The sequence below is a fragment of the Parasteatoda tepidariorum genome, chromosome 12 (assembly GCF_982258835.1).
Source record: "Parasteatoda tepidariorum strain Cologne lab strain chromosome 12, Ptep-v5.0, whole genome shotgun sequence".
Taxonomy (NCBI): Eukaryota; Metazoa; Arthropoda; class Arachnida; order Araneae; family Theridiidae; genus Parasteatoda; species Parasteatoda tepidariorum.
The window spans coordinates 39,642,315-39,786,493 of NC_141766.1; the positions used below are offsets into that span (position 1 = coordinate 39,642,315).

The 144,179-nt window shown below is 27.9% G+C and overlaps 1 protein-coding gene across 1 annotated transcript; it reads left to right on the forward strand.

Annotated features, from left to right (window-relative positions):
- Nucleotides 1-45,733: 45,733 nt before the first annotated feature.
- LOC107455081 (uncharacterized) lies at nucleotides 45,734-118,717 on the forward strand. Its single transcript, XM_016072504.3, has 2 exons — nucleotides 45,734-46,328; nucleotides 117,228-118,717. The coding sequence occupies exons 1-2, from the start codon at nucleotides 45,983-45,985 to the stop codon at nucleotides 117,833-117,835; spliced, it is 954 nt and encodes a 317-aa protein (XP_015927990.1). The 5' UTR covers nucleotides 45,734-45,982; the 3' UTR covers nucleotides 117,836-118,717.
- The last annotated feature ends 25,462 nt before the right edge of the window (nucleotides 118,718-144,179 follow it).

Genomic DNA, 144,179 nt, shown 5'->3' on the forward strand with positions numbered 1-144,179 from the left:
TAATTAGTCCCTATATATAAGAATGCTAGTAATAATTCCAAAAATAACAAATATTATATTTACGACAGAAATTAAATTTCATTATAAAATTTCAGCTTTTAAGAAATTTTAATGAAAATATTAACTGCATGAATGGACTGAGGAAGATGGGCGATGTAACGGGACAGGCGATGAATGAGATGATATAGTTGTATCTCAAAGTCTAATCTTACTTTTAATTAGTTTCTCTACATATAAATAGCTGAATCAATTATTTCACAGTACGTGAAAGAACTTGCATGCTTTCCAAGAATTTCCATACAATTTCTAAATGTTTATTTTCTTTCGAATTTCTAACAAGTTATACCATCTATAATACTATGATATTGAAATATCAATTATCAAAAATTATTCTTATTTTTTTTTAATGTTTCTATATAAAAATGTGTGCGTGTGTGATACTTTGAATTCTACATATTTCTGAGAAGATACTAGTATTATTATTTCCTGATGATTGCGCACTAAATTTTTTGAAAGAGTACATTACATTACATTTACATAAATTTTTTTGTGCTGTCTTAAGGAATTCTGTTCTGTTTTGTTTTGTGCTGTCTTAAGGAATAGTGCCTGTTTTTTGTGCTGCCTTAAGAAAAAAGTGTACATTACATTACATTTACATAAATATTTTTGCGCTGTCTTAAGGAATTTTGTTCTGTTTTGTTTTGTGCTGTCTTAAAGAATAGTGTCTGTTTTTTGTGCTGCCTTAAGAAAAAAGTGTACATTACATTACATTTACATAAATATTTTTGCGCTGTCTTAAGGAATTTTGTTCTGTTTTGTTTTGTGCTGTCCTTAAGAATAGTGTCTGTTCTTTTGTGTTGCCTTAAGAAAAAAGCGTACATTACGTTACATAAATTTTTTTGTGCTGTCTTAAGGAATTTTGTTCTGTTTTGTTTTGTGCTGTCTTAAGGATTAGTGTCTGTTTTTTGTGCTGCCTTAAGAAAAAAGCGTACATTACGTTACATAAATTTTTTGTACTGTCTTAAGGAATTTTGTTCTGTTTTGTTTTGTGCTGTCTTAAGGATTAGTGTCTGTTTTTTGTGCTGCCTTAAGAAAAAAGTGTTCATTACATTACATTTACATAAATTTTCTTTTCTTATTTAAATTTTTAATTTTTTTATTTTTTTAAATTTTTTATTTTTGAAAAAAAGACGATCAAGAAGATATCTGTTAAAATAAATCAAATTAAAACAACAAATCAACTTAAAACAAGTTAAACTGTACTCTCATTTAGCACATTAACTTTTGAAAATAGGGTACGTTCGAGCCGGAGAGATGTACAGGAGGTAGCATTTCTCATTTAACAACTGAAGGTGCTACCAACATACAGGGTGTTCAATAACCACTTATACATGTTTAGAGTCCTTGCTAATATGAAGCTAAAAAGCATAAGCATTAGGGATAGCAAATAAACATTTAAACGAGTAAAAAACAGAAGCGCTGTAGAAATTTGTCGAATCACTAGCGAGGAAGGCCTGGGGATAACATAAAAACCACTTTGATTGCTCATTTATTCGTGTAACTGTGTAGAATAATTACATTGTAACTTCTATCTGTTTCCATTCGAATTCCAACAGGTTTTTGATATTTACAGTCCCACCTTCTTAGGTAGTGATTCGTTAGATTTCGAAATGATTCAGCTACCGTCACCTGAATTAGTAACACCATATGTTTATATTTTTTAGACTTAATTTTCGACTAGAAATGTAAAATATATATTAAGAGAAAATTATGCATGACGCATATTTTATCTTAATAGTTAGTGAGGTATTCTTCATATATAGGGTGTTAGTAATTAAAACTACATAAAATATTGTATATGATGAATATCTCGACAACAAAAGCCATATAACTGGATCGGAATTAAAACCTATAGAATTTGATTTTTGAAACATACTTTCTGATGAAAAATCAAAGCACTTTTATAAGAGCGAGACTGATCTGTATTGTAAAAATAACTTTACTGACTCTAATGTTTATCATATCTTACTGTAATTATAAATTTATTTTTGAATTTCATTTTTGAAACATACTTTCTTATGAAAAATGGAGACACTTTTGAAAGAACGAGACTGATTTGCATCGTAAAAATAACTTCACTGACTCTTATGTGTATTATATCTTACTGTAATTATGAATTTATTTTTGAATTTCACTTTTGAAGCATGCTTTTTTATGAAAAACAAAGGCACTTTTGTAAGAACGATACTGATCTGCAACATAAAAGTAACTTTACTGACTCTAATGTTTATCATATCTTACTGTAATTATAAATTTATTTTTGAATTTAATTCTTGAAATATACTTTCTTATGAAAAATGAAAACACTTTTGAAAGAACGAGACTGATTTGTATCGTAAAAATAATTTTACTGATTCTTATGTGTATTAAATCTCGCCGTAGTTATAAATTTATTTTTGAATTTCACTTTTGAATCATACTTTTTTATGAAAAACAAAGGCACTTTTGTAAGAACGATACTGATCTGCATCATAAAAGTATCGTTACTGACTCTTATGTGTATCATATATTAATGGAATTATAAATTTTCAGTAATTTACAATTGTCATATTATTCTCCCACGGATTTTATTCCGAATAAATAATTTCTATAAAAATAATTTTTCTTATTTTTTAGTATACAAATAAAATATTTTTTTTAATCTCTCTTCTAATTACTTTTAATCTCGCTAATTACGAAATTTCTCTAATTAAAAGTAACAATTTAAAGTGTTCACTTAAGGTTGAAAAGAAATGATAGTTGGTGTGGGGGGGGGGGGTTCAATTATTAAGGATTTATTGAAGGAAGTTTGGTATGGTTTTCTATAAAGGAGGAATTTTTCTTTCTTTTCTTAAGAACTCAGTAGATACATTAATAATTTTCAAATTCTAAGTAAAAGGTTAGATCGAAACAAAAAATGAAAAATTTGAGTAATTTTTCTTTTGTTTCAACTGTTTACAATTGTCTTTGCAAATTTTATTTAGAAATAAAAATTTTGATAAATATTATTTTTTATTTTATTTTTTAACACAGAAATAAAAAATAGCTTTATTTTTAATCTAGCTTCTAATTGCTTTTAATCTTTCTAATTACTATTTTTTAACTGATTAAAAGTTCTATTTAAAGTGTTTACTTAAAGTCGTAGCAAAATGATATTTGAAGCAAGATAATTTTCAATTATTGAGGATGTATTGGTAAAAGCTTGTTAAAGTTTTCTGAGAAATTAATATGCTAACTTCTTTTGATTTGCTTTTCTTTTGACTTTAATTTTTAGAATCTGCATATTAGGCTGGCTCAAAACAAAAACTGAAAAATGTAATTTGATTTTTTTTTGTTTCAGCCCTTTGCAACTGTCTATTAGGAATTTTATATATCTTGAATTAAAGAATTTAAAAAAAAAATTTATTTTTTAGTAAAAAAAAAATCTAGCTTAAAAATTGTATTTTTTTAAAAATAAATTTTTTTTAATTCTAATCTGTCTTCTAATTATTTTTAATTTTATTAATTACAAATTTTCAACTGATTAAAAGTGACTATTTAAAGTGATCACTTAAAGTTGAAACAAAATGCATGATAAGTTTCAATTATTAGAGATCTATTGGTTGAGGTTTGGCAAGGTTTGCTTTATTTATTTTTCATTTCAACCCTCCGCAATAGTCTTTCATGATTTTTGTATATTTCAAATTAACGAATTTCCATAAAAAATTAAATTTTTAGCACACAAATAAAAAGTATTTTAATCTCTCTTTTGAATACTTTTAATCTTACTAATTACAAATTTTCAACTAATTAAAAGTTCTATTTAAAGCGTTCATTTAAAGTTGAAACAAAATGATATTTTAATCAATATAGGTTTCAATTATTAGGAATCTATTGGTAAAAGTTTGATAAGGTTTTCTATAAAAGCGATATAATAGCTTCTTTTGTTTTGCTTTTCTAGCATCTCAATTAAAAACATTATTTTTAAATTTTGCATAGTGTGCTGACTCAAATAACAAATGCAAAAATTTAATTTGATATTTTTCGTTTCACCCTTTTCGGGGTATTAAGTTTTATATTCTGAATTTGAGAATTTCAATAAATTGTTTTTTATTTTTCAGTACACAAATAAAAGTTTTTTTTTAAATAATTTTTCTTCTAATTATTTTTAATCTTACTAATTACAAATTTTCAACTTACTAAAAGTAACTATTTAATGTGTTCATTTAAAGTCGAAACAATATAATATTTGAAGCGAAATATTTTCAATTATTAGGCATCTGTTAGCAAAAGCTTGGCAAGGTTTTCCAGAAAGCGATATCTTTTGATTTGCTTTTCTAACACCTCAATAAAAACATTATTTCTTTTTTAACTTAGGAATAAAAGGAACAAACGGAAACACGGAACAAAAATTGAAAAATTTAATTTGATTTTTTTTTGTTTCAACCCTTCGACACAATAAATTTTATTCTGAATTGAAGAACTTGAATGAAATTGTTTATTTTTTAGCGCACAAATTAAAAGTATTTTTTATTTTTAATCCCTCTCCTAATTACTTTTAATCTTACTAATTACAAATTTTCAACTGATTAAGAGTAACTATTTAAAGTGTTCACTTAAAGTCGCGAAAGAAAGTGAAGCAAGAAAACTTTCAATTACTAGTGATCTATTGGTAAAAAGAAAAGTGTTGGTGATATAATTAAAGGCGAAGGAAGTTGTTGTCAAGTGAGTGGTGGAGCGAACTCAATTACCGCCTTCAACTGAAGAAGCTGAAGGAGGCGGAGTGTATAAAAACCCTTCGGCCTCGAGGTGATTGAAGTGAAAAGATGGGCATTTTCAATGAGGCGGTATCCCATAATGCATCTCCAAACATGTCAGCCGGAATTCAGGGCGTGTTATCCTCATCCACGAGTAATCCCATACCGTCTGAATAGGGCGACTATCCCAGGAGAACATGCCGTCGAACTGATGTGGCGTGAAATTTCCTAATCTGCGCCGGATCTCCGGACCTGATGGGAATGCCTCCTTTTCCCCACACCCGGATAGGGTAACTGTATAATGGGGAAGCTTTTTACGTCTTTCCGAGCAACAGCTCGGACATTGGCAGCTTCTTAAAGTAGCGTTTCGCATTTCGGAGCATTTAGGCGGAAAAAGCAATCTCATACGGTGTAGATGGGCTCGTCACGCCGAAAAGCCGCACAACGAGAGAAGATGCATAGAGCAGGCGTGCGCCGTACCAAGAAGAAGGGAAATCTCCAGAGATTTCAAGGGAAGCGCTGCTGGCTTTTCGAGTTCAGAATACCTGAAAATTCTCCTACTCCTAGTTCTGTCCAGAAATGCGGATAGAAAGATAAATAGGTCTTCTTCTTCTTCTTCCTTGACGTCTGTATCCCTTCAATGAAAGACTCTCTCTAAAAATGGAATTCATTTACATTAGACCAGCTCTGGGATTTTAAATGTTTCGCTTGATTACCCGCGCTTCGTGAAATCTCATTATTCTTTAGCTCTTCATGAAACCTATTTGATCGAAACAAATAAATCTATTTGATATCGGAGTCGGTAAACAATGCTTAAAGGTAGAAAATATTTTCGCCAATCATTATTAGGATTGGGTTTAATAAAAGGAATCTGTTTCTTTGATGGTGGTGAAATAATTTTGACGGTTTTCGTCAAATGGAGGAATTATTATTTATTATGAGACGCTTCAATTGGAATGAAATATTTTGAAGTATTAAATATTTAAGCTTAGAGCAATTGGAGAAAAAGACAACAGGGGAATTGATGCTTTTGATATATTCAAATATTATTGAAGACGATGATAAATTTTGAGCGAACAATAATTAGTGTGAAGATAGAGATTAATTATAAATATTAATTAATTTGAAAGCATGTTTACTTGGTACTTCAAAAAAGAAAAAACTACCATGAATGCGGTAATTTTAGTAATTAAATACTTCCTATAAACTAATGTATGCCGTTGCAAGTGTAATAAAATATTCTCCTTCAATTCAAATACATTAAGAAATTTTCATATTATGCACAATAACGAAATTTAAGGGAGAAAAAAAAACAAAATTGCAAGCCAAATTTGTTAAATTAATATAAAAGGAAGAGGGAATGTTAATGCTTATACTTTGCTTTAAATTCATTTTTGACAAAGGTTCAAAAAATATATATTAAATGTGGAGATTACTAAGCTCCCTGTATGAAATAAAATATAGGAATGCTGAGAGGTTTTTAATCATAAATTGTGTATTTCAAAATAGATATTCATGAGCAGGAACATATTTTGGTAATGATGCATAAATACTAAATGGATCATTCTAATTAGAAAAGTTACATGTCTACATTTTTTGAAACAGATAAAAATAATAAATAAAGCACAAATAGAAAAAAATTTAAAAAGCTGTCAATCGCAAAAGCATTATTAAGTATTGAGATGCATCAATATTATAGAAGTAACATGTTCAGTCAAGTTAAGCCTCATAATATGACAAAAAATAATAATAAATAAACATAGAAAAATTTGAAAAAGATGGTCAATTGCAGAAGTATTATTTCGACAATTAAAGGCATTAACAGTGTTACAAAAGTAACGTATTCATTTAATCTAAGCTTTCAATCTAAAGATTTAAAAAGATTATCAATTATTGAAGCATTATTTAGGTAGTTAAAATCATCAATAATGATAGAAAAGAAAGATGTTTAGTTTAAACATGAAGGTTATAATAAGGTAAAAAACAGTTAAAAAAACACGCATAGAAAAGTTTGTCAAACACGGAAGTATGCATTACTTATATTTTTCAGAATCTTCATTCTAAAATTAAGGTAAAGTAATCGGTAGCAGTTTGTCCATCTAATTAACCGTAAAGTTTACGATCAGGAACATTTATTTACCTTTATGGGTTTGGCGTCTTTTGCAACAAGTATAGTTAAAAGTCCATGAATACTAAATTATACAGTTTTGTAACCATTTACAACTAGCATGGTTTCAAAATCGTAAAAATAAAATATACTTAGTTAAGTTAGACTATTATAGGTAATGGAAAATGGGGTTAAGTTGTAATTGAATAGTGTTTTTTCAATTGTATCGCGGAATGTGGCTAAATTAGTTTATCTAGACTCGTCTAATAATGCAATGCTAATGGCAAATAATTGTTGAATATGAAAAAAAATTTAAATAAAATGTTATTTAACCATTTTTTTCAAGAGACATTTTTAACAGTGTATCCACATAGATGAAATGATATGAAGATAAACTGGGGGTTTCATGTTCGCAAACTTTAAACACATTTTTTAACACTTATATGAAAGAAAGTAAAAATATTTGCTTAAAAGGGGTCGCAAATTAATATTTAGGCGCAAAAGACTCCATAACTTTGTTGAAATCAAACGAAAATTATATGGAGAGTGGAGAAAACGAGGCGCAGTTAGCAATTTTCTTAAAATATAAGAAGGAAAAAATAAAAATAAGTAGTGAATCTGTTTAAATGATATTATATACCACATTTAATGAAAGATCTTTCAAAAGTCTGGGGAAAAAACGTGGGGAAGATCGACACATTGAGGGGGAAATTAACAAAGTAAATGGGGAAAAGGTCCATAAATCACGACTTAAGTATTTTTGTGATCTTGGTTCTCAGCACATGATTCGCAGAACCAATAGTTGTTTTTTGACTTTTCTGATGTTTTTAAGCAAAGGTTGACTTTACTCCTACTACACTGAAGAGCCAAAAAAACTGGTATACCTGCCTAATATGGTGTAGGGCCCCCGCGAGCACGCAGAAGTGCCGCAACACCACGTGGCATGATTCGATCAATGTGTGAAGTAGTGCTGGAGATAATTGACACCATGAATCCTGCAGGGCTGTCCATAAACCAGTGGGAGTAGGAGGGGGGGGGGTATCTTCTGAACATCACGTTGCAAGGCATCCCAAATATGTTCAATAATGTTCATGTCTGGGGATTTTGGTGGTCAGCGGAAGTGTCTAAATTCAGAAGAGTGTCGCTGGTCATGTCGCTTCATGGTGTCAATTATATAAAGTGAATATAAAGTGAAATGCTCATTAAAATGTATTAAATATAGCTCGTAAAAAATAGTTAAATTTTTAGTGGGATTTAAGTTTTAAGGATGAATATTTATTCAGGTGAACAAATTAAATAAAACGAATTTGGTTTCAGCTGCTTTTAGCTCTTATTCATTTTGACTTATTATTTTAAAGTTCTAATCTTAAAATTTGTTTAAAGCAATTTCATACTTTGATTGTATTTATTCAGGTGCTCATATAACCAAACATTATTCCGTATATTTCTAGAAATTAATGAAACATGAACCATTATATTTGTGAAGATGCTGGCAGTCGTAGAAAAGCAATATTCCTTGACTTTAAAAAGCATTAAATTTTATATGAAATAGCCAGAGAAAAAACAACTAAAAATAGGCCATTTTTGGATTCCTTTTTCGCAATAAAATTTTGGCGATGAAATAAATATTTTGGTTTGAAGTGAATCGTTTCTTTTTCAAAATAATACATGCTAAAATTTTTGAATATAAAATCATCTTAATATATTTACACATAAAAATTACATGAAACAAGAAAACATCAAACTTACATTTGTAAATAAGCTGGCAGTTATGGAAAAGTAATATTTTTTTACTTAAAAATAAAATTTTATATACAATGCAAAAAAAAAACTAGCATTAAAAATTGGCCATTTTTGGATTCCTTTTTCGCAATAAAATTTTGGTGAGGAAATAAATATTTTGGTTTGTAGTGAATCGTTTCTTTTTCAAAATAATACGTGCTAAAATTTTTGAATATAAAATCATCTTAATATATTTACACATAAAAATATACAAGAAACAGGAAAACATCAAACTTATATTTGTAAATAAGTTGGCAGTTATAGAAAAGTAATATTTTTTTACTTAAAAATAAAATTTTATATACAATGCAAAAAAAAAACTAGCATTAAAAATTGGCCATTTTTGGATTCCTTTTTCGCAATAAAATTTTGGTGAGGAAATAAATATTTTGGTTTGTAGTGAATCGTTTCTTTTTCAAAATAATACGTGCTAAAATTTTTGAATATAAAATCATCTTAATATATTTACACATAAAAATATACATGAAACAGGAAAACATCAAACTTATATTTGTAAATAAGCTGGCAGTTATGGAAAAGTAATATTTTTTTACTTAAAAATAAAATTTTATATACAATGCAAAAAAAAAAACAAGTATTAAAAATTGGCCATTTTTGGATTCCTTTCTCGAAAAAAGAGTTATGCGATGAAATAAATATTTTGGTTAGCAGCGATTCGTTCCTTTTTAAAAATAATACTTGTTAAAAGTTTGAATATCAAATCATCTTAATCATCTTAATATCTAAATTTTTAATACCAAATCATTTGAACGTAAATCATCTTAATATATTTACACATAAAAATATACGTGAAACAGGAGTAATTATATTTGTAAAGAAACTGGCAGTCATAGAAAAGTAATATTTCTTGACTTGAAAATCAAATTTTATGTGAGCAAGGCAAAAAACAACTGTCAAAAAATGGCCAGTTTTGTATTCTTTTCGTGAAAAGAGAGTTGAGTGGTAAAATAAATATTTTGGTTAGCAGCGATTTGTTTCTGTTCAAATTTAATACATGCCAAAATTTTTGAGTATCGAATTATCTTATCGTATTTACACATAAAAATATACGTGAAACAGGAATCATTATAATCACAGGAATCATTATGTCAAAAAATGGCCAGTTTTGTATTCTTTTCGTAAAAAGAGAGTTGAGTGGTAAAATAAATATTGTGGTTAGCAGCGATTTGTTTCCTTTTAAATTTAATACATGCCAAAATTTTTGAGTATCGAATTGTCTTATCGTATTTACACATAAAAATATACGTGAAACAGGAATCATTATATTTGTAAGGAAACTGGCAGTCATAGAAAAATAATATTTCTTGACTTGAAAATCAAATTTTATGTGAGTAAGGCATAAAAAACTGTCGAAAAATGGCCATTATTGGATAATCTTCGTGGAAAGAGAGTTGAGTGGTAATATAAATATTTTGGTTAGCAGCGATTTGTTTCTTTTTAAATTTAATACATGCTAAAATTTTTGAATATCGAATTATCTTAATGTATTTACACATAAAAATATACGCGAAACAGGAACCATTATATTTGTAAAGAAACTGGCAGTCATGGAAAAGTAATATTTCTTGACTAAAAGTCAAACTATATAAATTACACATATATTATATATTACACACAAGGAAAAAACAACTATTAAAATTGGCCATTTTTGAATTCCTTTCGCGGAAGGAGAGTTGGGACATAAAATAAATATTTTGGTTGGCAGCGATTTGTTTCTTTTTCAATCTAATACATACTAAAATTTTTGAATATCGAATTATCATAATACACATATACTTAAAAATATATGCACGAAGCACACATACAAACAATGTAAATAAAAAGCAACCTCGAAAACATATTAAACGCAACTCGTCAAAAAGCTGTTAAATTTTGAGTGGAGTTTAAGCTATATGATGAATGTTTATTCAAGTACTCATTTATCCACACATTATTCCATATATTGCTACGGATTCATGAGTCCGTAATCTAATCTATAGGTGTGGAATGATTTCCAGCCGCAGGCGATGGAAATCACCTCACGTATGAATAATTAATGAGTTTATTTAGTGTTATTGAATACAATTCCTTTATCCCCACAGTCGATAGTATGAATGAGGTTATAAGATGAACAGAATAAGCTAATTCAAAAACTGATTCTCACAGGAGAAAATTATGAATTTTTTTCCCACTTAAGCTGTACAATTTAGAAGTGAAAATTAGATTGCATAATAGAAAAGCAATCAAGTTTTAATTCATAAGTTTTACGATGAATGAAAAGAATTCTTTATAGTGAAAGAATTTCGTTTTATCAATTATTGGTAACGAGCCTTTTTGCATTGCATTAAGAAAATTGCCGATTGGCACGATTTTGCTGAGATATCTTTTCTATTAAATTGTTTGACTGAAATTAAATTTAGTTATGTAATAGAGTGATTTTATTTACTTTTTTCAAGTAACCGTGAAATTGGTTGTATGTTGACAAAAGCGTTCTCAATTATTGCTGAAAAGTAAACGAAAAATTGTTAAATAAATTTATAATTAAAATGATGATTAAAGCTAAGCTTTCAAAGTAAGATAATTAAAATCCAGTAATTATAGTGAGAATTTTAAACTCATCATTAATAAATTAAGAATTATATTTATTTTTGGTAAGTAATTACTTTTTTGATGCACGATTTATAATAAAATCAAACATCTTGTAGTAGTTGAATGAATGGCATGAAATTAAATTATAAAAACGTCGAAATAAATATAATTTGCTGGAAATTTTTGTGAATCTTTAACCATACTATTATTCAAAATTGCTGCAATCTCAATATTTCATTACTTTTAGAAAAAAAATATGGTCAATACTACCAGAATATGATAAAGTTTCATATATTTCTGGCTCTATGGAAACATCAAAAACTGAAAATTTTTACTAAACCGCTTTGGTAATGATTTTGGTAAAATTAATTATAAAATATGGTTTTATAATGTGGGGCAAAATTTGAAAATGCGGTAAGTTTACCATGATACCCTAGAGCATGGCATAAAAATCATTAATTCGGGTAAATTTATTTTTAGTTTTGCATTTTTTATTTAATGTGTGATGATAATACGAACTATAATTTTTAAAATCGGAAAATTCAGCAAACCATTATCATATGAGTGGTACGATTTACCATATTCTTAAGGTTGCAACAAAATAACTTCGTATTATGGTTCTAAGCAAAGATATTATGGCTCATTGTTGGACCGATTTGTTTCAGAGTGTAGATCAATTGCATAATTAGTAATTTTTTTAAATGAATACTAAAAGAAATAATTTTTTTAAATGAATACTAAAAGAAATAATTTTTTGAAATGAATACTAAAAGAAATAATTTTTTAGTCATTACACTAATTTTTTAAATATTTAGTGTATAATACACGCTCAATACTTTATACATAATCTATGCTTTTAGTTCAGTGTACAAAATAATATTTATTAATATATTTTGTTACATTTAATAAAATATTTAACAATAAATTAAAATATAATAAATTTAAATGTTCAGCTTATTTCCTTAATTTTATAGAAATTCCTGTTACAACGTTTATTACATTAGAACTGCTTTAATTGTTAAATTGCTGATAGTTTTACTCAAATGAGTACACAACAAAGTAAAGTATAACTGAAGATTCATCCTCTAAAATTGCTATATAGTTTTTATATGTACACTGAAAGTATTTTCTTTTTTTGATCGCTTTAATGTTGATGATCATACAAAATTTCACTTTAAAACAGTAAACAATCATGTATTGGATTAAATAGTCATATAAATTTTTATAATACAATTTTTTTTCTTCTTCTTCAAACACTATTTTTAGGAAAATATGAAATATTCCAAATACTTTTAAGAAAACTTTTTATTTTCTTAAAGGCATAGGTTACAAATTCACTAAAAAGAGCATTTATGTGCAGATTAATTGCATTATACTGGAAATCTTCATAAGAAATACTGGAGTTTCAACTACAAGATAACGTTGTTATTTACAGATTCAAACAATAATTTTTTTTTTTCCTCTTTCAGAAACATTAAAGAAGCTCCAGTAAAACTGCTTCAGCGCAATGGCATTTTGCCACTAAATATGCAATGCTCATATTAAATTTAAGTTTTCATTCAGCTCCAGTCAAACTATTTCAGTGAAACGATGCTTTTACTTTGTAGGTAACTTTGCGACTCTCTCATAAAATGTTAAGTCTTCATTTCGCTGCTGTAAAACTGTTTCAGCGTAATGATGCATACTTTGCAGGTAAAAAAACACCGCTCGCGTGAAGGCTACTAACTTTTATTTGATTTCAACAAAACTGCTTCACGTCAAGAATAATTACTTTATAGATAAGTATGCGAACGTGATATTAAATATAAGGGATTGTTTTAGCTATTGTAAAACTGTTTCTGATCAATGATGCTTAATTAGTAGGTAAGAATGCACTGCTCGTAGCTTCAGTAAAACATTTTTCACGTCAGTGATATTAACTTTGTTATGCTTATATTAAATGAAATGGATTCATTTAGCTCCTGCATGACTGTTTCAGCGCAATAACACTTTAAATCTATTTATGCGATACTCATATTTAATTAAAATTTTTATTCAGCTTCAGGAAAACTATTTCAGCGAAATGATACTTTTACTTAGCAGATAAGTTGGCGACGTTCGCAATGCTTTTATTTCGCTCCTGTAAAACTGTTTCAGCGCAATGATACTTACTTTGCAGGTAAGAAAGCAACTCCCGCATACAGCGAAATGACGCTTTTACTTAGCAGATAAGTTTGCGACGCTCACATAAAATGCTTTTATTTCGCTCTTGTAAAACTGTTTCAACGCAATGATACTTACTTTGCAGGTAAGAATGCAACGCTCGTGTAAAGGCTACGAGTTTTTATTTCATTTCTGCAAAACTTTTTTACGTCAGTGATATTTACTTTTCAGGTAAGAATGCAACTCTCGTGTAAGGGCTACGAGTTTTTATTTCGTTTCTGTAAAACTGTTTTACGTCAGTAATGTTTACTTTGAATGCAACGCTTGCGCAAAGGCTACGAGTTTTTATTTCGTTTCTGTAAAACTTTTTTACTTCAGTAATATTTACTTTTCAGGTAAGAATGCAACGCTCGCGTGAAGGCTACGAGTTTTTATTTCGTTTCTATAAAACTTTTTTACGTCAGTGATATTTACTTTTCAGGTAAGAATGCAACGCTCACTTGAAGGCTACGAGTTCTTATTTCGTTTCCCTGAAACTGTTTTACGTCAATGGCATTTACTTCGTAGGTATGAATGTGTTGCTTACATAAAGGCTTAAAATTTTTATTTTGCTCCAGAAAAACTAATTTACCTCTGTGATATTTACTTTGCATGTAAGTTTTGTGTTTTCGGCAAATTTTCGAGTTTCAAAATGCTTGACCTTTTAAAAGTTTCATTTTGGTCTACTGAAAAAGAAACAAAAAAATCAATTTTCATTAAAAAAATTTTAAATTCTTCACACGTGTTTTGCATTTATTATTATTTAAAATTTTTGGTATGAATCTTGATTACTGAACAGAGCGTTATTTACCTTTTACTGAACAAAGCGTTATTTTGCAGATAATGATGCTGATGCTACAATTAGCTTTATTTTTAAACTCCTGGCATATTAAAAGCCTCGTTTTCAATTTAGAGTAAGAAAATGTTCGCATTAATTGAATTTTTAAATCCCCACACTTACGTCAAGATTTAAATTTTTTTCTTTAATTATTGATTTTTCAAAGAGTTTCAAAGTCGTAGCATAATTAGGAGAATGCTGAAATTGTACCTCATGTCATGTGTTTTTATTTCGCTCCTTTGAAACTATTTCAGCGCAATGGTGCTTAATTTGCAGGTAAGGAATCAACGCCTGCGTACAGCTAAATGACACTTTTACTTAGCAGATAAGTTTGCGACGCTTGCGTAAAATGTTTTCATTTCGCACCTGTAAAATTGTTTCAGCGCAATGATACTTACTTTGCAGGTAAGAATGCAACGCTCGCGTAAAGGCTACGACAGTTTATTTCGTTTCTGTAAAACTGTTTTACGTCAGTGATATTTACCTTGTAGGTAAGAATGTGTTGCTTACATAAAAGCTTTTTTTATTTGGCTCTAGAAAAACTATTTCATCTCAATGGTTCTTACTTTGCAGGTAAGTTTTAAATGTCTCACTTTTTGCGTTTTTGGAAAATTTTCGAGTTTTAAAATTCTTGAAGTTCTAAAAGTTTCATTTTGGTTTACCGAAAAAAAAATCAATTTTCATGAAAAAAATTTTAAATTCCCCACACATGCTTTGAAATTATTATTATTATTCTTTAAATTTTTGACATGAACATTGATTACTGAACAGAGCGTCACTTATCGAAGCATTATTTACTTTTTACTAAACAGAGCGGTATTTTGCAGATAATGATGCTATAATTAACGTTATTTTTTAAATTCTACAATTACTGTTATTTGTAAACTCTTATATTAAAATCTCCGTATTTTAATTGGAATAAGAAATGTTTAAATCCCCACATTTACTTCGAAATTTAATTTTTCTTTTCTTTTTTATTTACTGATATTTCGACGAGTTTCAAAGACATTGAATAAAATTATTTTAAAAATTGAGGTTAAATCTCAATATCAATATTAAAAGTTTGCTTCTTCTCTTCAAAGTAAGATATAGCCACCATTTTGAATTGAATGAGAGGGATGTGGTCAGAGTGGGTGAAGTTAAACATTGCTACGTAGATAAGTATTATAATATTTATGTGTTTTTCTACTCTGATTCGGATGAAACCAACGTCCAATAGATAGATCGACATTTTGGGAAGTTAAAACAGGCTTCGTGTTTAAAAAGTATAAATTTTATCTTATTTTTATTTGCACGTTTGACACTGCTATCCAAAAATTATAGTAATTGTTCATCATATATTCTTTTACGCTGATAATCATATATTCTTTTACGGATGAAACCCAAATCAACTTGTTGCAACTAATATTTTAGAAGTTACAAATGCTTTATGAATGAAAAGTGAAATTTTTGCTTATATCTATTTACGCGTTTCTTATTACTATTCACGCATGCTAGGCTATTGTTTCAGATTTATTTTTTTACACTGAGCCCAAACTAAGAAGAAAAGAACTACTATTTTAGAAGCAATAAAACTTTCGTGTATAAAAATTACACTTTTCGACTTAGTTGGATGGACCTTAATTGCTCGACAACCGATACTCAGAAAAAAGTATGGTCAAAGTTACCAGAATATGGTAAAAGTTACCATATTTCTGACTCTACGGGAAAAACAGAAAAGCTTGGTTATTTTTATCAAAGAGCTTTGGTAATGATTTTGGTAAAACTAACAATAAAATATAGTAATATAGTATAGCGTAATAAAATTCTAAAAATGTGGCAAAATTTGGTAAGTTAAACCTGATAATTTAAAGCATGACATAAAAACAATTTATTGGATTAAATTTACTTTTAAATTTTGTATTTTTAACCAAATGTGAGGTAATGAGAACAATAATTTTGAAAACCAGAATTTCCGGTAGACCGTTACCATACGAATAGAAAAATTATCATGTAAATGGGTTAAATACCACATATTTTGGTTTTATTAACCAGAAATATCTTTTTTCTTTTTTTACTAGACATTTCATTACCATACAGTGCGGTAATTTTACCAATTTGCTTCTCTTTGCAATTTTTAGAAAATTGAAGGTATTGCAAAACGTGAGATATCAAAAACAAAAAGCGCAATTTTTAAAAATTTTGTTGCCCTTACTATTCCTATTTTATCGATTATTTACTACATTAAGCGTAATATTGTCCCCTCTACATAAAATTGTACCAGTTTCTATGCCATTCCTAGCATTCACAAACTTAAATTTGCTTTTAGACCTATTGTATCTAACATTGATACCCCTTGCTTTAAAATTCTTCGCTTCTAGCTCGTATTTTATCTCACCTATAACTTGAAACAATATCCATAATGCTAAAAATGTCCACAATTTTATTTCCAAACTAGCGCACTCCCCCTTTGAAAAGACTATGCTCTTTCTTGACGTTGCTTGTTTATCTTTCTATTAATTCTCTTACTTCTAGCCTTATTGATTGTTTAAAACTATGGATATAATAATTTCATTACCCCTTTATTGAAATTGAAGATATCTCCTCTCTTGTTGTCTTCTCTATTGAGTAAACAACAAGATAGAAATGTAATAGAAAATTCTCTTAACAAATTGGGAGTAAATTGAGGATTTATCCATGGTTAAACTCTCTCTTATCTATAGTGACAATTTCGAAGAAAAATCTATAAATTGTTCAAATTTTTATGGTAGAAGATATGTCCATGATTCATTTATCATATACTGTCGTGCAATAAAAAATTCAAAATTGAGATGGTTATATATTTGGCATTTTTGTATAAGCTATTTATTGCAAAAATTATTTTTTCAAAATTAAATATTAGTTTTTTGAAATTATATTTTAGCGTTACATTAGCAATTGAAAGAAAATATCTGTCAAGCTACTTTTGTCAAAATCTACCTTGAGACAGTTACTCACGACGGTATGCCTCTTTGCTCAAATTTTTATGGTGGAAAAGATATGTCCATGATTCATTTGTCATATGCTGCCGTGCAATAAAAAATTCAAAATTGAGATTGTTATATTATTTTGGCACTTTTGTATGAACTATTTATTGAAAAATTATTTTTTCAAAATTAAATTTCTGTTTATCAGTTTTTTGAAATTATATTTTAGCGTTCGTAGCATTAGCAATTGAAAGAAAATATTTGTCAAGCTACTTTTCTCAAAATCTACCTTGAGGCACTTACTCACGACAGTATGACTCTTTGACAAAGAATTTTCATGAGATGATAAAAATAAGTGAAAAATTATGCTTAGCATTTTAATAACTTTTGATTGTGAAATGCAGCATCGGAAACCGGTGCTCTTTTTTGCGTTAAAGATAAAATTTTCCAAACATGGTTCCAAACAAAAATTTTCATTTCATTATTACAATTATTTTTCATGAAATTATTACTTTGTAAGTGTGACACAGTTTTTCCAAAGTTTACAGAGAACCCCATGTCCACACGAGCCTTCCTCTCCTTTAGCACTTATCAAGAATACAAAACCATAAAATGGAATGAAATAAAAATGAAGCAAAAATGCTTTTAAAATTTTGATTTCCAAAATTTCTAAAAATATAATCATGTTTCGTATGCATATGTAGCTAAAACTTAATTATCTGATTAAAATTTTAATGTCACATACAAAGCATCTGCAGTTAAGTTTCTTATTTAACTATAAAGTGTAATATTTTCTGCAATTAGAACGTGATAAAGCTAAATAAATTTACATAACTCTAAAATTGTTGCTCTAAATAGCTTTGTAGCTATTTAAACTTTAATTATTCTAAAATACTTCATTGTAGAACTAAGTTTTCCATAAATTTACTAACTTAATAATATTATGAAAGAGAGTGCAGATTTGGCTTAGATAATACTTATCAAATGTTCCCATCTAAATGTAATTAGTTGGAAGATGCATAATGCTTAGAGAGAATTGTTTCCCATGATCGTCTTCTATTGTGTTTAAAGCAACACGTGGCAAATATTTAGTGAAATTACAGGGTGTGGCGAAAAAACTCGGGCAAGTTATTGAATCATCATAGAATCAAAGTTAACTATTTTTTTTAAAAATTGTGTGTTCTTTTTTTCTACTACTTTAATTATAATATATTTCATAATATACACTGTTAGAGTTTTCATATTAAAATTACGGATAAATAACCATAAAATTACGGTTAAATAACCATAAAATTTCATTTTAAAATTACGGTTTATGATAAAGAACATTATGTACTTTTACGGTTCAGAAACCTTTTACAATTAGAATGGTTAAAAAATCATGAATGCTGTTTTTAACCGATTAACAATTAGCATGGTTTCAAAACCGATAAAAAGAAATTTAACTGGAGATTGGAGCTGATCTTTTTGTTGGGCAATGGGAATTGGAGTTGTTTTTATCAAATGAACTGGGGAATGTGGTTTAATTAGTTTATCTGGTTGTTTCCCCTATCGTAAGAGACGGGAAATACTTGACTTTTTCGTGATAAGCAGCTTTATGTTGCTGTCATCTATACGTGAATAAGAGTATCATATTCTAATAGTCCAGAGTCACAAATTGGGGAGTGCAGGACACTGAAGCTTTTCACGTGTTGAAAGGAATTGTGGAAATATCGTGGTGCCAGCTCTGGTACTCAAACCCCGTTCTGTCATTCATGAGATTGACAGATTAGCCTTCTCGGCTACAACATGTACCCAGCTGCAAGGAACTAAGTGACTTCATTAGGTAGGCTTAGTTAATGCTATTAAATTCTGGTTAATTAACCGTATTAGGTGAAAGCAGTTAATTAAAGGTTTCTCACAGTTAACAGTTTGAACACTATCTTATTTATGGTTATTTGACTGTTTTGTTCAAATATGGTAAAATTAAATAAATTGTTATTTAATTATTTTTTACCGAGAAATTTCTAACAGTGTATCTCTTAGTCAACGTATTGTACTTTGACATTTTTACAAGGTTTAAATTGTTGTTTAAGCAAGGCTTAATTGTTGTTTAAGCAAGGAAAATGATAGTGTGATATCGTTCGTTTACTCTGTACACAATTGTTGTACACAAAAAGCCAAAGTCGGAGTAGAACATTTTAATCACCAAATCCAGAACTCTGTTTATAACCCTGCTTTAATGCATACAGGTTTAAATAAATTACGTGCGATAGAGCCCTCTTTAACCCACGATATTTTATCTGAAAGTAAACGAATTTTGCGTATATATTCAGAATGTATGATTTCAATTTCTATGAAGGAAAAAAAAAGAAGCACTGAAAGTAAGGAGAGGTTTTGTGCTTTAAGTTTGATATGAGATTGCTAGAATATCAGAATGGCAGTCATTAAAAATCACATTTGTAAATTGCCTAATGCTGTGTCTAATAAATATTAAAATTGTTCTTCATTGTTTCAATTAAAAAATATATTTATATTCATTTATTAAGCAAATTACGCTAAAAAAACCAAGTTTTTCGAAGCGGTAATTTTTGGAATTGCATTGCCGAAAATAAATTATTCAGCAATAACATTGTTGTAGCCTTAAATAATAACTATAAGATTATTTTAACCATTATTTTCTAAACTTTAAAAAGTAAAAAAAAAAAAAAAAAAAAAAAACAGAAGCAAGCTAGATTCTATTCGTGTAATTCTAGTTTGGGTTTTTAGCAGCAGTGTTAAAAAAATAAACTTTCGTTCAGCTCAATTTTCATTTTTAGAGCCAGCAACCTCAATATAAAAACACAAGTTTTTCACATCTTATGTTTTTGTTAATTAGTTTAACAATTTTAGGGAAATTTTTTTTATACAATTGTATATTGATTCTAGCATCAAGTTAGAATTTTTATCTAGCGATTAGTATTAACTATTCTTAACTTAATGAGATCTTTTTAAAAAATTTTGAATGTAATTTTCAGAAAATATTTATCTGGTCAGAATTGGTAACAGAATTTTTTAAAAAATGCACCAAAAATCACCACAATTTTTGTGATAAAAACATTTTGAATAAACATTTGGGCAAAAACACTCATTAAATAAATGTAAATAATTTTCAGGATTCACAAGAAATTAAGACTATTATATCAATAAGTTTAGACAAGATATTCAGGTACTGAAGAAGGCACTGAAACTTGTTGTTCGGGAAAAAGTCGCCTAAAGCAACGATTGTTAATTTTAACGAGTGGCACCGAATAGTTTCGAAATAGCTCATAATTATTTTCTAACTCGGCTAGAATTGCACGAAAAAATGTTTTAGAATTGTTAAAATATGCACTTTATTCCTGAATAAAACTTAAAATGCGTGGCATTTTTACATAAATTAGTATATATAATATAAGGAATATATAAAATGAAATGCAGGTTTACTGCATTATTAGTTTTAGAGGAAATATCCCTTTTATGTGACCGGAAAGTATGGCATTTTCTTTCAGCAAGTATCGAGAACAAAAAACTCTTAATCATTTCCCAAGTTTGTATACTACACTGAAATAAATATTAGACATTTAATGAATTTATTGGATCTTTTTATTTCTTAATTTTATTCACAAATATTCATTTTCCCAATATTCATTTATATAATTCATTAGTTTAATTAGTCATTTCTTAATTTTATTCATAAATATTCATTTATATAATTCATTAGTTTCATTTCTTAATTTTATTCAAATTTTATTTCTTTTAACCATAAGAAAATGTTTTATAAAAAGTTGTTGCTGGCAGGATAATTACGAAAAATTAAAAGAAGCATAAATAAAAGTTGCAATAATTCACATTTCTTTCAAGGGTGGAAAACCCAATACAATTCTTTTGATGATGCTTTGAGATTTGGTGCAAACAGATGACGCTTCAGTACCTCTGGTTTATTAATTCAACTCGGAAGTAAGGTATTTCAAGCTTGTATGCGAGATTTTAAATTTATGCTTAAAATTTCAGTCAGCTTTAATTCGTTTAAACCTAAAAATATTTGTAAAAAAATTGTTATTGCAGGCTTGCAGTATATGAAGAAGAGGAATGTGAAAAAAGTATTGAAAACATAAGTATATTTTTAAACCTCAACTGTTTCTTTTAAAAATCTAGAAAGCTTCCAGAAAGTATAGCATATTTTTCTGGAACAACTGAAGGAAAAAAAAACTCCAAATCACTGCTTAACTTTCTACACAGCTGCAGTAAATGCTAGACGTTTAATGAATCCACTGGATACTTTTATTTTTGTTAATTTTATTTGTTCTTTTTACCACATGAAATGTTCTATAAAAACTCTAACCCGAAGATTTCCTGTATATTATGACAACGGAATAGTAATATCCAAGTCCCGTGCTTCTGTAATTTATCGCTGTAAATGGTGAGCCTATCCGTAAAAGTTTTTGGTAACAAATAACAATTTAGAGAAGAGAAAATAAAAGAAGCAAAAAAATAAGAAAAAAAAAGAGTCGCAAAAACCACATTTCTTGCGAAGGCGCCAAACCCAATCAAATGCGTTCCATCATTCAACAAATTCTATTACCAAAGCCGAGGTGACGATGCCTAGCCATTTTGTGCAGAGCAGACGACACTTCAGCTATCTCTAGTTTATCCTTATATTACTCTCTCCGATTTACGGCCCTATTTGTCGCTCTCGGTGTCCACTTACCAACATCGAAGGCTTGTTTCACAAGGCTAGTGAACTCCTCCCCATTAGCCGCTATTAGGGAAAAGGGGAAATAATGGCAGGCGGTCGCCCTGGCAGATTAGCCATTAGCTGGGGCCGGTGCTGTGATGGAAGAGCTCCTGTGGCTTTAAATGGACTTTGATGGAGACGACGATGAGGGAAACACTAATGGAATTATTAGAAAACATCGTAGTCAATCCTCTGTTCGAACATCGGCTCCGCACAAAGAAATCAAAGGAACACGTTTTGATTTATTTTTCCACCCTGGCTAAAAACCTTTCGTTTCTCTCTTTAGTTTATTCTCTTTTTTTTGTTTTGATTTTTCTTTTTTAGAGTTTGGTTTCTTGAATTAAATCGCCGATTGCCTTTCGCTCTTTAGGGTTTTATTCCAATCAATATTTCGTAAAGGGGTTTTTAGCAACATGAACGATGCTTGGTGCTTTTTTGATGTAATGATGTGAGAAAACTGTAATTTGTAAAATGATTTCATCAGTGGGAAAATTTTTCGATGGGGATATTTTGTAGCCTTTAAATTATTATCATCTTTATTGATTAGTTTTTGGAAATGAAATATTCATTAATAGTGTAAGACGTTTTGGTAATATTGGCAAGGGGAACAAAATTATAAATGTGGAATTTAAATTAAAAGCGTTTCAGAAAGGATATCAATTATCTGAACCTTAATTAAGATTTCATTATTTTTTTTTGTTACTTTTCATTTTACTTTTATTTGTTAATAACCGTTTTTTTAGAAGTTGATTTGTTGAATTAAATCACAGATTACATTTCGCTCTTTAGAATTTTATTTCAATCAATATTATTTGAAGATTTTTTTTTAATTGCATGAAGTATGTTTCTTGCTTTTTTGGTGTAATAATGTAAGGAAATTGTAATATGCGAAATGATTTTGTCAATGAGAAAAATTTTTGATGATTATTTAATGCAGCTTTTAAATTATTATTTTTATTGATTAGTGTTTAGAAATGAGATAGTCATCAATAATGTACGATGTTTTGAATATATTGACAAGCAAAAAAAAAAAAGGGAAAAAAATGAGGAATTTAAATTAAGCGAGAATTACGAACGGTATCAATTATATAACCTCAATTAAGGTTTCATTATTTTTTTAAATTTTTTTAAGCATAGTTTCTTAAAGGGTTTTTAATCGCATGAACCATGATTGGTGCTTTTTTGTTGTAATTATGTAAGGAAACTGTAGGGTGCAAAATTATTTTCTCAGCGAGAAAAGTGCTCGACGATTATATTCTGCAGCTTTTAAATTATTTTCATTGACTTATTTTTTTAACATTATTTTTATCAGAAATGAAATGTTCATCAATATTCTGCGATGTTTTGGTTATATTGACAAGCAAAAAAAAAAAAAAAAAAATGGAGATTCAAAAATCAGACTTACGAAAAGGTATCGATGATATAACATATTTAATTAAGATCTCATTATTTTTACTTATTATTCTATGTCTCTCATTACATAATACTTTTTTAAATGTTTTGTTTCTTGCATTTAATCCTCACTTGCTTTTTGATTTTTAAGATTTTACTTCTCTTAATAATTTGTAAAGGTGTTTTATTTTCCATAATGGGAAAAATATTGCTTTTTGATGCAGCGATGAGAAAAAATTATAAATTGTTAAGTAATTTTATCATTTGGAAAAGTTTTCAGTGAGGAAACTTCGCAGTTTTTAAATTTTTAACATTTCTATCGATCAGTTTTTGAAAGTGATAAATTCATTCATGATTAAGCTGTTTTGGTGTTTTGGTCATATTAGTCAGTAAAGGAAAACAAATGTGGAATTCAAGTAAAAAAAAAGTATAGAAAGTTTATCAATAATATGGCTTATTTATAAAATATCTTGTTATTTTTTACTTATTTTTGTTATACTTTTCTGATTACATAATCCTTTTTCGTGGTTTGTTTTTTGAACTTTATTACAAATTACTTTTCGTACTTTAGGATTTTATTTCACTGAATATTTTTCAAAGTTATTTCATTTCACGCAATTGGGGAAATGTTTTTCCTCCATATGAAAAAGAAAGATTTATTATTACGTTAATAGTATTGTGAGAAAACTTTAATTTGTAAAATAATTTCAACAGTGAAAAAATTATCTATGGTGATATTTGTTAGCTTTTTATTAATATTATTTTTATCGATTAATTTTGAGAAATGAAAGGTACATTAATTACGTAACATATTGGCGAGAATACATGTTAATAGGGAATTCAAACGAAAGAATAATTAGAGAAAGATATCAGTTACATTTCTTATTTAATTAGGATTTCTCTATTTTTTACTTATTATTTCATTTTTCTTATTATTTCTTTCTTTCTAGAGTTTGGTTTCTCGAATTAAATTGCCGATTACGCACTGCTATTCAATCATTATTTCTTGAAAGGGCCGTAAGTTACATGAAAGATGATTGGGGCTTTTATGATGTAATGATGAGAAAATACTGTAGTTTGTAAAATAATTTAATCAGCGAGGGAAAATTTTACTAATGCTATTTCGTAAATAGTAAATTGTTACAATTATTACTGATTTGTTTTCGGAAATGAGCTATTTTTAAGAAAATATAAGTCATTTTAGTTATATTGACGAGCGAAGGAAATGAAAATGGGGAATTCAAAATAAAAAAAGAATTGCAAAAAGGGTATCAATAATATAACCTATTTAATTAAGATCTAATTTTCTGCTCAATGAATCGAAAATTGAGCTTAAGATTTTTTTCTGAATGTTTTGAAGTCTTAATTAATGTTCTGAAGTCTTTCTGAATCTTAAATGCGTCTCTCATTTTCCTAAAACTTTTTTAAACAGCCAAATAATAAAAGCTTATTAAATTAGGGACATTTTATGGTGCATTTAAGGTATTTTTAATAAAAACTATAATTAAAATTAATAGATGTTTATTTTGAATGGGATATTTTTAGAACATTTCGGATACTATAATTGATACTGAAAAGATATGCATTATCAAGTGAAAAACCAGTAGTTTTTTCGTTTATAATTTCTCAATTGATTATTTTTCGTGAATTTTAGATACCTTGAATGAAAATTAATAAAAGATATGCCATACCAAATTGTAAATAGGTAGTTTTTATCAGGGCACTTTTCAAAAGGCGAAAACAATAACGCGAACAGTAGCCATTTTTGAGTTCCATTGATAATGTAATAATATACACTGAATACATATACTTGAAGGTGAAAAAATTACCGATCAGTACAGTATGGTAATGGGATTTCTGGTAAATAAAAACCATAATTCTGGTTCACAAAACCAAAATGAACGGTATTTAAACCATTCATTCGGTCATTTTTTTCATTAATATGATTACGGTTTACCGAAAATTGTGGTTTTTAAAATTATAATTCTTATTACCACACATTTAATGAAAAATTTAAAAATAGAAAGCAAATTTAATCGAATAAATGAACTTTATGCCATGCTTCAGGGTAGCATGATAAAATTATCAAATTTTACCACATTTACCAATCACCTATTATAAAACCATATTTTTATGTCAATTTTACCAAAACCATTAGAAAAATGCTTTATAAAAATAACTAAAACTTTTGGTGTTCCCATAGAGCCAGAAACATGGTCATTTTTACCATTTTCTGGTAGTTTTGACCATACTTTTTATTCAGTTAACTTATGCAATGCTCTTTACACAACCTAAATGAACATACACTATAATAATTTCTTTCATTGAATTTAAGGACATCAAATTACTTAAGTAATATATTAATAGAAAAAACAATAGGATTTACACGGTTGCTTTTTTTGGACTACATTTCACGTGTAAGAAAATGACATTTTTTGCGCAAATATTTTATAAAAAGTAGTTAAATATTTGAAATATTATTTTAAAGATGGAAAATAAGTTTAAAATATTTGCTTTAATCTATTTTTGTTAAAATTATAGCTTGGTTTTGTGCTTTTAGTTTTTGCGTCTTCATCAAAACAATAAATTGCTTTTCCTAAAAAAAACTTTCATACAATAATACAACTTCTCTATTACCTTAATATATTACTTATATAACAACAGTAATTAACTATATATTACTTATTGACTCTGTATATAACTCACCCACGATTAGTTAAGGATATTATTAAGTGACCATCGCTTTTAAAGTTCACGCTTTTATTTTTACATGTAAAAATCTAGATTCCCTCAAAAAAAATGTTTTTTTTCGTAACATTGGCTCAGTTAGCATCACAAATGTCCAAAATAAATGCCCTTTTGATAAATTTTTTTTTTAAAAGAGGCATTTATATAAAATTTTTGCTATAATTTGTGTTAATTCCTGTCACTACATAGAATTATGAATATACTCTAAAATTTTTACTGTTAATTAAATTGAAATTTAGTTGTAGTTAAAGTTTAAAGTTCAGATCTGTATTATGCTCCATACTTTCGACAACTGCCCATCAACGATTATGCTAGTTGCTTTCCCCCTTGCAGTACTTGAAAAGACGACTAAGTAATTTTTCTCGTACTTAATATACTGAGATATTATAGATGCTATGATTCTGTATGAAAAATTCCTACGGATGTGATTGAATAAAATAAAAGAATCGATTGTCCTTCTAGATATTTTTATTCTTTATTTTTCATTATAATTAAATATGGTTATTTTTCATTATGTTTTTATCATTTTTTTTAAACTTTAGACTGTTTAGACTCTATCATAGGTGATGGTACTTGCTCTCATGCTTGAGAAAGATAAAACCAAAACAAAGCTAGTTTTTTTAGTGCGCTTAATCAATATGTATGTAATTACAGATGTTATAATAATTTTGTATGAAACATTTTCTCCACAACAGTAGTAAATAGATTGGTTTTGACTCTAGATTTTGAATGCTTTTAAAGTTTTATTAAAAATGGATTTTATTATATATTTTTTATATGTTCATTATTTTTTATTTTATTTAATGTGAAACTTTGTCAGGGCAAAAAATTAAATTACGAATTAACCAGCAGGTATTTCTTTTTTGTTGGGGCATCAAAAAGGCATAATTTACAAGGTTTCCGTTTACAATCCATAGTCATAATCACAGACATTTATTGCGAATACTGTATTTTTGCAAAGGAGCACTTTGCGTTGATTTTGCGCCTTAACACTTTAGATTCAATATTCTTGTACGATAAATTCATAATTTTAGAACGCTCGACCACCACACCATATTTTAAAACTTAAATTAACATTTAAATTTTCTGTAAATATAATGATGAAATTTTTTTTTGTCAGCAACTTTGAAATAGTGAAGGAAAATTCATTCTATTTTTAGGCATTCTCTGTACGCATGCCTTTACGCATTTACGCAAAATTTAAAGTGTCCGGGATAGCCTGGTTGACAGGGCGCTGGACTCACATTTGTGAGAACGGGAGTTCGAATCCAGCTGGCCGAAGACACCCATGAAGTAAATGGTGACTGGTGTACGTTAAATCTGTCGGGTCACAAAGTCCTCCATGTTCCCATAACAAATCAATACCTTCTGGAGCTACTGAATTAGAGATTGATCGCTCTCTGGTTTAGGTCAAAATTACGATCTGTGGATGAATGAATGGATATATGAATGAGTCCACCCTATAAACGGGTGTGGCAGAAGTCGAATTCTTAGCCATAGATGGCACCCCTAGAAAACAAGAACAGTCGCACCCCCTGTGCCTTAATGGCCGATGACAGCAACAACAACAACAACATAAAATTCAAAAAACCGCGTCATGGCTGTATGGATGTTACAATGCTTAGTCTTTATAAAATGCCATTATTATTTCTTTTAACTTCATTACCACTAAAATGTTTTAAATTCAAATTAATTTGGAGATCAGGGAGGAAACCCTTAGAGAAAGACCTTGGTAATAATTGACAGCCAATTAATGAATTCCTTAACTCATTTTGGAGAGGAGTCTAGTAACATCTACATTAGGGTGATCATAAGAAACGAAATTTCCAATTTCTTTGATGGCACCCTCTTAAAAAGGTGTCAATTTCTATAAAACTAATATTCTAAAACTAACACTCAAAAAAATAATATTTAGAATCCTTTCCCGAGCGTAAAAGTTTGAAAAAGTTGTGATTTTTTTCAAAAAATGCAATGCTTTCCTCTATAAAATCGGAACGATTAGTTGTAGAAATACAAATATTGGGTTATTTTGTAGAAAATGCTTTCAATCGAAACTTTAATATAAAACGTCTTTGTCCAATGAATAGATCAAAGAATAAAATATTTTTTTATTAACTCCACCAGAAAATTTTTTTAAAGAAGAAAATTTGGATACAATTAGTAGCTTAAAATGATTAAAGTAAAAATTCATAAATTATATTATTTTTAGAACAAGATTGGCATAAAATATCAAATTGTCAGAAATAACACATATATGACAAAATTATTTTATATCAGATAATTCAGTCACTGATACAATACATTGAGCCATAAATATGATAAAATAGCGAATTCAGAGTAAATTTAATATTCATAAACTTTTAGAATAAAAAAAAGACTACAGAATCAAAAAGTAAAAGATTCTGGAAGAGTAAACATTATTCTAGTTTTCTAACTAAATTATTTATCCATTTCCTGCTTATCATGTGACAATGGTTTTGAAGGCATTTTTTTAAATATTTTTCATCAAGATTGCTGTAAAAAAATTTACTAATTGAGAATTTAAGTACCACAAGCAGTTTAAAACTTTAGATATTGCCACTTTCAATATTTATGCATTTCTAAACTAATTAAAACCTTGACTAATTTTATGTCTTGATATGGAGCTAATGCAACATTTGGAGTATTAATCTAATCTTCTATATAGATGGTTATAAAGTAGAGACAGATTTTAAGGACCCAGTTCGGGAAACTCATTTCTGAAAATTATAATTTTTAGAGAGTAGAGAACTTTTACCATCATCTTAGTATGATATACGGCACGTGAGAGATATTTTGTTTTGACCTCGGAAGAATACTTTGTTTGGTGGGACAAATTTTGTATACACCAAGGAAAATTACAAGAATTACTTATTATCTCCTCCAGGAAGATATATTTTGGGTTTTGCAATTACCCAGAATATAGTTGCATAGCAACGTCTTTGATGTCATTAATTGTTCATTTGGCCCACTCATCATCGATCTCAGCTTTTTTTTCTTTCTTTTCTTTCTTTTTTTTTTTTTTTTTACTGATTTTTGTTGATTTTGGATGAAGTTATCTTAAATCTCAAGTTGAAGGCTTATATTTAACTCCTTTTTTTAATCAAAAATTTATCATAAAATTGAAATGTTATTATGCACGCAATATATAGCAATTTTTTTCCTCAAATAATTGCTCTAACAAACAGTCATCACTGAATAAGTAGTGCTCCCATTGCGTCTATTTTATCTTCTCTTCTAATCTTAGATTTAAAATTTCAAGCTGACAGCTTATACTTAACTCTTTTTTTGTCAAAAATTTATCATAAAATTGAAATGTTATGATGGCACGCAAGATATAAATTTTCTTTTCCTCAATTAATTGCTATAGCAAACAGTCATCACTGAATAAGTAGTGTATAAGCTATAAGTATTGCGTCTATTTCTTCTTCTCTTCTAATTTTAGATTTAAAATTTCAAGTTGACAGCTTATACTTAACTCTTTTTTTTAATCAAATATTTATCATAAAATTAAAATATTATGATGGCATGCAATATATAACAATATTTTTCTTCAATTAATTGCTATGACAAACAGTCATCACTGAATACGTAGTGTTCCCATTGGGTCGATTTTATCTTCTGTTCAAATTTTTGAGCTTCAGTAATATGGCCTTTGTACTACCTCAAACAAAAATCAAAGCTATCAAGGCCAAGCTATATTTCAAGTAAGAGTCTTCAGCAAGTTTAAAACAAATTATGCTTTGAATGTCCTTTTACTCTAAGTGAAGATTTTAAAGATCGATTTTTTTTTGTTGCTTTTTTGCAGATCTGGTTGTTTTTGCGGCAGAAAAAATTGTTGTAGATGACTAACACAGTAGTTTCACAGTAATTTGATGAGTCATAAGGACAGTAATCAAATAATTATGAGCTGTGGTGGCTCAGGAAATTGAGCGCTCACCTTCCAATAGATTGACCCGGGTTCGAATCCCAGCGATGGCTGTTCGTAATAAATTTCACACACGGCTTGCAACGACCACAGTGGTGACGTAAAATATCTTCAGTAGTAGACAGATCATGGGTTACAGTCTTTTGCGGTCAGGATAACCGTGAAAGGTTTTCATGGTTTTCCTCTCCATGTACCGCAAACGCGGGTAAATTCCATAAAAAAAATCTTCTGCGAGCACAAATTTCTTCCAATACTTAATCCAGAAGTTTCTTCGCCTTCTGGATTAGGTTCAAACTTACAAAGCTACGAAGTTGAATATTAGTAGTCATAAGCAAGCTCAAAAATTGGATCGGCTGCTCAACGGTTAAAAGATGCCGACCTAGTGGCCGAGTGGTTAGCGTGCCTGACTACGGAGCAGCTGGTCGCGGGTTCGAATCCTGCTCAGGGCATGGATGTTTCTTTCTCTCTGTGTTCTATGTCCTTTCTCCTTTGCGTGTGATTGTGTGAATGTGACCCGCCCTATAAACGGGTTTGTGGACGTGTGACGTGAGCGACGCTGATCTACAGCCGTGGCTTCGCCACAGGTGCCCACCGGGTAACGAGAAGAGAGTAGCAGTTCTGGCATTTCTGTGGCCAATGGGACAACCCCCAAGTGCCCGACATTTAAAAAAAAAACGGTCATAAGATCAGGTAATTGTGAGCCATGGTGGGTCAGAGAATAGAATGTTCGATCCAGGTTTCAATCCCATCAGAGGCTGGTTAGTATGAATTATACTGCCGACTCACACAGACCGCAGTGCTGGCGTAAAATATCCTCAGTGGTAGACGGATCATGGGCTAGAATCCCCTTGCCATCTGGCTAACTGTGGGAGGTATTCGTGGTTTTCTTCTCAAATGCACGCAAATGCGGGTTAGTTCCATCAAGCGTCCTCCAAGATGGCTAGTTTGTTTTAATGCTTGATCCAGGAGTTCCTTTGTCTTCTAGGTTGGGTTCAAAATTACAAGGCTATGAAGTTGAACATTGGTAGTCGTAAACTCATAATTGCGTCGGCATTTCAACGCTGATCATTGAAAACAAAACAATTATACTGTGAAAAATTTTGGGGCATAGTTGCCACCGTTTTTAGTGTTGAGGTAAACTAAGTAAATTTTTAAGTACAGAACTGTAGTTATCATGCAAAAAATTATATAAAATTGAGAAAAATAACAATTGCTTGAAAGAATTAGTGCGAATATCTTACTAAAAATGTGCATGTTTTTTTTTAAAAGAAATCTTTTTACAATAAAGCAATAAATTGATTCTAATGCACATGAAAATATCTGTTGTCAGCAAGTAAACAAACGAGAAATGAATGAATAAATAAACTGTGAAAAAGTAAATAAAAAATGTGAATACATGCCACTATACGGAATTTTTATTTTCCTTAACACCAAAAATGATGGCAGCGATACATTAAAATATTTTACAGCGCAAGATAAAACTTTAAAATTCTACTTAGACCATTTCATTCATTTGCCATTTCATGGCAAATTCAAATTCTATCATTTTCCCCCTTTATTCTTCAATACATCACCACACAGAAAAAAGATATTCATCAATTTGGCAAGGCCCCAACATTAATGTAAAGAATACTCAACGCAAGTGATATCTACGGAAATTAACTATACTTAGTCTTCATATGGAAACAACTGACTAAGATTAGTTTTTGAAATAAAAAAGACTACTAATGTATCACAATAACTAATTTTATGTCAATCAGCCGACCAGGTGGCCGAGTTGTTAGCGTGCCTGACTGCGGAGCCGATGGTTGCGGGTTCGAATCCTGCTCAGGGCATGGATGTTTCTTTGGGTTCTATGTCCTTTCTTCTGTGTGATTGTGTGTGAATGTAACCCGTCCTATAAACGAGTTTGTGGTTGTATGACGTAGGCTACACTATTCCACCACCATGGCTTAGCTATAGGTGCTCACTGGGTAACGATAAGAGAGTAGCAATTCTGGCATTTTTGAGGCCAATGGGAAATAGACCCAAGTGCCCGCCATTAACCAAAAAAAAAAAAAAAAAATATTATGTCAATCGTACTTGAGTCTTTTCCTAATACCACTCACAATATAGAAATTGGGGTTTAATTCCTGTGGAAAAAAAACTCTAAACTGCGAAAGCTGTGGAAAAACTCTAAAAATTGTAAGTTATTTCAAGTTAATAACGAATCGAGCATTCATTCACTGTTAAAACAGGATGTTTAAGGACAATCAAAATTAACTAAAAAATTAGTATAACGTGTGCTTGCAATAGTTATTTCAAGTTAATAACGAATCGAGCATTCATACACTGTTAAAACAGGATGTTTAAGGACAAGCAAAATTAACTAAAAAATTAATATAACGTGTGCTTGCAATATTTTCAAGTATCATGTACTTATTTTTAAGACAAACGTGTTCTTATTTTTGAATACATATTTTCAATTATGTAATTAATTATTCTTGGTCGTAATCATTTTTAGTTACTTTTAAAATAAAAGCACTCATTTTAAAGTTCATAAAAATTAACGATTATGTAAGCAGTTTAACTTATTTTAATTCTAAGTACTCACTTTTGAGATCATAAAAGCTTCCGATTATGTAATCAGTTTAACTAACTTTAAAAATTAAGCAGTTCATCTACGCAGTTAACTCTAAAAATTATAAGTTATTTCAAGTTAATACCGAATCAGCGTTCATACACTGTTAAAAAAAATGCTTAAGGACAAGCAAAAAAAATTAGTATAACGTGTGCTTGCAATAGTTCCAAGAAGCATTTGATATGCTTCAAAACAAAAGTGATATTTATAGAAATTATTAATACTATACTGTCTTCACATGGAAACAACCAACTAAGATTAATTTTTGAAATAAAAAGACTTTTAATGAATCATAATAATTTATTTCATTCATATTAATCATACTTGACTCTTTTCATAATACTAAATCCACACTAGAAAAATTGAGGTGTAATTCCTGTTGAAAATCTACTCTAAACTGTGGAAAAACTCTAAAAATTGTATTACCAAACGTTTATACACTGTTAAGACAAGATGCTTAAAGACAAGTGAAATTAGTAGGGGAGAGTGGGGTCAATTGTAACAGGGTACGATTGTAAATGAGCAAAAATTTCGAGTGTCGGATTCTAGATTTGGTTCCTAGGTGGCGCACAAGGTGTATTTATTAATTCTACATGTACACCCCTGCTGGCAACCATTTTTATGTACTTTTGAGAGAGTTACATCACAAAAGATATTTTCACGCTACGTAAGTACTTTTTTTTGATATTAGAATATTATATTGTAACAAAGTAATTTTGTTTAAACAAATAAAAATTATTAACCGATTATGTAAGTGGACACCTTAATTAACATTTCAAAAAAAAAGATAAGTTTTGTTAATTAACTAGCATTGTTTTTAGCAAATGAAGCTGAAATGGTGTCTTGGGGACGATTGTAACAATAAGTAAAAGGACGATTGTAACAGCTGAAAATAAATAATCTTATGCTTACAAACCATTACTTAACTCTTTAAGAACCACCAATAGTTTCCTATATCATTTATATTATGTTGCATGTGCATTATTTTATTTGTCACCTTTCACAGCATAAATTAAAACTTTTACCCCTTAAAGTTAAAAGTTTAACCCTTTAGGTCTCTGCTCATTATTATTTTTACTCCTAAAATATCACTACTATTTTGATCAATAAAAAAATATATCACAACCATGATAATATATATAATTAACTATGTTTTAGTTGAATTTATGAACTGTTACAATTGACCCCGTAAGTGGGGACAATTGTAACTAGTGCACGACTGTCAAAAATTGTTAATAACTAATATAATAACATTTAAAATAAGGTATTTTTTTTTCTAGTAGAGGATAGTCTACTTTACTCGCCTGTCAATTAATACTAATAATGTATTGGATTTTTTGTTAGTTAAAAATAGTTAAGTAAAAAATGTTACAATTGACCCCACTCTCCCCTATAGTTCCAAGTACCATGTACTTATTTTTAAGAGAAGCGTGCTCTCATTTTTGAATACATATTTTCAATTATGATAAAATTTTTAGTTACTTTTAAGACAAAAATACTCATTTTTGAGTTCATAAAATAACGATTATGTCAGTAGCTTAACTTATTTTAATTTTAAGTATTTATTTTTGAGATCATAAAAGTAAAATAAAACGACGATAAATTCACATGAAAATGAACCTATGACTTAAATTCTCCCGGAGTTTATAAAAATTTGGAAACACTCTTTATCAGCAATATAATTAATTTCTCGTTAAGAATTACTCAATAAAAATAACTTTGAACATAAAAGTTTTCAGAAAAGAAAAATTGCTTAATAAATTGGAAAAATATCCTCACTACGAAATGTATAAAGCAGCTTATAAATCAACTTTGAACCCACTTAAGATAAAAATAAAGTACAAGAAAAAAAAAATTATAGAAAACAATTTATATAAAGATAATTTAATTTTAATAATTCAATATAAATTGTTTATATATATAAACAACTTATGTTTCCAAGAAGTAAAGTGGATCTTATCAATAATATCACAAATAAACACTGTAAGTCAAATAAACCACTTGACTCATTAAAGGTTTATGAATAAGCTTTTAAATGTAATTCTCATTTTTGTTACGAAGTATCACTTCAAATACTTTCAAGTAACGGTAATTTTAGATGTTGCAATTCTCTATGTAACAAATCTTTTGTTTTATCAAATGTTGCTAATTATGAAGTTTATGATATCTTAAATTCTTCGAATAAAAATTTCGATTATTATGACGGTTTAATATTCCACCAATACTGAAACAATTCTTTATCACTCTATTCTTTTTTTCTTTTGTTATTTCTTCTATTCTTTTCTCTTCGATTATATTTATTTTTCTTCTTTTCTTTTTTAACTAATTTTTCTTTTTTAATTAATTTTTGATTCAGATCAATTTCAAAATTTACTAAAATATGCTACTGTAACACTTATCTTCAAATTCGGTAGCAGAAATGTTTTATCAAGATAGAGACCGCTTCCAATTCTGTCTATATTTTTTAAATTAATCAAAAAATTAATATCAAATCAAATGTATGGTTTTATGTATTCAACAAATTTTTTTACTGATAACTAGTTTGGTTTTAGTAAAAATAGAAGTACCACAGATTCATTTGTAAAGTTCATTAATTTCATTTACGCGAACATAAATAGTAAAACCCTTGCAATAATTTTAAATATTTCCAAAGGATTTGATAATGTAAATCATTCAATTTTAATTTAAAAAATCAATTTTTCTGGATTAAGAGGCAATATTTCAAATTGATTAATGTCTTATTGATTAATGTTAAATTGATTAATGTACAAAGGGTAAAAATGAACTTTTTACCCAGTTTTTAGTAATTTCATTTCAGTCACGAAGGGTGTTCCTAAAGCTTTCATTTTAGACCCTTTATTTTTCTTAAATTTTACCTATGCTTTCTATAAGTTAAAATTATTTGAATTCTTTATTACTTTTGTCGATGATTCTGTATTGCTATATTCTTGTTCTGATATAAATATACTAAGATGCAAGTTGAACTAGAGTTAAAATAGGTAACTGGTTTTCATAAAATAATCTAGATTTAAATTTAAATAAAACCAAATAAATGTTTCTCAGCTTAACGAGCTCAGCTCAGCTTTTTAATTTCGAACCGAAATTTCATTCGCTTGAATGCGTAACATTTTATACCAGTCCTTATTATTTTATACAATCCATTAATACTGAGCCGTGGTAGCTCAGGGGATAGAGCGTTAGCTTTTCAATGAGGTGAACCGAGTTCGAATCCCAGCTTTGGCTGGCTGATACGAATTCGCACCGGCCACAGTGCTGATGCAAAATATCCTCAGTGGTAGACGGATCATAGGTTAAAGTCCCCTTGCCGTCACACTAATAGTGGGAGGTTTTTGTGATTTACCTCTCCGTGTAACGCAAATGCGGGTTAGTTCAATCAAAAAGTCCTCTACGAAGGCAAATTTCTCCCAGTACTTGATCCACGAGTCCTTGTCTTCTGGATTGGGTTCAAAATTACATGGCTACGGAGTTGAACCAAGTTGAACGGAGTGGCCAAGGTAACGTTGCTTCTTGTAGAAAATTCAATAGAATTTGTTGCTGTTAAAAAAATATAAGAAGAAAATCATCAGTATCTATCTTACTTGAGTTATTATAAGGTAGTTAGCAAAATCTTCGCTTTTTTTTACACCAGTCTTTAAAAAATTGATTTTACTTGGAGGATTATCAAAATTCCCTTATATCTTTCAGATTATTTGTTTTATAAACAAGTTTTAATTGTGAAAGATAAATTTAACATTATCTGAAAAAAAGAGTCCAAATTTGTTTTTCTATAACCACCCGTTCGGATTTTTCTAGCTAAGAAATTTGCAATTTTTTTAGAAAAAAAATCAAGTTTTCTCGAACTTTGACACAAGAGGGGGGGGGGTCTGAATATTATTTTATTGAGCTGAAACTTTCCAATTATTAGTTTTATACCAAATGACAATCTTCTGTGAAAGATTTGATGAAATTTCTCTTACCCATGTTAATAAAAATCCACTCTACTTGCTACTATTGTTTAGTTTTTCAAACAATGAGGATGTGAACTATTTTTGTTCATCTTCCCTCAATTGCACATTCCTTTCATTTTACTAAATTTGTACTTTTGAAATGTTTATTTTTATAAAGCATAATTTTTCACAACGATGAAGCTCCTTGTTATTTTTCAAGAAATATAAGTTTATGCTATTTAAAGACTGTTTTATTAATATATTTAAATACAATATATTTAATTAATGCAATATGCAATAAACTTAACTCATATATTTTATCCTCTTCATATTATTTGCTTTACAATTTATTTTGACTAAATCATTATCCATCACTTCCAACTATCAATCCTTCATTATAATAATAAATTATTGACCATCTTTAAGCAAAATCAGCTACTCACTTTTCTTCTGCATCAACTTATTCACCATATAGTATTTTTGTAAGAGTGTCTTTTATTTCCTTGGTGAATAGAAAAGGCTAATTTTTAAAAACCATGAATTTTATTTGTTAGCTAAATGTACGTTCCCAACTATCAATCCTTGATTATGACAATAAATTATTGACCATCTTTAAGCAAAATCAGTTATTCTCTTTCCTTCTGCATCAACTTAGTCACCATACAGCTCTTTTGTTTTTGTAAGAGTGTCTTTTATTTCCTTGGAGAAAAGAAAAGGCTAATTTTTAAAAACCATGATGCTATTTGTTAATTAAATGTACGTTCCCAACTATCAATCCTTGATTATAACAATAAATTATTGACCATCTTTAAGCAAAATCAACTACTCTCTTTCCTTCCGCATCAACTTATTCACCATATAGCTCTTTTATTTTTGTAAGAGTGTCTTTTATTTCCTTGGAGAATAGAAAAGGTTAATTTTTAAAAACCATGAATGTTATTTGTTAGTTAAATGTGCGTTCCTAACTGTCAATACCTGATTATAACAATAAATTATTAGCCATCTTCAACCAAAATCAGCTATTCTCTTTCCTTCCGCATCAACTTAGTCACCATATAGCTCTTTTATTTAGAATAGCAAAGGTTAATTTTCATAAATAATGAATGCTATTTGTTAGTTAAATATACGTTAGCAATTTCTTTTCTAATAAAAACTTACAGAACTCTCTTACTGAGCTAAATTTTTAACAATTAAAATTACTCTTCCCTGAATCTACTTTTGAGATTTTACCTTTTGCCGGTGAGTTACATTTTCCAAGCATTAGCTGAAAGCTCTTAAAAAGCTTATACCACTTCAAACGCACCACCGATACCCCAAAGTTTTTATTTAAATCCCAGCCTTCTCTTTATTTTTTTGTACTCTGAAAGAAATAATAAAACTCCCCCGCTCAAAAGAAGTCGATTTGAAGTAAAAGCGGAAGAGCCCTTTGTAGGTGCCTTCTAAGTGCCTCCTCACTAATGCCAAACAAACCCCGTAGCTAGCGAATTACTGGCTTTTGATTCCACCAGTCTGAATGGGCTCTATTGTCCGCCATAGCCCCATTAGCTTCTCTGAGGTGAATTCATCCCGACTATACCCCTAAACGCTCTTCCATAGAACGGATTGATGAAGAGTACGGGAATCCTTTCCTTCGAATCTTTTATCATTTATGCGATTAGGCGACGATACTAATTATTAGCGTTACTCCTTGAATAGCGGTTGCTTCTATAGGGTTTTCAGATCAACGTACCGTAGCTAAATAACGCTTTTTACCCTTCGTTTTCGTGGGCTTTGTGCTGTAACCGCGAAAGGTTGGTCTGGCATTTGCTTCTCCATTTATGTCATAGTTGAGACTGTTTGGGATGGGATCGTGTTTGAATGAAATGGTTGTATTGATATGAATAGCTTTTGATACTGATAGACGCAATCAGCGGGATTTATTTTTGTTGAGTCCTATAGACCTTGAAATGGTTAGATAAAGTTTTATAGTCGTTTAAACGCCGCACAGATTTCTATGAAAAGGATCGTAAATATTAAAACGCTTGTTGGGAGAGTCTATTTTTAAATAGAACGCAAAAAGAGCCCCCAACTTTTCAGTAAGTTTCACACATCACTACAAATGAGACTTAATGTATCATGGTTAGGATTTCTATAGGATTTAATTTAATTTATCATCGAAATTTTTAACTCAATCAACGGGAGTTATTTTTGTTGCGTCCTATAAGCCTTGAAATGCTTAAAGTATTAGAATCCTTTTAACTCCGTACATATTTCTATAAAAAGTTCAATATATCAAATAATCTATTTTATATATATATATATATATATATATATATATATATATATATATATATATATATATATATATATATATATATATATATATATATATATATATATATATATATATATATATATATATATATATATATATATAAATATATATATATTCTATAAATATCAAAGTTACTGAGAGACGCAATTAGTGGGATTTATTTTTGTTGAGTCCTATAGACCTTGAAATGGATAGATAAAGTTTTATAGTCCTTTAAACGCCGCACAGATTTCTATGAAAAGGATCGTAAATATTAAAACGCTTGTTGGGAGAGTCTATTTTTAAATAGAACGCAAAAAGAGGCCCCAACTTTTCAGTAAGTTTCACACATCACTACAAATGAGATTAAATGTAGCATGGTTAGGATTTCTATAGGATTTAATTTATCATCGAAATTTTTAACTCAATCAACGGGAGTTATTTTTGTTGCGTCCTATAAACCTTGAAATGCTTAGATAAAGTATTAGAATCCGCACATATTTCTATAAAAGTTCAATATATCAAATAATCTATTCTATAAATATTTATATACATATATCTATATCTATATATCTATAAATATCTATATATTCTATAAATATCAAAGTTACTGATTGACGCAATCAGCGGGATTTATTTTTGTTGAGTCCTATAGACCTTGAAATGCATAGATAAAGTATTAGAATCCTTTTAATTCCGCACATATTTCTATAAAAAGTATTGTAAATATTAATATTAAACGTTGGAGTTATTTTTGTTGCGTCCTATAAGCCTTGAAATGGTTTAGATAAAGTATTAGAATCCTTTTAACTCCACACATATTTCTATAAAAAGTATTGCAAATATTAATATTAAGCGCTAGTTGTGAGTCTGTTTTTAATCCAGTAAAAAGAGCCTAAAATTTTCAGAAATAAGAGTTAGGTTTGAAACCTAATGAAGTCTACCTCTTTGTTAAAAATCTTTTGCTTCCAGTGTTTACAAGACATTTCGTACACATCGTCATTAAAATATATTTTGGTCACATAATATGTAGGTAATCAATCAGGGGGATTTATTGTTATTGAGTTCTGAAAACCTTGAAATGGTTAAATAAACTTTCAGTATCCTTTGAGCATCAGACAGATTTCTTTGAAAAAAATTATTTTAATGTTGAAATGATTTTTTGAAAAGATAAGTAGAATTGATTTTGAAATCGATTTTAAGTCCAAATTAGTCTATTTATTTGATTAAAAAATAACTGATTTTTTTTCAGTTAATTTTGTTGCGTCCTATAAACCTTGAAATGGTTTGATAAAGAATTATAATCCGCTTAACACCACACAGATTTCCATGAAAAGTATTGTTAATATTAATATTAAATGCTTTTTGTGAGTCTATTTTTAGACAGAAAAAAGAGCCTCAACATTCCAGTAATTTTCAGAAATGCCAAACATAAAAACTAGTTCTAAAACCTAATATAGTCTACTTCTGTGTTAATAGTCTACTGCCTCTAGCGTACACAGATATTTTGCACTCACTATCTGTGGGATTTATTGTTATTACTCTCAAGAACCTTCAAATTTTTGCATAAAGTTGCAGTATCATTTTAACACCAAATAGATTTCCTCAAAAACGATCGTTTCAATCTTAAATTGAATTTTTTTTAGAAAATGTAAATAAGACTGATTCGAAATCCATCTTTCTGTTTATTTGATTAAAAAAAAGCTTCAATTAACTTATTTAATTTTTGCAAATTTATTAAAGTTTTCGTACCTGTTAAATGCAGAATTTCTTTTCATAATTTTACCTTAATAATTTTTTTTCAAATCATTAATTTTTATTAAAAATATAAAACACATTTAAATTCAAACACAGCTTCTTTTGTTGATTTATTTGACATTTAACATCGATGAAAAGTGCGCACGCATTGACTATACAGGACAAAAATTGCAAATACTTTAAATATATAAATTATATCATACGTAAATAAAACAACAAATGCTTTAAAACTAAAACTTTCTAGAGTAGTAATTAAAATATTTCATGGATGATAACACCTATTTACTTATAATTATTTAAATATCAAAATGAAATAATTGAAAGCTATTAGTAGTTGAAGCAATTAAAGACGGATCGAACAGCTGTCTGAAATAGTATTAGTTAAATGAGAAATAGGATTCCATGTTGGCTGATTGATTTTAACGAAAATAGGATAATTTTGCGGAACTCACTAAAAGAATTAACATAATAAAGTCAACTTTTGAATATTTTTTGCGACCATTGATCTTAAAAAATATGATCCGACTACTATTTGATGCATCGAATACAACACTAACGTTGAACGTTAATCAAGTTCTTTTTTTTCTTTTCTTTTTTAAAAAATAGAATGCGTTCACGTGCACCCTCTTCTTGCTCAAAATAAATAAATAAACTGATTGAATGTTGAACCATCATATCAGTATCTCGAACCATGCTATCGTGAATAGTTACTGCAGTCTTATTGAGTTAATAAATTAACATGTGTTTCCACACAGGAAAAAAAAAAATTCGAATCAAATTACGGTATTAAGTACCGGCACTTTGGGTCCATTAACCGTAAAATTCGTTTACAATAAATCAATTTTTATGGTAAAATATTAAGCCGCAATTTTCACAGTAATATTTATTTAATTAGAGTGGTTCAGTAATTTTAAGTAAATTATTACAGTAAAAGGTGCGGCATATCAGATTTCTTTGCTCTGCAACATGCTCCGGTAAAAATGGATTTCACGGTAAGAAGTGCAAAAGTACCCGAGGGCCGGAATTTTTTATCGTAGTTAGAAGCTGAATTTGTTACAGTGCAGTTATAATTAACCACAGTATCATGCGGGCAAGTTTATAAAATAATGATCTGATTGATAATATGGTTCAACTTAAAGTTACATAGAGGTTAAGGCGAACTTGTACGATATCTTTCAAATACGCGCTTTAAAGTTTCTAACAGTGTAATTTTTCAGAGATGAGACGTATATCAGAGTATTAGAAGTTTTGGAACTTTTTTAAGCATATTATGGTACAAATTTATTGCAATCTTAATGCAATGTTTAGTTAAAACATAAAATTATAAAAATCTATCTTTCTTGAGCTTGATTACAAATTCAACTTAAATGGAAAAATAGTACTTATTAGTGTTGCAGTTAATTTTTACAGTAATGTGGTTTGAGGTATAAATATTATGGTTCATTATTGAATAGATTTTTTCAAAAACGTGAGGAAAATTTTGAACAAGTTTATTGTTTTAGTTAACCATTAACATTTTTAATATATTGGATGGGACGAATTAATGAATAATATTTCAGAATGTTTTTCACCAACAGAGCTGCGTGATTAGTATTTTTGAAGAAACAATTTGAATAATGTTATTAGTTTTATTTTTGAAAATTAAAAATCTGCGTCGATTTGCATTGAAATTGATGAAAAATAGGTTTTGAATGTCTGTAAATTGTTTTAAGAATAATTAAAAAAATATTTTTCAAAAGTCTAAAAACGAATAGAAAGCTATTTTTTAAAAAATCTAAGAACGATCTCTTATATATTAATTAACAGATCGAATAAGTCACTTTATCTAAAATGTTAATTGCATTATCGTTACTTAATTTACTGATTTCTGAGAGCAATTTTACTAAAAATAGGGTAGATTTTTTTCAAACAACAAAAAAGTTGTTGCGCAAGTTTTTATTTATTAGGATTTATTTGTTAAAAGCAAGATAGTCCTATCTACCACAATACCTTAATAATATGAATATTTATATTAAGATAAGTCAAATCATATTTCTTTTAGCTCAAGGGATAGGTGCACAGAAGAATGTATACACTTCATGTCCCGAGAAAAAAAAATATGGTCAAAATTACTAGAATATGGTAAAACTTATCGTGTTTCTGGCTCAATGGGAACACCTTGAGGCTCGTTTTTCTTTTATTTTCTTATTTTTTATTTTATTTAACTGAAGCACTTTGGTAATGAATTTGGTAAATTTAAAAATGAAATATAGGTATTATATTATGTGATAAAATTTAGTATAAGTGAGCAAAAATTTGGTAATTTTATCATGATACCTTAGAGCATGATATAAAAACCTTTTTTCGATTAAATTTACTTTTCAGTTTTGTATTTTTTTACTAAATGTGTGTTGATGAGAGTTATAATTTTGAAATCTTGAATTTCCGGTAAACCGTTACCAAATGAGCGAAAATTTAATCTAATGAGTGGTTTAAGTACAGTATATTTCGATTTTATTAACCAGATTTGTGGTTTATAATTTTTTAAAATTTTTTATTTTTATTTCTCATTTTTTTTTACCTTGAATGTCCTTATTAGTTTGATAATTTTAACAGACATTTTTTTCTTCGAGTGTAAACAAATATGTTTATAACTTTTGCCTTATAGGTGTTTTTCTTACATGGACCACTTTTTACAGCTAAACATTGATTGGGTAATATAAAAATTTTGCAAGCGTTACGGTTTCCTTTACTCTTACGTTCATGCAATTCGAGCTTCAAAGCTCTTGAGCGAAAAGTTGATTACAAAACATTGCTACAGGGATAGAAAATAAAGTTAGCGATTCGGTTAATGTGAGATGAAAAATCTCAATTACATATACTGAGCCTTTTCTGCAACCTCTCAAGTTGTACATTGGAATCGAGTAAATATAAAATTGCTCCATCATATGGTTTAATTTGCCACCTTATTGAGGTTACAACTAATATGAACCTCAACATGGTCAAAAATTTCGAATTACAGAGAGAGAATTAGAAGTTTAATAAAACTTTCTCTTTTCCGTTAAGATTGACAATTGTTATGAAGGAAAGAATATTTAGATAATGCAATTTGGTAATTTTAATTCAGATAAATAAATAATAGGTTAATTAGCAAAGAAATAATATATATATGCATACTATATTCGCATGTTGTTAAAAAGTTTGGAGAGTTTCAAAAGATAATACCTTTCAAATTCACAACACTCTTAGTACAGGGCTTGATTGTGCAAAATTATTTCTTTGTCAAATTTAGTATTATCGAATATTATTGTAATCTAATATACACACGACGTTGTGTTCGACAATGATCACGATATTACCGATGCTGATACTCTGTAAAAAATCTTTCATCAATATTCAAAAATTTATCAATAATAAATTGATTTTGTAAATAAAAAAATTTCAATGACGAATAACTGTTTCTCTTAGATCTAAATAGCTGCAAATAAGTACAAATTTGAAAAATTATTGTTTGGTAGTAAGCCGTGTTTTGAAAAATTTGAATTTAGCGCAGAAAAAGACACCGGTGTTTCATACTGTATTTAATAACCATAAATTAGTAAAATGTAAAATATAATATTTTATCTTTATTTTGACTTTTATTAATACAAAATAATATGAAAAGTATGAAAAATAAGTTTAATGAAATTCTGCGTCAAAAGGCTAATCTATTACTGAAAATATAAATGATCAGAACTAAAAATAGGCAAACTAAGAAACAATTTGTAGCATTTTCGAAATAATTCGTCATGAACTATCAAAGACAAATCCGAAGAACTGATGAAATTAAAAGAATTAAAGCTGTTAATTTTTAAAACTCGGTGCTATGCTATAGAGTTTTAAAGCTAAAAGCAGTCTTCAAAAGTGAATTAAATTAGAATATTACTAAAAATTTTCTATTATTATTAAATGATTCTGAAATAATTTTTCTGCATAAATTTTGAATTAATATCGAAAAACTAATAGAATCAAAAGAATTTACAATGATAAAATTTGCAACAGAGTTTTTAAACTAAATAATTTGTAAAACTAAATTGAATAAGGATTGTACTAAATTTTTTCTCTAGCTAAAACTGTTTTATCGTGAAATAATAACTGATGGATACAATTTTAAAATAATATCCATTTTCTTTCCCTTTTTTTTTGTTTTTGTTTCTATTCATAATTTGTCATGAGTTATCTAAAAAAATATGAATCATGGTATGATACGGATGCATGCATTAGTAAAATAATACCGAAAAAACTAAGGGAATCAAAAGAATTAGCAATGATTAAATACGCGATAGAGTTTTTAAACTAAAAATAATTTGTGAAATCAAATGAAAAAAGGATTTCATTGAATATTTTCTCTTGCTAAAACTGTTTTATCATGAAAGGATAAATTATGGATATAATTATAACATAATATAAACTTTTTTTTTCTTTTTGTTTCTATTCTTAAAATAATAAGAAGACTTTTTTTTTTAAATAATACTTCAAACGAAATACAATAATCTTCAACTCCATATAAAATCATATCTACTAATTCCCTAATTTAGAAAAATATTTTGACAATACGTAAATAATTAATCAAATTCTGAGCGAAAGTTTGAAAACAAAACTTTTAAAACGCATGATTCCTCAATGACATAGAAAAACACGCGTATCATTGTTTCAAACTAAAACGTTTGGCGCAAACTGAAGTTATCTGCGCCAGCTATAGAAACAGTAGCGGGAATAAAGCAGAAAAGGGAAAAAAATAATCTTTCTAGGGAAAATAATTCTATGTCGTAGACATAATGCATGATTGAATAAGGGGGTCATACTACGAATCGCTGTTTTGGGATTCCCCTTTGAAACAGCATTTATGAGAATCGGCCTCACTCTTTGCTACCTGCACGCTTGCTGACGTCACTTTCACTCTTTTCCAATCCCACTCGCTTATGGGCGTGTCATCACTCTTTTCATCCAATGCAGCACACAGCTACTTTGAAGATCTGACCAATAGCTATAGATCTCTACAAGTCAGTCCTTCGTTCCGTTGAAAGATACACCTGCTCAAAAATGGCTTTGTAATTTTGTTCAGTATTTGTCCCTCATCTAAACTGATCGCGCGTCGCTTATTTTGCTGATTCTTTTTCCAAAAAAAAAAAAGTGTCCTTGAAATAAATTGCAAAGGAAAAAAAATATGAAAAGAAAATGACGTCGACCCGTATTTTTTCGAGAAATTAATAAATTCAGAGATTTGTAGTTGAGCGAAAAAACTAAGCAATTATGCTTTCAAAAGTTTTATAAAGTGAGAAGAAAATATATTTTGCAACCACCTGAGATGTCGAAAGATTTGTCGAGAGGCAAAATATCTCCGACACCTTCTACAGACAGTTCATTACAGACATCTTCTTCACCACAGTCCACCCCTTGTATAGCGAGGAACCCTTTTTCGATTGTTAGTATTCTAAGTCGAAGTGATCCAAAAAGAAGATCTCCTTTTTATGAGGAACCACAACTACAGACACAAAATCCTGTAACTAGGCTGTACTTAGACTCTCAGTTACCTGTTCTAAGACCTCCCGCATTTTTACCGGTAGGTCCTCTAAGCGGACATTTAAATAGAAAACCTACTCCATGGTTTCCCTGGGCCCATGCGAATTCTTCTGTACAAGATGCCACATTAGGTAAGTAAATCTTCATTCTACCATAAACAAACCTAATCAATAGAATAAGTCTTTTACCACCAATAATGCGAATAACTAGTTTAACATACCATAAATTACTATTTACATTGGAATGAACCATAATTTCATAAATCTTTGGTTGGTATAATTCACAAAATCTTTAGTAACTAGTTAAAATAATTCACGTCATATCATGAATAATTCAATTTAAAATTTTGGAATAACGCTTTAATTTAAGTTTACATTATAAAACGTTCAATTTAAATACGAAAAGCCAGCTTTGTATATTTACTCAAAAATTAAAAAAAATACATGAAATTTATTTATTTATTTTATTTTACATTTCAGTTTTTTCCCCATTATTTCTTTTCCTTATAGACTGTAAAAAATTCCGCATCAAATTACGGTAAAAAGCACCGGCACTCAGGGTGTTGATACTTATTACCGTAAAATCCATTTTTACCGAAAAATGTTACGGAGCAAAAAAATCTGTTACACCGTAATTTTTACAGTAATAATTGCCGTAAAATCACTGAATCACTCTAATTAAATAAATATTACTGTAAAAATAACGGTATGATATTTCACGGTAAAAATGGATTTTACGGATGGCGCTCTCAAAGTTTCGATACCTTACTCCGTAACGTGATCTGGAATTTCTTACACAGAATATTTTTCTGGAATGTAATGAAAAAATATGAAAGTTATAACATGAAAGTAATAATTTGAAAATATGTTGAAATATGAAAGTAAAAGTAAGAATAGTTGTTAATCCGTTTAGTAATTCCATTATTAAAGTATTTTTGTGTATTTATTTTGAGTTACCCACTGTACAAAAGTTCCTGATCAAATTACGGAATAACGTACCGGCATATTGGATGCATTATCCGTAAAATTTATTTTACCGTAAAATCTATTTTTATCATAAAATATTGTACGTTAATTTTTACAGTACTATTTATTTAGTTTGAGTGATTCAGTGATTTTATTGTAATTATTAATGTAAAAATTACGGTGTATCAGATTTTTTGTTTCGTAACATATTCCGGTTAAAATGGATTATACTATAAAAAATTGCAGTACCCTGAGTGCTGGTACTTTTTACCGTATCTCGCGTAACCAGAAACTATACCTAGCGTGGAAATGAAAGTACAAAAAAAAAAAAAAAAAAAAAAAAAAAAAACAGAAAGGAAGAAAAGGTGACAAAACATGAGGTTGCAGTGGAACTTTATTAAGTTCAAAAGAAAAAAAAAACATCCCAAAATCAAAAGTTCAACAATTGTTTTAACATATTTCAACTTATATGTACTGTTAGTGAACAAATAAAATTTCGTGTTTTAATTTTTTAAAATTTTATTTAATAACTAGAATGAAAATAAAGATGTGTGATTGATTCAGGAAACTTTATTCTACTTGGGGAGTTGGGATAATGTAAGAATGTGGTTTTTTTAACTTCAAACAGCAGCAGTCTACTTTCCTAAATTATGACCTCTTCATAATATAACCTTTCTGAGGTTCCCCATAATGAAATTGAAACAGAATTTTTTGAAATCAAAAATTCAAAAATTTTTTTAAAAAACTTATTTTAGCTTGCACGAACTTATAAGTTACTGAGCAAATAAGGTCTCATGTTCGATTTTTGTTTTAAATTTTATTTAATTATTAGAATAAAAATAAGGATTTAAAAAAAAAGGATATGATACTAGGAAATAATCTGATTCAAAAAGCCTTATTCAACTTAAGAAACAAAAATACGTCTTTAAAAAAAAATATATATATATATTAAAAAAAAAAAAAAAAAAAAAAAAAAAATTAAACGGTGAGCAGCAACCATCTTCTAGTTATGACTTCATCATAAAAAAAAAAAAAAAATATTGAATATTCCGAAGTTTCCCATACTGATATCGGTACAAAATTTACTAAAATCAAAAATCCGAAGTTTTTTTAAACTTATTTCAACTTATGTGAACTGTTACTGAACAAATAATATAAGTTCTCATGATAATATAATAATATAAGATCTCTCGAATAAGATCTCATGCTCCATTTTTAAAAACTTTATTCATTCCTTATAATAAAAATGAAGATTTGATTATTTAAAAAACTTTATTCAACTTGGGGAACAGGGAAACGGTGTTTTTTTTAAACTTCAACTGTAGCCTTTTTCTTCTCCCAAATTATGATCTCCTCATAATAAAACTGATGCAGAATATTCTGAAGTTCTGCATAATGAAATGGGTACAGAATTTTCCGAAATCATCCATTTTTCTAACTTATTTCAGCTTATATAAACTGCTACTGAACAAATAAGATTACTTTTTCTTTTTTAACATTTTCTACTTTAAATAAAAGAAATTGAAATACAATTGAAGCAAAAAAAAAAAAAAAAAAAGGAAATCATTGAACTTGGGGGATAGAGATTAAGTAAGAAATTGGTTTCCCAAGTGTCGGTTCTTTTTCTTCCCTTCCTCCATTCATGACCCCCGGCAATCGTAGCTTAAAATAGCTGAAAACGATTAAATAAATAAGGAAAAATAATCATATTTCATTTATTTTTTCGTATTTTAGTACTTAAAATAAAGATCCAATTTAAAATGATAAAATTTTCCTTTGAAGATATATGTTTGGTTTCTTTTTCTTTTCAATGTTATTTATTTGTTTAATTCTTTATTAGATTTATTTCAATAATTTATTTATTGATGTATGTATTTAGTTCTTTAATTTTTCAAAAGAATTCATTTAATCGTTCTTACATCATTTAATCGTTTTTAGAATCAAAACCTATGTTTTTATGACTCCCGGCACTCGTCGCTGAAAATAACAGCAAACGATTAAATAAATAAGGAAAAATAAACATATTTCATTAATTTTTTTTGTATTTCAGTACTTAAAGTAAAGAAGCTATTCAAAATGATAGAATTTTCCTTCGAAGATATATGTTTGGTTTCTTTTTCTTTTATATGCCATTTGTTTGTTTAATTCTTTATTAGATTAATTCCAATAATTTATTTATTGATGTAAGTATTTAATCCTTTAATTTTTTTAAAAAGTATTTGATCATTCCTTTAATCGCTCATGCATCATTTAATCGTTTTTAAAATCAAAACCGATGTTTTTAAATATTAAAAAGAAAATGATAATCACAATTTTTGATTTATAAAATTTTAGTAAAGAAAGGTCAAAATTAATAATGATTTAAGAACATATTCAACTTTTAAACTACATAGTTGAATGCTGTAAGGAAATATTTTCCAGAAAGTTTTGTCTTTAAAACGATGGCAAACGAATTCTGGAGCGATATTTTAGTTGAACTTGAACAGAAGCATTGCTTAATTTTACACATTATTAAGATTGCAGCAAATAAGCTCAATATTATGATCAAAATTTGCATCGCTTTTCTCTGAGAGTTAATAATTTACACAAGCAATACATTGTAAAAAATTCCGCATCATTTTACGCTAAAAAGTACCGTCACTCAGGATGCAAGTACTTTTTACCGTAAAATCCCATTTTTACCGGAACAAGTTACGGAACAAAAATTCTGATATACTGTAATTTTTACTGTAATAATTACCTTAAAATCACTGAATCACTTTAAATAAATAAATATTACTGCAAAAATTATGGTATAATACTTTCTGGTAAAAATGGATTTTATGTTAAAATGGATTTTACGGACGATAAAGTGCTAATACTCTAAGTGCTGATACTTTATACCGTAATTTCATCCGTAGATTTTTTAGTGTATATACTAATTTAAAACATCCCAAAATAGAGCAAATTTTTTAACCGTGTTATTTTTAATGGTATATACATCAGGTTTGTGACATTTTGGATGATTATTAAACAATACTGATAGTTCATATTGAACTAGTAAAAATTTATATGACTTTAAAAAAAAAAAAAAAAAAAAAAGGAAAGGAGCAAAAAAACAATGTAAGCGGCACTTACAAAAAATATTTTTTTTGCCATTAGTAATATAAATTTCGTATTATGTAATAAAAATTTATAAGTGATCTAATAAAATTTAAAAATAACATTGAGACATGATTTCTGAAATTTCGCGTAGAAAGTTTCGAATAATTCCAAGTACTATCGCGCTTGCTTCTATAAAACTTATTTTATATTCTAGTCAGTAAAAACTATCTTTTAATGCGGATTTTAAAATTAATTCTTATTGAACTTGAATATTAATATTCTTTTTATAATATTAATATTCTTTTTATAATATTAATATTTCTTTATTGATAAAATTAAGTTATGTACAATTTCTTGATAAAGTTGAGTAATTAGCATAAAAAATATGAAATAAATGATTCCATACAAAATGAAAAAAAAAAAAAACTTAAAAAAAAGAACTAAAAAAAAAGTTTTGCTGAGCAAAAATTTATTTATTAAGATTTATAAGCTAAATTTTCAGAATTAAAAATTGAAATCCATAAGCGATCTGCGCAATAATATTTGCTGACAACACCATAAATATAATTTCGGAGATCAAAAAACGCATAGAGAGGGAATTTAATAATTCTAAATTGAAAATAAAAATTCTAAAAGTACGATTATACGGCTTTAAAATTACACAGTTATTTTATATTATAATCAATTAAAATTTAAGGTCAATTTAGATAAAATTCTAAAATGTTAAAATTAAGATTGCTTTAGTTTGATAAAGCTGAGTAATTATTAAAAGAAATAGAGGAAAAGTAATGCCATAGAAAGTCAAATATGCTTTAGTTTTATTGTTGAACAACTAGTACAATATTTAAATTAAACCCTATCGGAATTCATTTCTTAAGGTGTCGGTTTCAAAATACAAAGAAAATTAAAAAAGAAAGGACTTAAGTTAGTTACTGTCGGAGCTTAAGGCTATAAAGATAAAAGAAAAATCCTAACAGAAACTTCGTCATTGTGGGATTTTTTTTAAAAAGATTAAGTAATTGTGTTTTACAAGCTAAGTAAAGTTTTTAATTAAACTTTTTGTTTGGCTTGCATAATAATACAGTAATAAAAAATTTAAAATTAACAGGCTCGCTTAAGTGTTTATAATTAAATTAATTTATGAGGCAATAATTCTTTTATTCTAAAACTAGAAACTATAAGTAAAAAAGTAAAAACATGAACCAAAATTTTAGATTGTTAAATGACGTTTAAAATAAAATGAAAATAATGAAATGTGCATTTTACCTTTAAAAATAAGTAACTTACTAGTATCCTTTTAAATTGAATACTTAGACAATAAAGAAAACGATACTTAAGATTATACTTAATCATTCAAGACCAAATTTTTTCCTAGGCGAACATATAGTAGTACGTTATGTTTCACGCGTAAACTTTAATACAATTATTAAAACGGTTTTCTGTTATTTTTATTATATTTTACCTTTTAATAGAAGCAATTTGCTATTTTAATAGAAAATAGTAGTAATGATGGAGATATACATAAGGCATAAATATTGATAACAGTGAAAAGTCTTAACATGAATCATATCATTAGATTGTAAATTGATGTTTAAGATAAAAAAAAGGGCAATAAGCAGTTAAATTTTCAATATAAGCATTCATACATAATCTTTAGCCCGTTAATTCAACTGTACTTAAGCTAATTATAAAATTTAATCGTTCAGCATGGAAAATTTATTATGATTCATACGAAAATATTAAAAAAATAACAGAAATTGCTTTTAAGTTTTCATTACATTTCCCCTCTCAGTCAAAGAAATTTGCTGTTATTGATGCTAATCTAAATTTAATATTGTTGCACACAATTTACTGTTAATACAATTTTCAAAAGAAATGCATAACTTAACTAAACAGCTTGAGCAGGACATGAGAATTATTAAATTATTCATAAAGTAATATAATTCCTGAGATAATCCCTAATGAAATTTGTATAATTTATCGCAATTTCAGTAAGTTTTCTGCTTATTAAATATATATATCCGTTAATGGGCCGGGATAGCCAAGTTGGTAGGGTGTTGGGCCCATGATCAAAGGTCGTGAGTTCGATCCCTGCCGACCGAAGACTTCCCATTTAGTGAGTGGTGACAGGTGCACAATAAACCTGATGGATCGCAAAGTCCTCCATGTTCCCATAACAAATCAATACCTCTAGGGGTACTGAATTGGTGATTGATCGTTCTCTGGTACAGGTCAAAATTACGATCTGTGGATGAATGAACGAATTGGTCCTCCCTACAAACGGGATGTGACGTATGTGTGGCTGAAGTCGTATTCTTAGCTATAGATGGAGCCACAGAAAAACAAGAAACGCACCGTTTACCTTAAATTCGGTTGGTTTCACCAAGCAAGCTTGTTAGCATTGGCAAGTGGCATTAGAAACAACAAAATATAATACCTAATAATCACACTTTATTAAAAATTTTTATCCGCTAATAATAATTAAAAATAAGCAAGTATATCTACTAAAACTAAAACCAAAATAAATAATATAATGATACAAGTATAATAAATATCATGATAATATAACTAAGCCTTACATCATTGTTTACAACTTACTTTGATACAAATGGAAACCGAAATTTGTAATTTTATCAAAAACCTTAAACAGAGCATGAAAATTACTAAACTATTCAGTATAGTATTATAATTTCCGATATAAATCTTACGGAAAATTGTATAATTAAAATTTTGTTAAAAATTTCATTTAAGAAACGTACAATCACAGATGATATCGTTTATCTATAATTTTTTAACCCTTTATGAAGGTAAAAAAAAAACTTAAAATAACTAATCTAGCTAAAATTTAGCTAAATTATGAAATTAAAACTTATAATACTAGCAATTAGTGCTACGGTTATGCAATTAAACCTCTAAACCTAATAATGTAATTTACAACTCAACTTAATAAAAATTTAAAACAAAATTCATGACTTAAAAAAATTATTAAAAAGCTTAAATTGAGAAGGGAAATTATTAATTAATACGTTAAAGTATTAAAATTTCGGAAACAATGCATAACTCATGGCACGCGGAGGAAAAGAATTCCGGAAAAATTACTGTTCGGAATAGTAATGACATTTCTGGTTTAAAAAAAAAAAATAAATAAATAAAAAAAAAAAAAAAATAAAAAACAAGGAAAAAAAAAACTATGTTTTATCGAATATTCTGGTTTTCAGAAATATCACTCATATGATTTTCAAAACACCACACATTACCACATATTTAATCAAAAATAGAAAACGGAACAATAAATTTAACCAAGTAAATGCTTTTTATGTCCTGCTCCAAGGCATCATGACACAATTACCAAATTTTACCGCATTTACCAAGTTTATCACATGTTATAAAACTGTATTTTATTGTTAATTTTTCCAAAATCAGTACCAATGCCCTTCGTAAAAATTACTAAGCTAATTGGTGATCTCATAAAGCCAGAAATTTTACCATATTCTGGTAATTTTGATCATATTTTTCTCGGGGCAATTTTGTTACCGTTTTATGTCAGGAAATACATTATTTCGTAAATGATCTCTCTCTACTGAAATTAAATATAACTTAAAAAAATAAAAATGAAATAAAATAATTAAACATAACTTACGCAAAATCTTAGCATAATAGAGCTAAATATAATGATAACATAACTAAATCTGACATTCTTGTTTACAACTTACTTTTAACACAAATTTAAGAGGAAGTTCTTAAAAAGAATTCTTATTGGTTTTGTTTTTTGCTAAGAAAATTCATATTTTCCCAACTCCTTTAACTGTACTAAATTTTCTAAACAGCTTTAACCTTTCTTAAAAAAAAGAAAATCTATAAACTTTGATTACATAAACTTTTATTGATAAATCTATTAATTAATTTTTTTAACCTAACATAATGGAACTAAATATAATGGTAACATAACTAAATCTAGCATTTTTGTTTACAACTTACTTTTAACACAAATTTTTATTGGAAATTTGAAACTCAATCAAGAAGTTTAAACAGATCATGAAGATTATTGATATACTTGGTAAAGTATTATAATTTCAACGAAAATTCTTATTGAAGACAATAAACAAGTTTTTTGTAAAGAAAATATATGTTATTCTAACTTATTTAACTTTACTAAAACTTGTAGACTGCTTTAATCATTCATGAAGAAAAAAGAAGAAAAATCTATAAGCTTGGTCCTTCATAAACTTTCATCGGTAAATTTGTTAATATTTTTGATCTGCTTAAATTTAATAAATAATTGAGTAGAATAATGCGATTCGAAAAGTTTTTCAAATTAATAAACAATAGTTTCTCTAATGAAAAATGTATAATTTCAGAAACTGTGTGTGTAAAAATTATAAAGAGTTTTCATTCTCTGTAGCTATTCGTATTCCTTTGTACAATTCTTATTTTTTTTTAAATTTTTATTTTCTTCAAAACAATGAAATAATACTATTTTTTAATTATTACAATGGCTTTAAGTTACTGAAATATTTTTTGCTCAATAAAATTATATGCTATATAGATTAGGTATTATTTGAATCTCCTAAAATTTAGGACATATTTTTAGAAAGCTAATATCGTAATATATTTTTGAATAAAAATAAATTGTGTCAAAAATTTTTAAAGAAAATTTTCACTCAAGCAGTTTTTTCTTCTTATTTTTGTAAACACCACAATGGCATGAATAATGCTATTCAAAATATTATTTACTCAAAAATTTAATATTCTATTAAATTAAATTGGATCCTATAAAAATAGATTTTAGTTATTTAAACTCATAAAAAATTATAATTTTACTCTGTTAGACATTTTGGGACACCTTGAACCATATTTTCTCTCTAAAATCTTTGCAACCTTCATATAGTGCTAATTTGAACCATATTATTAGATTTCTAAAACTTTAATACATTGTACAATTATTAAAATTAAATTAAAATATTGCTTAATTTAACCCCTTAATAAGGTTGATGCAATTTTGCCCCATATTATGGATACTAATATTTTTTTCAACGTGGAACTTATTTGCTTAGAGTGTGTTCTAAGGATCCGCTAAAAAATTAATTTTATTTTAATGTATTAATTATCTTTTACATTTTTGACTAGTTAACCGTGATAAAATTTACTGTAACTCCTTACCTAACATTTCAATCAAGCTATATAATTATATCTAATCAAGTAATATCTTATCTTGACTATAAAATTATGTATTATCATTTATAAGAGGTGCTTTTGGTTATAATAAGTTGAATTATGAAATCTCAGCAAAATTAAATTGAACATTTTATTTTTTTATATATTCACGATTCGTTTTTAAAAGAATTGAGAAGACATTATTAATTGTTCTCAGAAATTGAACTGAATCATTAATGACTAAAAAATTATTATTGCTGTAAAATGTACGAATTAAATGTATGAACTAAAATTTCATGTAATAATCAGGAAATTATTGTATGAAATAAAATGGAGTTCCATGCTCCTCAACTTGAGTATAAAACTTTTAAAACTGCTATCTTCTTTAAGTTACATAACAACATTCTAAACAAGCTACAGTTCTCAAATGAATAGTTGCTTTAGGATTTGTAACGAAACTTTTTATACTATTGTCCGATTAAATCCTTGACATTACAAGAGCTATATTATATTTAATAATTGTTCTTGGAAAAAGTAAATAAGTAAAATTGTACTGCTGCATCAAACAAAATATAATTTAATACTCATCACAAGTATAGAGAGCAATGAAGAAAGTAAATCTCCTTAAATCTTATATGAACGATATTAAGTAAACTACAATCTATTATGAATAGCTATTTTACATTTGTTGTGAAAATTTTAATAGTATTATATGATACAATTTTTGCCTGCATTTAATATTTTTTATCAAAAACTATTAAACAGTAATTAACTTAAAATATATTATTATATTCAATACATTAGATCCAATAATTATGCAATAATTCTGGTTTTCAAAATCACAGTTCTTATTGCCATACATTTAGTAAAAAAAAATAGAACTGAAAACTAAATTTAACTGAATAAATGGCTTTTATGCTCTGATCTAAGGTATCATGATAAGATTACCAAATTTGACTACATTTGCTAAATTTTATCCTTTATAAAAACTATATTTTATTGTTAATTTTATCAAAATTATTATCAAAACCGCTTCGGTAAAAATTACCGAGTTTTTTGGTGCTTCAATAGAGCGAGAAATACGGTAAGTTTTACTATATTTTGATAGTTTTGATCATACTTTTTTTCAGTGCTATTTTAAAATTTAATATGAAACTTTAAATAGTATTAAATGGGGGAAAAAGGTATTTTTTTTAATAACTGTTTGAAACTATCAATAATTAGCTAAAATGTATTAGCGTGTCCAATAAAATACATGTTTGTATCAATTCCAGTCTGATGAGTTTTATATATATCAAACTGCATTTTATTGGATATAATAATTCCCGATGAATGGAAAATTTCATTAAATCACTTCAGAAAAAATTATAGTCTTTTAAAAAATAGCTATTTTGCAATGAATAACTATAAAACTTTTAATAGTATTGCTTGATACAATCCTTGCAATAGGAAGAGCTATTTTATATTTATAGTTCAATTTTCTACTTTCAAAATCTCATAGATTTTTTCCTTGCATATTCAAATAAGTATCGTGGTTTTGTGGGTTCAGAAATCCCTTAAAATATTTGAATGCTAAAAGGGTGGAATAACTTTCTTGCTTTTTTCAGAATATATATAGTCGTTTTAAAATGTTCTTTCCGAACATGTGCTGATTCTTCGAACCCTTGCAGATGACTTGAAAGTGATCGTTTTGGAAAAAGAGAGAATCTTCATATGTTCCCAAACCATTCATAGTTGAATTTTTCATAAGCTTTCTCGCTGAGCACTCGGTTGCCAACAAAATTGTCTTTTATCGTCACTCAGAACCTATCGGCTCTTTGCTATATCTCTTTTTCGAATATATTTAAGCTCTTTAGTTGGTTTTCAGATATAAGAAGGCCTTCAAGCCAAAATATGGTGTTTCCCTTCACAATATTTTAAATTGAGCTCCTTTGTCATAACAATTTCATGAAAATTTGAAATTGAGTGTTAAATTTGATCTTTTCAAAAATGATTTATTCTGTCAACAACCGTATGAGAGAATATTTTCTTACGGAATATTAAATATGTAACGCATCCTTATATTATTCAAAGAGCTTTGATGTTTGATTTAAATTTAAATAGAATTCAAAATCACCGATTTATTTGAGTTATTTTATGAAATTTTCAAAGACTACATCACATTATTACAAAATACTGTTATTTCATAGAGTTATTTTAATAGCATTATAGATTTAATTGTATATTTTTAATATTAGAGATAAATATTTATAGATTTAATTTAATATTATATTATATTTTAAATAAAACTTTAGTTTTAAATATTTTGGATAAAAAGTTAAGAAATTTCGTCATATTGATGACAAAAACAGTTAATATACAGTTTTTACTAATATTAATAAATATTAGCAAGCTCAATAAATATTAAATCAGTTATAAAAAAACCGTTTATACTTAAATAATTTTTACGTTACTAAAGTTTTGCTCTCAAATTATTTTATGTGAGTGACCTACAATGTTACGAATTTGAACCATAATATCGTTCAAATTATTTCCAGTTTTAATATGATGCCAAAATAAACCATATCATTAAACAATTTAGTCTTCTGTGAACTTGATTCTGAGAAATTATTGTTCAGTTTGAAAGTAAATATGATTTAATCACTTGGTTTAAAGTTGCATACCGTTTTATCGTACATAGTTTTTCCATTCAAAATATTTTAAATTGAGCTTCTTCGCCATATCAATTACACAGAAATTTGAAACGGAGTGTCTGATACGGTCTTTTAAAAAATGATTTATTTTTTCAACAACGTATAAGAGAATATTTTTTTTAACGGAAAATTAAATACGTAACGCAACCTTATATTATTCAAAGAGCTTTGATGTTTGATTTAAATATAAATTTAAAGAATCATTGATATCATTGATATATTTGAACTACTGTATGAAATTCATAATGACTGTAACAATATTATAGTAAAATATTGTTTTCAGTGTTTTAACAAATAAATTTTACAAATCATATTTCAGATCTGAATATTTGATAAAAATTAAGAAATTTTGGGCTAGCAAAAAAATAAATGAATAAGTAAATAAATTACCTTTTTTATATATTAATCAGTTTGTAAAATCAGGGTTGCCTTCTTGGTTAAAAATTGTATACTTTTATTACTTTACAACATAAAAAAGAGACATATTACGTGGTTGTTGAGACATAAATTTTCGATTTGCTTAGTTAAATTGTAACATTTTTATATAAATCACAAATTATAAAATGTAAATTTGTTCAAAATAATTTTACATTATTCATCTTTGAAACTGTGCAATAAACGTTACAATAATACGATGCATAACGATACAATAATACGATGATAGACGTACAATAACACGAAGTTGAAACTCGTAACTAAGTAAATAAAAATTAAATAAAGGTAATTTTTCTGAAAACTCTACTCTCATATAAATTTACGGGGAAAGGAAATTCTTTTTAAATAGACCAGACTTATCCTTAATTTTTACAGATTTTCAGTACTAAATTTATCCTTCATTAATTAAATATTATCTTGTGATTAAACTAGCCATGCAAACAGCCGGTTATGTAATTAACATTTCGTTTCTTTGTTATCAATATTTTTTTATGGTTAGATCAGTCAAATGAAACTTTAAGTTTAACTAATTCTTACGTTAATGAAATTTGGCTGCAAATATTTTCAAATAATTTGATTTCGATGCACTGTTTGAAATTTTAGAGTGTATTGTACCATAATATAGTTTAAATTGGATGCAGTTTTATTATGGTAACCAGTTGAACCAGAATGCCATGCAAATTATTTGGCACCTCTTGATATTTTATTATTTTATTCAAGGCTTCAAATATTTAAAGAAAATTCAATGCAGTGCTAAAAATTTTGGAGTATATTGTGGCATAATATAATTCAAATTTTACTATTTAATATGTTACCCATTTGAACCCTTATGTCCTGAAAATAATATGATACGTTTTGTTTCATATGTGATTCAGCTTGTATTATATATGAACCATTCTGCATGATATAACATTTCAGAAATTGTAGAGGTTTTTTTAAAATTATTATTAATAATAATTTATCTGACTTAAACTCAGAATGATAAATATGTAGTTTAAATATCATGTATTTCAGTTTATTAATTAAAAAATTACGCTGTTTTTTGTATTTTTGCCTTATAATCAGAAATGTCATTATTATGCAGTACGGTAATTTTACAAGAATTTTTTGCGTGATTAATTAAAAAGTGCATAAGGTATTCATGCATAATTAAAAATTCAAGAATCCAAATCCGTCGAAAAAACATAGGTTCATTCAGAAAAAATATGTTTTCGTGTCTAAATTTTTATTAACTTAAAATATCATCCGTACTTAATAATTAGCATATTTAAGGTTAGTATTTTGAACCTCTAAGATAATTTTTTAGAACGTCAAAATTCGATTATTAGATCAAAAGTAATTAAGGTGTTCTGAGTTTTATTTTGAACACTGCACTCAGTTTATTCAAAAAAGAAAAAAAAAATTCTTTGTGTTTAATTTTATAGTTTAAAACATCGTCTGCACTAAATAATTAACACATTTAAGGTTAGTATTTGGAACCATTAAAATAACCTTTTCAGAACGTAAAAATCTGATTATTAGATTAAGAGTTATTAAGGTGTTCCGTGTTTTATTCTGTGCACTGGACTCAATTACCAAAGTGTCAAAAAAAATTCTGTCCCATATCATTTGTGGGCAGTATCGAGAGGATTATCACTATATGGATACACTCAAGCGTTAATCGTTCAATGAAGCTTGAAGTGGTTTGTTTGACTTTGGTATAGGGGTAGATATATGGGGAGAGAAATGAGAGACAGGTGGCACGTGCAGATGCTGTATGGTCTGGGGAGGAACATGGTGAAAGTAATTTGAGGGTAAAATGGGTAAAAGTAAACGATAATCGAGAGGGGAGGGGAGCTTTTTCAAGAGTATTCTATTCTATACCGAATGATCAGGGGTTTTTGTGCCCTTTTTGTAGTGTAAAGGGCGAGACCCGTTTTCCTTGTTTAATCGATATTATCGAGCAAATCTTTCCTTAATATAAGTTTATGTGATTCCTTTTAGTTGATTTTCTAATCGTGTTAATTATTCACTTATTTGTTAATTGCTTAAAAAATTTTCGTTGGAAATTTTATTTTTGTAAGAGTAGTTTGTATTAGATTTTGCTTTAAAATTATTTGATATTTTATTATTATCATTATTTAAATTTTTTTCATCGAAATATATTTAGTAATGTATACAGTTTATCTACTCGTGTTAATTATTCTTATTCTTTTAAAAAATTTTATATTTGATATTTGTATTAATTCTATTTCCTTGATTTTAATAACTGTTAATTTTTAATTTCGATAAGTGATAATTTTACTTTTATTAACTGTTAATTTTTAATTATAACATAATTTATTATTATTATTAAAAATTATACATTATTTTAATTATAATATTCTACATTATTTCAAGATCTTAATACTTGATATTTGTAAATTATTCTGTTAATTTTAACAACTAAAGTTAAATCACACAGTTTCTCTAAACAATTATTTATCTGACTTTCGATTATATTCTTATTATTCTATTAATTATTTTCATAAAGAAATATATTGCTAATTATTTTTATTAGTCTATTATTTATTTCTATCATTTTATTAAATATTTTTATTACTTATCTATTATGCAATTATGCATCTCGTTTTAACATATTTTTTATTCCAATAATGAACTTATATAATCATAAAAATTAATAACCATCCTTTGATTCGTAATAAGTTTTGATAAGCTCTAATGATGTAAATTCAATTCATTAAGTGCTTCGAAGAATCTTAGAAACTAATACTCATGTTTAAAAATAGTAACGAAAATTTCTCTCAAGCATATCATAATTAAGCATTAAATAATTATTTTCGAAATATTTCAAATAAATTCAATTGCATTGCATAAAAGAATTAATTTTTTTACATTGAATAATTCTTCATTTTATGTTTAAGGAGATAGTGCAGTGTTTGTCATCAGCATATTAACAACACAACAAGCAACAGCAAACTGTTCAGTTATTTATGATCGTTTTTTTTTTTACAATTATTGTTTAGATTTTATAATCTCCGAAACATTAATAAATTTAAAAAAAAATGCTCTTGTAATTTTTAAAAAAAATTATTCATGATTCTGTGTTCATGAAATTTGAAACAAAAATTTTAAAAATCAATCGTAAAGAATTGTATCGGTTGAAATTTACTGATGAAAAATACTTCAAAATCCCTTAAGTTCAAAGTATCAAAATCTTGCTTTTAGATTTTAACTCGACGCGTTTAGAAATAAATAAGTTATGCAAAAATGTAGTTTATCGTTTGTCAACCAGAAAAAACATGATAGTTACAGCTTAAATAAAATCATTCGTATAAATTAAGAAAGAAAAATTTCTTCCATTTCTTTGAATTCAAAATTGCTAGTTTTTATGCATTATTTGAGGTCACCTTGAAATGCTCTTATAACGAAATTATTGTTATACATTAGAAAAAAAATCTCTTCTTCTTTGTTTTTTTGAAACTTAAACATGCCAGCTTCTTTGCAATGAGGTGACCTAAAAACATCTTATTAAAATTGTTACCAATTTTATGTCTGAATTATAAGTGCTATCTTATAGCTCCCTATTTGACTTTAAAGAAATTTATCACATTATTTTTGATTCAAATAAGCATATTTTGGGTTATAAATGGATTATTTTTAATATTTATTGGAAATAAAAAAAAATCTCCTTTCGAATATGTAGTTTTCTTTTAAAAAGAGTAATTAATCACTTAGACTTTAGTTGTGCTACTTCAATGCTCTTCAAACAATTTTTTCTTCTATTTTATTTTTTTTAATGATATGATTTTGTTTAGTTGATACGGTAAAAATTTGCTGTGCCCGTTATCATAGTTTCTAATACTTTTACGTAATGTAGAGAAAGATACCATGCACATGACTTTAATATTATTAATAGTAACTAAATTTAAATTTTTGAAGGAAATTATTGTAAACAATGTCATGCCTGTTACAAGATAAGGTAAGGAAATGACATTTTTCAAAACTAAAACTCAGAAAATTATTATTTATAAAAAATAAATAAAAAATAAAATCCCATTTTATTTAAGCCAAAAATTTAAACAGCTAAATTATCCAGCTAAATCATTAAATAAACAAGTTAAAATGTTTATACAACTTATGTCAAGAGACATAACAAAGGGTCAACGGGCTTACCACTAATATACTTTGATGCTGAGAAAAGAAAGTATGGTAAAAACTACCAGAATATAGAAAAATTTACCGTGTTCCTAGTTCTATGGAAAAACCCAAAAGCTAGGTAATTTTTTCTGAAGTGCTTCGGTAATGATATTGGTGAGATTAGCTATAAAATATGGTTTTATAATATGTATGTGATAAAATTTGATATAATTTGAAATTTTATCATTGATACCTTTGAGCAATGCAACCATATATTCGGTTAAATTTACTTTCAGTTTTGTACTTTTTACTGAATGAGATGCTGTAAGAAATATAATTTTGAAAACCAGAATTTCCAGTAAGCCGTTTCCATATGAATTGAAAAATTACCAAATGAATGGTTTAAATACTGTATATTTTGGTTTTATTACTAAAATTATGCTTTTTTGTTTTTTTTACCAGAAATGTCATTACCATACAAAATAGTAATTTTACCAGAATTATAAAATATAATGGTATTAAAATAAAACCTAATAATATGATTTTAATATGCAGTGACCACGATCTTCTTGAAAGCGGTTTATTTTATTCAGTTAGAGCAGAACAATCAAATTCAATTGTCGTTAAAAACAAATCAAATCAAATTAGAAAGAAAAATCTGATACGTAATGCTAGATAAATTAAATATATGAAAAACAATATTTATACTCACTGTTCCAAATAATTCACTCAGTTAATTATTCCAAATTAATTCACTATTAACTCAGGGTGACAATAAATTTTACCGTAAATTTTTACGGAGCAAAACACCTGCTATATCGTAATTTTTACATTAATATTTCCAGAATCACTGTAATTAAATAAATAGTGCAGCTAAAATTAAGGTATAAATTTACCTATAATACTTTTTAACGGAATTTTATCCGGAATTTTTCACAGTGCATTAAGAGAAAATAATTACTTTAAGAATTATTACTAATTTTTGTTAAAATAAGAGGCTAATTTTTAAATACTTCTAAATTATTTCATAAATAGCATTTTATTCAAGTTATTATTAACACTTGAACAAAAAAATTACTCTAAAATGAATATTCAATCACTCTAATTCATTGACACAGCAAAAAAAAAAAAAAAAAAAAAAAAAAAAAAAACTGGCCGGTCTTTTATAATTGATAGTTTTTATATTCATAAACGCTCAATACGATAATTTGAAACATTTCTCATGGTGTTCTCGTTATCTTTTTTCATCGTAGTAAAGTCAAGCGAAGTTTTTATTTTAAGTATACATTATGTTTTGTTTTGCATTATTTCCAACACTGATGAGAGAAAATACGATATCAAATTGATCAAGGCAGTATTAAATACGATCATTTATAATACAGGTATTGAATACAATAATTTTTGTTGCAAAAAATATAAATCTTGCTAATACAAAACATTTAATGCCGTATCAATTAAAGGGTTAATATTAAATGCAAAACAGGAAACGCATAACCATTTTTAAAATTAAGTCTGAACAGACCAACTCAGTTTTCTCAGTTTGCATTCAACAAGAGCTGTTTTATAACATTGATATGAGTAGAGTACTTTAATCCAGAAGATTAAATTGAGTCATGGAGATTATAATATGATGTTTTACTAACTCGTACTACAAGTGGGGTAAAAGCAGATCCGAAACTAATTAAATATTTCATTTTTACGCATGTATTTTTAATGGGCGTAAGATATGTTGAGATTTAGAAAAAAATAACTTAAATATGATAGACTGATCGTTTGAATAAATAATATAAAGGACATGGAAACTCATAATTTAATTGAGGTTTTTAATAAAATGTTAATTTTAATGATTCTAGTTGTTACTGTTATGAACTTATATTTTTTTGAATTTCGTGAAATCTGATAATATTTATAAAGGCTAATTAATTTTTAAAAAATATTTTATATTTAGGAGACATTTTCAAATATTTTTTAGAAAGCAAGTAAAAAAGAAATATCAAAAGCAATGCTAGTGGAACATCCTACATTTATTTTAGATTCTTAAGTTGTTTCTATCTTTAATATGTATTAACGCGACGACGAATCTTCAATATTAACGATATTTTCATCATCGTACCGTCAACGTTGTCAAAATTACCAGAATATGGCGAAATTTACCGTGTTTCTGGCTCTATGGGAACATCAAAATGCTTGTGATGCCAGAATTGGCATACACATATTTATTTTCTATCTTTTAAAATATCCTTCATTACTTAAGCTTATTTTTATTAATAGAATTACTTTTAAAATAAATCAAAAAACTTAATCTTTTTAAACGAACATAAAATATTTATTTCTTCTCTTCCAGATCAATGTAACGGATACTTTCTTTTTATTTCATTATTATGCAGACATATAAATTCACTGTCGCCTCTAATCGAAAACAAAAATCTATTTATAACTTTTTATTCTAATTTTCCAACGGCTAAATGTTTCGGTTGCATGGTTGTAATAATTCACATAAATTTGTTGGCGACTCATGATCGCCAAGGTATTCTTTTAAACCCATATTGATAGGCTGGTTGGCTTTGTTTTGGCTATGTAATATTTTAATAAATCGCCAATTTTGGATCTCCTACCAATGCTTCTGTGTCCGCTGGGAACAATTTACATGTACTTTTTAATTTGGCTTTTGACTAGGCAGGTTGTGGAGGATTCGTCTCCCATGGCCTGACCTATATTAATATTATTATGCAAAAATTAATTCAACTGAAATTCGTATGGATATATATTCATATATTGTAACTCGAGCTCTGCAAATATATACTACTAAATAAAAGCTTTTTTATTAATTCTAATCCGGCTCAACTATTATTTTCATCATCTCCTGTTTTCAACATCGCAATCTTCGATTTGCCAATTATCTTCAACTTGGCCCACTATACCAATACAAACTCCACCCACACCTTAATATTCCACCACCACCTCAATACTTAAATTGGCACCCTTGGCTTTCCTTCTTCATAATGCTCGGTAATTTTTACCGAAGCACTTTGGCAATGATTTTGATAAAATTAACTATAAAACATGGTTTTAAAATATGGGATATAATTTGATAAAATTTGGTAGTTTTATCATGATACCTTAGAGAGCGGCATCAAAACCCTTTATTTGGATAAATCGGATACTTATTCGTTTGAATAAATATCCGATTTATAAATTTGGATAATCGGATTTACTTATCGGATTATCGGTAGTTTTATCATGATACCTTAGAGAACGGCATCAAAACCATTTATTTGGATTAATCGGATGCTTATTCGTTTGGATAAATATCCGATTTATAAATTTGGATAATCGGATTTACTTATAAGTTTTATATTTTTTACTAAATGTGTGGTATTAAGGAGTGTACTTTTAAAAAATCAAAATTTCTGGTAAACCGATATCCCATGACTGGACAAATTACCATATGAATGGTTTAAATACCGTATATTTTGGTTTCATTAACCAGAATATATATATTTTGATAAGGATTCCAAAATAAATATATATTGAGGGTGGTGAGCACGGAAAGTCTTGTATACATGTTTTAAGTTTCAAAATGCAAAAATACACTTTACACTCATTAGATATGACTTTTAAACCTTCTATGATATTTGAAAAAAATATGAGGTTTTTGTCACAGCTAGAGAATATGTTGTAAAAGTTGCAAACGTGATTTGATGTTAGTCACAGTTCTATAACTCAATAAAACAAAGATTGTTGATTTTTTAACATTGAAATTAAATTTATTTTTAATAGTAGTTTTATTCATATACGTACGGAAAATTTTATTCATTCTTAGTTGTTTTCATCATTATCCAAAGAAAAATTAAAAATAGAAATTAAATATTTTTTTAATAATATTTTCTTTAGTAATTTCATTCCGGGGTACAATAGGTCACTTGCATACAGGATACAAGGAAACATGACAACATGTTAAACTTTGTTTTGGTTAACGCACTTGCTTTAAATAAAGTGATACAGGATGCTACTGAGTTGTAATTGGCAGATTTGTGATTTTATTATATGTTTTAATATTACTTTCATACAACTGTAGTAATAATCTCTCTTATTTAACATTAAATGCTGCCATTTTTTATTTTAAATTCCACTGTTTATAGAGCGTTTTCGAGGGGGGGGGGATAGATGGAAATATTAAAAATAAATAGTAGACTTAATATGTAATATATTTGAAAGTAGATATTAAAAATTTATAATTATTCTTGCATTTAGTAACTTCTGTCTGGTGTGAAATGAATAACTTTAAGACAGGATGCAACATATTTGCATGTTTTGTTGTGTTTCAGTAATCACATTTATTATCCATTTTACTTTATAAGTGTCATTGAACAGTCGACTCAATTCTGAGTTTACGGCTATTATTGTTTAACGCTGTAGCCTTGGAATTTTGAACACAATCTAGAAGTCAAGGGAACTCCAGAATCAAGTATTGAGAGAAAGTTTGCTTTCGTGGAGGACTTTTCGATGGAACTAAATCGCAATTGCTTTAGATGGAGAAGAAAAGCACAAAAACTTCCCACGGTTAGTGTATCGGCAATGGGACACTAACCTATGATCCGTCTACCACTGAGGATATGTTAGATCAGCACTGTGGTTGGTGCGAGGCGGGTGCGGAACTCATATCTATAAATCATCGCAGGGATTCGAACCCGGCTCACCTTATTGGGGGGGGGGAGGGGGAGAATAAATATGTAGATAGCGTTTTTATAATAAATAGCGTAAGTATGCTTAAGAAATAAATATGTAGATAGCGAGTGAAAATTTCACATTTTTACTGAAACAAACTGAAAAGAATTTGAAATGAATGGAGAATTGTTATAGGTACCATAGTTTTATATGGTAATAGCTATTTCTTTTTGTTTACAGAGTAGTATCTTAATGCTGAAATAGTTTTATTAGGATACAATTCTTTGAAATAAAATATGAGAGAGCTTTGATAATGAATTTTTATATAATCTTGGTAATTAGTAAGAAGGTTTTTGTTATCTGTAGATACTATTATGCTTCTCTTTACTGCAACAAAGCTTTGCTAAATAAATCATAACAATAATCGGATTATCAATTTAAGCTACTTCTCTGTCGAAATATTTATCATTTAGTTGCTTGGATAAAATTATTTGCAGTCAAGTTTTAATAAACTTACTCTAAATGTTCTACCTTTAAATGCGCAGATCGCTTTTTCCAACCTTGAAATGTATTTACAGAAACTAAAAGTTTTTATTTGACGTTTCAATAATAAGCATCAGACATTTGAAAATAATAAACATCGTCTTAAGTCCCTTTCGTTAAGTTTTGCTTCAATATTTTTAAGTGATGACTAGAGCTTTGAAAGATGGATGAAATATCAGATTAAGTATTTGCTTTTCTGCTTGTATGCATATTTTGTTTTTCAGTGTAGAAATATTATTCTAAGGTTAATGCAAACTTATTTTAATGCAAACTTAGAAAAATATTTCTTTCAAAAGCCTTTACAGTATTTGTAACAGCGAGTTTAAATATTACTTAAAAAAACTTTAATGGGTTGTTTTTCAGAATCGAATATGTATATTTTATTCCATTTACCTATCTAAAACTTAAGCAGAATTTTCAGCATATATTTTATTATTTGTTTCAAATAATATTTTATTGGCTTCTTTTTAATGTGGAATATTTTGCAATGTTATTATTTTAAGACAAAGTTTTGCATTGGACATAGTTTATATTTGAAGAAACTGTGATTTAAGAAACAAATATGCAGATAGCGAATGAAATTTTGACATTTTTACGGAAACACACTAAAAAGAATTTGAAATTTTTTGAAGATAATAATAAAAGACAAATGGAGTTAAAGAAATTGAGTAAACAAAACACTTATGAAATAGTTTTTTTTTCTCTGGAGATGATTTTTTTCAAATAGTTTTAAGTTAATAAAAACTTTGATAATAATCTCTTTTTTTGATAATTGCAAGCCTTTAAAATGAAAGCAGAACTCATCGTTCGTGAAGACATAATTTAATACAGAGATAATACACTCAATTAAGAACTGAAAGAGCTTTGATAATTGCAAGCTTTCATAATTCCAAAATGCAGAAATAGTTTTATCTGGTAATATTACTTCTTTTTCCTTACTGAGTATTATCATAATACAGAAATAGCTTTATTGGGATACATTTCTTTGAAATAAAATTTGAGAGAGCATTGATAATTAATTTTTATGCAATCTTGGTAATTTATAAAAAGGCTTTTGTTATTTATGGATACTATTATGTTACACTGAGAAAAAGTACGGGCAAAACTACCAGAATAAGGTAAAATTGACCATGTTTCTGGGTCCATGAGAACACCAAAGAGCTCGGTAATTTTTATTGAAGCACTAATGGGTAATGATTTTGGTAAGGTAATGAATAATTTTTGTAATTTTGTAATTTTATCATGATTGGTATAAAATCCCTTTATTTGGTTAATCTTACTTTTCAGTTTCGTGTCTTTTACTAAATGTGTGGTAAAACGAGTTATTATTTTGAAAATCAGAATTTCCTGTAAACTCATTTCATATGATAGGAAAAAATACCAAATGAATGGTTTAAGTACCGTATATTTTGGCTTTATTAAGAATAATTATGAATATTTTTTTTGTTTTTGTTTAACAGAAATGTCAATACTATGCAGAACGGTAATTGTTCTCCGTGGTGATATTGTTTAGGTAATTACTTTTGAAAGCAAAATTATAATTATGATCCTTCTCTGATTATTATTCTAAAGAAATTTACTAACTTTGGAAAATGACAGCATGAATTTTTTCTTATTAACTACTTAAAAAAAGGTTGATTAGTATTCGACAAAAAAATGATGCTGCCATAATTGCACTAAATACTTAAGCAATAATGTTTCAAATTTTGCAAATTTTTAAGGTATCCGACTACCTTAAAAAAGAGGATTTTCACAAAAATTCACTTTTTTTATTTTATTGCTTTATAATAATGCCCAATTTTTCTAGTTTTCAAAACTGTTTTGTTTTTGAATGCACGTCAAGCAGAACTTTAGTTATAGCTATTTTAGTAACAGATGACAGCTGTCCAACTTACCGGAAATTACAAAAATGAAGCCGGTAGTAGGTAATAGTTTCGGTTCCATTTCTATTTGTGTGTTTATTTTTCTTAGATATTTAATTTTTAAAAGCTCTTAAACTCACGGCTAATAATCTGAATTATATTTTAATTAGATTTTACGTTTCGTGGTTACTGTTTGTGGGTAACATGAAAAGTTAGCATATTTTCTGATAGTTTGTTTACATTTGAAGCGTACTTTCTATATCTTGATTTTGATTTGTTTTGAAGAAATTTATTGATTTCTTTCAAAAAAATTTGTTATTTATTTTGATGAATTTATTGAAATGGGTAAAGGACGTACTTCTCGATCTAAGAAACGTAAATATTACGGTAATCAACATGCCACCAAAAGCGATGATTTGAGTAAAGTTGATTATACCATTTATTCAAAATTGTGTAAAGCAGATGAATCTATTACTTCAAGCTCTTCAAAATTATCGATTTCTATGGATGTCAATGAGGAACTGATGCCTTTGGATAAAAACAATCTGTGTGGCAATCGAATAATTGATATTGAGATCCTGATGGTGATATTAGCTTCATTATGTTGTCCGGTTTGCTATGATAACAAATTGCATTTAGAAGAAAATTCTAGATTTGAGCTATTATAAATATTATAAAAAATATTTTTTACTTCTAATTATTAATAAAAACTATATTTAGACACATATATTAAAGTGTGAAAATACAGTAAGATGGTTGTTTAATAAAAAATTGTTCCTGTGTTAAATGCTTTATAAGTAGTAGACTTTTGATGTTATTCACTAAATACTTTAAAATATCGCTAAATAATACGTTAAAATATCGCTACGTTAAATAAAACTAAGAAAATGTGTGAAGGAATGTGCCTCTTATAAAATATAATAACTTCCTACTGACAAACATTCATAGTGTTTAGAAAAAATGTAATTATAAACTTTAATTGTGTTTTTCTCAAAATGAAAATTTTGCTGTTTTTTGTCTACGAAAAACAAGATAACTCAACTAATTATAATAAATTTGTCTTCAAACTTTCAGAGATTGTTTCTTGTATTGGTGGTTATGTAACAGACCTCCAGAATTCAGATAACTGTATTATTTTTTGTTTTATGAGATATTTTGCAGTAGATAATGTGAAGAAAATGTGGAAAAAAATGGAAAAATATGCTTAACACTCCATAAATTTTTTTAATTTCATGATATCATTTAAGTTGAGGTTCATAACACTTCAGAGGGTTATACGAAACTTCTCAAAAAGTTTGATAGCTGTATGTACAATAGTTTTTTGTGTAGAGTGTTTTCCGTTAATGAGTTATTTTCATTAAAATTAGCTAAAAAATACTCTTTAAACAAAAAATTTCCTGTATATTAAAATTTTCTCTATTAAATATGTTTATTTAAATTAATATACAATATAAATTGCAATAATGTTGTGAAAAATATTTATTTTTCAAAAATGTTGTCCCGAAGGTAGTCGGATACCTTAAATCATTTTTGTGTGTTACTTATTATTTTCTATCAAATAAAAACTAACTAAACAAACTAAATGGGGTTGGAATTTTTTTTTACAGAGAATTATTTGAAAAATTAAGCCTCGAAAAAAACCGAAAAAATTTTAAAAATATTTCAACCAAATATGACATATAATACTTTGAGCAAGTAGTGACTCAGGGAATAGAGCTTTCGCCCTCCAATGAGATGAACCGGGTTCGAATCCCAGCGATGGGTGGTCGATACGAGTTCCGCACCTGGTTCGTACCGACCACAGTGCTGACGTAAATCATCCTCAGAGGTAGACGAATCATGTGTTAGAATCCATGAGAAGTTTTCCTCTCTATGTAACGGAAATGCGGGTTAGTTTCACCAAAAAGGTTCTCTACGAAGGCAAATTTCTCCCAATACTTGATCTAGGAGTTCCCTTGTCTTCTGGATTCGGTTCAAAATTACAAGTCTAGGAGTTGAACATTGGTATCTATAATCTTAAAACTGGGTCGGCTGTTCAACGAAGGTTATAAAGTTATAAAATAAAAATATGCACTACATTAAGCCGTCGTAGCTCAGGGGATACAGCGCTCACCTCCCACTGAGGCAACCCGGGTTTCGAATCTCTATCATGGCTAATCGATACGAATTCCCCACCCGGCTAATGTAAAATATACTCAGTGTAATGTAAAATGCTAATGTAAAATATACTCCACAGTGCTAATGTAAAATATACTCAGTGTAGACGAATCATGGGTTACAGTCCTCTTACAGTCAGACTCACCGTGGTAGGTTTTCGTGGTTTTCCTCTCTATGTAACACAAATGCGGATTAGTTCCATCTAAAAGTCCTCCATGAAGGTAATTTATTGCCCAATACTTAATCTAGAAGTTCCCTTGTTTTCTGAAGTGGGTTCAAAATTACATGGCTAAGGAGTTTAACATTGGTAGTCGTAAACTCAAATTTGGGTCAGATGTTAAACGGCGGTTATAAAAGAAAATGAAATATACTATACATTGATTAATTTCAAAGAATATAATTTTTAAAATAACTGAGTCAAACTTCAGAAAAAATCCCTTTAAGGACCTTAAAAATTACCTTGCGTCAACATAACAACAAATTGCAGAAAATTAAGGAGCTAAAACTTTTCCATTCATTTTTTAAAAATCTTAATGCGTATTTTTTTACCAATCCAATGCTAACTATAAGAGCAGTAGATTTATTTTCCGGTATGACTCATTATTAATATTTAAGGAATAACTATAATTATTAATAAATAAATAAAACTTTTGCATAATTCAGCAGAATGGCCTTGTAGTACATTGTATTAAAAGTGTAAGTTAAAACTCATATGAATCACGGCTTTTGCATTGAATGAAAGAATTTTTGGTAAATTTTGTAAGAATTATATTTTACACTCTGAGTAAAATTATAGTCAAAATTACTTAAATATGGTAAAATTTAACGTGTTATTCTCTCTATGGGAATACCCAAAAACTCGGTAATTTTTATCGAAGAACTTTGGTAATGATTGTGGTAAAATTTACAATAAAATAGGGCCTTATAATATGTAAATAAATTTGGCTAATGTGGTAAAATTGGGTAATTTTAGCATGATATTTTAGAGCCTGTATAAAAACCATTTTTTTCGGTTAAGTTTACGTTCCAGTTTTGTATTTTTTTTCCTGGATGTGTGGTAATAAGATCTTTTATTTTGAAAACCAGAATTTCCAGTAAACCGTTCGTTACATTGTAAAAGAATTATAAAGTACCGACAGTTAGTATGTATCAGTCGTAAAATACATTTTTACCGTCAAATATTACACCATAGTTTTTACAGTAGTATTTATTTAATTAGAATGAGTCAGTGATTTTACTATAATTGAACTATAAAAATTACGGTATATCGAATTTTTCGTTTCGTTAAAAATGGATTTTATGTAAAAACTACTGGCACTCCAAGAGCCGGTACTCTTCAACGGTTCTTCTAAGTTTAAAACTTAGTCTAAATTCGCAATTATAATAAAAACAAATTCAACTGTGATATATAGAATATAATTTGATACATAGATGTCAATCTCAAATTTTTTAAATGTTTTTTTATTATTGTGTTCTTTAATACTTTTTATTAAAAAATATCTGAAAAGTGAAGAATTTTTGAAGTGCTGATAAATAAAACCTCAAAAGCTACTTTTTTTTAAAAAAAAATTTAAAAGTTATTTTTATTAGAGTGAGAAAACAAATATAATATTTATTATTTTTGGTAATTATTAGTTATTTTTGTTTCTATAAATGCAGTGTGGTGTATTTAAAGAATTCAAATGATAATTTTTCTGAAAAAATATTGTTTTAGTCTTCCATTTTAATTTGTTCAATATTCCAATATTTATACCAAATAATATTTTCCTACTTAACTTTTCTTTTTCTTTTCCCTACATAGATTCACTGACGAAAAATTCTTAGTAAGGGCACTAGTCAGATATTTAAATTCTGAGATTGCTTTAATAAAGTTGGATTGATTCAAGGGCTTGAAAATTATAATGGGAAAAATTGTTTACAAAATTATAATGCCAGGAAAAATTTCCGTCGAGCATGTATTTTGCACCCTTTTATGCCTAACTGGGTATGTGAATATGTTATCAGCGATATCGTATCAGTTATATATGAAATACCGATAAAGCGCCCGTCAAATTTTGAAGAGACAAAAATCTCTTAGACCCCGGATGGGGACAAAAAATAGCGCCGGAGACATTGAAAAAAGAAAATCGCTCAGATCTGATTTGTCCTAAATGTTAGATCCTAATGATCATTTGTACAAATGATCATTTGTCCTAAATGATCATTTGTACAAATAAAAATTGATAATATATAGTTAGCTTATTTTTTTTATTCCTTTAACCATCATTATTTTTATTTAAAAAAGTTAACTCCAATCACTAAGCATTAAAAAATATTAATGTGAAATATTAAATTGAAATGTTAAACCAAAAACATCATATTAAATTTGCATGTTCATGGTTACGCTTTTGCTGAAGTTTGTAACATCTAGTACGTCACATTTGTACTTAAAAAAGTCGTTAATTTGTTTAATTTTTTTCGGTTATTTAAAATAGGTACATTCACGTGTTATGTTTATGATAAGAGATGTTAGGGCATCTAAAAATTACGTCCGACTATGTAAACGCCCTGGTTTATATAATAATATATTAATAGGTAATATTTTACCAACATCTTGATAACATTGATTAAAGTGGTTTCGGTTATTAGAAATTAATTTGAAGTATTTTCTGAACTCAGAAAGATTGATTCCAAATTGCTAATTTATAATTATGTTTCTGTCAAAGTATTTGAAAGAAAAAATGCGATTGAAAATTTGCGAAAAACTGGCAACCTTTGTACAAATATGATTTATCCTTTTAAAGCTTTATTAAAAATATATAAAGTTACATAAATGAAATTATTTTTGATATAATATAATTCAAGATGGAATTTTGATGAAAGAATTGAACTTCACTTACGTTTAATTTTGCTTTTTGGAGTACATTTGAATTTTTCTTATGCTATTTGTTTCATGTACATATAAAATACAATAATCGCCTTGAATTGCTTAGCGTTGGAAAATTCAGTAATTATTTAAACGTAAATATGTTATATTTGATTTATTTGCTTTTTTTTATTTGAAATAAACATAAATATAGAATCACAAACATAAATATTTAAAATATTAAACGTGACACGTTCATGATAAAAAAAAAATTCAATAAAATAAAAATATATAAAAATAACAAAACATTTATTTAGATTATTTACGGAAATAGATTCACTAATATCGTTAAACACGATTACTCCAAAAAATAACAATGGATCACATGTAAGCGAAGAGACAAAAATACATTTTGTCAACACTACACCGGCATTTATTTTAAATTTTTATTTTTCCCCTCTTATTTTTTGGCATTTCTACACTGTGTGTAATTCAAGTAATAAATGTTTTCAATGGAAAAAGTTGATTGAAAAATACCGCCTAATGGCTAATGTGCTCAGTCATACATTTGTGGCTCGATCTATGAATGTGGGCGATCTATGAATGAAATAATAATCTCTCCTCCACAGAAATACAAATCTTTTATCAGAAAAAAATTTAATAATCTCCAAAAGACAATGAAACTGGTGCCTATGCGTGTTTCTAATGTTCGTAATTAGTGCAAAATAAATGAGAACTCAATTTCATTTATTACTTTAATGATTTTTAATGTTTTATAATTTACACTTTTTGTCGATTTAAGAAAAGTATTTCAGCAATTTACATATTATTTCAGCGTAAAGCAAAGTTACATATTATATTAAGTTACATATTATATTACATAATATATTACTATTACGTATTAAAGCAGTTTACATATTATTTCAGTTTAACTATCTCAGTAACTAACTATCATTGTAAAGCAAAGTAAATATTTTTATATTATTAATTTTATTTTAGCGTATTCAACGGAAAACAAAATCATATTTTAATAAGAAATAAAGCCTATAATAAAGCCTATAAGAAATAAAGCCAATAAAGAAATAAAGCCTATAATAAAGCCTATAAGAAATAAAGCCAATAAAGAAATAAAGCCTATAATAAAGCCTATAAGAAATAAAGCCAATAAAGAAATAAAGCCTATAATTAGATTAAATTACTTCAGATTATAAACATAAGCTAAAAGTTCTACATAGTTAAAATTTTAATTCTAAATTACGGTAAAATAACCGACAGCAGTCTGTCCATCAAATTAACCACAAAATGTAGTGCTGGAAACATTTTTTTACCTTTACGGTTATGTAATCATGTACAATTCGTATGGATAAAAAAAAAACGAATACAAAAATTATACGTTTTTTTTAATCATTTACAATTAGCATGGTTTCGAAATCTTAAAAGCGAAATTAAACTGGACATTGTAGCTGAGATTTTTGTTTGGTAATGGGCATTGGTTTAATTAGTTTATTTGGTTGCTTCACATACCGCAAGAGGCGGGAAATACTAGACATTTTTGTGCTAAGCAACTTAGTGTTGCTGTATATGCGTGAATGAGAGCATCATATTCCAATAGTCCAGAGTCACAAATTGGGGAGAGCAAGACACTGGAAGCTTTCTATGTGTTGAAAGGAATCGTGGAAATATTGTGGTGTCAACGCTGGGACTCGTACCCCGTTCTGTCGTTCATGAGATTGACAGATTAGCCTTCTCCGCTATAATATGTACCCAGCAGCAAAAAAACTAAGTGGCTTCTTTAGGTGGGTCTAGTTTGTGAGATAAAATTCAGGTTGTTTAACCATATTAGGTGAAAGCTTTTAATAAACTTTTTTTTTCACAGTTAAGCAGCTTAGTTTGAATACTATCTTATTTAAGGTTATTGGTCTGTTTTGTTTGAATCTGGTTAAATAATAATGAAATAAATTGTTATTTATCCATTTTTTCTGAGAAATTTCTATCTGTGTATCATTTTAAAGCAAAGTAAATATTTTAATGAAATTCATTTTATTTTAGTATATCATATTTTATCAATCATATCATGATATAAAAATATAAAGCCTGTGATTGTTTAAATTACTTCAGATAATAAATACAAACTAAAATTTCTATCAGAAACTAAATAAATAAAATTCCTGTTATATTTTAAAACTTAAGCATTACTTAAATTAATTCGATGCCTAAAAATCTTGAAATTAAACTATTCACTCGAACTAACTCTGATTTGTAGAGTAAATATTTTAATATAAAGTAATATCTTAATATTAAGTAATATTTTAATATAAAGTAATATTTTAATATAAAGTAATAATTTAATATAAAGTAATATTTTAAAATTTTAATATAATAGTTTATTATTAAGAAGTTAAGGCGGTAATTTTATTAAATTACTACAGATTATAAACACAAACAAAAAATTATATCACAAACTAAATAAATAAAATTCAAGTTTCATTTTAAGACTTAACCATTAGTTAAATTAATTCTATACCCAAAAATCTTGAAATGAAACTATTCATTTGAACTCTGAATTGAATAGTTAATATTAAGTAGATTTAAATAAAATAGCAGTTAACTGAAGTTCACTTATTGAGAGAACTTTTAAAAGCTAAAAACTGATTAGTGTTAAATGTTCAAATTTTAAGAGCAGTGTCTTAATAAAACTATGAGTTAAGTTTAAAATGATTCTTTCGTAAATGAATCAAAGTAAACTTTTCATTTCCATTAACAATTTGCCAGTAAAAGCGGGATTGTTTTAATCCTTTTAATAATAAATACAGATGAAGGCATAGTTCAATCTATTCAGATCAACTTAAACTCTGATTTTAAAACCATTATCAAGCGAAATTTATTTCTAACAAGTCTAAGAATTGTAGGGTTAAAAGAAAACTTTTATTTTAAGCGACTCTCAATTTAAATTGTTAATCGCTTTTCTTAATTTTGATTTAAGTTGTACAAATACTTTGTAACAGGACGAAGTTCAGGAATGCCCTTCGAACCTTTTTATTCGAGCAAAGTAAAATGAAATAAAATTGATCGCTTTAAACTCAAAGTAAAGCTTTAATTTTACGCTATATATAATATCTGTCGGAAAAGAATAGTTTTAACTTTAAAACGGACAAATATTTAAAGAAAAAATTTATTAAGCTCCTTTTTTTTAAGAGTCACAAATTCGATGAGTTTTTCTCGTTTTGATAAAAGTTAATAAAATCAATAAATAGTTTGTAATTTGTGCAAATTTGTATGAGCTCAAATATTGTAGAAGTGGCATATCGAACATTAAAAATTAGTTTATAAAATAATGAAAAGTTATAAAAATCTAAGTTAGTAAAATTTAATTATCTTTTTGAAAAAGCTTGCTTTTATTTTAAAACGGGCATAATTTGAAACACTTTTTTAAAAAAAATATTTAACTCCTTTTTTAAAGAGTCATCAATTTGGTAAGTTTTCCTTTTTTTTATAAAAATTAATAAAATCGATGAATAATTTGTAATTTGTGCACATGACATTAGTCTTTAAGAAATAATTAAAGATATGATGATAATCTGAAGAAAAATTCTGTTTTCTTTATGCACTGCATATTTTTGCAAAACACTTCATGTTCATAATTATATTTGATGTTAATTTATATTGGGTTTAAAAGGTTATAAAATAGTTTCATAGTGAAAGGTTTCAAATTAGTAGTTTCAAATTTTTGACTAAATAAAGTGACAAAAGAGACAAAGGAAAAAGACAAAAAGTAACTAGGCTAGCACATATACGGCATTATATTTGTATACTTGTATAAATATCTAATATTTTTGAATTAAGCAAATAAAATTTCTAGTTCAAGAACACCTCAAGTTTGTTTCAAAAGTAAAGCATTGTTAGTTTGAAACATATTTTGTCCTGATAAAACTTTCTGATGATATATTAAACTCAAACATATCTATCAACACCTCGGGTGATGTGTAAGATCAAGATTGACAACAGTGTAAGAATCAGCTTCTGTTTTTATTATCTATAGCAAGAAAGCTGATTATTCCTTTCACCAAAATCGTTTTACTGCAGGCGAAAATGCCATCTTTTTTTTCGATCAGATATAACAGACTAATATTTTTCCCTTTTGTCCTCACCAGATTAAAGGCATCATGAACATAACTTCATTCATTAGCAGTTAGAGAGAGAAAGAGACCTGATGACGTAATGTTATCTGGTATAAGGTCTGTCTAGTATACGATGGGCGGGATCTTTTAAGCCCGCCTACTTGCCATCATACCTCCTGGAGGAAAAGGTGCTCAATGCTTTTATTCTGAGAGGGGAAAAAGAGGGATAATAAAAGAAACAAGGAAGATCCTTTGGCGAAAACAAAGGCGTGAATTTCATGTAAGTTGTGTGCGCCAAAAGTTTCTGACAAAGGCAAGATTCTATATTTGTAGAAAAGGGAAATACTTTAGAATGCCGCTTCAAAAGTAGGGAAATAAACTGTTGATGATAATTGCTTCGTTTTTGCTTCCTAGAAACAGTAGAGAATTTGATCATTTTTGCAACAGTTAAGTAGCTCGATAGTTTTCTTTTTTAAGTAATTAAAAAAGGCGCACTATTTTTTTGCATGTTCGGGTGTGAGTAGATAAAATGGATACTTGTGTGTAGTTTTTATTCTTTCTTTTAATGGGGGGATGTGGGTTAGTACACCACATTTATTTCTTAATTACAGTTCTTTTAGTCCATTTTTAAAGGTTTTTTTCTTCTTCTTTTCCATTTTTTCTTCTTTTTACTTCATGCTACAAAGTAGCTCTTAACTTTTAGTTTGAAGAACTACTTTGCAATTATGAACTCTGAAAAAGTACAAAATACGTTGAAAAACTTGAGTACTAAATAAGTCATTTCATGGAACAGGAAAATATTAAATATTTATGGCTATCACATAGTCATTTTCAGCGTTTATATCAGGAAATTCTAGAAGAGAATGCGGTTGAAGATATTAACAAGCTAGCAATTTCATTTTCTTTTCCCGAGTATTTTTGAAACTCTTCCTTTGGATTTCGGTAGAATGGCAGTGATATTAAATTTTATAAAACTTTTCGCATTTTAAAAATGAGTTAAAATAGAGTAGTTCACCTTTTCTTTAATTTGGAAATCTCCTGTAATAGCTTCAAATGATTGCAACATTTCAAGTCCAATGTGATTTTGTCTTCCTCACTTCTTTATTTTCGGAATCTCTCACTTTCTTAACCTTTATTTTTGTCCATTGCGCTGTTCAAAGTCTTTTCCTCTGTTGAGTACGAAGCGGTTCAGAATATTTCTTTTAGGTATTTCGTAGAGCTACGTTATTGTGTTCTCGGAATTTCTCTCACTTTCTTAATCTTTATTTTTGTCCATTGCACTGTTCAAAGTGTTTTCTTCTGTATAGTATGAAGCGGTAAAGAGTTCTTTTGTGCGTTCTTCGAGTTACATAATTTTATTTTCGGAATCTCTCACTTTCTTGGCCTTTGTCCATTACACTGTTCAAAGTCCTTTCCTCTATAGAGTATGAAGTGGTTAAAAATGCTTCTTGGGAATTTTTCGAGTCACATAATTTTTTTCCAGAATCTATCTCACTTTTTTGGCCTTTATTTTTGTCCATTACACTGTTCAAAGTCTTTTCCTTTGTAGAGTGTGAAGCGGTTAAGAATACATCTTTTGGGTATTTCTTCGAGCTACGTTATTGTGTTATCGGAATTTCCCTAACTTTCTTAACCTTTATTTTTGCCCATTACACTATTCAAAGTCTTTTCCTCTGTTGAGTACGAAGCGGTTCAGAATATTTCTTTTAGGTATTTCGTAGAGCTACGTTATTGTGTTCTCGGAATTTCTCTCACTTTCTTAATCTTTATTTTTGTCCATTGCACTGTTCAAAGTCTTTTCCTCTGTATAGTATCAAGCTGTTAAGAGTACTTCTTTTGAGAGTTTCACAAATCGCATTATTTTATTTTCGGAATCTCTCTCACTTTCTTGGTCTTTATCATCTGTTATTCTCCCATTCTCTTTTAATGTTTCACCTCATTCCAAATTTGAATTGCAAATTTCTTCAAAAATGATGAAATCAACAAATAAGCATTTAGAAATTTTCAAAAATTGACGAATATCATAAATATAAATTTACGGAAATTACGTTTTAGGTAGACTGCCACTACGTTACATGTAAAATATTTTAAATGTTATCTAACGTTCCAATTAGGCATTTCGTTATAGAAAAAAATTTGCTATTGGGTGCCTTTGTTGGAAGGAGACTTTACTGTATTTTGCGTGTCTAAAAGAGTGAAAAGAAAAAAAGTAGAAAATTTTACTTTTGGGATTGTCGTCGTGCAGTTTACTATCAGCAATTTGAAAAAATTATTTTAAAGTCAATTAGTGGAAAAAAGTATATTGCAGCAAAACAATATTTTACTTTTTTCTCATTTATATGAAGTTTTGAAACAATTAAAAGTAATTGAAATAGTTGAAAGCAAGCAATTGAAAGTTAAATTCAGTTGTATTTCGGACATTGCTAGATAAAATAGATATATTGAATATAGACTGTTAGAGATTCATACATTTTTTAAAAAAATTTAAAATGATTTTCTAGAAATAAATAATTCATTTAAAAATTATGTCAATAATTTCACTATTTATTTACTTTGTTTCTTAAAGCAAATTTGCTCAGTTTTATTCCATTTCATCAAATAAAATTTATTCCGTTGCATTATTGCATCCATTAAAATTCTCGAAAATAAAATTCAAATAAATACCAAGTTAATAATGCTCCGAGTTTTCCTATATATGATTTTTTATATCAAGTCAGAAGTAAACTATTTGAGAATCAAATAATTAAGACAAAAGCTTATTAAGTGAAAAATTTTTTTGGCTATGAGTTTGTATTGCTTTTATTAGCATGGCGAAAACATCCACGTTATACTCAGAGAAAAAACTTACACCAAAAGCTCCAATTAGTTTCAGTTTATTTGCAGTCAGCAAATCTAAAACTTTTTTTTATGTAATTCAATGTTTTTTGCAAATTCAAGCAAATCTAAAAGTGCCTTTATTTTTCTTAAATTTCACATTATTTTAAATTTCAATATCTTTTAGGCATTTTGTATTGCGACAGACATTTCAACTTTTTAATCAGAACCGAAAGCTTTCAACGAAAATTTATTTTATCAATTTTTCAGGATATGCAATTTAATATGCAACTTCATATTAAAAAGTAAAACTGTTTACCTGGGTATGCTAATGTTACACAAATAAAATTATACCAAACATTTTACTTATATAATATAAAAACAAAATTTAATACATTTCTAATCATAAAACTATTTTCAAAATGAAAAATCCTTTTTAATTCTAAAGATACAAAAAAAGTTCAATTTCTTATAAAATTAAGTTGTTTAGATCAATCTGTATCACTTACCAAGAAAATATTATATTTTTAAACAAGTCGAAAAATAAAACCAAAAATTCTAAGCTGCTTTGATAACAAGCTTTTGAATGTGACTATTTTATTTAATAAGCTCAATGAAAGATTTTGCCTTCTCTCAAAAATATTTCTACCAAAATGAGAAAATACAATCGCTTGTAAAGAAAACTTTTCTTTTCAAACGAGACAACGTTTTTCGATATCTTTCGTATATTTCATTTTTGTCTCATTTTTCAATTCGTATCATATTTTTTTTTTCAACATCAAAAGCTTTTGAATCAAGGTCTGCTTTTATGAGGCCAATAAACCAGTTTCTGTTACCGATTTCGATACTTATAATGTTTTCTTTCAAAGAGTCTTAAAGATTTTCGCATTTTTTTTTGTATGCTGAGCGATATCAACATAAATAATTTCGGGAAATATTGCGTACAATCATTTTTCTTCCAGTCAAAGAGCAAACGAAGGAAATTTAATGCAAAGTATTAAGTCAAAAAGCTTTATATATAAGTTTAAAATTGATTCTTTTGATGGGAAAATTTCAGTTAATTTTCCCTCTCGAAGAGAAATTAATAAAATCAATAAGTTTCGTTTTATGTAAGCGGCACTACCAAAATCACGTTTGAAAGTCATTAAAAACAACATCGCAAACAGGGTGTTCAGTATTCACATCCCTTAATATATAATTTTAGAATCCTTATCAAAATAACAGTCAATATTATATACAGCTTTCGAAGAATTTTGCATTCTACACGAAGGAAAAACAAAACACTCATCGAAATTTGATAAATTTCTCTTGTGCAAGGCGCGTGTGAAAATTATCAAAACCTATTTGATTGCCTTTTAGAACTTCATGGTGCTTAAAACTTTCCTTTTCCATATCACACGCGTCAGAAGACATTTTTGATCCCGTTTTCCCCAGCAGAGACCTTTTATTTCTAGTGAGAGTTTTTTTATCTTTCCAAGCTTAATATTCGTTTGTTATTCGGCATATATTTTGCATTCATTTTTGACAAGGAATCTAAAAATAAACGTTAAGAGCGGTGATTACGAAACACTCTAGAGATTGGTGAAAAAAATTGATTAAGAAGATAATTCAAATCAGGCGAATTAACTCAAGAGATTCAAATCAAAGCAATTAGTTTACTTAAGTAATTAAAATCAAACGGACATCGCGATTAGTTCAATTCAGAGATTTAAAATAAACAATAAGTTCACTTAAGTTAATCGAGTGGAATAATTAAGTTTATTTAAGGGATTCAAGTTAAAGAATAATTTTACTAGAGTGATTCGAATAAATTTTATTCGAATTAACAGATAAGAATTAATTTGTTGAAATTAGTTATAAAATTTAAAAGATGAATTTTGTTTAAATTCTCGAATGATTGCTGATTTGTATAAATGAATTTAATCTTTAAACCAAGTAAACATATTAAACTCTCTGAGTTGAATACGTGTCAAACTGAATCATTGGATTTCATTTAAATTATGAGATTATGCTCAACTGATTGGTATCGATTTAACTACGATCTTTATTTCATTAAAATTATTATGCTCAACTTCAAATTTCTCGAAAAAATGTTAAAATTACAATTCATTTAATTGTTACTGTACCATATACAACCAACATAGTCAAATAACCATAAAAAAGATGGTATTTAGTCTGAAATTACTAAGCTTAGCATTGCCTATATCCAATATCCAGTAAAATTTCATTTTAATGATTTTAAAAGTATGCTAGTTGTAAATTGTTACAAAACCATATAGTTTTGCATTCATGGTTTTTTTTATTGATAAAGATTGTAAATGGTTTCGAAACCATAAAGGTTAATAATGTTTCTAACAGTTAACTTCGTGGTTAATTGGCTGGACAGACTACTGCAGGTAATTTCACCATAATTTTTGAATGAAAATTCAATTAGTGTGAGAGAAAACGAAAAACGTATTTTAAACTTTTATAATCGCAGAAAACATATGCAAACAGTTGACGTTTTCATGATATTTTACGTAGCTATGTAAAAACAATCGTAAAAAAATGTGTTAAAAATGATTTATAAGTTACTAATTTTATTTGAAAAAAGGGAAATGTGAATGTTTGAGGGAAATTTATAAAAGGCATTTTTACATAGATGAAGAAAAAATACAAAACTCGTAAAACGTAATTCAAAGTTATGTAGCTTAAACTTAGTAAACTCAAAATCAACTCAGAATAATCAGAACTAAAACATAAACAGAATAAAATCTCCTTCTCCAATTGTTCCATCACAAAATGGCCTTCGTAAAAGCTAGGAATCTTGTCAGGGTATTTTATCGACAGGGCCCAAAAGGGCCTGATTTACGAGACTGGAGGGCTCGGGTACAGGTTGTTTGGGGGATTCCCTAACAACTCTAATGGCCTTAAATGTTTTGTGTCATTTTTCACTGCCTACAGCTTTGAGGGACTTTTCCCCTAAGGTTCTAAGTACAAGCCCCGAGTGCCCTTCAACCTAATAAATTCATTCAGGGGAGCTGTTATTTGAAAAATATATAGTGGATGCCCCAGATCATGAAATAGTTAATGATGAAACTTTCGTTGCACTGAAAATACTGCTTAATAGAAACACACTCACAGAAAAATAGGTTCAACGATTGACCATGATACTGGGCAAATTTTCTGCACAAAGAATCATATTTCCTGCAATTTAGCAAGTGGTTCGTTGCACAGAAAATATTGTTAACAATTTAATTAAAACACTTTCACTGAAAAATAGGTTCAACGATAATCAGTGATACGGTGCAAATTTGATGCAACCATAATAAGGTGTGAAACTGAACCAGAGAAATAAGGCGTTACTATAGCGAACTTGATAGGTGCTAAGTTGAACCAGACTACTAGTTTTGTATTTTTTTTTTCTTTTAATCTTCGTAAAAATGCATTGGCTCCTTCAACCATTTGAAATTGAATCATAGTATCGTGTATTCAAGTTTAAAATGCATTAAAAGATGGTTGAGATATTAAGTTTACATCACGTTTGAAAGATATAATGGTTCAACACACGCCGAAATTTTTAATAGTGCTAAGCCTTTTTTTTATTATTAATATTATGGCTATACTATTTATATTGGACCTATTAATAATCTCTTGAAATTAGTGCATTAATATTGGTACCTCAAACCATAATATTGCTCAAATTTCCTGCAATTTTACAAGTTTTTAATTAATCCAACAAGTTTTTAATTGCTTTGGTTCAGGTTGAATTATAGTATTAGGAATATAGTTATTAATTTAAATAAGCTAAGCTATTTATATTGGAACTATTAATGCGCATTTTTAGAAAACTAAATTGTATGTTGAACGATATAAAATCGGTACCTTGAACCATAATATAATGCAAATTACCATAAGATGTTAAAATGAGTAGTGAAATTAACAATAATGTACTCATATTAAGCGTTCAGCTAAACCGTGCTTTGGTTCATGTTGAGTCCTAGTATTGGATAATAAAGTTATTAATGTTAGTATTTTAAATAGGCTAATCTATTTATAGAGGATCTAATCTTGAACTTTAAAAATTAATCGAACCATAATATTTGTGAAGTCACCGCAACTTTAATAAGGTGTTGCATAGAACCGTGTCTGGATCAATTTGAATCATTGTATTGTTTATAGTTGAAAATGTACAATCAAATGGTTCTACTTAGACCCTATTAAGATAGATTGCATGACATGCATGGTAGTTCATCAAGTTCCATATATATATATCCAATATATATATATATATATATATATATATATATATATATATATATATATATATATATATATATATATATATATATATATATATATATATATATATATATATATATATATATATATATATATATATATATATATATATATATATATATATATATATATATATATATATATATATATATATATATATATATATATATATATATAATAAAGTGTATAGATTATTTAAAAGAGAAGAAGAAAAAATATTTAACTGCTTTTAGATTTATTGATAATTTAATTATCTTTAATTTTCAAAATAATACAATTTAGTTAAGTAATATTTACCCCGAGGAATTAATCTCGTTTCGTAAACATGACGATAATATTAATTTAAATTTTAATTTAATTTAAATTTAATTAATTAATTACATGGAACTCTAAAATTTTATATTAAATTATTAAATTTATTGTATGCAATAATTATAAATAAATTCCTTAATAAATTTATTAAAAATTTCCTTGTTTACTAAGTTTATATATTTACTATGCGCAAATCTAATTCGGGGAAATTCGTGGCTAAAAATCTTCTAATATTTAATAAAGCTATTTTAAACTAATTTTTTAATTAAATGTTAATATCTCTAAAATAATAAATATCAAAATTTTTTAAAATATTTTTTTTTTCATTAAATGTTAATAATATCTCTAAAATCATCAATATTAAAATTTTATAATTAAAATTCAAACTTATTCATAATAAACTTTGAATTATCCAGTATGATATTATTACCTTGCACACATCCAGATTCGGGCCAATCCAAGGTAACTGAAATAACAAATCAAACGCGCTTCTAAATTTCAGTAAGAACGCTCCATAAAAAGGAACGATCATCCTCTATTTACTCTTCTATTTTCACATTTTGTAATCTGGCAAACTAAGTATTTTAAATTATTTTTGAAAGATGCCGGTGCGTGTAACTAAGTATGAATTCGTTACTCGGTTTATATATTACATTTTGCGTTTTATTTTGTATTTTCTTGAATTTTTATTTTCTATTATTTGCATAATAAGTTTTATTATGCATATTTTCTCTTTTCGTTTAAATTTCGTCAATTTTTTCAATTTTTTTAGTGCTCTTTCTAATTCAATATTAAAAAGCACTCTTTTTTGATGATGACGAGATTATATCCATTGTTTTTCGGCTATTTTAAAAAACTTTTTGTATAAATTTATTTGAATTTTTTAAATAAATTTTATTTTAATATTTTTTCTCCTTCTCTTTTAAATAATCTATATATTTTTTCCACGTTTTCTCTATATTTTCTCTATATGTACTTGCAACAACTTATAATAAAACTTATTGTTACTTTTCTTAATTTTCATCTCTTTAATCTCTTTTCCCTTTTATCCTTCTTGTCTTTCTTGTGTTATATCTATATATATGTGATATATATATATATGTTATATATATATGTATGCTATTATTTATGTGTGTATGTTATTATATATATATATATATATATATATATATATATATATATATGTATATAATATATAATATATATATATATATATATATATATATATATATATATATATATATATATATATATATATATATATATATATATATATATATATATATATATATATATATATATATATATATATATATATATATATATATAAATATATATATATAAAACTATTTATTAATAATTTAATTTAATAATGAACAATATATACTTAAAAAAACGTTCTACACTCTACTTTTATGAAATACATTTAAAATATTTTAGTTTTAAATTTAAAATATCTTATTTATGGTAAAAATAACTCGTTCAATACATAAGTAGATTTGGGGTAAGCAGCCAGTTAACTTATCTTTCACTTCTAAAGCACAACACAACTTATTTTTTACTCATTCCAAAAGTATTTTGAAAAATGTAACTTTGTATTTTTTTCAAAGAATTACTAAGTATCGCCAACTAAGTTGCCATACACTTCTTCAACACATCTTTTATTATGTAAATGCGTTTGTTTTCAACGTCAAAAAAAATCACTTGTGGTTCCACATTTGATGATTATATGTTCTGTGATATCTTCAACTCGTTAAATTCACGCAAATCCCCCAAACCGAAAGACACAAATTGATACAAATACGACAAGACTTTTTTTTGCAACTTTCCTGTTTTAAATTTATTTTTCGGCTTTTGGCATTGGCTCTTAATATCTACTTGGACGAAAGGAGGCTGTATACAGATGCAGGTAGGAGTTTAAATTCTTGAATATTTTAAAGATAGCTCTTTGTAGTTTAGGCTCTATTAGAAAGTTCGCAACCAAGATAGGGTGAAATTCTGGAAAGTAAGTGGATTTTTTTAATTTGGAATTCAGACAAATTTTTTTGTTTGTTATTTGTAAAGTAGGGTGACCAGTTGATGGAAATAAATGCTATTTTTTTATGGATTAATTTAATTTTTAAATGGATGTGAAATAGGCTCAATTTTAATTCAGTGTTATATAATTTTCCTTTCGATTTAATAAAATTCAGTACAGAAATATGCTATACTTTTTGCATTACTTGGCTTTCGAAAGCGTTTGTACCATTTTGTAATAAATTTACAAACAAAAAAATTAGTAAAAAAGTTTTATTAAGAAAATATAATATTTAAAAAGAAAGTTATTAAAAAAATAAACCTCATGAAATAAAAAAAAAATTAGGACTTAGAAAAATGTTTCAGAACAAAATTTTTTTAATAGGTAATCTAAAAACGTCCCAAAAATATGAGTTTAAAAGTAATACAATAGTTTCTAAATCTTAATCTCACCTCTAACCTCTCTTGAAAGTACTTTTGAAATATAAAACCCCTTCTAACCTTTTACTTAAAGGAATGTAGGTTGTAAAGAAGTGTAAAGAAAATCCTAAAGATAAAAAATAAAAAATTTCTGAAAATAAATTATTGTACAATGCGAAAAGTAAAAAACCAGAATACCTTAATAACTTTTGATTTAATGATCAATATTCGTACTAACATACTATCTTTATGTGTAGACTTTAAATATGTTCATTAGTTGTGGAGAAGATATTTAAAGTCATGAAATCAGACACAAAGACGTACTTTTTTCTGAAAAAAAGCACACCTTTTTTTTCTCGATGGGTTTGAATTCTTGTCCCTTAAAACATGGGTGGTCTGAAAAATATGGTTTCAATGATTGTGGCAGGAGAGTGGCTGAAAGTTTGAGCCCTTTTCAACCAAATAGTTTTATAGTTTCAAAGAATCATATTTAAAAATTTAAATTTCTCAGGAAATAATTGGACGAATCTGTTTAAATTTTTGGATTTCGTCATTCAAAAAACAAAGTTAAAAATGCTGTAAATGTTTGCATACTATTAAATTCAAACTTTCATTAAACATTATTAAAATAATTAATAGTAAAATAATAAAAAATTATAAAAATTTAGCTTTTACGTAGAATTATCTTTGAGTTTTACTATAAGTAATTTTTTAGTTTTACAAAATGAGTTTTACAATAGTGTTCAAAAATTATTTGATTATCGTAAATAGTTCAACAGGTATATTGAAATTTGTAAAAATTATAATTTACATTTAAGAGCCCAAAGTTTCGACCACTTTATTGTTTAAACTATTAGGGCAATACTCTTCAAATTGCGGTTATCCTCACATTTCGAGGATCAAGAATCCAAATTTGTCAAATACATAATAAATAAATAAAAACATTAAAAAAACTAAAAAATAAAATTAAAACAAAACCGCACTTTTATTCAAAAAAGTGCATTTTTTCTGTTTGACTTTTTTAGCTTAAACCATTGTCTACACAAAAAATATAGGATATTTGAGGTGAAGCCCTCGAATTATTAAGATTGCTTTATAGTAGCTAAAAACCCAACCATTAGACAGAAAGATATTTATGCATTGGTTTTTTATTTTGCGTATTGTACAATTCATACTAATACTTATTAATACATTTTATAAAGAAAACCTATCAGTTTTATTATACCCAGTCAGGCTTATCACGGCTCCACGAAAAATGTAACACAACAAACCTAACAGATATAGTACGATTTTGATAATTACTACGCGTAATTTTGCGAAGAAAATATATTTGTATGAGAACTTTATGGTGTAAAGCATCTAAACTTTTAAACAGTGTTGTAGAAAAGAATTAAACGCTATCAACCACAGTGTAAAAAATTCTGGATCAAATTCCTGCAAAAAATACAGGCACCCTGAGTGCCAGTACTTCTCACCGTGAAATTCATTTTTACCGTAAAATTTTACGGATAAAAAAATCTGATATGTCGTAATTTTTATAGCAATATTCACTGTAAAATCACCGAATCCATGCAATTAAATAAATATTATTGTAAAAATTAACGTATAGTTTTCACTGTAACTTTTACAGTAATATTCACTGCAAAATCACTGAATCACTGTAATTAAAAGTATATTACTGCAAAAATTACGATACAATATTTTTCGAAAGTGCATCCAGTGAAATCAATGCCATGCTTCATAATTCCTATAAAACACCATCTCTGCTGGATATATGCTTAGTTTTGCAGCGTGCCTATCACTACAATTATTAAATTCCCATTCACTAGTATATAAGACATTTAAACTACATTCTATCCTGAGGTATATTTCGATAGATGTCGGTTGGTATTGTCTGTAGCCTAGCCCCACATTGGTGGCTTTCAGACGTGATCTGAACACGCCTTCTTTGAATGATGGAGCACAGTTCAATTGCTATTAGTGACTGCGACATTTTCCTTCTAGTGCTGTTTCTACTCAGTTTCGTTCGCACACTACGGTGGGCTTGTGCACACTTGACTGCTAATAGCAGCATAGGACAGACCACTCACACAACCGTGATCCTAATACAGCTCTCACCACCTGCGTTCAAAATCTGGTGAACTTAATACAGTTCTCCCGGTCTTTCGCACAAAGGCAATGAAACAGCTAGTGATATCTATTCATCGAATTCTATCCCAGATAAAATTCTGGTGGGGGAGTAGTGTAGTGCGTCTACCACTATAATTATTAAATTCCCATTCACTAGTATATAAGGTATGTTAACTAGATTCAATTTTGATGTATCTTTTGATAAGCGACGGTTGGTAGCCTAGCCCCACAGTTTCATTTCTTCAATCATTGTCAGAAATTATTTATTTAAAAAAAATGTTTCCGTTTCTTAGCTATTATCAAACAGTCTAAATAAAACCAAATATTATTAACTAGATTTAAAATTTATATGTGTGTACTAATTACATTTGTAAATAAAATTTAGCTCAATTCATGAGTATACGTCTCCACAAAGAACACGCAAGGAACAATTTAACATTTTACTAAAATTTTCATGTATGACATTCTAAAGCTCATATCGATTTTGGCTTCGTTTCTGGAAGTTTAGTTCCATGTTTCTTTGAGTTGCAACTTATTCGTTGATATGGAAAGATATATGATTAATTATCTACCCACTTTCCGAAGATTTTATAACAATAGATTTTCCCTTAGAAATAATATGACTTTATTATTTTATTATATCTTAATCCCAGGAAATAAATATTAAATATTCAAATTGAAAAAGTGAGGAAGGAAAATATTTTTTTATCCAATTAAAATGCAATTTACGCATATACCTTATAGAATAATTTATATTGCAAATTTTTTTCGTATGCTTTAAACTTAATTTTAAAATTATAAAATTAAAGAGATTATTAAAAAACGAAATTTAGCAATTATCTGTAAATGCAGCGCGGTAGAGAAATATCATTATATCGGTAAAAAATCTCGCTTTGGGTTCATGATTAGGTAAAATATTAAAATAATTTTTTAAGTAAAATTGATTTTCCACCAAGGTTTGATAGGACTACTGAAAAGCATTTATTTTTTACATTAAAACCGTAATGATCTTTAAAATTTATTAGTAAAAAATAACTAAAATAGAATCTGAAAAATCAAATTTAATTTACAATTTTTTGCTATAGAAAATCCAAACGAAGTAATATTTTTCTATCATAATGTTCTAACGCAAACTGTTGCGCGTTGAGCATACTAGCTGGAGCGCATTGGTTATTTATATTAGATTTGTTTAGTACACATTTTTTTAATTCTCAGTATGAATTTCTGTAGTTTTTTAATTATTGTTCATTGAATATAAATTAAATGAAAATGATAAAGAAAGTTAGGATCCAGAAAGTGATCCACTTTCCTGTGTAAGGCTCGAATGTAATGCACGCTAAAAAGAATTTTTATTTATATTAGATCTTCTATTGAATTTTACATCACATTTTAAAATGAGTTATATTTTAAATATCACATGTTTCAACACAATATTAAATATCACACAAGGAATTTTATATCACTTGTTTCACTATGACTGCCTTTAGAAGTATTATAAAGTTATATTATAAGGGTGGTGATTACGGAACATCCTGTAAAATTTACAAAACTTTTGCTCCAAAAACCACGACAGTAATATATCAATATCAAAACTATAATCTTAATAAAATCAAGTCAACAAGGTAGCTTGAATGCAGGTAAGTACTGTTTTGTTCCAATTAAATTCCAAAATCGCATTTGAATTAAGGATTTTTTTTTCTACGGTTAATATTTTTTGCATATATTATCACTAATAATTAATATTTCAAATAATGATATTTAATTATTTAGCATTATAAGTAAATGAATGGAAGAGTAATAATTTTGAAGTTTAAGAAATCAACACGCATCTTTAATTTTGAAAATAGTTTAATAAATGAGGGACATTCTTTTATTTGGAATTACATCTCTGGTCACCTTATTCAGTAGACACATTTGTCAATGAATCTTACATTTTTTATTATATTGTACATTTTGATCTTATATCTTGTAAAATTGCGGAAATAAAATTTGCTTATTTCAAAAATAAAATTCAGTCTATTTCTTCTTGAGTCTTGTTTCTTTTTTTCTTCGGGTGACCAACTGTCCTATGAAACTGGGACAGTCATATTTTAAAGTTTGTCCCTGTCATTCACAAACTATTTTGAAAATTAAGTTAGTTTAAGAATAATATATTTATAAATTAAATAATTGGAATATTTTTTAGAATGTAAAAATAGTATCGCTTGATAAAATTGGAAAGTTGGTCACCCATGATTGTTAGATATTTACAGATATATAGATATTTCTTTGAAATATATGTTACATGTTGAACCAAAATATCAATGTGATTGTTCAATTGCTGCAACTTGCCTTTTTTTCTTAAATAAGCCCTTTTTCTGAAACTTGCCCTTTTCCTGAAACTTGAGGCAACCTTCGAACTTTTCTAACTTTATTATCTAATTATCTTTATTATTATCTTTATTATCTAACTTTATTTGAACTTTTTCTAACTTAATTATACCAAGAAGTGTAAAGACGAATTTCAATAAGTTTGTGCTTCAAGTTAATTTTCTTTAATTGCTTACAACAACTTACTATAACTTGCAATATTTTTAGCAACTTGTACTTTTATTATTTCTAAAAAAATTGCAATAGTAAAAATTGCAAGATGCGATGTTAGAACAGTTCATTATTTTGTCATATTTTTTATCATTTCAATTGACTAAAAAGTGTAAATACAAAATTAAATACGTAGTTTCTCTAAATTGCACATCTTTTTTTCAATTACAGAATATTTAATCGATATTCTACCTCTGAAATTCAAAATACTGATATTTTGGTCCAATATATTTATTTAATATTTTTTATAGTGTAGTGTTTTTAATGCATCAATTCAGAACCAACGCAACTTTCACAGACTTGAAAAGTTTGTGAGTTGATTTTTTCAAGGTCATGGAAGAGTGGAATTAGTTGAACCGCAGCTTCTTTGCTAGTTGCTCATCGAGTCCATTGTAGATTACCTTTTAAAAAGAGTGCAATTGTAGACAAGAATTGTAAAACGAGACTTTTTCATTGAAAAACAAGGATAAACTACATTTTTGTTGTTGTTGCAGAAGGACACCAGTTCGGAAAAATGAAACTAAATTATTAGTGACGTTTGTAAATCGTATCTTTAAAATGTAATTGCACTTTATTTTCGCTTGTTATTTTCCAACATTTGAATTATGATTCGGGGCTCAAAATTTAAATTTAAAGCTCAAGATTTAAATTTAAATTGTTTGTATATAAGTTCACAGATAATTTTTTTACAAATTCCAAAGATACCTTATTCTAATTTCACGGATATCTTCTTTTAAATTTTGAAGACATTTGCTCCAAATTTCACGGACGTCTTCCAAACTTATCAGAAGCCAAAATTTAAATTTGCTAAATATAGTAAACTATTTTAATTTTATATCAATTTATTTAAGAAAAAAAATCATTTCCTGGTATAACATAATCAATAAAACAAAAAAAAAATGCCTAGATCCATTTCAAATTCGTTGAATCGATTTGAAGAGAAAAATTATTTTAATTCATAAAACGCGATTTAATTTAATTAGTTAAATTTTTTTCTTCTGTCTATTAAGCTCAAGAGTAATTTGAAAACTCATATTTTTAGTAATTATGTTATCGATATGTAAAATAAATATAAATAAGTAAATAGTTATAAATCAATAAATATATACAAATAAATATAAATAAATTAATATAAATAAATAAGTTAAAAAGATACAAGCTATTTTAAGAGCAATTAACTCTACCACTTCTTATTTAAATTAATAAAAGGAAATATTTTTCATGGATTGCGACATTAAAAACATCACGAACGGCGGAAGTAATAATTATGTATTTTAACGATTTTAATTTAATAAACAAAAGTTAGATGATTCGCTTTTGACGTTTTAAGGGATAGCTGAAAAAAGAAAAAAAAATCAATTTTTATAAATTTTAAATATTAAAGCATTCAGTACCAAATTACAGCATTTTTTTTTTAAAGAAGCGCTGTTTCAAATAATCCAATGATATTAATGTTAATGCTGTTTTAAATAATTAAATGATATGCTATCAGTAGTCGTAATGAATGCTAATTTTGTTTGGTCAATGCTAAATTTGTTTTAAATAAGTAAGCTTTTCAATGAATAATACAGTCAAACTCCTACATAGCGAACTGTATGCAGACCCTGTAATAAGTTCCCTACAAACGGTTGTTCACTATATCCAATTTCTATTAAATATTCTTTTTAAGCTCATGGCAAAGGTATTGCTGCAAATAGTGATTATGATTGTACATAATTTAACTTTAAATAATTAACTGATTAAATGTATAATAAAGAAAAGTTGATTAATTTTTACATTCTATGGAAGAAATTATTACTTTTCGACTGAATATGATTTGATTTTATGTAGAGTTTACCGATTCTCGTATCAACAATTAGCAAAGAATCCCGTATTTCCCAGTCCTTATTTTCTCCAAGAAAAAAAAATTCCGAACCTTAATGCCGATTTCACTTTAAAGTTGCCGAAATTTCTTTTCTTTCTTTCCCACAACAGGAAAGGGTAAGAAGAGAACTGTACTACTAACAACTTGCTGGCCCTAGTTAAAATAGGAAGTTGTAGTTCTTGTAGTTCATTTACGTCGCACTCGAGCTGCACAATGGGTTATTGCCGACGGTCTGGGAAACATCCCTCAGAATGATCCGAAGACATGCCATCACAATTTTGAGGTACCCCCGTTTCGGTAGCCCGACGACCTGCACGCGAAGTCGGGCACTTTACAGTAGAGCAGTTTAACGAGGACCAATACCGCCCACCCTCGGTCCCTACGAAGACTGATCCAAGTGGTCACCCTCGCACACACTGACAGCAGGCAGTGATGCTTGACTTCGGTGATCTGCTGGGAACCGTGTCTTAACGATCAGTCCACTGCGGGACAGTTTAAATATAAAGAGCAAGCATGATCGCGATTTGCAGGAAATGTAAAGAAATGCCATAATTTGCAATCGAATTGCAGAACATTTAAAGTTGAACCCTGAGGACTTTGTAAAAACCCTCAGGAAATTATTTTAGAGTTCACTGTAGGAGAACTATCAATTTTTAAGTTGTCTAATATAAGCGTATAAATGGGAGTTCAGGAGAGACCACTAAAAATTTCACTATAACTGAGTGTTCACTATATCCCAGGTTCATTATAGCGGGATATGACTGTATTATAAAGTAAAAAGAGGCACTGTTTAGCTGTAAACAATTTTATGTATTTAAATGGTGGTTTGAAAGTGCAAAAAAATATTTCCGACAAAAATAAATTAAGGACGATTAAACATTTTTTTAAAATTCGAAATTGGAATAAGTTTATTCAGAAAAATATTTTATCCGTAATTCTTACACATTTTGTTTTATTTCTCTAAATAAGTAAAATGGATTTTTAAAAAAATATGAATTAATATAATTATGGCTTAGAACAGTGTAAAATTTTTTTAAATATATTTAAAGTATTTCTTTCTAAAATTTTTAAAATTGCTCATTTATGGCAGTTTACATAGAAAGATCCCGAATTATAAAATTTTTTGTTGTAAGTATTCTAGATAATATTTTTTAAGATAATTTGAAATTTTTATGGCAAATATGATCTTAAATCTCAGTTTCAAAGGGCAATTTCAATAAAAAGGTGTGAAAAAACTTGGACTATAATGCATTTCTGTGAACTGCACTCAACGTAGCCAGAAATTTTTAGAGACTAACATTCTGCACTCTCAGAAAAATTGATTCAACGATGAACAATAAAATATATACCTAAAACTATATTATTACCCATATTTCTTGCTTTTAGTTTGAAGCCTACTGCCGCTCTAACTGTATCAAAGTATCTTGCAATCAAATTTATACGGCACGAAAATTGTATAGTTCAAATTGGTACCACGTTGAAGTTGCAGTATACTTGCACGTTATTATGGTTCATCGTACACTGCGAAGGAAGTATGATCAAAACTGCTAGAATATGGTAAAAATTACCGTATTTCTGGCTCTATGGGAACACCAAAAAGTTCGGTAATGTTTACCGAAATGCTTTGGTCATGATTTTGGTAAAATTAACAAAAAATATGCTCTTTATAATTTGTGATAAAATTCAGTGGCTTTATCATGATACTTTAGAGCATGTCATAAAAGCCATTTATTCGTTAAATTTACTTGAAAAAAATTTACTTTTACTTTAAATTTACTTTTTGGTAAACTGTTATAATATGAATGGAAATTTTCCAAATGAATGGCTAGGGATAACCTGGTCGGTAGGGCGCTAGGCCCATGTCCAAGAGTTCGTGGGTTCGATCCCCGCCGGCCGAAGACACCCCGTGTAGTAAATGGTGACTGATGCACGTTAAACCTGTCAAGTTGCAAAGTTCTCCATGTTCCTAAAACAAAGCAATACCTCTGGGCGTACTGATCCAGAAATTTCCTTGTCTTCTGGATTGGTTCAAAATTACAAAGCTATGCAATTGAGCATTAGTAGTCGTAAACCCAAAATTTGGGTCAGCTGTTCAACGACTGATATATATATATATATATATATATATATATATATATATATATATATATATATATATATATATATATATATATATATATATATATATATATAATATATAATAATATATAATAATATATAATGAATGGTTAAAGTATAGTATATTTCGGTTTTATTTCCCAGAATCTGTTTTTTTTCCTACCAGAAATACCAGTACCATACAGTATGGTAATTTTACCGGAATTTTTTTTCTCCATTTAGTCTGGAAAAAAATTGTTCAAGGCTCTTATATAAATCGATTCAATTTTGAACCATAAAATTTGTATATTGAACCATAATATTGTCCATATTTGCCGCAAATTAATTAAGCCCTGAACAGTATTATGTTCACTTTAAAGATACCATTATGTAATAAAATTTAGGCTGGATAATAACAACTTTCAAACTTAGCATTGTAACAGGAATGACATAATGATTAAATGCAGTTTTACATTTCTAACAATATATATACATCCATTTAATCTTCTCACATAAAAAAGGAATTTTTAGAAATTCAAATACATACTTTGATAATTTGAATAAAAATTAGCATCAATTTATTAACTATTCTTAAAAAAAATAATAATAATCTGCTTTGCAATAACAATAACAAGCTAAAACCATTTATCAAATTGTCTAGATGTTCAGAGTAATTTTAGCTAGATATAAAAAACTGTCTACGAAGAGAATTAAAATATGAATTTTAGGTAAATTATACAAATTAAGTGTTCCGTAGCATTAAATTAATTGTTTTCAGTGTTAAGTTCGTAAAATTAACGCTGTCATATTTCTGGTATACTAACAGTATTTAATCTTTGGTGGAGTCATGCTTTAAAATTTGTTTATTTAGAGTTAGACTCCTTAGTAGTTTACTGTCTATTTGAGAGAAGAATTAAATGAAGAAACATTTTCAGTTTAATTAAAATTTTAAATGCGTTGTAGTATATTTAAACTTTAATGATATCTTATTTGTGAATAAAGAAGATACACAAATGCTGTAGGGGAAAGGAAACTTATGCTATTTAAAATGTTAATTTAATTTTAACACGTATATTTAAATTTATGCCATTAATTTTCATATTTAAATAATGTAAGAATTTTTGATTGAAGCTTTAGTTCAAATGCAAATATTATTTAGGGAAAAATTTATTTGAAAATTATATAAAAGAATTCTTTGAAAAGTATAGTTTGAAAACGATGCATCTGATATTCGAAAAAGAACAAATCGATTTAGAAAATACATTTTATAAAGACATTTTTTAAGTAAATTTTGTAGGAGAAAGGAATGATTTCATAGAATTTCCTTTTTTTAGTTACACTTTAGGTTGTCTTAAATTTCCCCAAGTAAAGATCCATCACTCCGGATTTTTCTGTATAAACTTTTAGGAAAATGCTAATGTAGTAAGGAGAATTCTGAATATTTAGAAAATTTATTTTTGAAATCTATATACGGAAAAAAAAAAATCTGGTAAAGCCATCTTATTGTATAATGACATATCTGGTTAAAAAAACCATAATTTTGGGTAACAAAGCTAAAATATACTATATTTAAACCATTCATTCGGTTATTTTTCCTTTCATATGGTAACGGTTTACCGGATATTCTAGTTTTCAAAATTATGGTTCTTATTTCCACACGTTTAGTGAAATATGCAAAACCAAAAAATAAATTTAGCCGAATAAATGGGTTTTAAGCCATGCTTTAAGGTACCATGATAAACTACCAATTTTTACCACATTTACCAAACTTTATCACATATTATAAAAAAAACATTTTATTATTAATTTGACCAAAATCATTACCAAAGCTCTTCGGAAAAAATAACCGAGCTTTTTAGTGTACCCATATAGATGAACATACGGTAAATTTTATCATATTCTGGTAGTTTTGATTAGACTTTTTTTTCTCAGCGTTGCTTAAATCAAAATTTATAAAAAAAATTAACTTATTTTTAAATCCTTATATCTGTTATTTGGTTTAATCATTTTTTAAAACAGCAAAGGGATCAGATACCTGAAATGTGCAAATTTTCTTCTCCTTATATTCGCAATTCAATCTCAATGATATTTCTTTTACTACTGCAAATGATATTTCTTTTACTACTGCAAATGATATTTCTTTTACTACTGCAAATGATATTTCTTTTACTACTGCAAATGATATTTCTTTTACTACTGCAAATGATATTTCTTTTGCAATTGCAAATGATACTTATTTTACAACTGATTCACCTTTGTCTACTGCAAATTTTATTGCATTTATGAAATCTTTATTTGTCAAGTTTAGAAACATATGTATAAAATTTTTATCAAATTTGAAAATTATGAGGGAGGAATATTGCTCCACTTTATGTAGAATACGCAACTCCTTTATTTTTGTAGAAAATATTTTCTTGAAGAATAATTTTTATGAATGTAAATAGTGTTTCTCAAATTTATATTCTATATTAAATAGTATCAGAATAGCATGCATAAAGCTGAGCGTATATCGTTTAAATCAGTATCTATCGTTCAGCGACCAAAACCTCGTTTGAGAATCATCTGCACATTAACTAACTACAATAACTTCTCGATTTGTATATAAAATACTTTTAAGGATAATCTTCATAAATGTAAATAGTGTGCCTCAAACTTGCACTTTACATTAAATCGTATCAGAATAGCATGCATCAAGCTGGATATATGCCGTTTAAATTAGTATCTATCATTCAAAGACCAAATCCTCGCTTGAGAATCATCTACACATTAAACCCAATTATGAGTTAATTTGAGTGCTAGAATTTAAAGCTCTGTTTAGAATTATGAGAACATGGACGCAAAGTCCTCGTCTGTAATCCAAAGCTAAACTCCAATCACAAGGGATTATTCGCAGATTTTGAGTGCTTTATAAACATTTCGCATAAACAAGAGACTAAAATGCAAGAGAGTGAAAATTTCCAGATAAATTAAAAATACGACATGTTAGAGGTGGGGAAATACACAATGAGAAAAAAATATGATCAAGATTACAAAATTGTGGTAAAATTTACCGTGTTTTTGGCTCTATAGGAACACCAAAAAATTGGTAATTTTTATCGAAGCAATTTGGTAAAATTAATAATGAATTATGGTTTTATAATATGTGATAAAATTTCATAATTTTATCATGATACCTTAGAGCATGGTATAAAAACTTTTCAGTTTAATTATCAAAATTTAGTTTTTAGCTATTGTATTTTTTTACGAACTATATTTTTGAAAAACAGATTTTCCGGTACACCGTTACCGTATGAATTATAAATTTACCAAATGAATGGTTTAAATACCGCTTATTTTGGTTTTATTAACCAGAAATATTTCTTCAACCAGAAATGGTATAGGTGGCACAACACAACGAGGACAGATGGAACAGGGAGATAATATACACCCATGCCTGAAGCAGGATTCGAACCTCAGATCTTCCTGATGAACTCCTTGACCACTATACAGATCCGGACGGCTTAAATTGTCTCTTTGTTTACGAGTGTGTAGTCTTTATTTTAGTTTCGTTATTCTAGTTAACAATTTGTCACAATACACTAGGATGAGGTATTGAGTTGAGGAAACATTTTCGTCATACATTCGAGAGTTCGAGTTCCTTTCCAAATCACGTGATTTCGTGACGGAATGATTCTCAAAATTAACGAAATTCTGCACAGGGGTTGCTGAATAGTCAAAATTGAGAGTTTTATTTTCTAGAGTGTTTTCGCGTTAAATCAGGGATTTTTTCCGGATTCTGTAAACCATAAAGTCGAAGACGATTGGATTATATAATATGGTCACGTTACCCAATATGGCTATTTTTGATAAGGACTTTCATAGGAATTTGAAACTAAATGCATACCGTAATATTTTTAAATAAGGCAACACAGTAGCAAAATTAACTTCATGCAAAGCTATTTTCTTTGAATAAAAACAACAAAGGAACTACAGCGCAAAATACAATTTTATTCTTCTCAGATTTCTGCGTTAGTCACTAATCCTACTAAATATGCTTTTTCCGTCTTTTTTTTGAAACATAAAATCCTAAGTCCATCAAAAATTGAAGTGATTTACCAATCGCTGTCAACACTGGGATTATTTTGCAATGCCGTTTTATTTTATCCACATTTCAACCCTTCACCAGTTATTTTTTTCCGTTAAAGAATAAATAACAGGAAAAGAGAAGAAAAAGGCGAGATCGCATTAAAAGATTACAGATATGATAATGTTGCTGAAAATCAAGCGTATAATTCTTAATCTTGTTTTGCTATTCGCGCGTTAAATCCGGGACATTTTTCGTGGTTCCCTGTAAATCTCCTTCAAAAACCATTAAGTCGAAGATGCTTGGATTATTGAACGATAAGCCTTAAATTACTTTTGTTTCAACTGGAAGTGTGCCTCAATGTGGGAAGAGTGTGTGGGTATTTTTTTTAAAAACAAAAAACCTTTTCATAACTGGATATAAAATGGTTACTGCTCGACTCAGATTATATGCAAGAACTTTTTTTTTGGGGGGGGGGGGCTACAGGATAAGTTTGATAAAAAAATATTAAAAATGCACCAAAATTATTTTGAGATTACTAACAGGCTTATGTTGATGATCGTATTAAGTCTTATAGTTTAGCAAGGAAAAAAATTATTTTAAGAAAAACTGCAAGCAGTTTTTTGTGTAGATTTCAAGTTTTTCTCTTATTGAAATTAAATAATAATCAGTTTTTATTTTTGTGATTATTTATATTATAAAAAATAATAGCTGATATTTTGAATAATTTATATAATCTAAAAAAATATTTTTAAGGCGCAATTGGCAATTTTATTTTTTTTTTCAGTTTCTCACTTTTTTGTGAAGTTTAAATTATTGTAAAAAAGCTAGATATGTTTAGCTTCGTTAGTAATAGTTAGTAATTTTATCATGGTATATTATAAAAACCATTTTCTCAGTTAAACTTACTTTTTAGTTTTGTATTTTTTCCTAAATATAATATGCGGTAATAAGAACTATAATTTTGAAAACTATAATTTCTGGTAAATCGTTACCATATGAACGGAATTTTTTTTAAATGAATGGTTTGAATACCGTATATTTTGGTTTTATTAACCAGAATTATATTGTTTCTTTTTACAACAAATCTCATTACCATGCAGTACGGTAATTTTACAGGAATTATTTTCTCCGTGTAAAAGTGATTAGATTATTGATGATAATATTCCCCAGAAAAGGCAGAAGAAATATGTGAATCATATCATTGATATCTCAAAGAAGGAAGGAAATTCCCGTGTTTCTGAAATAGTGATAAACATTCTTACGGTGTTTCGTAACGACCACCCTTATTATTTTTTAAGTCTTCATTGAAGGTGAAGTAGAAAAAGATATAGGATATGCTTAGGGATCACAAATTAATTTCGATTTATTTTTCTTGACAGTGTTTTGATGAATTTTTAAAAGTTTTGTCTCAAATATTAATTTAAGTAAAATTCCATAATTAATTTAACTCAGTTAAGTGAAAATCTACAACTTTGGCTTTCTGATTTCAGCATTTTAATCAACTTTGTGACACGTGATTTTTTCATTAACTAGTTAAAATATACTTCGAAAAGCTGCAGTATTGTAATTTTTATAATTATTATTTTTAAAAAAAGGCATCGAAGTTTAAATGTGTGCCATTCAATTTTCATTTTGCAACAATTATGATTCTCGATAGCTAAGCATAAGTTTAAGTATCTTTAATTTTCTATTTTATAACAGTTTTAAATAGTTATTTTGTATGCATAATTGAAACAAAAATAAACTTTAAATTATAAAGAATACGAAAAAATATCAATATTTCTATAATGTTCATAAAAATATTTCTTTATCTATGCTATTTATAAAAATATATTTCTGTCAATAATATTTAAAAAGAAAAATGAAAATCAAATTAGTACTTTCTTAGATTTCGATGCAACAGAACTGAAAACTATGTCCAATAGAAAAGACGATTTTAGTTGAAATATACGCATGTCCTTTTTTTACTCGCTGCAACGACTTCAAAAGTTCAAATCTTGGAAAATAATTTTCGAACATTATTTTCCCCAGAAAATATGTTTAACACAAAAACAAAGGCGTCATGATAAGATTAATTTCTATCAATAGTTTTTGTTTCATATAACCATCAGTCAAAAATAAAATTTTAGTATTTATATTATTTGTATTCCTCACACTTAAATTCAGGTTTTAACTAAATTCATTAAATTAAAAAAATTATCCAGATAATGTAATTTAAAAAAAAAACTTATTTAAATATTTCGCCAGAGTTGGACTTAAAATTAGCTTAAGTGGTGTAAAAGCGTCTTGACACAAAAAGATCTCCTTAAACATTTTACTTTATTCTTTTTAAAAAAGATATAGCAAAAAGCAAATATCCTTCATTTAATCTCCCTTATCGTCAAACTGCATTTACAGTCACTCAGTTTTTGTCTACCCGAAAAGTCACTGAATTTAAGAAAGAGGATAAGAATGCTATAAGATGAAATCCGGCGTCTCAGATGTAAGATTAACTTAGAGAGGATACCATCCAGAATATAAAATTTCGTTGGCACCAGATCTATTTTTTCGCGTACCGCGGTCTTGGATTTGCTCTTTTCGAAATTGAGAAATAAAAAATTGAGTCACATTCCAAGTATTTTAGACCAACAGAAGTCAAAACGAATTACCGCATCGACCATTAGATTGGTCTGTAATGCGATTTCTGTTGGGCTATTACCATGAAAAACTCTTAAAGAAAGTTAAAAGTGGAAAAGCGTAATAGACCTTCTGTGAAAAGTCAAAAGCAGACCCTGGGACTGATTTAGACTGAAATGTAGAATCTAAAGCTTGAAGAAAGCTTTGGTTTTAAAGGAAGGAAAACAAAGGGAGAATGTTTTTGATTTAAGTTAGAGGGAATTCTCTCGGGGGACGAGAAACGAGATTTAGTTTTCTCACATGATCTACACCAAACTAAATTTTTAAGGTTTATTTTTTTGCCCTCTGAAATAAGTATGTGGTATCGGATAAAAACCAAGTTTTATTCTTATTGTACTTAAATAAATGAAAAAAGTAAATTTATTTTCCTTAAATAAATAAAATGAAGTTCGGTTTTCGGTTAAGAACAAAGACCAATTTCATTACTCAATGACTTTTTTCTTTTTTGAAAAAAATAATATTTGATTAATTCGAAACCTCATATGCTTCATTTTTTTTACTCTAACTTAAACATTTTTTAAACCAAGTATTATGTTACAGTAATATAATATTAATTTTTAGCTACTTGATTAGTTGCTAAAAAAGGTTATAAAAAGGACAATTTTCTACTTTAAAATTCAGGTTAAGAAATTCGACGAGACGAGAAAAATTATTTTTTAGGAGTCTGGCGAAGTTGTTCAACTTTGTTGCTTGTGGGGTGTCAGGTAATGACCGCCTTTAGTGTATATTTTTAGAATCATGGTAAAAAATGAAGTCAATAACTGCAACCGTTAAGTATTGCAAACTAATATTTGAGCGAAAAAAAAAACACAAATCATATAGAAATCTAATAATTCACTACTGAGTGGAATATTAGATTTCAAATCAAGTTTTATTTTTATTGTACTTTTATCAATGAAAAAAGTAAATTTATTTTCCCTAAATAAATAAAGCGAAGTTCGATTTTCGATTAAGAACAAAGACCAATTTTATTGCTCAATGACTTTTTTTTGGAAAAAAAAATATTTAATTAATTTGAAACCTCATACGCGTAATTTTTTTATTCTAACTTGGACATTTTTTTAAAGCAAATATTATGTAATATTATTTTTTAGTTACTCGATTAGTTCCTAAAAAAGTTATGAAAAGGATAATTTTCGACTTTTTCTTATTTGTGTTAAGAAATTATTCGAGACGCCAAAAATCAGATTTTGGGAATTTGGTTGAAGTTGTTCAATTTTGCTGCTCATAAGGTGTAAAGTAATAACCGCCTTTAGTGCATATTTTTAGGATCATGGTTAAAAATGAAGTCAATAACTACAACCGTTAAGTATCGCAAATTAATATTTAAGTGAAAAAGAAACAAACTTCTTATCGAAATCTAATGATTCTCTACTGAGGGGAATACAGAAAATATAAAATAAAACTGTTTAATTTAATAATGGTAGAAAGAATTTTGAATCATAAGATATATAATTTTTTGCATCATTTTAACTAATTCAACTTTACTTAGCAAAATACAAAATTAGGGCGAAGTCGGTCGAATAGTTCCTGAGAAATCGAACTTTAAAGAAGCCTTGTTTTTAAAATTCTATTTCTCAATAACTATTCGACCGATTTCGATAAAATTTTATATTACGTCATGCAGAATTACATCCTTTAAAATGCTGTAAAAATTTTATACTATAATTCAATACATATAAATTTTATACATATAATTTTCAACTCAAAAATTTTTCAACTATTATTAAATAAAATAATAAAAAATTATAAATATTTACTAAAAGTTATGTTTTGCTTAGTATTAACTTCGAATAAACAAATTTTAGAATTATGTACAAAGAATTTTCTATTCGCTTTAAGCATTTTATGGCGAATTTCGCAAAAAATAAAACTAACATTATGGGGTCCAAACTTTGGAACGCTCTCCATACCAAACTACTGGTACCATGTTTCCCATATTGCGACCACCCTCTATATTTTGATGGTAAGAAATCCGAATCCCTCGAAAATAAAGGTATGTTTATTCAAAGAAAGTACGTTTTTGTGTCTGATTTCGTAATTTAAAATATCGTCTGCACTGATTAATAAGCATATTTGAGGTCACCCCCCTCAAACCTTTCAAATTGAATCCTTAATCGTGAAGATCCGAACGTTGGATCAAAAGTTTTTCAGGGGGGGGGGGTTGTTTTTTATCTTGCGCACTTTGCATGAACCATATTATGTATATAATAATTATAATAGAGAAAACTATATTTTTTTTAAAAAGTATTTTTCATACTAATATAATCTGAAACTTTTTGTTTGCATATAGATTTACACTTTAAGAAGTTTTAAATTTTTAAAAATGTTATAAACTTGCTCTCATAAAAATTTTATTCTTATAATATTATCTGTTATTTTTAAATTGTGTATATTATACGTACCTGTTCCTTTTTTAATTTTTAAGCATAAAAATAAAGTCACTTTTCATTTAATGGTGAATGAAACCAGAGAGTATTTGGTTAACAATTTTTTTCTGAGAAAAACTTTAATTAACAAAGAAAAGATAAATATAAATTTTTGAAGAAAGTAATTTGATTAAAGCAATCTTTACTTGAACCATTTTAATATTTTTAGAAAAAAGTAAAAATTTATGGTTTTTGCTAAAATGTGAAATTTAGTATGATATTTCATGCCAGTAGCATTTTTATAATACTTATTTCTTAATATTTGAACCATTTACGCTGAATCACACTTATTAAATATTAAGAATATTTTAAGCTTACACTCCATTAAGATAAAATATAAAATGTGCATATTTTTTATAAATAAAGTTAAATAAACTTGTGTTTTTTTTTGTATTTGATAAGTGTTATCATTTCTGCATTTAAAAAATGAAGATTTAGCTTCATTAGATTGAACTGTTTATTAAGAGTAAATATCATCTTTCCATTTAAATTTCCCATACTTAATTTTTTATTACTTAATAACTTAGATGCAGTTTTTCGCAAAATAATGATAAACTTTAAACAATCAATTTATAAAGTTGGATTTAGTTATAAATCAGGTAAGCTGCATGCTGGGGGATACGTTTGAACCTAGAATGCATCTGATAAGCTCAGAGTTTATTTTACGTAGGTTCCTGCTCCCCTAGTGTCAGCTTCTATTTTAATCTAGTCCATGTCTCTAGGTGGATTAGTTGCCCTTTTCCTAGTTCTAGGGCTCTTGATTTTTCTCAGTACTTGCTTCTAAGATGTTAAGTGATCGCGTTTTCAGTCTATGTTCCTAGGATGCTAAGTCCTTGCTTCTTTGCTGCCTACGTTTCTAAGATGCTCATTCCTTGCTATTTTCTAGCCTTCAAGGATGCTCTGTCCTTGCTTTTTTTCTTCCTAGTAACATTCCTAAGATGTACAGTCCTTGTTTTTTTTCGATTCCTTTTTGTAAGTTGCTCAGTCCTTGCTTTTCCCCTGTGTATGTTTCTAGAATGCCTACTCTTTGCTATTTAGCAATCTTCAAGAATGATCAGTCTTCACTTTTTTTCTTATCCACGCTCCTAAGATGATCAGTGTTTGTTTTTTCTCTATTCCCTTTCCTAAGTTGGTCAGTCTTTGCTTCTACCCTGTCTATGTTTCTAGAATGCCTACATTTTGCTCTTTTGTAGTCTTCAAGGACGTTCAGTCCATGCTTTTTCCCTACCCATGCTCCTAAGATGCTCAAACTTTGCTTTTTTCCCATTACGCTAAGATGCTCAGCCATTGCTTTTAACCAGCCTATGCATATAGAACATTCAGTTCCTCATTGCTTAGTTAGTATATTATCATTAGTTAGTATATGCTTCTTGGATGCTTAGACATTGTTTCGTGTTGGTCCATGCGTCTTTGGTCATGATTCTGTGAAACTAAATATGTTTATGGTCGATAATGCAAAGACGTCCCCTCAAGACGTTCGGTAAGGTAAAGGCCTGTTTAGACGATCCAATTTCTTGGACAGAGATTGATTGATATTGATGGAAACTTGTTTTGCTTTGAGCTTTGATCGTGTAAACAAACATCCAAGAACTTGGTCCAACTTCTTGGACGATAGTAGAGCATGTTCTACTTTCCATCCAAGTTTTTTCTCCCTTAACCAATCAGCGTCATAGGTTTTGTGACGTCAACAATCAGGCAGCAAATTATGTCATCTTCTTGTCTGTTTTCATGTATTTTAGTCCAAATAAATTGATCTGCTGCGGTTTATTTGTGTTATTATGATTTTATTTGAATTTATTTAGTAATTTTAAACTTATGTAAGTATTATTTTAAAATGTTGAATATGAACAATGCGCATGCGCAAGTTTTTCTTTCAACGAATCAGCGACATTCAAGAACTTGGATAGTGTCAACGAATCATCCAATTTCTTGGACAGAGAAATCCGTTCAATTTCTCGAATTCAAGAAATTGGACCGTGTAAACTTAAGCTCAACTAATTGTTTGATTTTCCTTCAACGAAATGTTCATAATGATGAAATTTTCCTTGCGAGTAGAATATTTTTCAAACTCTAAATAAATGAATATTGAATAAAAAAAACTTTAAAAACTCGTGGTTCATCAGGTAATTAATAAAAATTTATTAATGAAAAGTAAGATATTGCTACAGTGTGAGTATTGCTACAGTGTGAGCTTTTCTTGTAATAAATTTATTTTACAGTTGAAAATAAGTTTTTTAGTTTTTATCGATATCTCTACGCAATGATCAATGTTATTTTGGGACCGAAGTTTTCTTCAAAATCGTTCGCAAAAGGAATTTTTTCTGTCATTATTTAATAATCAATCATTTTTAAATTGTCATTAACCTACCTACACAGAACTCAACCATTATTTTATTATCACATGCATTATCTAGCAAAAGTTTCCCTGATTAAAGTAATAATTGCAAGCGGCACTTCTTTCTTGCAATTGAATAACGTTTCAAAATTTCGATTTAAAGAAAAAAAATATCACTTTCGAGAGCTTCTTAATCTTTTATTTAACCAAATTGATGTAGCATAAAAATATCGAGGAAAAGAATCGGCATCTTCTGTTAATTAATTTTTGGAAAATTACCTTTGCTTTTCGAAAATTTGTGGAACAATAATGATTTAAATTTTTCAAGCTACGAATTATAATTGCCGACGGCTTTTATCAGAAGAGTTTTTATTCTCTTATTCGCGCTTGTGTGTAATTATTGTTCAAAATTAGAGACGGATGTCGTTGTATAATAGCAGTCAAAAATTGGTTTCCTTTTAAACGACGCTATTGTTCGCGCTTCAGTTAATATAATTCTTCTAGTTTTCTTGGAACAAATGCTTTTCGTAGTATGCACACTAAGTTTCGAAATTTTAATTTCTTTTTTTTCAACTTTGTTTAGAAATTCGCCTCGAGCAAAATATAACTTTGCCACTTCAAAGCGTAAAAGAGTAATTCTCATTTTAAATATTAAGTCGTTTAATTTAATTATTTAAATCACCATTTATTATTCAGTAGCTAGTGTTAATAGCCTTCTTCGCCTGATACTTTTTATTTTGGAAATTGTGGTTAATAACTGTTTCTTTATTTATGCGATTTAGAAAATTTTAAGTTAAATCAAGGGTAAGGACCTTACAAAATCTTTTACAATAAGATTAAAAATCTTTACTTTTGTTAGTAAAGCAATACTGAAAAAAATTATTCTACGAAGAGCAAAGAAGAGGAAGTTACTCCCTGATTAATAACTTTTCATTAAATAGTCAGGTTATTACATAATAAAGTTTGAAGAGTGCATTTAAAATTTTTTAAAGAATTGCTGTTATTTAAGCTATTAATTACGCTATTATTAAAATATTTAAATTACATAATCAATCTTAAAAACCAAATTTCTTTAAATAAACACACTTGTATTATTTCACGAATTTGAATTTTCGAACACTAAAAATATGCGTAAAAGAGTCACGAATTAAGAAAAATTGTCCTATTATGAGTTAAGAATTATTTTTACTTTCTGCGTTTTGTGCCATTGTGTTACAATAAAATGGCACAGCTTTGTTCCAATTTTGCTCGATTTCGGACTTCGCCCGAAAACTCATCACTCAAATCGAAAAAAATAACGCAGCAAATTTTAAAATTCGATTGCTCAAGAATAAATGTATATTTAAATAATTTTTAATGTATTTTAAATGGAGATTAATTTTTTAATTATCGATATTTTGTAATGAAAGCTATAAGTAATTTAGATAATTTTTGTATCAAAATAGACAGTAAAAACCCTTGAGTATTATTTAATTTTAATGAAAAGTCGAAATTTTAAAACATAAAAGATTTAGTTAGTGGTTTTTCATTTAAAAAATTTTTAAATTACAAAGCACTAAACTCCTCTGTGCCACGAATCCCAAAGTAAAAAAAAAATAAAGTTGAAAGAGAAATTATTTTATTGTATAAGGATTTCATTAAATTAACGATTTTTTTCAGCTACTTAAACGTTAATTAGTCACAAAATGTCGCTTTAAAACTTATTTAACTTTTAAATACTGGATTAAAGTTAATATTTGTGAACAATTTTTACGGTTCACAAAAATTAGTTTAAATACTCACCACTAGGGGGAAAAGGGTGCTTAGTAGTAAAGAGTGCATTCACGATAAAGAATAATAATTTTCTGTGCATACATTACGCGAAAGAAATTTAAGACTATAAAATATGACGAACGTAATAAATAAGGAATGTTCAGAAAATTTTTTCAGCTTTCTTTATCGTAAATCAATAATCATAATCAAATTATTTATTATATCATAACTCATAAGTCATATGCCATTCGTTTATCACGCTCACTAGGTTACTAGTTTTCGCTATATACATACTAACTATACTTACTCAATAGGTACATGATAAAGTATGATAATCAAATAAAATCGTAACTTATCCGGAATCTTCATAAACTTCCTTCAAAATCTCTTAATCCGAATCACATTGTAATTTCCACCTTGTTAACAACTGTCAGACTTATTTTAGTCAGAAAATAAGTATCCCTTTTGACTGATTTTGTAGTATTTTTAAGTTTTCTATATTTTGTTTAATTAGTTTTTAATGTATAGATAATTAAGTGCAAGTTTAATTATCATCCCTACACGTTATTTAAATTTAGCTACTATTAGAAAAATAATGGCTTCTTGAAAGTGCTTTTAAAATAATGAAGCTCTAAATATCAAAAATAGAGATACAATCTGCTTGTCAAAAGTGATAAACAACGAGTGATGATCATTCATAATTACGGTAACTTACGCATGATGATTTGGCTAAGATTGTTTATTTTTAATTAAAAAAAGGTTGTGATTTCGACGAAATTATGTTTTTTAAAATTAGTAATAATAAAAATATTTATTTTTAAAAAAGGTTTTAACTCGGAAAATACATTAAACGTGCTAGTTTTAAATCTTTAAATCCATATCATACGGGTGAAAAATTTAGGTAAAATTATCGTACTGTATGGTAAAAGCATTTCTGGTTTAAAAAATCATAATTCTGATAATAAAACTAAATTATACGGTATTTAAAACATTCCTATGGTAACGGTTTTTTAAATTTATGTTTCTTATTATCCCACATTTAGTAAAAATACAAAACTGAAAAGTAAATTTAATCGAATAAAAGGTTTTTATGCCATGTTCTAAATTACCATGATAAAACTAGCAAATTTTATCACCTATTATAAAACCATATTTTATTGTTAATTATACCAAAATAATTACTAAAGCACTTCGGTAAAAATCATGGAACTTTTTGGTGTTGCCATAAAACCAGAAACATGGTAAATTTTACCATATTTTGGTAGTTTCGACCATGCTTTTTTCTCATAGCAGAGACTGCAAAAATTTTTTTAATGAAAAATCAGAAAAAAATCAATTAGGAAAGTCAGATTTTTATTTTTGTATCTAATGACATTTCTAGAATTTTTCGATACAATCGTAAATCATATAAATCGATAATGTTCATGCAATCGTAATCGTATACAATCGTTAACGATAATAGTAAATGAGTGAGAGAACAGAGCTAGTAAAGAAAAGAAACGATTCTCATTAGGGAATCTGCAAAAGAATGAATAAGTGAATTGGCGTATCAGAAAATAGTCGAATCAGTGACTGAGCAAATATGTGGACGGGTGAATGAATGAATGAATGAATGAAAGATTTATAAACTTTTGAATTGTGGTAAGGTAGTATTTTCCGGCATCAAAGATAAATCATGGTAAAATCTAAATTGACATAATTATTTTTTGTGTTTTATATTTATGGAAAAATTTACCAAATGACAGATGTAAATATCGTATTTTTCGATTTTATTGCCAGAATTAAATATTTTTTCTTTACCAGAAATATCATTATCATACAAGATTAGTAATTTTATCAGAATTTCTTTAAAATAAATTAATATTTTAATAATAAATTAAAAAAACACTTAGTGAGGATTAGCTCATTTATTATTTTTTAAACGATATTATAAAGATTTTATGTCTACACAAATTATTACCCTCAATAAATTTAAAACAACAATTATGTCAATTAATAGTACTCCAGGTTGTGAAACTCACATCAAAATTTCCCAAAATTAAACAAATGAGATATATTTAAATTTTTTTCCCGAACCTATTAGACCAATTTATATTTGAATTCGGTATGTTGTTATTTGCTAATTTCTTAGCGTTCTATTTAGGTAACATGTAACAATTCTTATATTAAAAAATAGGTAAGATTTTTGATCATTATTAAGCAAAAGATTGAAAGAAAAAAATTACCAAAATTTTTAATGCTACTACGTAAATAATAAAATCTACTGTATTTATGTTAAGAGATTGAAATATTGATTGCAGAAGCATATTTTTGGTGTTATATATATAAGAATTCATATTAACTGATATTAATTTTCAAAATAAATATTTAAGTGATACGCCAGTTTCAAAATCTTCGAAAGGAAATTTTCTTGTAATTTTCAATGCCTTGTTTTATTTGCAAAAATATAGCACGCATTATTGCAAGCAGTTTTGTTTTTTAAACGAAGAGAGAGAGATTAAATCTATAAATTTATTTTTTAATGGATACATCAATTAAATATTTAAATCTATTATTTAGAATGCTTGCCAAAATATGTTTAATTGATTATAAAGTCGTAATTAAAAATTATTAAAACAATCAAAATAGTATTTCAAATCAATTAATTCTATTAATATATTACTTATTGTACAAATAATTTAAATCTATTAAATCTTATGATGTATTGTAATAAGGGCAAGCTCAAAATAATTAATTATCAGTATACATTTGAATAAATCAAGTTTTTAATTCTATTATTTAATCATAATGTCGAAGTATTAAAAATTTATTAAATTTTAAAGTAAATGTTTAGTAGTGTACAGTTTCATACATTTTTAAAAAAATTATTATCAAAACGTTAATTGTTTTATCGTATGTCCTTTTATTTTTTTATTTTTAATTTTTAGCAGTAGTTCGAATTGATTAACGCAATGAATCAATTATTCAATTCGGGTACTTAAATTCGCATAATTAAATTCGCAATTTCAACTCAAGATAGTATAAGCGCAAGTTTAAATCTATTAAATCATGCAAATTTTTACCGATTAACTTGATAAATGCATTATTCTGTTACACAAATCTTAAGCTCTCAAAATTCCAGAAAACTGCGATGTAAATCTTTAATTATTTACAACCTTAAAAATTAAGTTTCTAAATCCTCCTCTGAATCCATTAAGGTTATTTTATGTTCAACAGTGAATTTCAAACAGTTGTTAAAATTAATAACTTCCAAAAATAGATTATTCAGATTCAATTAATTCATTCGAAAAATCTATCATAGGTGCAAGCTTAAATAGGTTAAATATATTAACTGTATAAGTTTTCATTGATTATTATCTAAATCTAATTTTAGTGGAAAAAATTTAATTCGATAAGATTATTAAATCTAATTCTTGCAATAAAAATATAAACCCATAAAAATTAATATATTTCCTTTAAAAATATTTTACTTATAGCAGCAAGTTTTAAAAATTGGCTTAAATTGGTCATCTCTTTCAATCTACTGTTTAATCATAAAAATGCAAAGCAAAAATCGTGTTCGTAGATCATCTGTTTCATCTAATGTTGTTTTATTTTAAGCGGCAAGCATTAGTTTGAATTGATGAAATCTATAAATTTATTATTTAGTGCTTAAATGTAACTAAATTATATCTTAAGATATATTATCCTAAGAGGTTACTTAAATCGATCAAATCTGTTTACTTTTCAAATTTAAATCGATTAACTTTTTAAATTTATTATTTATCTAATCTGATATATTAATAAATCTGTTATTATCTCTTAAGATGAAAATATTAGAAATCAATAAAACATTCATGTAATTGTTTAAAGATATTTACATTTCTGTTTTAAATATTATCCACAATCTTAAAAAAAAGTGTACTCATAAAACGCAATCTGATTCCTCTAATGTTATTTTATGAAAACCATTATGAAATATGCAAACATTTAAATATTCAAACCTATAAAAGGCTGACATTTTAGAAATCAATGAAGCAGTAATGCAAACTTTTAGTTATTCGCATATGTAAATAAAACCTGAGAAAATAGTGTCTGTTCGTTATCTGTTCCCTCTAATATTATTTTACTTTCAGCAGCAAGCAGCAGATAGATAAAATCTATAAATTTATTATTTCGTGCATAAGTTTAAATCGATCAAATCTTAAGATCTATTATCATAAGAAGATGCTTAAAACTATCAAATCTTTTTACTATATAAATTTAAATCGATTAACTCTTAAAATCTATTATTTATTTAATCTAATATATTAATAAATCCATTATTAACTCTTAAGACCTAAATATATATTAGAAATCTATAAAACAGCAATGTAAATATCTTCATATTTATAGTGCTGTGTTACAGATTATCCATAGTCTTAAAAGAAGTGTGTTTATAATACGTAATATCATTTCTCTAATGCTGTTTTATACAAACCTGCATGAAATATACAAACCTATAAGATACAAACTTTTAAGAAATCAATAAAATAGTAATGTCAATTTTTACTTACATGCAAGTGTTAATACAACCTAATAAAATTGTGTTCGTACTTCATCTGTTTCATATGTTATTTTGTTTTCAGCAGCAAGTAATAGTTTAAATTGATAAAATTTATAAATTCATTATTTAATTCATAAATGTCAATCAATCAAATCTTAAGATGCACTATCATAACAGAATGCTTAAATCTATCAAATCTATTTACTATTCAAATTTAAATAGATTAACTCTTTAAATCTCTTTCTTGTTTTATCAAAAATATTAATAAATCTTTTATTGACTCTGAAAATAAAAATATTCAAAATCAACAGTAATGTAAATGTTTAAAGACTTACCTTAGTGTTCATAAATTGTATACAATATTAAAAAAAAGTGTACTCATAAAACGCAATTTGATTCCCCTAGTAAGTTTAATACAAATATGTATGAAGTATGTAAACGTTTAAAGATGCAAACCTATAAAATACAAACCTTCAGAAATCAATAAAATAAAAATGTATATTTTTAGTTATATGCCAGTGCAAATACAACATAAAAAAATTCTGTTCGTACGTCGTCTGTTTCATCTAAAGTTATTTTATTTTTACCTTCAAGCAGTGTACTTTAAATCGATAAAGTCTATAAATCCATTATTTAGTGCATAAATTTAAATCGATTTAATAATAAGGTGTATTATCAAAAGAGAATGCTTAAATTGGTTAAATCTATTTACTATACAAATATAAATCGATTAACTCTTTAAATCTATTATTTATTTTATCCGATTTATTGATAAATCTGTTACTAACTCTTTCGATAGAAATATTAGAAATCTATAAAAGTGTAATGCTGATAATGTCTAAAGATTTACATTATTATTTTATGGATTATTCAGTAGCTTAAAAAGGTGTACTCATAAAACGCAATCTGATTCCTCTAATATTATTTTGTGCAAAACTTTATGAAATATGCAAACCTTTAAATGTGCTAGCCTATAAAATGCAAACCTTTTAGAAATGAATTAGTTATTAATGTATATTTTCAGTTATATGTAAGTGTAAAAACAACTTTAGAAAATTGTGTTCAAACAACATCTGTTGCATTTAATGTCATTTTGTTTTTAGCAGAAAGCAGTAGATAGAAAGAATTTATAAATTTATTATTTAGCTCATGATAACCTTAAGATGCATTATCATAAGGGACGCTTAAATCTATCAAATCTATTTATTATGCAAATTTAAATCAATTAACTCTTTAAATCTATTATTTGTTAAATCTAATATATTACTAAATCTATTATTAGCTCTTAAGATCTTCATATATTAGAAAACAATAAAACAATGTAAATGTCTAAAGATTTACATTGCTGCTTTATAGATTATCCACAATCTTAAGGAAAGTGTTCTCATAAATCGCTATGTGATTCCTCTAATGTTATTTCATTTCCCCCGTAAAGTTAGATCGATCAAATCTATTTACTATGCAAATTCAAATAGATTAACTCTTTAAATCTATTATTTATTAAATCTATATATTAATAAATAGATTAGCTCTTAAGTTCTATATATATATATATATATATACTAAGATGTATGATTAAAATAGAATGCTTAAATCGATCAAATCTATTTACTAGGCAAATTTAAATCGATTAACACTTTAAATCTTTTATTTATTAAATCTAATATATTCCTAATTTATTATTAACTCTTAAGATCTATATGTATTAGAAAACTATAAAACAATGTAAATGTCTAAACATTTACTTTGCTGTTTCATAGATTATCCGCAATCTCAAAAAAAAAGTGTTCTTATAAAGCGCAATCTGATTCCTCTAATGTTATTTTATTTCCCCCCGTAAAGTTAGGTAGATCAAATATATTTACCATACAAATTCAAATCGATTAACTCTTTAAATCTATTATTTATTGAATCTAATATATTCTTAATTTATTATTAACTCTTAAGACCGATATATATTAGAAAACTATAAAGCAATGTAAATGTCTAAACATTTGCATTGCTGCTTTATAGATTATCCGCAATCTTAAAAAAAGTGTTCTTTTAAAACGCAATCTGATTCCTCTAATGTTATTTTATTTCCACCGTAGGGTTATGTCAGCCGACGAGCAGCTCTCCACCGGCCGACGAATTCCTCAACTCCGACAGCCGAGCATCCAGTCCCTTATCCCCGGGTGCCATCAACGACGACAATCCCCACCCACACGGCCAGGGAAGCGGAGGAACAGTTGGCGGTTGCGGCAATGGCGGCTCCACGGGAACAGGCAGTAACGGCGACAGTGATTCCAAGAAGAGTAAAAACAACCGTCGTAAGAAAAAAACTCGTACTGTTTTTACTCGCAGTCAAGTGTTCCAACTTGAATCGACATTCGACATGAAACGATATCTATCTAGTTCTGAGCGTGCCGGCTTAGCTGCATCCCTACATTTAACAGAAACTCAAGTGAAAATATGGTTCCAAAATCGGCGCAACAAGTGGAAACGTCAACTAGCAGCTGAGCTTGAGGCTGCCAATATGGCTCATGCTCAAAGGATGGTTAGAGTCCCTATTTTGTATCACGACACTGGTTCCTCTTCAGTGGCGGCAACGGAAAACTCGACACTTAGTGTAGCAACTTATCCGTCGCTCTACTACCACCACGCCTCTTTTGCCAACAGCCAAGGTGGTACACGTGCCCCTCTACCTAGTCTGGTATGATAACAACTTCATATCAAACTGATTTATTGTTCGTTATCTTTAATCGGATAACTTTTGCCAAAGGAACAAAATGCAGTAGTGCTTCCTTACTGTTACTATTGACAATAAAGCTTCAAGCTGTATTTCCTCTGAAACTATAATTCTTCACACAAAGCGTCTTCATTAAAATAGTGTAGTGTGGACTTTTACTTGTTTCAACTCAAATATTTTGGCTGCTTTTAGAAACAAGTATTAAAAAAATATGATTGGACCAAGAACTTCATATAATCGTGTTATTAAAAGGTTTGTGTATACATTCTTTGATTTGCACTACAATTGCTTTGTTTGTTTATAAATTTAATGTATTTTTTGTTGTTTGGAGGAGAATGCAGCAAAGTTACAAAAAAATCATCGTCTGTTGTATGTGATTATTATGATGCAAATCAGCATTAAAGAGCTAAATCGAGTTATTTGTTTGTTTTTTGTGACATAAACGGATTTTTACAAGATCGGCACAATTTTGTAAAAATGTTGTATTTTGGATTTACTATGCTTGGTTAAATACTTACCAAGGTGTTGATACTATTTGTGTGTAAGAAAAAGCTTCTTGTGATTTTATGTATATAAGTTAAAATATCATATTTCATAGTATACAGAAAATGTGTAATTATTAAGTTTTTCTTTCTTTACAATTTTCTTTCTGTTTCCAAATGTGCAATGTAGTTAGGCCGAAATATATTATTTATGAGAGTTTATTTATCATATTTATTTAAGTCACAACTTCATCTTTAATCTTAAAAAAGTTATTATTTAACTTTGGAAATATCTGTAAAGTAATTCAGTATCAATTTTTCTATTTTTATGTAACGCAAGAAACATTAATAAAAATTATACATATTATTATTTTCTAGTTGTTTAATGTTTCTATAGGAGCCTTTCGGTCCTAATTAATCCTTTATTATATTATAAATATAATTAATCCCTTCAGCTCCATCGGGACATACTATCGGGGCAGACAATAGCACCACTGGGACATATGTGTCCCGTCTAAAGGGCACATATGTCCCTACCCCCCAATTGCCCAAACAGTTAATTTTTTATTTAATTTTGTCAGAATATTGTTATTTTTACCTTATATGATCTATGAAAATCATAATTGGTATTTTTATTGGAAAAGAAAAAGTTTGTCTTGAAATGTTTAAGCACATAAAAAGTCATACATTTCTTTCAGATATACATTAAGTAACAAATTCAAAAAATGAATGTTTTATGTAATTTAATTTATTATGCGGCTTTTTTTAAAAAAACCTGCATCGTATAAATTAAATCTCTAGTTATTATTTTTATTAATTATCCTAACGTTTTAAAGTGATTTAGATAAATTTTAATTGTTTATTTACTAAGAAAAAAATTGAATAAATTATCTTAATACAAATTTGCATTTTTGATAAAATAAAGTAATCTCATGCCCATGTTTTTATACTTATCATATTTAAAATAACATTTGTTACTTTACTGTTTTTAGTAAGTGGAACTCGTAGGTAAAATATGTCCTTGAATTTTTGAAGGTCATTTCCTAATAAGTGCTTATTGAAGGAAAAAATTACCCACATGGAAAAAAAATCAGAATAATTACCATAATGTATGCCATTTCTAGCAAAAAAAAATAATTTCTGTTTATAAAACCAAAATATATGGTATTTAAACAATTGATTTGGTAATTTTAGAATTCATATGGTAACGGTTTACCGGAAATCTTTAAAACTATAATTCTTTTTATCACACTTTTAGTAAAATATACAAAACTGAAAATTAAATTTAAGCAAATAAATGGTTTTAATGCTCATGATAAAAACTTCTCTCTGTGCTCATGATAAAACTTCTTGATACATAATTATTAATTATGATATTAAGTGTCACGATAAAATTACCAAATTTTATCAAAATTTTATTGTTAATTTTGTCAAAATTATTGCCAAAGTGGTAAAAATTACTATGCTTTTTGATATTCTCATAGAGCCAGAAACCTGATAGTTCTGGTTGCTTTGACAATATTTTTTTCTCAGGTGCATAAATAAGTTTGTACTTCGCCGAAATATATAAATATCGAAAATCGAATAAATGTTTAAAGATATTAATTTCTTTTAATATCCCTTAATGATCATATATCAATAACTATTTCAAACTTTAATATTTGATTACATTATCTTTTATATTTGTCTAATTATTATTCCGTCATGAAAGATAAAAAAAAAACTTTTATTAAAAAATAAAGATTTTCATTACTTTATTTTTTATGATAGTGTTTTTAAAATAAAAGGTACTCTTTAATGAACACTCTTACTATGTAATGAACACTCTTACTTACTTACTCTTTGGAGTCCTTGCAAAAAAATGCAATTTTGAGTCTCAAATTAATATTCCAGCGAGGAAGAAATAAAAACGGTATCAAAATTTATTGATTTACTAATGATTAATTACTGATTTACTAAGTTGGGATAAAAATTATCAAAACCAATTTCATTTGTCTGATGATGGTTGAGGATATTTTAATAACCACTTTTCTGTTTCTTCCCACAAGCAAGCAGTCCCCCACAAACGAGCACAAGTTTCATTCCCGCCTTCCTCAGTATTGATTCAATAGAATTCGATACATTTTTTTTAGTTTTGGCTAAAACACTGATTTAAAAATATGTATACTTTTTTTACTTTGTTTTTGACAAAGATTTTAAAATTATGTATTAAGGACGAGCATGAACATCATGAAATACTCTAAACTCTCATGGGAAGATATAATTAGATTGGAATATATATCGCAATGAACAGTAATATTTTAATAAATTGGATAAAATTAAGTAAAGGTTAATAATTGAGTTCTTGAAATATAAGTTAATGCTATCAATTAACGCATGCTTCGTACTTCGTTATTCTATACTATAAAAACATTATGAATTTTGTCCAGTTTTAAAAAATTACGCTCTTGCATCTCATAAATTCAAATAATAAAAAAATAAGAGTTTAGTAACGCTTTTATTGGTTTAAACTTTATACAACTTTCATGTTAAGAAAACAAGTTTTCCAAATCACAATTTAGTAAATGAAAAATAAATAAATAAATAAATAAATAAATGAATAAATAAATAAATAAATAAATAAATAAATAAATAAATAAATAAATAAATAAATAAATAAATATTATAACATGCTTTGTTTTATTTTCTAAACAGAAATTTATGAAATAAAAATAACTGTTAGGATATGGAAAGTTAAAAAAAAAGAGAATTTCGATGCGTAGCTATTTAATTTTTTTTTCTCCGAATGTTACTGATGAACATAGAATTTCATCTAAACAATAAATCACACATTATGGACTTTAAGTCAGTGTTATTGGTATTTATTTTGTTTTAAACAATATTTTCAAATGAACAAAATGAAACTTAAAAGGGGAAATTCTACATTACAAATTATTCGTCGTTTTTATTTGTTTAACATATTTTGTTTTAAAGATAAACTATTACTGAGAAAACTCCAGTATTATTGAATTAAGACAACTGCTTATAGCTAATATTTTCTATCAGAAAGATACTAACTTGAGCGAAAGTATTAATAATTGCTTTGTTTTAGATAACTATATTCTTTCGAAATATTTTTTTTTAAATACGGAAATATAATATTTTAACCATTACCCATTAAACGGAGCAAATTTATTGCAACTTTAAAAAGACGAATTCAGATTGAATCAAAGTATTATATAATCAAGTTTCAAATTACGACAACTTAGCTCCATATTCTTAACTTAACTCCATATAATAACTTAGCTCCTATGTTTCTTCAAGTTATAACGCAGTTGCAGTTAAACTTGCTCCAAATTTGTAACAGAGTAAGTAGATCATCTGACTTGTAATTCATAGAAAAAAAAATTATTGCGAGTTTCTATTTCAGTTGTAAATGCTATATTTATATGAAAAGTTCTTAACTAAAATCTTTTTTAGATCATGCCAAAAGATAAATTACTACTTTCGTTACAGGAATTTTCACCACAATCCAAATATTAATTGCATAATGGTATAACATTAAGTTCCTATACTACACTAAATGCTACACCTGGTTTTTATTGCAACCTTGAATTTCTTGAGTTAAAAATTTCGTAATTTATTTTGGTAGTTTTGAAACATAATTTTTTAAAAATCTTTTTAGAGCATAGAATATTTAAAGTGTAGAAATTAATGGGGGGGGGGGAATATTTATTAAATAATTTAAAAGACTAAACTGTTACCTTTCAGACTGTGCATAGTTTGTCTAAAGTAAGAACTCCCCTAGCCATTCGTCTGGACCAGTGGCTGTGACTATGATAGCAAGTTATAACTATTTCACGTAGGGATGTTAGGTCATTGTTTAGGACAGGTTTTGGCTATCTTTTTATTCGGTTTTACTGTGTTAGCCATAGAGAGAAGAGAAGCTATCCTCTCTGAAATGCGTTGTTCTTGTTTCCATGGCAGCAGGTGGCCTCAGACTTTGTGGCGGGGGAGTTCTTACCGTAGACAAACTATATTCTAAGTCTACAGATTATTTTTTTTAAAAAAACTACACTATTACAAAATTCTGTAGAGTTGTTTATTAATCCTATTCTTTCGTATAAATAAGGAATAAATTATCAGGGGGAGAAACCTACGCCATGATTCAAGAAACATACCCTGTATTGACTAGTATAACAGGTAAGTGATCTCCAAAATTTTGCTTGTATATACGGACTTTATTTTGTTGGTAAAGTGCTCAGTTTCTTCCTTCAAAGAGTAGGTGGGATCTGTTTTTTTTTTTTTAATTTTTTTTTTATTTTTATTTATTTTTATTTTTTATTTTTGCCATATATTCTGAAAGAAAGAGACTCTTCAAAGAAAGAAACGGTCATGCGGCGTTAAATCTCGTGATCTGGGCGGACAGTTCTGATCAACAAAACAGATACAAATGAAATGACTCAACAATACTCAAAATATTGCTCAACAGTGGAAATAGTAGTTTTTGGTAGTTTTTTGTTGTAAATGGGTAGTTTTTGTTGTAAAACTAACCCTGAATCCGTCCCAGCTGCCTTGTTTTCTCATTGTCAATACTTTATATCGTCAAAAATGGCGAAAATTTAAGTCTTGTGTAAATAGCCTCCATGGTTTTGCTAGTACACATAGAGCTTTTTGTCAAAATTTTAAATGACTATTTTGCACAAATATGATTGAATTTCGTTAATGACGTATTCAATTCTGTCCTTCAAGACATGGCTTTGTTGGCACATACTACAGAATTTTAAAAAGAAAGAAAGAAGGAAAAGGGGCCTATAGCGTTTAATTGAGTGATCTGTGTGGCCTATAGTTTGTCTAAAGTGAGAACTCCCCTAGCCATTCGTCTGAACCAGCTGTGGTGACTATGGTAACGAGTTATAACTGCTTCAAGTAGGGGTGTGGGGGTCATTGTTTAGGACAGGTTTCGGCTCGGATCAGCAAGAGAAAGGGAATCTTTTTCTTCGGTTCTTTGTGTTAACCCTAGAGTGAATAGAAGCTACCCTTCTTGAAATGCGCTATTCTTTTTTCCATAGCAGCAGACGGCCTCAGACTTAGTGGCGGGGGGAGTTCTTACCGTAGACAAACTATAATTTGATTATCTAAACAGAAATAACATTACCAGGGAATGACTCATCATTGCTCAAAATCTTGCTCAACGATGAAAACGCTTTGTTTATTGCTGTGGTATTCCATTTTTAATAACTCTAAGCCTTGCCCCGCTGTTTAATTTTTCCTTGCCAACAATTTATGGTAAGCATGGCGCAAAAGTCAAATCTAGCGCGCGATGTTTTGGAAGAAGTTTTATTCAATTTTACGATTAGTAAATATTGAACATTATTTTTCTTGAAATTTTAAAGAAATGCTATTTAATTGGACATGAAGATAAAATAAAAGCTGCAATATATGTTCTGCGAATGTAAGTTTGTGCGCAGAACAGGTAATACTTTTATCGAAAACTTTTTAACTTTTAGCTACAGAGCATGCCAAAAAGAACATTAAAGTGAGTTAATTGTCCTATAATCTAAATTGACTTGAAAACTTGCGTGGAAATAAATTTAAATAGTTGGTTTTAAAGTTATTTTCCTTAATAATAACAATAAATAAAAATTAAAATATGGCATTATACAATTCCTATAACAATAATCGTAATCATAATGTAAGTCGAGTGCATCACGAAACAATTGCATTTATGCTTAAAATACAATTCAGTCCTTAATTAGTCAAAATATTTCAGCAAGATAGGATTCTATGTTTAAGTAATGAATAAAGTATTAGACATATAATTTGCTAACACAAGCTTTAAGGCTTGAATTGTTAAACATGAATCGATATTTAGCGCAAATTGCTGGAAGTTAGAACAACAGAGGCCATAAGTCTACAATTACATGCTAATTAACGTAACTCTCAGAAATCATTTCGCTTTCGAACAACATATTTAATACGACAATAATTTAAATTTCCATGAAGAAGATTGACTTACCGTGCATTTTATCATCGCATTGTCTAATTCGTGTATTTATGGGCAGTTAGTAAACGATGGCATTTAAATGCACCTTAGTCGTCGCCAATTTCGCTTGAAAGATGTAAACATTCTGATTAAATGAATAGAATTTCGTAATTAATTTTAAACTTCATGTATGAAAAGTATTTTAAATATTTCATTTTAAAGTGCATAATTTCCTTATTATTATACAGAGTATTTCTTAATGAAAACCCTTAATATATATATATATACATATTGATAAAAAGGAACTTTAAAAAAATTAGCATTTGGGCAATTTTGCTTATTAATACCTAAGCAGAAAAAAATCATCGAAATTTAATGAGTTTATTGCCTTAATTATAATTTATACTATAATTTTTAACATTATATTCCTGTTTCAAATTCTAAATAAAATATCTAAAAGCAATTGGCTTCTATTATTCTAATTTGCAACCAAATTTTGATATTTTCGGTTATTATTTATTAGGCGATGGGGAAAATTTTATTTGCTAGTTTTCTCTGCCAAATGAATTTGAAATACAAATTATTATCTTAGTTATAATTAATTGTACTTTTTCACATAATTTTTCTGTTCCCACTTATCATTATTTTCTGTTCCCCAAAATATCTAAACTCAACTGGATTCTGTTTATCTAATTTCTTATCAGATATCAGCATTTTTGTTACAATCCTTGTCCACAAGTAATGGTAAAAAGTTTCTTTACTAAGTATGAAGTTCATTAAAGAAACTTTAAATGCAGTTCATTGTTTTAATTATTATTTATTCTAGTCTTTCGTTTTATTTTTCTGTTTCTTCTGAACAAAATATCTGAAAACAACAGGCTTTTGTCCTTCTAATTTGAACCAAGGTCTCAGAGCTTTTGTTATTTATCTCATTCTTCAGGTTGTAGTGAAAAGTTTTTTTTACTAGGTGCTATCTTTACCAAATGAATTTTAAAATGTAGTTTATTGCCTTAACTATAATTTCCTTCAGTCTTACACATTGTGCTTATGGCTCCTTTTCTAAACAAAATATCTAAAATATTTGCCTTGTGTTGATCTCGAGTTTCACCATTTTTTATTATTATTCCATCCTTAAGATGATGGTGAAAAATTTCTTTACAGAGAGTGAAAAGTGATAAGTTTTCTTTTTCGGGTAATAAGTTTCTCAACCAAGTGAATCTCAAAATTTGTTTCATTGCAGTAATTACAATTTATTATAGTCTTTTATATTATGTTTCTGTTTCCACTTCTAAAAAATATTAAAAATCAATTGCCTCCCTGTTATTCTAACTTTCCACCTGGTCCAGACTTTTTTTTTTTTGCTATAATCCCTGTCGTCAAATGATGACGAGATGTTTCTGTATTCTTTATCAAATAAAATTTAAAATGTGATTTATTGCTCTAATTAGAGTTTATTTTAGTATTTCACATTATGTTTCTGCTCCTACTTCTAATCAAAATATTAAAAATCAATTGGCACTTGTCATTCTAATTTGCCACCAGGTCTTGAAATTTTTTTTCTCGCTATAATCCCTGTCATCAAGTGATGACGAAGTGTTTCTTTATTCTTCATCAAATGAAATTTAAAATGCAATTTATTGCTCTAATTAGAGTTCATTTTAGTATTTCGCATTATGTTTTTGCTCCTACTTCTAAACAAAATATCGAAACTCAATTGGCACTTGTCATTCTATTTGCCACCAGGTCTTGAATTTTTTTTTTTTTTTTGCTATAATCCCTGTCTTCAAATGATGACGAAATGTCTTTTTATTCTTCATCAAATGAAATTTAAAATGCGATTTAATGCTCTAATTAGAGTTCATTTTAGTACTTCACATTATGCTTCTGTTTCAACCTCTAAGCAAAATAACAAAAACCAATTGGCTACTGTCATCCTGATTTGCCACCAGATCGCGGCATTTTTTGTTATTATCCCTGTCCTCAGGTGATGGTGAAACTCAGTTATTGGGATGGTGGTCGTCACTCTGATTTAGTTTGTCTCTGGCTCTAAACAGCAAACTCAGATGAGACAAATGATGCGTATACCACACCACATCCACAATACATTGCTGAAAAACCCCCGTTCCCGGGAGATCTCCCCGACGGGAAGGGGACACGAAATGAACACGTTATACTAATAGATGTTTGACAGGGTGGTTTTCAAGAGGTAGGAGATGATGATTTTTCCTGCTTTCATTATCTCTCTCATTTTTCACCCTCCCGCAGGACCTTCCCTTCTCCCTATTGGACCCATCTCTTTTATGTACAACATGATTTTTCGGGCAGATTCAGTCTCGTTAAAAGAAGTCAACATCACTAAGACCCTGGCCTTTATGTGATCTTGAAAAGGGGTGGGGTTGAAAATGGAGAAGAGCTCACTTTTGGTGAATGCTGTGGCACTCTTTCTAAAGGTGAACTGTAAAACATATTTTAAGTGCGGAGATCAGTTCGTTTAGTTTTATATTTTAAAATGCTTAAAGTTTTTTTTCCCCGCTGCGGTTTGTCTTGAGAATAGATCTTCATGAAAGGTATACAGTCTGCATGATACAAAGTTTACTTTAAATAAAATGGATTTAAATGATGTATAGTGTATGTACAAGGCTAAAAAGAATAACAACCTCATAACTCTTAATCTAATGACCGGATTTTCGCATACTGGGACTATATGGCGCGAGAGGCTTAACTTAAATACAGTCTCTGGCCAAATTATTAGACGCGTTGTAAGATTCTAAGTAAAATCTTAATTATTAGGTGATACTACACAGCTCATTGTTTTTACTTGACTGAAACCGGTTTGCACTTGTTTACGTTCGTGTATCAATTGGTTAAATTAAACGATTTATAATATAAATTTGGTGATAGATGATATATTATATAAATAAAGAATATTTATTATACCAGGTATTATATTAGTATATTATAATAATAAGACACCGTAACAAGTTACCGTATAATTTTCAATATTCAAGATATTATTCAAGTTATTAATAATACGATTCCTGTTTACAACTTTGAAACAATTTTGATGACGATGTACTCAGTGGACCAAAAAAAAGGAAAAAAAAGGACACCACCTTGAATAACTATATATTTCAATGAGTAATTTTTCTCAAACTAAGTTAATGTTATAATGAGTGGATTTTAAATATACAGTGAAACCTCCAGGAAAAACCACTTCTATGAAGCGATCCCTTTTAGAAGGCACGGAATTTTTTCCGTAAACTTTATGTTGAAGAAAACCTTCAGGAGGGACCATTAAAACCTCTACTAGCAACCTGCCAAATATCCTGCACCAAGTGCAGAAAATGTCAAATAAGTAAGAAAACACGAAAAAATATCGAAACAAACATTTTAACAAAACAAATAAGTAGATTAAAATGTATTCAAAATATTTATGTGAGGTTCTTATTCAGAGAGCTCTTTTTGACAATACAGCCTCATGTTGACGTCAGAGTGCAGAAAAGACGATGACATCAATGATTTACTTTTAAAGTTGAAAGTTAAATTAGAAAAAAAGTTATTTTAGAAAAAACAAGCATCTTAAACACACAAACCTCTTCTCGTCTTTTAAAGCTACCTAATTTTTATGATATAAAATTAAATGTGAACTTAAACAAAAAAAAAAGTTGTTTATTTATTTGAAATAGCTTTATCATTCATAATTGGTAAATTTGTTTTTACTCATAATTATAATAGTTTGGATCATTTTCATAGACGCTAAATTTTAATCATCGATTCATCCTTTCGCGACGCCAACAGAAGTGCATACCTGCCAACTTTTACGCATTTGGTGTAAAGTTTTATTTTTATATTTAAAGTGGTAGGAAAGATATACTATTATTTATTTTATATACTTAATTTTTAAATGATTTTGTTCACCACTATTCTTAAAAAAATTAAGCATGTGTATTAATATGTGTTGCAATCATGGTTGTCAGCTTAAGCTTTTTCAAATACAACGTATTTTTTGGCTTGAAATGGAAATTTTAATTCCTTTTGTATACCACTAGGAAAAATCATAATGAAAGGGATTAAAAGTTGGCAGGTATGGAAGTGGCATTTCCGCACCAAGAAAAAATGATTAAACTCGTATCCGAAAAATCATGTACTTCCGATAACAATTTTGAAGTCAATGGTGGTAACTTCGAAGAACGACCAACCTCCATCAACGACCATTTTAGTGTGGAACGGAAAGTGGTCTCTCTCGTGAGGTTCCACTGTAGTAATTAATAAGTACTTACTTTTAATTAAGTTACGAAACCAGACACAAAAATGTACTTTCTCTGTACAAACATACACTTCTTGACATTTAACAGATTTAAAGTTTTGTTTATCAAGTATATGGAAAAGTACGAGGGTGTTATTTAAAATCATATAGTTTAAAATAACGTAAAAATTTGCATATCTTACAGTTCAAAATTTTTCCAACCATTATTTAAAATAAAACCATATTAAAAAAATTTTATTATTGGCATGGAATTAAGCTTTGAAAAACAAATTTTATAATAGTGTCTAAAAGCATTTCGATTCATTAAAAAATTTAGCATTATAGACAAAAAAAAAATGAAATTGAAAAAAAAAATTTAATTGAAAAAAAAAAAAACGATTTTGAAAAAAATGAAACATAAAAGGGTCCAAACTTTCTATCACTCCCCTGACTCTTGCAGGATAGTCAAAGCATGGAAAAATTTTCGAAATTGATACAAATATTGTGTGAAAATATCGTAAATTTTATAGGCTTTAATTTCACGTCAATTTAAAAAATTCAGTTGGTCGATGTTATAGCACAGATGCTTAGTGTAATTTACGAATATTTTTGATCGATCGTAATTAGCTAAAAATTCTGTCTCCTTGATCTTTTTCTGACAATTATAACATTTTTCTGGAATGTGGCTACCCTGCACTGGTAAAAATATCTTTAAAAACATGGTTAAATTACAATTTATTTAATTGTTATTATAGCATATTCAACCAAAACTGTCAAATAATAATAAAAAAGATGATATTCAAACCGTTAACTGTAATAAAATTCATTTATTAAGAGTTTTTACCTAATGCGGTTAAACAGCCAGAGATTTATCCCTGCCAACTAGATCTACCTTACGAAGCAACTTAGTACTTTGCAGATATATATTATAACCGTGAGATACATATTATATGTATCTCTCGGTGAGATGCAGATACATATTATAACAATTATAAAATTTTTCTGGGATGTGGCTGCCCTGCACTGGCAAAAATATCTTTAAAAAAATGGTTAAATAACAATTTATTTAATTGTTATTTTACCATATTCAATCAAAACTGTCAAATAATAATAAAAAAGATGATATTCAAACTGTTAACTGTAATAAAATTCATTTATTAAGAGTTTTTACCTAATGCGGTTAAACAGCCAGAGATTTATCCGTGCCAACTGGGTCAACCTTGCGAAGCAACTTAGTACTTTGCAGAAGCATATTATAACCGAGAGGGCAAATCTGTCAATCTCATAACCTGCTGAACGGGGGTTCGAATCCCAGCGATGACACCACAGTATTTCTTCCATTCCTTTGACTCTTGAAGAGTTTCTAGTGCACCGCACTTATCAATTAAGCAACCCTGGACCAGTTGAATATACAACTGTTATTTCCACTTAGATGGAAGCACCACGGAAATTCTTAGCACATAAAAAAGAGAAAAAAACCCTAGTATTTCCCCTCTCTCAACATAAATAGCATAGATAAACTAATTAAGTCACGTTCCATTCCTTTGACAACACACAACTAAACCTAACTGTAATGTCCATTACCTTACGAAAAGTCGAACTTCAATCTCAAGTTAAATTTAATTTTTACATTTTTTAAACTATGCTAGTTGTAAATGGTTTCATAACCCTGTAAAAATGTTCTTAAACCTTAATTTTACGGTTTGTTGAATGTATAAATTGCAGCCGGTTATTTTTCCGTAATTTTAAGAATGAAAGTTCTAGTGCAGTTTCCAATTGTGACTACCCCTCCTCCTTTATTTCGACGGCCAAGATCCCATATACATCTAAAAAGCGATGTGCAGAGAAAGAGCGTTTTTTTCTTTTGTCTTTCTCCGAAATATGATTGATAGTTAGAATTAAATGATTAGCATTTTTGGAGTTCACCTTTTGATCCAAAAAGATCAGTTTTCAGTACGTGAAAATCCGATCATTGGAAGAGAAGTTATTTGGGGTGATATTATTCTACCATGCACAGAAAATATTTTCTTATGAAACTTTATTTATAAGGAAACACTATATAGCTTATTTGTAAGTATTGAGAATAACTTTATCTTGAAAAATGTGAAAAAATGTCAATTTTTAAAAAAATTTTAACAAAAAATACTCGGTTAATAACCTGAACTTGATTATAAAAAAATGATGTATATCTAAAGCATGAACATATAAGTAAAAATTAATATAAAATATATTTCTAGGCCTTCTTCAGAGAAACAAAGCAATCTAAACTATTGAATGCACTAAAGAAAATATTTTGTATACTTTAATTATATTAAATAAAAAACGACTGCATCTATGCATAAAAATTCTCACATACTGCTACAATATGGGAAGATACAACCAATTATTTAGAGTAAAGGAAAATTAATTTCGGTATTAGTTCGAAAAATGCTAGGAAAAATAAACATGAAATGTTATGGAGACGTGAAATCTTATCAGATACTCGAAACAAAATTCTTATTTTTGTATAAACTGACGTAAAAAGAAATATTCAATTTTCTTGGAGCATTGACTCAAAGCGTTTGCGAAGAAATTTTTAAAAGCACTTTATGTTAGAATTATTTTTCATTCATAAATATAACTAATTGAGTTTATGGATCTTTTTTGTATGTTAAAATTTTTATAAAATATAATGACTTTTAATCGAATTTAAACCCACCGTAACGTTATGAAAATCATTAATTTTAATATTTTAAAAAAGTATTGACACATTAAAAATATTTCGCATAATGAAATAAAAATTCATACAAAATTAGATTTATAAGAAAGTGATATCAATAAAGTAATTATCGAGGATAGCTTTCATCGACAGTTTCCAAAAATTAATTCGTATAATAGTTGATGCAATGAAAAAAAAGTATGGCCAAAACTACAAGAATATGGTGAAATTTATAGTGTTTCTTGCTGTATGAGTGCACCAAAAAGCACTGTAATTTTTACAAATGTGGTTTGGTAATGATTTTGGTAAAATTAACAATAGAATATGGTTTTATAATATGTGATAAAATTTGGTAAATGCGGTAAAATTTTGTTCGGTTAAATTTTCTGTTTCGCATTTTTTACTAGCTATATAGGAATAAGAACTATACTTTTAAAAACCAGTATTTCCGGTAAATCATTACCATATAAATGCAAAATTGCGAAAGGAATGGTTTAAAAACCGTATATTTCGGCTTCATTAAACAGGCTTATTACAAGAAAAATCATTACCATACAGTACGATAATTTGTCCCCCAAAAAAAATTCTCCATTTGCAAGTGCATATTTAGAAAAATTGGTTCAGCGTTGAACCATAATATCGGTATTTTAAATCATAACACATTGTTACCTCAACAAGATGCTAAATTGAATCAAGTTTAAGTTCTAAGTTATGTAAAACTAGATAAGTTTGCATGAAAATATCATAAATAAAATAATTGTCGAGCACAATTTTCATCTCTAGTTACCTAACAGTAATGTTAATTATATTTTATGTTAGTACGCATGTAAAAAAATATGTTCAGCATTGAACCATTGCGCCAGTACCTTAAATCATAATGCGGTGCAACTTTAATAAGGGATCAAATTGAACTACTTTTAAGTTTTAGTTATACAAAATCATTTACATTTTTAAAAAGTTTATAAATGAAATAATTATCAAAGATTAGTTTTGTTAAAAGTTTTCAAATAATAAATGTTATTATAGTTACTACAGCTGCACAATTAGAAAAATTGGTTCAGCGTTATACCATAATATCGGTACCTTGAATCATAACAGGTTGCAATCTTAACAATGTGTAAAATTGAATAACGTTTCAGTTCAAGTTATATAAAATTAGATAACTTTGTTTGAAATTTTTAAAGTAAAATAATTTTCAAGGACAGGCTTCATATACAGTTACCCAACAATAATGTTAATTATATTTTATGCTATTAAGCATGCAGAAAAATAGGCACAGCATTGGTTTCCAAATAAAATTTTTTATTATGGTTATTACAGCTGCACATTTAGAAAAATTGATTCAGCGTTAAACCATAATATCAGTACCTTGAGCCATAACACGTTGCAATCTTAACAATGTGTGAAATCGAATAACGTTTCAGTTCAAGTTATATAAAATCAAATAAGTTTGGTTGAAATTTTTATAAATAAAATAATTTTCAAGGACAGGTTTCATTTACAGTTACCCAACTGTAACGTCAATTATATTTTATGCTAGTACGCATGTAGAAAAATAGGTACAACGTTAGTTTCCAAATAATAAATTTTAGTATAGTTGCTACAGTTGCACATTTACAAAAATTGATTCAGCGTTAAACCATAATATCGGTACCTTGAGCCATAACACGTTTCAATTTTAACAATGTGTAAAATCGAATAAAGTTTCAGTTCAAGTTATATGAAGTTAAAGAAGTTTACTTGAAATTTTCATAAATAAAATAATTTTCAAGGACAGGTTTCATATACAGTTACCTAACAACAATGTTAATCATATTTTATGCTAGTACACATGCAGAAAAATAGGTACAACGTTGGATCATAGTATCAGTATCTTGAATCGTAGCACAGTGTAACTTTGCCAGGGTATCTAATTGAACTGTGTTTAAGTTTAAATTTACAAAATTGGATAGATACATTTTTAAAGATGTTAGAAATTAAATAATTATCAAGGAATAGTTTTTTCTAAAGTTTCCAAATAATAAATTTTGTTATAGTTGCTAGAAATGCACATTTGGAAAAATCAGTTCAGCTTTGAACCATAATATTAGTATTTTGAATCAGGATATGGTGCAACCTTATTCAGATGTAAAACTGAGCATTTTTTATAATCAAATTGCATTATTTCATCCTATAATTAAACTCAAGAAGTATGATAATATCTTTTTACTAAACATTATGGTTTAAATTTGAACAGTATTGTGGTTCAACACATTCAAAAATTTCTAACAGTTTAGAATGGACATTTCAATATCTCAGGGATTTAAATTTAAACTAATGAAGTGCGTATTGTTTTCCCTTAAGAAATTTTCATGGATTATAAGTATTTTGAATCTGGATACGTTGCAACCTTATTCAAATGTCACACTGAACAGTATTTCTGTTCAATTTGTTCCATATCATTGGATAATCAAACGTAAGAAGCATGATAATATGGTTTAACCAAATATTATGGTTCAACTTTGAACAGTATTGTGGTTTAACGCATTTTAAAATTTCTAACAGTTTAGAATGGACATTTCAATATCTCAGGGATTTAAATTTAAACTAATGAAAAGTGTATTATTTTCCCTTATGAAATTTTCATGGATTATTAGCATTTTGAATGAGGATATGTCGCAACCTTCTTCAAATGTCACACTGAACAGTATTTCTGTTCAATTTGTTCCATATCATTGGATAATCAAACTTAATAAGCATGATAATATGGTTTAACCAAATATTATGGTTTAACTTTGAACTGTATTGTGGTTTAACACATTCTAAAATTTCTAACAGTTTAGAATTGACAGCTAATATCTCAAGGCTTTACATTTAATTTAATGATAGCTGGAATATTTTCCCTGGTAAACTGTAAAAAATTCCAGATAAAATTACGGTATAAAGTACCGTCACTTTGGGCTCATCATCCGTCAAATACTTTTTACTGTAAAGACCCATTTTCACCGTAAAAGTTTTTACATTAATGGTTACTTAAATGCAGTAATTCAATGATTTTATGGTAAATATTACTGTAAAAATTTCGGTATATCAGATTTTTGTTCCATAAAATCATACGCTAAAAATGGATTTTGCGGTAAAACCTGTAAACTCTCAGGGTGCCAGTACTTTTTACCATTATCTGATCCGCAATTTTTCACAGTGTATTATATTATAATTATAACCGTCGTTGAACAGCTGACCCAATTTTTGGGTTTACGACTACTAATGTTCAACTCCGTTGCCTTGTAATTTTGAACCCAATTCAGAAGACAAGGAAACTTCTGGATCAAGTATTGGGAGAATTTTGCCTTCAAGGAGGACTTTTTGATGGAACTAACCCGCATTTGCGTTACATGGAGAGGAAGACCTCGAGAACCTTCCACGGTTAGCCTGACGGCAAGGGGACTCTAACCCATGATCCGTCTACCACTGAGGATATTTCACGTCAGCAGTGTGGTTGGTGAAAGCCGGATGCGGAATTCGTATCGACCAGCCATCGCCGGGATCGAATCCCGGCTCACCTCATTGGAAGGCGAACGCTCAGTTTTGAAATCAGACATATTATTTGAACGAAACTAAACCCGAGTTAATGCCTTATTTCCTATTTCCGGGAGATACTTCACGCCAGAAATATTTCTTATTATGAAATAGAAATATATACGAAATTGCATAGGTTAATTTGAAAATGTATGAAATAAAATAATTATTGACTTTGCGTCTCATTTACAATTTTCGAATAATAATTTTTATTATAGTATGTAGCAAAAAATTACTGCCAAACTGTAGCGAAAAAAACAAGAATCGCTGCTTAATTATGTAATTTTAGGCCAAACACATATAATCGTGTTTCCCGCTAATACAGATTCGAAAAATAAAGGTTTTTCTCTATACATTTCTCTATGTATACTACATTTCTCTATACGTACTAAGGAACTATTTTTAATATTTCAAAGTACAATGATTTATTTCATAAGTATTTAGTCACCCAGTCAGTGTGGTGGATTGAGTCTTGGTCTATCATGGATTCGGCTGAGGTTTGATTCTCGAAGCTAAAAGATGGGTGTCTTGTCGATTACATTTTTTCCGATCACGTTTTAGTGGTTTGGATTCAACTTTAAAACAATGTTTGACTTTTTTAAATTTTGAAAAATTAATGAATCTCTTGTGAACAGTTTCTTGTATTTTTACAGAAACTTTCCGTTTTTAATTCGATGTAATTTTACATCAAACTTATGATAAAAGATTTCTTGTAGATTCCCATATGTTTTAATAAAAAACTGTTTTCGGCGGAAAATATATATAACAACTTCTTAGAGATTTATATTAAAAAATAAAATACTAAAAAATTAAGCATTAAAAATAAAAAGTTAAAAATAAATTAAAGTAAATTTGACCGAATAAATGGTTTTTATGCCATGCTTTAAGTTATCATGATAAGATTACCAAATTTTATAATATTTACCAAATTTTATCGCCCATTACAAAACATATTTTATTGTAAATTTTATCAAAATCATAACCGAAGAACTTCGGCTTTTTGATGTTCTCATAGCGCAAGAAACATTATAAATATTATAATATTTTTTATCTTTGACCATACTTTTTTCTCAGTGAGCAATGACCGCAACGCCAATAGTTTTCTACGTAAATTTACTGTTTATGATAATCCGTTGTTCTAAAATTCAACGAAAAAAGTTATTATAGTGGCTGTATGTTAAAATAGAAAAGTACTTATCATAAGTAGAGAAGAGTTTTATTTTATTTTATAACCTTCGTTGAACAGTCGACCAGATTTGTTTGATCTACGACTACTAACGTTTAACTCCGCAGCCTTGTAATTTTGAGCAGAATCCAGAAAACAAGGGAATTCCAGGATCAAGTATTGGGAGAAATTTGCCTTCGTGGAGGACTTTTTGATGAAACTAACCCGCATTTGAGTTATATGGAGCAGTAAACCACGAAAGAAAACCTCGCACGGTTAGTCTGACGGCAAGCGGACTCTAACTCATGATCTGTCAACCACTGAGGATATTTTACGACAGCATTGTGGTCTATGCGAGGCAGGTGCGGAATTCATATTGACCAGCCATCGCTGGGATTCGAACCTGGTTCACCTCATTGTAAGGCAAACGCTCTATCCCCTAAGCTACCAAGGTTCTAGAGAAGAGTTTGAGCACATAACATAAAATAACAGTGGAATTTAAAATTGGCTGTAGTTAACATTATTGTTCTAACCTTTTGAAGTGTTCCTTACGCTATAAAAAATTCCGGACTGAATTGCGATAAAAAGTACTGGTACCGAGAGTGCCGGTACTATGTACTGTAAAATCCCTTTTTTCCGTAAAATTTTAGGAGGGGAAATGGGATGTACCGTAGTTATCACTGTATACTTTAAAAGTTACTTTTAAAGTTACGGTAAAAATGGTTTCTTCGAGGACTACACTCAGAGTACCAATACTTTTTAACGGAATTTGATCCGGAATTTTTTACAGCATATAACAAATTTTTTCATTAAGCTCTATTATTACAAAATTGTAATTACGCTGGAAACTGCATATTTTTCCCTTTCTAAATATAAAGAAAAACAGAATATGCAGTCGAACCTCAATATTACGAACTTCGATACCACGAATTTGACGATATTATGAAAAAATCTCCATCTTCATCGACCATACTCTGTTTCTAATGAGAAAAAATCTCGTTAAGTCAAGCAATCGAGTCTTTCATAACACTCAATTTCACCATTTTCTTTTGTTTCCGCTGATCTTAAAGCACTTCTCTGATTTTTATTTATTTTTTAACAATTTTATGAGCCATTTCCTGTAACCCTTAATAAGAAAGCGATGGAACATATGAATGAAAATTTGACTGAATTATTCATTCCTGAAGAAATATATTTGCGAGTGCATGTGTATCTATGTGTATAGATAAATTCGAATGTGGATAAATCAGTATATCTTCTCATGAAATTGGAAAAACTTGCTAAGAACTTGAATTTTTAAAAGAAATGGTATTTATGTGAAAGTATTTAGTGTAGACAATGATGTTTCAGTATGTGGTGATTGGGAAAAATCAGGAATATATACCAGTTTCGTGTATAACGAAATATTTCGTAATGCACGAGCTACTACTGCATGGGCATGCAATTAATTTCAGGTGTGATGATAATAAAAACGAAGTAAGTCCTCATTGTGAAACAAGCTGAGCAAAAGTTTATTGCCCAGTTAATAGGCTGAAAGACACTAAGGCTAAATAAATAAATTAAATAAAAAAAGAAGAAAATGAAGATGATGATATAGACAACTTTAAAATGACAAAATAGTTATTATTTTGAATGAATTGTAAAAATAAATCGATATTCCCTTAAAATAATCGCTTTTCGTTATCCAGAATTTTCGTTATCACTAAAAGTATAGCATTTCCTTTCGATTTCGTAATATAAAGTTTAACAATATATTTAAATTCCTTTGGAATTATTTCCTCCCTGAGTGTGTTCTTAAACTTTTCTTTTCATGTATATAAACAAGAAAATATATTTTGACATTGATGCAATGCTAAATGGTTTATGTTACATTTTTATTCGCATTATAATTCATGAAATCGCAAGCGATTCACAAAACGTCATTCTGTAGCCACGATAGATGAATTTGATCTTCTGCATTCTATGGAACCTTTTATATGCTCCATAAAAGAACTGGCTTCAGTTTGTTCTATAGAAGGTTATCTGATTTCGAAAGAATACTTTAAGGGAGCCCTAGGGGATGCGGCTCTCCTTTTGTTCGACAAGATTCACTGTTCTACCTGCCGGTCACTTTTCCTGTTATAGCAGATGCATTTCTTCCTATTTTTTCCCTCCCTTCCCCTTGAATTTTTATTTTGTTTCAAAGGGTCAGTCGGCAAGCTCTTTAGTTTTAAGGAAAATGCATTTTTTTCTCTTTTACCCCATCCTACTGTTTTTTATTCACTGACAGACAAGACCGGAACATCGAAACTATGTGGCTTTGATTCATCTAATAGCCTTTTTTTGATTCAAAGCTTTATAAGAAAAAGTAAATAAGTAAAAAACGATAGGGATTCGATGGAATAAAATGTAACTCAAAAAAAGAGTCTCGGATTGAAGCGTTCGAAAGCTTACTTCAAAGAACTATTTGCGTTTTTCAAAGCGCAAGCTCGTAGCTGAAAAAGAGAAAGCAGAACAAAACAGAAGAGCGCAGCGACATTTTATCATAATAGTAGAAACAGAAAGAAAATATATATTCAGTTATTTCTGTTAAGAAGCTTTCAAATATTTTGGAAATAAGTCAAATTTATTTACGAAAGAAGAACTTTTCTCCCATTAAATATTTTGATGAAGTGAATACTTGATCAGATTTCAAAATTTCGTTTCCTGAAAAACTTTAAAGTTATGCATTCTGCAGCATTTTAAGAGTCATTTACATTTAAATTAGTAAAATATGATTTGATTTTGAGCCATGCATGTAAATAAGGTTATATTAACAAGAGAAAATTTTTGTCTATTAAAGAGAAAAGGTTTTGTTCTCTCGATGATTTAGCACAGCAGTTATTAACTTGATGAAGATGTAAGGATTGAGAATAGCAAAAGAAAAACAAAGAGCGAAATGTTATACGCCACTAGGGGTGCTTCTTTATTATGGACTGGCTGTTCATGCGCTTTTAAACTAAATTCCTTTATTTATCTCAAGTTTCTTTTAATTTTATATTAATTCTATGTTTTCCATTGCCAAAAATTGAATTTAAATGGGCCCAGAAATAGCTGTTTTTTTTCGTTATTTACTAATGTGGCGACTAAATTGGCGAGCAGTGAAGGTTAGTCGCCAAATTAATTAACAATGATGAAGTAGCTAAATCTGGGTTTATTCTAGCGCAATTTTTGACTATATTAGAAAGCCTAAAATTAATATAATTTAGATAATCAAAACTACCGATACTAACTAGCATTTGGAAACTAATATTTGGAAATAATCTTATAAGTTTAAGAATATCTCTGAGAAATAGAAAGATTGGAATCCACCTTTAATTTATAATTTCTCAGAGGATTTTTTTTTAATAAAATCAACTCGGTTTTGCATGACGAGGACAGTAAAATATCTCATATATATCCTAATGGCAGATATACTTCCGCCCATGATTCGCTATTTGCGTCAGCAATGTGATCATGACAAACCGAATAAGAGCTTTCAAGATGACAACTTTTTACATAAAATCTATCTTTAGGAACGAATCGTCCGAGCAAAGGGTAAAGCTATTTCAAATGAACACTGGTGTTTTGAATAATATTTTCTCTCCAGTATTGTTTCTTTTTTTTCTTTTTTTGTCAGAATTTGTTAAAAGGAACATTTGATCACCTGACTTAGAATACGTAATACAGTTTACGTATACCAGAAGTATCCTACGTATACCCGAAGAATATATCCTAATACCGTTACGTATATATTACGTCCTTAGCTCTTGCCCCATGAAACTTCTTTTTCAGTCATTAAAAGCGCAGTGAATTTAATCCAGTAAAAGCTTATTAATTCTGTCTGTAATAAAGAGAAATAAGATACTTTATATACTTTTTGAAAGTTTCTTTTTTACGAAAGTACAATTACAGTACTTCTATACTACAATTTCTTATTAATGCAAGGGTTAAAAACATATTAGATTAGATTAGATAAGTACTTTTACAATGACAAAATCTCATGTATTCAGACATAATACATTTTCTCAGAAGACGTGTAGCGTAGCTACCACTACAAATATACAACTTAAATTCACTGGTATATAAGACATGTTAATTCGATTCTATCAGGAGGTCCTTTAGATAGATGACGGTTGAGTTGACATTGTCGGTAGCTTAGCTTTAGCATTGTTCAGGCGTGTTTCAACAACCTTTTATTACTTTTCATATCAAAATAATTTTATATATATATATATATATATATATATATATATATATATATATATATATATATATATAGAATTTTTTTGGAATTTTTTTATTTCTTAACTATATAAGCTCCATAACTAAAAATAACCGTTTTGATCTAATTTAAGTCAAACGGTCGTCTGATCCTAAGATACGTTTCCCAGTAGAGCACTGAAGTCAAGCATCATTGGTTGCAGTCACTGAGCAAGAGGGTGACTATTTTGACCAGCTTGAGAAGGGAAGGAAGATGTGCGTTATCGGTTTTGTAAAAATGATCCACCGTGATGTTCTCGACTTCACGTGCAGGTCATCAGGCTACCTAAGTGGGGAAGCCATCCCTTTTGCATCCCCTCTGGCTCAAAATTATGATATCATGTCATTGGATTATCCTTGGGGCTGTTTTCCAGATCTTGGCCAATAGCCCATAGTTCAGTTCTAGTTCGATGTAAATAAAGTACTACTAAACTAGTTTAAGTACATATTAGAAAAATAATAATACATAGCTTATAACATTCGTTCTTCTCATTTGATTGATTGTGTTTTTTTTGCGCTTGTAAAAATCAGATTATTTAAAGCTGTATTTAAGGAAAATAAAATCATTTAACCCATCTGAGATCGAACGTCCAGCTATGTATTTTTTCCACAGAAAATATTCAATTTGCTTCCAATAAAAAAAATTTTGGTCATAATATAATTTTAAATGTGATAAATTTGTTAAATGTGGGTTTTTCTTGAAATTGCTTGGTTTGCTGATTTTTGTTTTAAAATCAATTGCCTAACAAAATCTTAAATTTTTAACTTCAATTTTAAATTCATGGCGAACTTTTTAATGGAACAAACCGGCATTTGCGTTACATGGAGAGGAAAAACGCGAAAACCTCCCACGGTTAGTCTGATGGCAAGGGGACTCTAACCCATGATCCGTCTACCACTGAAGATATTTTACGTCGGCACTGTGGTCGATGCGAGGCAGGTGCGGAATTCGTATCGACCAGCCATCTCTTGGATACAAACCCGCTTCACTTCATTGGGAGGCGAACACTCTATCTCCTGAGCCATCATGGCTCAGGTTGAATAATCATAACGTGTAATCAATTTCAAGAAGAATCTACTTGCATGATAATATGGTTCGAATTGTTAACGTATTAAGTAGCAAATGTGAACCGCATTATGGTTTAACTTGCCTTTAAATCTAACAGTGCATGTATCTAATACATATTAAGGAAAAAACGATTCTTTGAAAAATAAATAAATAAAAATAAAAAACAAGATGGTCGAAATTACGCACCACATCTCAATGAGGCTGGCAATCATCAACTCAAAGTTGGCGGACTTCCAGCCACCATTGAGGTTAGAACCCTGGTCGTCGACGATGACAGTGAAGTGAATTATAATAAAAAGGCATTGATGAATTACAGGAATATTTTCATTATCACATATTTTTCTTCGTTTGTTTATGATAATACTTGAAACATAGTACACCTTTCCATCTATCTTCTTTAATACATTGTTAACTAAAAAATACATGAAAATGCATTAAAAAATTAAACGTCGAACATTTTCAAAATCTCTAAGTTTATGCTACTAATACTTATTTGGTACAGATTACATATTTTCGTTCATCCTACCTTGTACATATTACATAATACCTAGTGCATATTATGAAATACCAGTACATATTATATTATACCTAGTATATATTGCATGTAACCTAGTACATATTAAATAATGCCTAGTACATATTACATAATACCTAATACATATTACATAATGCCCAGTACATATTGCATTATATCTAGCACATATTGCCTAATATATAGTACATGTTACATAATCAGAACATGTTGAATAATACCTAACACACATATCACATAATACCTAGTACACATTACATAATACATATTACATATTGCATATCACATGATACCTAATACATGATATCTAGTACACATTATAAAAATTCCTGTAATTTAATTTTAAAAAGGTGTGTGAAGAATAATGCTTTGATAAATTATGACTTTTTATTTTTTATTTTAGCATATTTTCATCCATCTTCGCTAATACTTGAAAGCAAGCCAATTTATTAAAACACAAAGCGTGTTAAAGATAAAAGCATTAAAATTTTGAATTGGGAATAAAACGTTCATTGATTGAATGAAATTAACTTCTTTAAGCACGACATTTTGTGAGAAGAAAATAAAAAAGAGGAGGCAATATTGGTGTTCACGCGAAAATAAAAGCTGTCGTTTCACAATAAAAAAAGAGAAGTAAATACTGAAAGCAAAATAAATGTTCACCAGGGGAAAGTAAGCAAATAAATATTTGTCGAGGTCCTGTCAAAGAGACATTCCTGAATCTAGAACGATCAAGAACGAAATGGGAAAAGCGTTTTCTTCTTTAGAGAGACGCAGAGCCTTCGTTTTAATACCCTTGAAAAGATTCAGCATAAGTGCCGAAAATGGTAAAATAAAAGGATTGCCTTCGGTAATCCTTAGTATGTCGTTGATAGGATCAGCGGATGGCTTGTCTACTTGGTTTCCCCGTCAACATAATCATATCAAAACAGCCGTCACAAGTCCTGGTGGAGGACAATTTTTGAAGGACTTTTTATTCAAACACACGTTTGTGTAACAGTTTTACTTGCAAACTTTAAGCAGATTCACCAAAAACTCCCATCAAGATTTTTGTTCAAATATTTACACACTAAACTTCCGTCAAACTGCTATAAAAAGTCGTTGAAGGCAATATTATTGAAATGTTTAGATAAAACAGGTCTAGTTCTATATGTTTGTTGTGGTTAATGTTTTCCATGTAAATCATTGAGAACAAATTTCAGGATAACTGATTGCTTCTAGATTTCTTTGACTTAAAAAAATATATATATATTAATTTCATTGTAAATAAAATATATTTAATTTATATTGAGTTCGATAATTTAGTATTCAATATTGAGAAATTTATTGAATTTGCAGAGGGCTTATCTACTTGGTTTCTCCGTTAACATAATCACATGAAGGCAACTTTCACAAGTCTTGGTTGAGTAAAATTTTTGAAGGACTTTTAATTCAGACACACGTATGTGTAACAGTTTTACTTGCAAACTTTAAGCAAATTCACTATGAACTCCCTCTAAACTTTTATTCAAACATTTACACACTAAACCTTTGTCAAACTGATATAAAAAGTCGTTGAAGGAAATATTACTGAAATGCTTAAATAAAATAGGTCTATTTCTTTTCGCTTGCTATGGTTAATGTTTCCCATGTAAAAATTAAGATTTAGAATTTAAAAAAATAAGAAAGACTCAATTTTAGGATACTTAGTTATGTCAAGATTTATCTCTAAATTTATATTTAATTTAGATTGAAATTTATAATTTAGTATTTAATTTTAAATCATTCATTGGATTTGCGGATGGCTTATCTACCACGTCTCATCGTTAACATAATCACATCAATGCAACTTTCCCAAGTCCTGGTTGAGGACAATTTTTGAAGGATTTTTTTACCAAACATGCGTTTGTGCAACAATTTTACTTGCAAACTTTAAGCAGATTCATCAAAAACTCCCATCAAGACTTTGTTCAAATATTTGCATTCTAAAATTCCGTCAAAATTGTTTTAAAAGTAAGTCTTTGAAAACAATATCATTGAAATGTTTGGAAAAAAAGCAGGTCTATTTCTATTCGTTGCTCGTGGTTAATATTTCCCGTGTAAAATTACGATTTTGAATTTGGAAAGATAAGAATGACAAAATTTTAAGATAATTAGTTATTTTTAGATTTATCTCTGATTTAAATAAAAGGGAAAAAATAATATTGCAATCTAAATAAAATATATTTAATTGAGATTGAAATTGATAATTTAGTATTTAATTTCGAATCATTCATTAGATTTGCGGTTGGCTTATCTACTACGTTTCTCCGTTAACAAAATCACATCAAAAAAGCTTTCACAAGTCCTGGATGAGGACA

What these genes read in the sequence shown, in the direction of transcription:
- LOC107455081 (XM_016072504.3), top strand. Translation starts at nt 45,983, where the DNA reads ATGTCGAAAGATTTGTCGAGAGGCAAAATATCTCCGACACCTTCTACA. An exon ending in TGTACAAGATGCCACATTAG is followed by an intron (nt 46,329 to 117,227) that starts GTAAGTAAATCT and finishes TTTCCACCGTAG; the next exon opens with GGTTATGTCAGCCGACGAGC.